We start from the raw sequence: 144,179 nt of genomic DNA on the forward strand, positions 1-144,179 counted from the left end.
TTCTGCGTCGTAGGTCATCACTGGCAAAATACACTGATTAAATACTTTTCTTTTCAGACACATTGGAATCTTAGACCTAAAAATATCCTTCATCTTTCCAAATGCAGCCCAAGCGAGGTTTATTCTTCTTTTCAGCTCGATTGTTTGGTTGTCTCGACTTATTCTGATCTCATGGCCCAAGTATTTATAGGAGTCAACTGGCTCAATATATTTGTCTTCTACTGAGATGTGTGGACTCAATTTGTCATAAATTGTGTTTTTGAAAAATTTTTTTTAAGACCCACTCTATTGTTTTACAAGCGTATTCTAGCAAAGTTGTAAATAATTTAGCATGCATGTTGTCTCCTTGCCGAACGCCTCTTTCAATACGAAAGGTCCCAGTATCTTCATTAAGTCTTACACAGGCTGTAGCATGCTGATAGATGTATCTGATGAGGGATATGTATCGGTGATCTATTCTACATTGTGTTAGAGCTTGGAGCATTTCACTTTGAATGACCGATTTCAACGTTTACTCCGAAATAATTGTCAGAAATACACTTTCTGAAAACAGTGAAGTCATCACCAAAACAAAACTACTGAGATTATAAAAAGCATCAAAAAGAGAAAGTGCTTCTGCAGTACTCAGACATGTAATAAGAGATCCCAAAAATATAAGTTGCTACAAAATAGCATGCAAGGGAAAATAGCAGACAAACGCAGTTCAGGACGAAGAAAGACTTTATGGTTGAATAAATTGCGAGATTGATATGGTGTTGATACAAGCATGCTATTAAGGGTGGCAGTGAACAAAATTAATATAAGCTATGACGGTAACTAATGTTCTCAAAGGACATTATACATGAAAAAGAGGATTAAACCACAATTTATTGTAATAAAAATTACATTTTACATTTGTTTTTACATTTCATTTTCCAATCCTGAAATCGTTTTCAAAAAAGATTAGTATAAAACAAGGAGTTATTTTAACCTGTAGTTATTTATTAATTTTCATTGTTTCAGCCAATTTTACACGTGAATGACTCGATCTTGTAGGCACATAGCCATATTTTGAGTTGAAATTCTGAGGGTGATATTGTACCCTCGGCATGATATCGAATTCTGATCTTGTTGTGATGTTGTATTTATTTCCTATCTTTTTTTATTATTCTGATAAGCCTTGTACATATGGTATTGTTCTCGGGTTCTTTTACCATCTACCTTGCCTTCAACCAACAACCTCTCCATGCCTTCCATTTGTCTGGTAATGTGTCCAAAGTTGATAATTGTGGTAAGCCTAGTATTGATGTCGAGTTCTGTCAATATTGAGACATTTGTGCGATGTGCTGTCCAGGGTATGCGCATCATTCTACGATATACCCACATTTCAAAGGCCATTATCCGTCGTGAGTCGGACTTTTTAACGGTCCAAATTTGACCGTTATCTCTTCTTTGCATTCACCATTGTTTGTGATAACAGAACCTAAGTAATTGAAACGGCTTACCACTTCAAACCCCGCTACGTTTCGTATTTCCGGCTGGTTATTTCTAATTCGATCGATTATCATTACCTTGGTCTTCTGTAAATTAATTTTAAGTCCATATTCACGACTAATAGTATCTAGTCTGTTCATGATGTATTCAAGGTCATTTGTTGATGATGCTAGTACTAAAGTGTCGTCAGCATAGCGGAGATTGCTGATTTTTCGGCCTCCGACTGATATTCCTCCTTGCCATAAGTCGAATACAATGCGCATGATGTGTTCGGTATATATATATATATTAAATAACGTGGGAGAGATAATACATCCTTGTCGAATACCGGCTTTTAGTTTAAAATTATCGGAGTATATGTTGTTGACTCTTACGTTTGCTGTGTTGTTGATATACAGTTGTTTCAGTAGGTATATTAGATGTTCGGGGTACCCATTTCTCTCAGTATTCCCCACATTTTATGCTACTTTACATTATCGAACGCTTTCGAGTAGTCGACGAAGCACAAACATGTTTCTAGAAATTCTCTATATTTTTCTATAATTTGTCTGAGATTGAGAATTTGTTCTCGTGTGCCTCTTCCAGGGACAAATCCACATTGTTCTTGTGGGATCTGTGGTAGAAGTATTGATTTTAATCTCTCGTTAATTATAGTTAGCCGAACTTTACTTGCGTGGGAGATCTGGGCTATAGTGCGGTAGTTATTACAGTCAGTTGGTGAGCCTTTCTTATAAATGAGTGTGAAAGTGAGCTTACACCAGTCATCTGGCCATTGTCCTGTGTTCCAGATTTCATTACACAGTTTGAACATTGACAGCAGCTCAGACAGAATATTTTATAGTAGTTGGATTCCCAGTGACAATGACCTTCCCAGTGGGTTTCTGAAACTCCACATATGTCTACTTTTTCTCTCATAAGCTTTCGTTTTAAGATATCTAAGTTTTCCTGGTTCTAACAAACATCTAACGTTCCATGTGGCTATACGGTGTTTTGTACGTAGTTTTATTTTTGGGTTTCCAGTCACCAATTTCGCAGATGTAGCCTGCTTGCCCACATCCATCTGCTCAGTAGTCCATTTCACACCCGTCGACCCGGCCTCGACGTGGCGCCGGTTGCTTGCTGGATGGTATTGCACGGTTACTTTCGTTTGTTATTTCATGACATGCTCTGGAATATGTAATCAAGTGGTTTTCCGTTTGCCTGCTTGATCCTTATGCCGTTGACACATTGTTGGTTCATCCGTCTTCGGAGCCGATTTCTCAACTCCAGGGCAAAAGAGTGCCCTAAACACTTACTAACTCATTCGCCCGAAGCCGTTGGTCAGAAAGTGGGGGACTGCTTATACCGGCAATCACTTGATGAAATTTTTGCCTTATCTGGCTATCCTCACTTAGTTTAGCCTGCGGACCAATGCAGTTGCCCAGGGTGTGGCACTTGGAGCCATAAGTGAGAGTTAGGTGTCTTATGAGGACCAGTTATCAAGAACCATCTCCCACCTATGACGCTCGATGTGGTCATTCCAATAAAAGGTACTTCTATAACGCAGCCCTACACCCTCCTTGTAAGTATTTCTGGATTGTTTTTGTTGTTCTATTACACTTTCTTCAATCTTATGATATGCCTTGTTTAATAATGACAATGGATAATCTTATTTTATTAAAACTTTGACTAGCAGATTTTTTTCTTCCTGAAATTCATTTTCTTTAGAGCAGGTGTTTTTGAGCTCTATCATATAATGACTTGATAATGTTTTTTTTTATATTTATGTTGTGGTTTGAGTTGGCTTGCTATAGACTTTAGTTGCGTATCCTGTATCATTTTTTCTTATTAACACATCCAGAAAAGGTAGTGAGTTTTTGTTTTCTTGTTCCATGGTGAATGTTTATACATAATGTTTTGTTGAAATTACCCCATGAAAATATCTACTAATAATAGAGATAATGAGAAGCTCATGGCTAATCCAATTTTTTTTTACAAAAATCATTGTCTAGTTGAAAATAGGTGTTGTATATGCGTAGTGTTAATAGCTCTATTATAGCTAAACAAGAAAAATCTAAGAAAGTGTTTTGGTTGCAGCTTAATAGGACTATTTAGAGATGGGAGAACCCTGAAGAATTAGCAGATAAATACTTACGATAAAAAAGTTGAAAACAAAAGTAATTATAATATAAAAATTATAAAAAAGAATTAACGTCCAATAGTAGAAAGATATAAGGAAATATAAGCATAGGGAGGCGTAGAATGTCATGGCTGCACAACCTTAGAGAGTGGTACGGATGTACATCAAAAAATGAACTTTTCAGAGCAGCCGTCTCAAAAGTCCGAATAGCTATGATGATTGCCGACCTCCGCCGCGGAGATGGCACTTGAAGAAGAAGTAGATTGATACTGACGGTAAAAATGTAAATAAAAGATATTTTGCAAGTTATATTAAACGGTTAGGGTTGTTCTCCGATTGTCTCGAATATCGATTTGTTTTTGATCTACCGAGTGCAATTATTTAATTAAATCAGAATATTCAGTAAACTAAATTGCGTGCCTCATTACAACTTCAACTTTTATGTCGTTAAGTAAAGATACATTGGTAAAGATCCACAGTTCCTACTGTATAGGCCCATATGACTCTTAAAAACAACTTTTATATTTTGGTTGGTGGAATGATTAGGCCGCAAAAGTAGAATGGAACTGGCACAAAAAATCATATGTCCCTTTAGATCCAATCACCGCTGCCAATCCACGAAACTACATGGTCCCATACATCACATGAGTGACAACGAGCAGCTCGATGCATGGTGGCTATCTCATATAATAACGATAGCTGGGTCGCAAATGTGCGTTCACCTTGAATTCACGAGAATTTTGAGACAAATCCATAAAGATGGGATGTATTTATCTTTTTCGTCTGAACAAGAGACAGCTGGATTGGCGAAACGAGAGCACAAAGGCGTGCTTTGGATTCGTGAGACGGTTCAAATTGCCGAAAATTTAAAAAATACTTTAAGTACCAGCATAAAGCAAACCATTAAAATATCAAAAGTGCTTTGAATCAGAGAATTTTTGTTATACTTTAAAGTTTAATTAATCTAAAAAAAAACTTACTTCCATGTGAAATATACTTTTAAGATGACTTAAAAAAATTAAGTTTAATGATTAATATACAGACTAAGGCTAACAAAACACGTAGGTACATTTATAGGTGAAATATATGTATTCGATTCTTAGATAAAAAACGAGATGACGTGTATAATGAAAGAATTATCGAGATCATAATTAAAAGAATATATTAGCTAGACCGAAAACAAAGGAGACCGATAGAGGAGACTGAGAAGGAGAATAAATTGGGGATACATCAAATTAAAGAACAAGATAGACAAGTAGTAAGGTGAACAGTGACTTCAGTACACTAACCACACAAATTACAAATTTGCTTTTTAAGCATACGCAATTTCAAAAAACAAAAACATAAGATCAATATGGAGTACTTTAACTGACACAGTACTACATGGGGCTGTCGAAACGCTTATCGGACATAAGACGATTTAGAAGCTTGAACCGAGCATAAAGATCTCCAGCTTATCCACGATCTTAAGTAGTCACCAGTAGAGTATAGAAGATCAGCTATAATCTGGATAACATTTTTTTAACAAACGAAAACCATGTGCTATGTAGTAGCTGAAGTAAATCTGAAAACCGCCAGCCTCCGTAGAGCTGGTAAAAAAACTCTCCAAACACTTACAAAGATGCTGCAGAACTAATTAGATCCCTCATTTGCGCAAAGCCTTAAAAGCCTTATTCTGGAGGTATGAGAACTCCTACAATGATAATGATTTCTCAAATAAAACAATAGAACTTAGTGAACAACTATTAAGAACTGCATCTAAGCCCAAAACCGAATAATGGAGTAACCTAGTGGCCGTAGTTACAAACTCTTGAAAAACCTGAGCAATCTACAAGTACTACACCGCAAGATTTGATAAAAGCGTTGATTGAAGGGTTATTCAATCAACGATAAAAGTAACCCCCAATCAGATCACACACCATACTTAATTAAATGTAAAAATTCGGAGGAAAAGAAAGGTCCTAAACTAGTAAGAGATTTTGAACATAAATTAAACTGTCTTGGAAATCCATTTACATTTATCAGCACATCCTGGTGATTTAGTTTTAAAAATGGGAAAAAGGCTAGATTGTATGGCCCCCGTACTAAACAGATAAAAAACTAAAGCAAATATATTTAACTGGCTGTTACGTATAATTAACAAATGCGTGATAAACTTGCTATGTGATGTTGCTACAGCTGCTAAAGACAGACGTTTAGAAGATGTAGAGAGGAGACTATCTTATACGTTAAAAGATCTGGACAAATATTATGGCAAAAAGGCTCTAAAATTAAACCCTAACAAAGATTAAAATCTAGACATGCCATTTTAACAACAATAAGGCAAGAAGACAGACATTGCTTTGTACCAAAATAACTGAGAGTAAAATTTTAAGGATATTGTATTTTAAAAGTCACTGTCAAGGCATAAAATCAAAAGTATCCGAAAATAAAATTCACCTTTAAGCTGGTATTTCTCTCTCTCATATTAAGAGAAGAGTCGTATCGCAGATAACAGACCCAAAAAGCCATTATTTGGTCAACCAAAACAGCTATCAAGACACAAATACCGTAAAAACGTCATATATAACACGAAGTCATTTGAAGACACCGTTCAAAAGAGTCAGACACAACTGTGGAAATACAGTATCATACAAATCTGTATACAGAAATACAATGGTACTGTGTACAACAGTACACAGTACCAGTTGAAGCCGAGGACTATAGGGAAAAGCCATCTGCAAGATATAAATTGCCGAACCTTACCTGGAGTGCTCTAAATAGATTAAGAATAGGCACCATACGAATTTAAAAATTGGTGTGCCTATGGGGAGAAAAGTGAAGGACAATTCATTACTTGTTTAACTGGCAGAATCTAAAAGAAGGCTGCATGCTCACATACCTTACCTTGTCTAATGAAAGCGTCATTCATGTAGCAAAGGCGTGATTTTTGGATTGATACCCTATGGATCCTGGCCCACTCTAAAATTTGTCGCCATTCTGTTCGGATTCTGGCAAAATGCTACCGTCTTCTGATCTAGAAAAGTATCGAAAAAATATATGGGGAACACTCATGTGATCCGGATATGGTAAGTAAAAAAAATTTAAAAAATTTTAACAAATGGAATAATGCGTTATAGTTAATGCCAAAAATTCTACTTTAAAATTTATGTACGTATCTAAATTGTCATAAGTGGGGCCAATATAAGTATATTATATAAAAAAGTAACTTTACCCAGTATGTCTCTACTTAACAAAAAATTGATCCCGTTTAATGACCAAAATCTTTTTCCAAAAACCTATCGGTACAGGTACACATACTTGCGTAAAATGAAAATAATAAATCGATCCTGCTACATAAAGATTGAAATTATTTCAACGCTGTCAATGGAGTGTTCAAAAAAATGCTCGATTTCTCACAGTAGTGCCATCCCGTTCTTAAATTCCCTTTTAAACACTATGAAATATGTATTCAATGTGTCATTGGCATCTAATATAGTAAGCAAAAACGAGAAGAGACAACGACACATTAAAATTCTATGGATCCAGCTCATCTTAGCGGTTCTAGAGGAGATTTTTTAGTTCGATATTTATGGCCTCAAAAAGCGGGGACGCTCAAAGCGAGGATGTGGTCTACCAATAATTGAAAACTAAAAACCAGATATTTAAAAAAAATGAATATAAAGTGTTATATTTTCTTTTTTGAAACCATTAACACCGGTAAAAAAATTAAAACTAGGTAACACGCAAAAATATTTATAAATGAAGTGCCCGGTCGTAAAACTTACAAGTGACAAAATAAAAAAATTGATAATATCACATTTTGAATCTAAAGACTAACAAAATAATTTTTTTTGAAATCAGCCGTTAAATAAAATATTTTAGAAATATAATGCTCTCATAATAAAAGACATGGTTTTTATCAAATTGAATTTTTTTCAAATTTTAACAAGAAGAAATTTAGAAAAAAATGGTACTTAACAAGTTTTTTATGCGTCTTCTTCTTCTTCTTCAAGTGCCCTGTCCGTTGCGAACGTTGGCTATTAACATGGCAATTCTGATCTTATTTGCGGCGCTTCTGAATAGTTCGACCGATGTGAGCCCGAACCAATTCCTCAGATTTTGGAGCCACGAGTGTCTTCTCCTGCCTGGCCCTCGCTTACTGTCTATTTTTCCCTGGACAATCAATTGCAGTAGACGGTACTTATCGTGTCTCAATATGTGGCCTAGATATTCAAGCTTTCTTTGTTTAATTGTATTCACGATTTCTTTCTCCTTTCCGATTCTTTGGATTACCTCTGTGTTGGTGACATGTTCGGTCCAGGATATACGAAGAATGCGTCGGTACACCCACATTTCGAATGCTTCTAGTTTTCTCGTGAGCGTCTCCGTCAGCGTCCAGGCCTCCTTATGCGTCTTAGTTAAGGAAATAACAATCTGTTAAGAAACTATAAAGACACTTAACAGGTTATTAATCACTGGGTCAAGTTAGCATAAAATTGTTTAGTTTAAGATAACTTTATTTGAGCAAAGTTTATAAGACATCAAGGGATGAACAGAATTTAAACAACAAATGAGCATAAAAATAATTTTAAACTGTTAAATCTTGCGATTTCAGTGAATAGTAGAAACAATGATGTACAGGTGGAGAGTGGTTCCATTCGCTAGGAAAGTACACCGCAATCTTAGTTTTTGTGAATTTTTCCACTAATGCAAAACCTCTATTTTTAGGTAGCATAGTGTGCCCTACTTGTGGAAAAATGTGAATTATTTTTTAAACCTTTTAGATGCCAGAAGTTGTAGCCAAAATCCTACGATAGTCCAATTCTTGTTTTGACCACAGCAGTTATCAGATACAGCATAAAGTGTGTAACCACGAACATCAAACATATCAAAATATTTCTTTAAGTAACTAGCAATTTCATCGGATCCTCGTTTAGCAATGGATTCGTCCCAAAGGAAAAAGTAGCCATCTTCTGGCTTGTTGCAGCAATAGACACTAAAATTATAACACCAAAGTTTTTTTTATAAAAACATGGACCGTTAGTTAATTTAGATGTAGGAAGAGCTTATTGCAGATCAAATGTTATCACGTGTACGCCATTTTCCTTAGACTCTTCCACTGCTTTTTCAAGAACGTCTCTTGCAGTTTTTGCTTTTCTTAAGTTTAAGTCTTTAGAAGTTTCTAGTTTCTTAAGTTTTCATTTTAACCAATTTCTTCAGAATGGTTTATATTAATTTGAAACTCATCGCACTTTGCATAAGTGTCAGATTTAGGAGTTTAAAAAGAATTATTATAGTCCTCTGTTAAAATTCTTCTGAACTTGTCTGAAGAAACAAATTCAAGTTTTTGTGCTTGACGACTTTCTATGTATTTTTCATATTATATTATAATATTGTAATCAAGGCTCATATACTCTTTATCTGTGTTTTTAGGTTGGCTGTAATGGCTCTCATATCGAGGTAAAGAGTCTATGAAACGATAAACTGCGTCAATGTCGTTTTGCAAATACTTTCTTTTTTGGTTTCCATGTCTACATCTGCCGTATTTTTCAGAAACAATAACACTCTTCTTAAGCTTACCTACTCACAATATATTCCACTCGACCTCTACCGATTCCATGTAAAGAAATAAATGCATTTTTGCAAATTTTTAAACTTTTGTTGTTTGATTGAATAGAGTATTCAAAAGTAGAAGTCCTCCTCGTATCCCTTTTTCTGGTCCTTCGTTTTATTTTGTTTCTACGCATACATCCGAATAGATAAGTATAGTGTATATCATAGCTTGAGAGCTGCCGGAAGTTGGAAAATATTTTGGATCGCTCATATATTTCCTTCTTTACATTAATATTCTAAAAAAATGTAAATTTAATATTATTGTAGTATGTTAAATAATGTCAAGTACTGAATAATATGATTAGCTCTTTCTGCAAGTAAAACGTGTTATATGTATCATATCACTTAACAGATTTTACTAATATATTAAATTAATATCACCAATAGCAAGTAAAATGTGGTATCCGCCATCGCTTAACAGATTTTACATGCAGTTTTAGAATTTTAACCTAAAAACTTACTTGTTCTAAATCGGAACTTTCGATTGAACCTTCTTCCCTCGGAGGGCTCTTCTTCTAAAGAAACATCACTATTTTTCGACATTTTTAAGCATAAAACGAAATAAAACAGGCAACTTGTTAAGTACACTTATAGTGTGCTCACTGCAGTTCACAGGTTTTACATACAAAAGACATAATATTTGACAGTTAACAGATTTTGACGATGTGAGGTAGTGATATCTATGAGTCAAATACCCAATTTTGAAAATTAAAATCTGTAATATGGTTACTTAACAACTTTTTCATGTAAAAACATTTAAATTTTAGGTTATGTTACTTAACATGTTTTACGGCCGTACCCTTCAAATAGCAGTCACATTTTATTACTGAGTCAAATTTCTTATATTTCGTTTTGCCAGAAATAGCTAAAATATATTTCCAAATTGTGACATACGCATTTTACAGTAAAATTATATAGAATATACAGTAAAATTACATAAAAATCGCTTCAGTAATCAGAAAAACATCATCATTATCATCATAGTGTTACAGCCCTTAAAGGGCTTCGTCCTTCTCAAGCTTTCTGTGCCATTGTTTTCTGTCACTTGCTTGGATTTTCCAGTTGGCAACACCGATCTGTTCAGCAGCCTGTGTTACCCCGTCTTTCTACCTCAGCTTTGGTCTACTTAGTCCTCTCTTTTCCACTGGTTGCGCTGTTAGAATATTTTTTAACATGTTCGATTCCGGTGCCCGGGCTACATGTCCTGCCCATTGCAGACGGTTTCGCTTTATTTTTAAATTTATAAATGATTATAGTGGTAATGTCATTTTCACCCAACTTATGCTTGTAGATACTCTGCAGTTATATCTACGCCTCCATATTCCATTCTCACAGACCACTCCGAATATCTTGCTTAGTACCTACCTTTCTTTTAAAAATAATTAGGGAGGGTTCATCTGTTTTGGTAAGGATCCATGTCGCTAATCCATATGTGAGAACGGGGACTATCAATGTTCTATACAGTCTAATACGAGTTTTTGAGACAGACGTTTGTTAGCTAAGTACTTTGATAGACCATGATAACACCTGTTAGCAATTATAATTTCCCTTTTTATTTTCCCTGATGTGTTATTATTAGGATTAACCGATGTCCCTAGATATATGAACTCTTTGACCGCTTCGAAGTTTCGGTCATTGACAATTAGCTCGGTTAGAATTTCCGTGATTCTCGCACTGGTTCTTGTTATAATGTCCACGTCATCATATAGTTCCCTGCTATCGAAATTAGTGTCTCGTATTACTTTTTCTAAGGCTATATTAAAAAACTGACACACCAGCGCGTCTCTGTGACTTAACTTTCTATATATATCAATTGACTTCAAACTTCAAACTTCAAGAGACTTGGTGTTATGACACTGTCACATGCTGTCTTAAAATCGACAAAAAGGTGAAATATCTATATTAAACTCTTGCTCTTTTTCGAGAAATTGTCGTAGTGTTTGACTGAAGATCTGGTTAATAGTTGAGGATCCACGTCTGAAACCTGCCTGATATTCTGTCAAGAATGCTTTGAAATAAGGCTTTAATTTCTCATGTCATATGTTTGAAAATATCCTGTATGCTGTATTTAGAAGAGTTATTCTATGGTAATAATTGCATTCTTGTTGGTTCCCCAAAAAGAATGTAACGGTCATATTAAGCCTAACTATATTCCTCAGACATTTGCTCCGCGGACCAAATGTTTCAAACTATTTTTTGCATAACCTTGGTAATCGACGCTCCACTGTTTTTAAATAACTCTGCTGTAATGCCACCCGTGCCTGGAAATTTGTGATTTTAGTTTTTTTTATAAATATTTTTACATCTTCTACAGAAAGGGATTTCACAAATTTCTCATTTCGGTACTCCAATTCTATGTTGTTAGTAGGTTCCCCTTCCAGCAACTCTCGAAAGTGTCTTTCCCATCGTAACAGGATATCATCTTCAGTAAGCAAGTTGCCATCCTTATCATTACAGAGGTTGATTCTCGGCTTGAATTCTTTTCTAATAATAATAATTTAATGATTAAAAAATTATTGAATCAGCAAAACACAAAAGTATGTAAATTAAGAAGTGATGTTAAAAAAGTCCAATATCTTTGAAACTACTAAATAAGTCATAAAAGGATCTCTTCTGTAAGCTATACTGTAAGAAAAGTAGATATGAGGTATGCATGTAACTTATGTTTAATAAATAGACAATGATGATAATGTCTGAATTATCTGTAATATACTAATTAATGCTAATTTATGTTGGTCATGCGCAATACGTAACAAATTTGGTAACAAGAGAAACACTAAAAGTCGACTGCAACGAAATAGGATCAGCTCATAAATATAAATACTTATATCATGAAATCTAAATTGCCAGGGATATCCAAACTGCTGAACTACAAAGAAGAACCACCTTAGCATGGGCCACATCTGAAGTTCTATCAGACATCTTCAAGAGCAACACTCTAAATTATTTGGAAAACAAGACGTTTGACTAATGTGTGCTTCCAGTCATGACTCACGGCACCGAAACACTTTACTTAACTTAACTTACAATTTTGGTACAACAATTAGACTCAGAGTCGCCCAAAGAAGAATTGAAGGCTCGCTACTGAAATTGACTCTCAGAGACAGGGTTAGATTTGAAGAAATAAGAAGAACGACAGGCGTTATAAATGTCATAGAGCGCTTAGCATGGTTGAAGCGAAACTGGGCGGGCTATGTGGCCAGAGTGAATGACAGGCGATGGACCCAAAAAATTACATTGTTGACACGACGAGCAGACAGCAGAAGCAGAGGTAGAACACCTACACGATGGAGAGACGACGTCAAAAGAATCGCTGGAAATGGGCCGCAGGAAGCTCAAGACCAACAGAACTAAATAAAATTATGGGAGGCCTATGTTCAACTTAGGACGCAGTAGGCTGGATGATGATGTTGGTCGTTTAGTCTACAAAAGGATTAGTTAGTGAATAAATATGATCATGCAAATTAAAATGCAAAGAAAAACTTCATATAAGATGGAGTAGCAATCTTAAAAAAATATGCTGAAGTAAGATTGAAATAATTAAACAAACTAAGAGATCAGTACTATCATGACTATTACCTTGTGAGCACCTCTGTCTAGGATAACACACAAAGAGCATGTCAAATGTCCAAAAATGAGACAAGGTAAATTACTTAATGTTTCAATAGTTAGATAAACTTAAGAACAGTCACAAAAGTAGAAAGGTAGGCAGAGCTCTATAGTCTTGACTGACAGTTAGTCTAAAGGAAAAAAATTTGTGATATAACTATCACAAAGTTTAGAAGACAAAAACAGACACAGAATTTTGGATATCAATGAACAGTTAAAATAATGGAAAAACAACATTTCTAAATTATTTAAAAATGAAAAATTAGAATACTTTACCGATTGCTATAACGGGTCCATCTATAAAAGTGAGATTACATGGGCAATCATCATCATCATTCGGCCTTCATTTATCACGTCTAGTGCTGGATATAGGCCTCCCTTAAACTCATCCATTCTTTACAATTTTGTGCTCTCTGTTGCCAATTTTTGGCGATACGCCTGATGTTCTCAGCCCAACTTGTAGGTGGTTTTCCTATACTACGTTTGTCTGCTCTTGGTCTCCAATTTGTAATTTTGCTCGTCCATCGTGAGTCATGCATTCTCACTACATGGCCTGCCATGTAGTGAGCCAGTTTCATTTCAGTTCCGCTATGTGTTCCACGACATCAGCAATACTCGTTCTTCTTCGCAGATCTTTGTTTCTTATTCGGTCCCGCAACGTCACTTCCAGCATAGACCGTTCCATTCTTCTGTGTGCCACTCTCAATTTCAAAGCCGTACTCTTGGTTAGAGTCATAGTTTGCGCCCCATAGGTTATGACTCGTAATAAACATTGGTTAAATACCTTTCTTTTGAGGCTAATTATTATGTTGGCCCCAAGTGTGTCTCGCAGTTTTTCAAAGGCTTTCCATGTTAAAGTAATAATTCGTTTTTAGATTTCGCATGTTATGTTATCATTGTTGATTCTTATTTCTTATTTCGTATATTTCTCCACCAGTTCTACCACTTTGTCGTATATTTTTGGCGTTCTCCAAAATTATCTGTGATAAGTACAATGTCATCTGCAAAACAAAGATGGTTAACCTTTTCGCCTTCTATTGTTACTCCTCTGTGGTCCCAATTAACCATCTTAAAGGCATACTCCAATGCCTTTATGAATAATTTGTGTGAAAATGTATCTCCTTGCCCTATCCCACCTTTTATTTTTATTGGTCGGGTTTTTGACATGGGCAATACAAACGACAAAAAACGGAAAAGCGCTTGGCCGCGATAAGGTAGGTAAGTACTGAAATACTAAAATTTTTGGAAGAAAATAAAACCAAAGCTTTGTGTGATCTCTAACATAATTTATAACTCTAGAATATTACCAACTAATTGGCTTAAGTCGACATTTGTCACAATCTTAAAGAAATACTGTGCAAAGACATGCAGTAATTATCGGACAGTGAGTCTGATGAGCCACGTTATGAAGATCTTAAAACACTACTTAAACACTACAACCTTAGCTAAGCATTCTCTCAAAAAAAAAAGATTCTTTTGATTTTGAAAATTTGCAGATTTTAGAAAAAGAACAGGACTACATTCACAAAATTACATACAGAAAAAATGTATATTTAATATGATTTATATAAAAAACAAAATTGTATCAATAATACCACATGACACTACATATCTAATATTGAAAAAGAGATTTCCTAGTGATAGATCTATCAATAAAAACTTGCAAATATAACTAAGAGTCAAAAAAAGAACGAACGGATTGACTTAATCTAATCAATGAGATCAGCGAATCGTTAAATAGTAGAGATATTTAAGAGGATTTGTGATAAACCCAGAATTATTAATAGCGTTTGCAAGTATACTAAAATATATTTTAAAGCATACATTTCTTTTGAATATTCAAATTCATTACTTTTAATTAGTTAAGGAAACAAATTCCATTTAGAATTATTACCGAATATTTATCTAACATTGATAATTTCAGTATACACATCTACTATGTATTTTACCAACTGTTCCTAGAAATGACCTGTAATATACAAAAATAGGAATAAACAGAAACAAAAAAACCCCGGTCATTAACGAAACAATAGGAACAATGTACCTGCATGGTAATTAAAGAATGTAAAAAATGTATTTTTAGGTACTGCTAAGCGGTATTGGTATTAAAAATAAATTTTTACAATTTTTTGACTGTTAAAGTCATCTTTAAAAACAGCTAAAATTTGATATAGTGAAAAATAAAAGTTTGGGCATTATGTCGAGTTTTAGATATATATTTTGAGTACAGTATCAATAACACGTAAAAAAAAATTAAAAAAATTGTAAATTTTGATTTAATTTTCAATCCAAATTCCGTTTCAAAATAAAATTTAATAATGTTAACGATTCAATGAATAATAGCGAAAATTATACTAACATCCATTATATTTCATCCAATGACATTACACTTATGGTTTAACATTTTTACATAAAGGTTGTTAATTTACGTATTCTTTGCAAATATTAAAAAAAAAAATAAATTTAATGGCAAAAATGGAAAAGCACTTGGCCCCTATGAAGTAAGTGCTGAAATACTAAAGTTTTTGGAAGACAATGGAATTAAAGTTCTGTGTGATATCTTTAACAGAATTTATGGCACTAGAATATTATCAACTAATTGGCTTAAATCGACTTAAATCGATTTGTCACAATCCCAAAGAAACACAGTGCAAAGACATGTAGTGATTATCGGACAGTAAGTCTGATAAGCCACGATCTTAGAAAAGAGAATTAACAATAGTCAATTCGGATTTAGGCGTGGCTTTACAGTTTAAAAACCAACAAATTAAACACTACAACCTTAGCTAAGCATTCTCTAGAAAATAGCCATTCTTTTGATTTTGAAAATATACATATTTTAGAAAAAGAACAGAACTACATTCACAAAATTACAAACAGAAAATATGTATATTGGAGATGATTCACATAAAAAAAACAAACATGTATCAATAATAAGACCACATTTAAAAGAACAACGAATAAATGCAATCGAAACAAGTTTTCGGCAAAGACTATGATACTATATATTCAATATTCAAAAACAGATTTCCTTGTTATAGATCTATCAATAAAAACTTGCAAGTATAACTAGGTCAAAATAAAAAAGAAAGAACGGGTTGGTTTAATGTAATCAATGAGACCAGCGAAACATTAAATAGTAGGGAGATATTTAAGAGGATTTGTGATAAACCCAGTACACATGGCAATACTGCCGTCCTTAGGAAAAACACCGCATATGCAAAAATTATGAAAATTTAGTTGGACGCGAAAATTAGATCTAGAGAGTTTATATTATAAGATTATTTAAGAAAAGTACAGAATTTACAATCCCAAATATATATTTTGAAAAAAATACTAAGCCTAGCATCTACGAAAACATGCGTGGAACTATGAAAGAACCCCGCAACTGCAACATTACTTAGGTAAAACCCCGCATATACTTGACGGAGCCTGCAGTTACTGTGTTTATTCTAAGCAATATACAATCGCGATGTTTTTGCTATGTAATTGGCGTGATTAGCGAAATCATTTGTCAGACAAAATGTGTTTCAATCGTCTACTTCTATCTGCTCTAAAAAAGATGGACGTGTGAAGGCGGTTAGTAAAAGCAAGATATCTACTCTAAACCCTGATACGTATATAAAAAGTTTTAATCCCAGTATATCCCATTACAGGAGTGAACACGCCCTGTATCGTCGATACCTGCCTAGTGATTTAGCCATACAGGTCATGCACAAGGATTATTTAGCAACCTACCCTCCTAATCAATACTCGTATAAGGTTTATCGAAAGCATCTTAAAAATAAAAACATATCTTTCACAAATCTGGGTCATGAAGAGTGCGAACTGTGTGAAGCATTCCAACTACACAATAAAGAGCATAATTCTGAGAATTTGAATCCAGCATGTAGTGAACATGATAGCTGGAAAGAACACATTCAACGTGCCAGAGATTCAAGAGAATTATACCGTTTGGATACAAATGAATTAGATACATCAACGACCCTTAAAGTCTATGTTGGCTTACAAAAAGTTATAATGTTACTAAGAATCGATATGTTTAAGAAAGCCATATTTACCCAAAGAATATCGACATTCAATGAAAGCTTTGTATCCCTGGGTAAAGGAAAAAAACAAAAAACTTTTGCATGCCTATGGTATGACTGTATTAGTGGACATGGAAAAAAAGAAATAATTAGCTCATATAATGCTTTCTTTTTACATTACAGGTATGTCGAACATTTAGTCCTTTGGGGTAATAACTGCTCAGGTCAAAATAAAAATTGGAGTTGTTTATATTTCCTTGGATGATTTCCAAACTCCGATAGGAGTGGCACGAAGAAGAAGATATTTTCCTTTATATATTGTAAACTCTGACGCTATATCTGCTCAAGATATTTAGTATTTCCAACCAGGACAGACCTTCATGTCCGCCGATGAGCTTCCACCATCAGGTAAAACTATCTTTAAAAAAACAAAAGAAAACCTACGATTTTAACGATTTTATGACAGCTGTTGGAAATGCAAATTCAAAAAAAGTTACAATAAAAGCAATGCAATATACAGGTTTTTTTAAGTGGCAAGATTTCGCGTCACAAGAAAAAATAAAAAAATAGAGCCTCGTCCTTACTTGGCGGAAAAGGAGATATTGTTGCCAATAGGGGATCATTTACTCTAAAGTACAAATAAAGTTAACAAATAACTCCAGTAGTATGTTTGGAATGAATTTTCTTCAAAATAAAGTTTTAAGTAAAAAACCTCCCAGCCATCAGTCATTTACATCTCCATGTGGAGTATCAAAAAATAAAAAAGAAACCCTTATTAAAAATCTCAAAACCATAATGCCTTCAAATAGATTACAATTTTGGCAAAACCTTGAGTAAGATACGGATTAATAAGATAATTTCTTTCTATATTTAATTTTTTTTTCTTTTGTATTAAACTTTGTTTGTAAGGAGTTTATCCAGTCTAATAAATATGTTTTTTTAAATATGTAGATTTAACAAATTATTTAAAAACTTATTTTGTTGTTTAATTATATTTTCTTTAATATTATGCTAAGAAAAAAACACAGCAAAAACATAACATCCGTAGATGCTGTAGTTTTACTTAGCAATTCCTAATATTACTTACGATTTTTTCTCAGTATCTGCCATAGTAAGCATAAAATTAGGATAAACTATTGTTCCTATTTTTTTAAACATAGTTTATTTACAGATTTATTGATATAAAGTTAAATCGTTTCTAACTGCATTTTTGTACCAATTTTCGCCCTCTTTAAAAGTTGCAGATTCTTTGAAGTCCATTTACTCATTATTATAAGTACTGCAGATGCTGTGGTTTTCCTTAGGAGGGCAGAATAATAGTTAATAAAGAATCTAATAGAGCGGTCGAATAGGAATAGGAATAGGCGGTCTCTATCTCAGAAAGGGTAATGGTACTGAAGTTGGTGACACCTCATGCCAACTGGATTTGATACAAGTTTTAATATTTATTTTTTAGAATTATTTTACCGAGATATCGAAGAGACACTGAGAATAACGAAAACAAGAGAAATCATGATAGTCCTAGGTGATCTCAATGCAAAGATTGGAAAGGGACAAAGCGGAAAGTGTATAGGAAACTATGGTCTGGGAAATCGAAACGAGAGAAGATGAACGTCTGTTACAAGTCTGTCAAGAGTAAAACTTGATTATTACAAACACATTTTTCAAGTTACCAAACAGACGACAGTATACATGGCAATCGCCCGCAGATACATCGGAGAAAGTAGTCAGGAACCAGATAGACTACATTATAATCAATTAAAGATACAGTAATGCTGTTAAAGCCATGAAAGCATATCCTGTATTAGACGTGGTCTCAGATCACAATCCACTTATCACAAGATTACACTCACCCTTAAGAATATTAAAAGCCATCAAAGAATCCCTACAATAGACACAAAAAACTTAAAGAACCTAACGTAAAAGAATGCGTTCAACATGAACTGGATGTGAACTGCAGTAAATTGAATACAAACACCAATGATATTGACGAGTACTGGGATCGACTAAAACATTGTCTACTGGAACCCTGTAAAGAAATACTAAAGACTTCCGCAAGGAGAAAAGAAGAATGGATGAATGACGAGATAGTCAATATGATGGAACAACGGAGACAATTTAAGATCAAAGACAACAATAAGTACAGAGAGATAAACCACGAGATCAGGAAGATAATAAGCAGACAAAAGAAAAATAATTTGAAGAGAAATGCAAAGTGATCGAAGACCTTAAAAACCAAAAAAGTTAAAGAACTGGCAGGACTCAGAAAACAAAATCCCACTGGTGCACTTCTGGATATACATGGGACTACTATAACACAGACGGACAAAAAAGTACAAAGATGGGCAGAATATATCCACGAACTGTTCGATAATGAATGAGAAGATCTGGAGCACATAGAACTTATATAAGAAGAAATAGGTCCATATTATACAAAAGAAGAAATATTACACGCACTAAAAACAATGAAGAGTGTAAAAAGCCCTAGACCTGACATGCTTCCTATAGAAATCCTAAAAATTCTAGCTGAGAAGCACATTGATGTTTTAGTGACACTCTTGAATCAAATTTATAGTTCAGACGTATTACCCAAAGAGTCGTTAACGTCGATTTTTATTTGTTTCCCCAAAAAGAAAAACGCAAGAGAATGCAGCGATTACCGCACCATTAGCTTGATGTCTCATATGCTAAAGTTACTACTAAAAGTCATCCATAACCGAATATATCACAAACTGGATATAGACGTTAATGATACACAATTTGGTTTTCGCAAAAGCCTAGGAACGCGTGAAGATCTTTTTTTTACTTAATATACTGATACAAAGATGCTTGAACATCAATCAAGATATATACGCGTGTTCTATTGAGTATAATGAAGTACGACATGAACAATTAATAAATGTCCTGAAACGAAAATTAAAGAAGATTGACTACAACGACCTTAGGATCATATCAGATTTATACTATAAACAGCAAGCAAAGTACGTGTTAACGAACAGCTGTCAAAAGAAATTGAAATTAGACGTGGAGTGAGACAGGGATGCGTATTTTCGGCAATTATTTTTAATGCCTACTCCGAAGAGATCATAAAAAAAGCTCTTGAGGGTGAGACAGCTGGAATAAAGGTAAATGGAGTTCCCATTACCAACATTAGATATGCGGACGACACTGTGATCTTAGCCGAAAATATTGAAGATCTTCAGAGACTCATGACCAGAATAGCGGAGTATGGAAAAGAGTACGATCTAACAATGAACGCCAAGAAGACGAAATGTATGAGAATATCAAATACTTCAAGAAATAACGAGAATATTTTAAAAAACGGAACCAATGTCGAATAAGTGGACAAATATGCATATCTGTAAACAATGATTAACTCCACAAATGATTACATTTAGGAGATTAAAATCAGAATAGAAAAGGCTAGAGCAAATTTCAACAAAATGAGAAGAGTGCTATCTACAAGGGATTAAATTGGCAAGGTGCTATGTTTTTTCGACTTTGTTTTATGGAATGGAATCTTGGACCTTGAATGCGACATCAATAAAAACACTTGAATCATTCGAGTTGTGGATGTATAGAAGAATTCTGAAAATATCGTGGACAGAACACGTCACAATCAATGAAGTTCTGAGAAGGATTAGGAAAGAAAGAGAAATTTTAAATACAATTAAAATAAGAAAATTGGAATATCTCGGACATATTACACGTGGAGAGAAATACACCTTGCTCCTACCGATTATGCAGGAAAAGATCCAAGGAAAGAGAAGCATAGGGAGGCATATAATGTCATGACTGCGCAACCTGAGAGAGTGGGACGGATGTGCATCAAAAGAACTTTCCAGAGTAGCCTGCTCAAAAGTCCGAATAGCTATGATGATTGCCTATTTCCGCCGCGGAGATAGCACTTGAAGAAGAAGAAGATAAACCCAAAATTATTAATAGCGTTTGAACGCTCACTAAAATATATTTTAAAGCATACATTATTTTTGAATATTCGAATTAATTCATTCTAATTATTTAAGGAAACAAATTCCATTTAGAATTATTAATGAATATTTATCTACAATTGATAATTTCAGTATACACCAGGTTATGTATTTTACCAACTGTTCCTAGAAATGACCTTTAATATCGAAATAAACAAAGCTTTTACAGAAACAAAAAACCCCGGTCATTAACGAAACAATAGAAACAATGTACCTGCATCCTAATTAAAGAAGGTAAAAAATGTATTTTTACTGATAAACGGTATTGGTATTAAAAAATAAATTTCTACAATTTTTTGACTGTTGTAGTCATCTTTAAAAAACAGCTAAAATTTGATAGAGTGAAGAATAAAAGTTTGGGTATTATATCTAAATTCTAAATTGTGATTTTATTTCCAATACAAATCCCTTTTCAAAATGAAATTTAGGATTTATATCGAAAATGACACTAATATCCATTATATTTCATCCAATGACATTACACATATTGTATGCCATTTTCATATAAACGTTTTTAATATACGTATTCTTTGCAAATATTTTTAAGAAAATTAAATTTTAACATGGTATAATATATTATATAATATTTATATTCAACAAACTAAAAACAAAAATTATTAAAAAGTGCTTCTTTAGAGATTTAAAAGTAGACAATGAATGGCAGTACTTATTTATTAGTTGCTTCTGTTTTATTTAGTACTAATTCAAATGTTTTTATCCACAATGAAAATAAAAGTGCTGAAAGGATTTTATATAATAACGTGGATGCTCCATATTATATATAAACAGCTTCTTTCTCGATATAAATCAATTATGTAGAAACTTGTTCCTGGCTCCAAGATATTTTAAACTTTTATTTTATAATAAAATAGGACGACAAATAATTCGTACACTGGCAACTAAAGAAAAAAAGGAAAATGAATTTCATCACGTTATTTCTAACAGGATTTAATATTTTGATCAACCAAAATAATGTTTACCCAAACTAACCTTGAAAATAGAAGATCCTGTATTTTTAGTGATTTGATCAAATTCAGGATATAACGTCATATGCTGTCAATTTTTTGGATTGGTTAAACTAATTTGATCAAATATTTGACCATGTCATACGGACTTACGACAACACATTAATACCTGTATCGGCTAAAAGCGAAATAGAAGACCAGTTAACTGAGAAAATTACAAAAAACCGAGAAGTACGATAGTTGGTACGTATTTTAATTTGCTTATCAACGTTTATTCGGAATGTGTCTTTAGGCAAGTTTTGTAAGTTACGAAAAGGTACATAACTGAAGTCAGGAATAAATACAAATTATATCTTCCCATAAAAAAACAAAATTGATGACAATTAATAACTATATAATCTTAAACGCTTAACTAAAAATATGATTAAAACAGTCAAGTGTTATTAACATCTGGACACCAATTTAAATAGCCAAATACTAACTCAACAGAAATAATTCAACAAAAGATAAAGGTAATAATAAAATTTGTTAAAATTTTTTATATATGTTTTTATTTTATATATATATATATATATATATATATATATATATATATATATATATATATAATAATGGCATTTTCGGGAGCTGTCTCTATCGTTAGAATTAAACTTAACAACAGTTTCTTGATATTGAATTAGAATCCGTCAAACTCTTTAAATAAAAATTAATAATCTTCGAGATAGCCCTATAATAACTGAGACATTCATTTAAATGAAAATGGATAGCCATGTGACTTTAAAAATTTATTAGAAATGTAAAATTTACATTTCTTGAGTACTATAATCCCCACTTTCATATTTCGGTTGTCTTTCATTTAATAAAATCCGTACCAATGGAAATCCTTAATTTTGTCCCCACTTTCAGTTTTCACTTTAGACCTTCCTTAAACTTTCTAAAAATTTGATTATCCCAATTGGTAATTAGTAATGTCTTTGTACCTGGACTACGCCCCTTAATTAGACGAGGATTTAAATACTGTTCCAAAACAACAATTTTTTAGTTTATTTTTACATTTGTAATATTAACTTTCAAATATACCAGTGAGTAATATTTCAGTTTTCAAAAATGAGTGAAACTCCGTTCAAAAAACTTTTAGCGAAAATTAAGGTGGTAAGTTGTTTTTTGATTATTATAAATTGTCTTTGATTTGACTACATTTTTATAGAAAAAATAGTACAATTGTACAAAAAATACAACAAAATAGTATGAAAGTAACCTGGCATTTTTTTACTTTTCGTTTCTAGTTTGTAAATATTTTATTCTATTTGCTGCTTAGTGTCCAAATTTTCTTCTTTCCATCAGCACCTTTTTATTTTTCAAATACAAATAAGGTATAATTTATACTCAGATCAATAATTTTCTATTGACTACAAACCAGTTGTTTTTTGTTTAGGCATCCCGTTGCTCTGTCGCTCATCTTGAGTTTGTCAAAACAAGTTTCTAAGTCATTGTATATTTATATTGTTTAAAAATAGTTCCACTATTACATCTTAAAATAGTTTGTCTCGAAAAGTATTAGTTTATTTTCTTTTCTTTTAGTAGTTTTTTTTTTGTTTTCTTGTACATAGTTCAGTCGTCAGAGATTTCACCTTTAAAAATCATACAAATAAGCTAAATTTTACTGAGAATGTCAATTTTAAGATCCTCAGAATACGCAAAAAAAACCGGTGGTTTTGAATGTCAGTTATGCCCACGAAATCAATGTTATATAAAATTTGTATCAACTCGACGGTAAAAATTAGATATCTTTTGATCGGAGTGTACTATTGACAAAAATAAAAATACGTTTTAAAGGTAAAAAGTGCATCTTTTGTATTTATTTTTTGTATTTTTGCGCGAATCAAGTCAGTTTTCATAAATCTGTTCAATAAACGTTACATGATTGTTGACTTTTTTATGATTCTCCTGAGATCAATAAAATTCCATTATCATTCCATTAATCAGTCGTAGTAAAATTTCGTAAAAGTGATCGTACGTCACAGGAAATGCCTCTATCAAAACGGTATTAAGTGGTATTTGTAGTTCTAAAAAACGCACTATTGTAATCGAAAAAAAGCAGTTTTAAATATTTTAGATGGTTTATGATATGAAAGTTCAGCGTTTTTTAGGCTTATTTAAAATACCTCACAGTTGTCCAAACTCCAATCGAATTGTTATGCCACAGGTTTCGTATTAGGCTCTAACAGCGTAAATTCCGTAGTGACCGGTTAATGAAAGTGAGTTATTAATCTCATGAGAATCATAAAAAATTGCAAAAATCGTGTAACGTTTATAGACGACAAAACACAAAAAATTGCTCACGAAATGCATTTTTCTCCTTTAAAATTCAGTTTGATGTTTGTCGATATTACACTCTGATCAAAAAATGTTGAATTTTTACCGTTGAGTTAATACAATTTTTTTTTAATTGATTTCGCGCGCGTAACTTATATTTAAAAGCACCGGTTGCGTCAAGCGTTGTTTCTAAGTGAACGGTTTATTCTACACAAAAAGTGATTTCGAATTCATTCTATAATTTGTGGTCTATTTCTAAGAAAAAATCTTAAACCACTCTTAAATAATTAGCTTTAAAAGCAGCACATATTGTTAATGCCAGGAGTAATATGGGATATTCTGCAAGTTATTTTGGAAATATCGTGGATACCAAGTTTTTACAGTTATTGTTCAATTATTTCATTAGGGATTGCAGATTTATTAGATATTATAAGTCTTTGGTCTGGAGCAATAAGTCTTCATATTTCGAATTGATATCCATTAATTTCACTATATTTGTAGTCATGAAGAAGTGAATTAACAGTGTTTTTGGATGAAAGGTATACGCATATCCTGTTATTACCAATTCTAGAGGCGAAAATCAGATTAATTGATAATATCTAATGTGATCTAACCGTAATCATGAATTTTGTACCTACCTCCAATACTGGAGATGACTACGGCTTGTTTTTTTGTAGATAATTTACAACACCTGAGTAAGTGTGTTTAGTGGAGTTGTGAGTAGAATTATTGTTGTTTGAATTTATTTTATTATATAGTTTTCTTGATCAGAATTAATGCGGTCCTGTCGTCAGTTTAAAAACTAGTCAAAACAAATTTACAACGCAAACGTTTGTAAATTTTTTTTGTCGTTGTTGCAAAAATTTTATTGAATGAAATGATACTCAAATGATTTTTTTGGAAAGTTAAGTTTCTTCATTATTTTATTCCACAAGGAAAATAAAATTTCTATAGTCGACTGTATACCATAATTTACAAAAGTTTATTTTATAAAATCTTTTATAAATGGTCTTCTTCTTCTTCCTACTTTATAAATACGTTCAATGCCTGTTTTACTTCGGTTTTTAGTCCCAATTGACGTTGTCTGACCATCTTTTCCTCGGTCCTCCCAATGATCTTCTTTCATTTGGCAATTTGTCTCTTGCTATTCGTACTATTCTATTTTCTGTCATTCTTTCGATGTGTTGATTGCATTCCACTTTTCTTCCTTTGGTCCACGCGTTTATTTCCTCACTTCTCACTCTGTCTTTACCCACAAATATGTGGGTAAAAACCCTTAAAATGGTACAAAATTTGTTATTTATTACATCTCTGTTGAAAAATTTGTGTAATGTTAAAGTTATTAACAGATACCCTGTAAGGCAACGTAAGACTCACAATGAAGTTGCTGAGCCTGAGACGCTGTCTCTGGCAAGAGTTGCTATCTAGATCTCATACAGAAACATCATCTTAGTCTTAGTAACTCAATTTCCAATGAATTGTATCTAATAACATCAATTTTTTAACAAAGATGTAATAAATAACAAATGTACTATTTTAAAGGATTTTACCAACATATTTAGTGAGCTTGTCTAATATACACCTGGTAAATGCACTAATGATCGACTAGTAAGTCAAAAAACGTTCTGTTCTGATGTAGCTCGAAAGGATCTTTTTAATTTTATACCTTTTATCAAGAATTTTTCAATACTTTTTTATTTTGGCCCATATAACAATATTGGCCCTTGCAAATATTTGATAGTTTATCTCTGTATTCTCTAACATCTATAATTTTTATTGTATTTGGTTTCTTTAAAATATAGTGGTGGGTATCCTTGTATTTGTAGTATCCATAAATAATGTTTTATATGTTTTATATCCATAAGTTCCTTATGTTTAAAAATCTTCCATTATCATTTAATCACCATATCATCCTACGATGTGCCATTTCGGTATTTTTTTTTGTCATTTATTTCTTAGAACAAGCTAGCTTAGCATATGTTACCAATTTCTTAAATAATGTCACTGGGTTCGTACTTATATTGATCTTTTTGGTCATTATTATTGTTATAGTTCGGGGCAACGAATCACACTAAAATCATAAGCGAACCTCGTTTATCCATGTGTCTCTAAAACATCTCCAAATAATCTTTACAATTTTCTCAATCACGGCTTTCCTTTAACGAATATAATCTTTTATTTGTTTTAAAGTTTTTATTGCATATAAAAGAAATTAGGTACTGTTTTGGGCTGCTTTTTTCTTGCTGAATTCCCCGCATGGGCATCAATCTGCAACAACTTTTTGCACATACTGAAATACGGATTTTTATATTTTTTGTATCAGTTTTTACAATATTCTTTATTTTAGTAGGAATTTAAATATTAATATTTATTAGTCTTTTCCATTGTTTGAATGGAAACATTTTTTGCTCTGCGAGGCTGGAATGCCGCGTTTACTATTGCATTCTATTCTTGTCAGTTCTGTCGTTCGTTCTGTTCGTTTTCAAAATGCATTGTTTATAGGGCGATTGTCATTATTGCGTATCACATGTCCTGCATATCTTAGTTTATTGGACTGTACATACCACACTATATTTTCCTTTTTGAAAAGAGATACGCTACCTCTGCAAGTGCCATTACATTACTCAAAGGATTTTTGGTTCCCACACAGCAACATATTTTCTTCTTCTTTTGTTAGCGTTCATGTCTCGCTTCCATACGTGACTACTGGTCGTATTATGGTTTTGTGTACTGGATTTTGTATTTCATGTGAGAAGTTTTGACCTCATTATGTGTTACAATAATAATCGATGTGGATGTTAATATTTTTTTAGTCATCGGATTGATAGTCCTTCGCGAAATCTGAAGAGCAAGATAATTTTTATTCAACGTATAATTCCAAGCAAGCAAGAAATTTTATTAAACCCAGCCTGTGTGACATGTTCACCCCTAAGAATTACGTTCGGGTGTAACAATTCACTGGAGCGAGTTGTATTGACTTGAATTTAAAAACGGGAATCATTTCACCGCGCTCCAATGCTCCAGACCATCCCTTTCCCCCCTATAGCACTCTGATGCGTGATAAAGGACAACTATCAGCCAAATGCTCTTTACTTGGGAGTCCTGGGAAATAGAATTCTAACATGGTACCCTATCCGATTAAAATTCAGGCTACAGTTAGTAGTTTTATTCCTGTTATCTTCATGCAGACTTATCTGCTAAACTAAAATTGCTTACTTGGGCCTTAAGTCTCCGCTCTGGGCTGGGCCCAGAGACTTGGTGCTCAAGGGGTTAAGCCCTACGTGCCTGGGTTTTTATGGTTTTTCGTTAATATTTTTTTTGTTGGCTTACGCCGTTTTTTATTAGTAATTTTTTGTTGTTTGGGTCTTTTGTGCTTCCATCGGTGAAAAGCGTCGTATCCCGTGATCTCTCGCATTATGTGACTTGGATGGTTCCCCAGTTCCGCGAACTTTGTCCTGGCTTTATCTTTTATTATTTTAGTCACTCTTAATTATTGTGGTTCTTTAAATAGGAGTCTTTTGGCAACGTATCTTAGCACGTTTTCTGCTTCTCTTAGACTGCTGTTGTGTGCCGCTTGTATTTTCTTTTTTGCATATGTTTCTCCATGCGAGAGATGCATATGTTAGTATAGGAAGAATTATACTATTTATTAATCTTATTTTTGTTTTTATCCCCAAAATCTTCTTGCGGGTCCTCTTATTGACGCTTTTGCTATGTTTGCTTTTTGTATTGTGTCGGCTACGTGCTTTTTTACTCGATGGGGTTGTTTTGCACTGTCAATTATTGCACTGATTGTTGGTGCCTATTTTTGAAGAGTACTGCCTGCGTTTTTTCTGAGTTAAAGGCAATTTTTCATTTTAAACTCCATTCTTCGATGTCGTCTAACGCTGTTCTAGGAATATCGGCTGTGTAACGTATTCTTCCTTTGGACTGGTAGACTTTCTGTTGTCTGGTAGTCTTATCTTATGTGCCAACTGATGCCGGCTCAGTGGAGAAATGGCTGTCCACAAGTTAGAAAAACTGGAACCAGTAAAATTTTTATAAATGTTTTAACTATGGTTTACTCACAATTATATTTTAGTGTCACGATGAAACAGTTTTATATCGTATTGGACAAATATGTATTTCTGTTCATTTAAAGACATTATGTCTTACGATTTTCATTTGTCTATGTAACATTGTGCATATTGATTTTTTAATTCCATACCTACATACTTTAATTGAAGTGACTATAGAATTTATTATGCACATTTTATTATTAGTAACTAATAACTGCTACTTTGGTTACCTTGGGCATAGTGATAATGTAAGTGTTTATTTATCTTCGAAGAAATTGATTATCTCAAACTACATTAAAACAGTATTAGAGTTATATATGACCTAATAATTATACTAGTAATGACTTTAACGAGTGTAACATCTAGTTAGTTGTTCAGTGAGTTATCTAGTTGATATACGATTTTCTAAATATTTTTATTCACGGGTAAATTACAATCTACAAAACAAGTAATGAAATATAAAAGGGTAAGGTATATATATTACTTCGCCTTATCTTCGTCTATTCTTTATCGCCTTAATTTTCTTATTAAAGAAAAAAAAATCTCTGTATCATTTACACCTTCCATTCTTTACCATATTTTTGTCCCATTTTTATTCATTGTTTCTTTCATTTGAGTTTCTCGTTGTTTTGCTATGATTTTTTAATTCGAAATCTGAAAATTCTTTTAAAAATTTCCTTTATTATGAGCTTGTAGTCATCATCATCTGTGAACACTGACAGCCAATAGAGGGCCATGGTCGCCCGTTGGGGTTTCCAGACTCTAAAGTTTTATAATGGTGTAGAGGCATATGCATAATTCCTCAAAAAGTCAAATGTTTTATATCCAAAATTGTTACTTCCTAGTTTATCTTCTTTGAGAAGACAGTTTCAGTGTCATGTATATTTTGCTTTATTGACTAGGGTTTTTTTTCCTGTGCTTGTTTTTACCATTCTCGCATTCCTAGTTCTTTTAAATCCTTGTTAATACATCAATTCATCTTTTTTGGGCCTACCCCTCGGTCTCTTTCCGTTTCATTCTTTTTTAAGTACTGTTTTCTATTTCTCCTATCATCCATCCTTTCTACGTGACCCAACCAACTCAGTTCTTTAATTCGTATTTTCGTGATTTTGTGATAGTCGGTGTATTAAATATTCTATTTATTTCGTGGTTCATTCTTAAGCGATATTTCCCATTCTCCTGTATAGATTCATATATTTTCCTTAAAATACTTTTTATCTAAGGAGTTTTTCCTCTTGTTCACTATAATCTATTACTCCTGTTGTCTGTTGTCTGCCTCTTATTCTGTTTCAGTCGTTGTTGACTGGACATTATCTTTCCACCTTTTTGGTGGCCTTCCAACGGGTCTTCTGCTATACGGCTTGTTGTTTTTACAGATGTTCGCTAATCTATCTGGTCCCATTCGGTTTACATGTTCGTTCCAGTTTTGTTTTCATGTTTTCATCCACCTGTTAATATTTTCAATTTTGCATTGTTCGCGTATACTTCTGTTGGTTTGTCTGTCTCTTATTGATATGCCCGTTAATGATCTTAATACTTGCATTTCGATATTGTTGTCTTGTATACTTTCATTTTGCTTTCCGTGGTTAGATATTTGTTTCTCCATATGGTTTCTGGGAGGCAACCACTCACTCTTGCCGCTTTTGATGCTTGCCTTATGGTCTCTGTTCTTATATCCCTGTTACTAGTGATCTCTACTCCTAGGTAATTGAATTTCATCACAATTTTGCCGTCTATTTCTAGTTTGCATCTACACGGCTCTTTACTGATCACTATACATTTAGTTTTTTCTACTGATATTCTCATATTAAGTTTATTTGCTGTGATATTGAAGGTGTGGAGCTGCCTTTGTAGGTTATCTTCGTTATCAGCAATTAGTACTGCATCATCGGCATAGCATAGTATCGTGATTTTATGCGCTCCCATGTGGTATCCGTGTCGTTTTCTTACTTCGTGAATTATTTGATTCATCACTACTACATATATATCTTGTTCATTATAGTCAAAATCCATATTTCTAATTGTTTATATTTCTTTTGACGACATTACTACGGGCCTCATAACTGTTGTGTATATTTTTATTTTTGAGTTAGTAGATACTAATTTTGACTTAATAATATTCTGTAGGCTGTAGAAGCATTTATTTTCCAGTGAAATTCTCGCCGTTACCTCATCACTGTTTTAATTTCCTTATTCTATATTTGAAATGATCTACTCTTTCAAATTTTTACCCGCTTGTAGATATATGAGTCACTTTTATTTGTATTTTTTTCTTGAGTTTTTTTCATGTACTTTGTCTTTGAGATAACTTCTAGAAAACTTCTAGACCCAAAGTATGTGCCGCTTCTTTAAAATATATATATATATATATATATATTGTTATGATGTGTTTTTTGTTTGAATGATGAGCAATGAGTATTTTTAATAATATAATATATAGGGTTTTTATCGCGGTTCTCAAAGAATTAGCTTGTAAGTACTTTTTTAAATTATCTTTATTATAACTATTATGAAACACACATATATATCTAACCTAGCCAATGTAAATTTAAAATAAACTATCTTTAAATTGATGTTCTTATAAAACTAATTAAATTCTATAGACAATGTTAAATTTAAAAAAACTATCTTCAAAATTGAAATTGTTATAACACTAACTAAATTATATTAACAAAATTTTGTACCTTTCTTTCACTGAATGCCTAAATGAACTGTTTTCCACTATATATATTCTAATCACCACTGAATGTCTTCGTACTTCGGTTATCCTTGTTTTTGTGAAATTTCTTTTTTCAATTATCAGATTCTACCAATTTAAGATATATTTTTCTTCACCAGCATTTATATACCACCAAGCAAACCAGCAAACACCATTTATATTTATTCTTCTTTTCAATATACCAATATCCAATTATTATAAGTTGATTTATACTAATCTTCAATCATAATATAATTTTAATTCCTTCCAATGTCCATCCAATATTCTTCTAATATACTTTTATAATCTTCAATAATTATTTGTGTATAATTATGAATGTGCATTAAATATATGCATAATTTTTAATCTTCATTTAACTCACTATATTAAACAATTGGACTATCTCCAACTAACTTTCATATTTCTTATTAAACTGCTTGACTGACTTACTAAAACTGTGAACAATTGACTTCACTAACTAATCTACTAACTTTCATAATAAACTGCTTGACTTCTGACTAAAAACTCTCCAAAAACTGCCATCTTGAATCCAAATCACGGGTATTTATATCTTTTGGATATTCCAGAACCATCTGGTAAGAAATCATGTTCTATTTAGTTCTATTTCTTCGATATCGATGTTCTCGAAAAAAATATCTGTTCTATCCACCGACATAATCATTATTCCAGAATGTCGACTGTAAACAATGGTCACACTCTGCACTCTGGAGAATTCGTTAATGTTCCATTGATAATTTTGTTGACATTTAGGCTTTTCAGATCAGAATAAACATTCAAATTAGTAACTAACACTCTAATTTAATAAAATACACAATTCAAACAATATATTATTATAACCCCACTTTATATTCCCAATTATTTCCTAAAATGTCAACTTGGAGACAGAGTTTGTATAGTTGGTTGCCTAGTCACATGGCTCACTTAAATGTATCTACCACATTATAATTACTAAAATACAACTTTTTACAATTATTATATGCTAATTTCTTAAAATGCCCTCACAGAAATATATTTTTATAAATTTCTCTAGTATATAACTTATTTAAAATAACCAAATACTTGTTATATCTAATATTATGTAGTATATAACTTATAAATTATTTTCTATAAACCCCAATCGTTACAATATATATATATATAAATCTTTTCTAGGTCTATTAATGTCCAGCTAATTATTTCTAGATTATCTGCATAAGCTATGCTATGAGTTAGTTGATCTTTGTAAATATTTTACCTTGTTAAAAAGAGTTATGGACGAGCGCATCTCCTTGTGTTAGGCGTTCGTTAATACTAAATTCATCGGACAGTTAATTTTGGATTCTTACTTTTGGTTGAGCACAAAATCGAAAAGAATGGAGGAGTTTCAGGGAGGCCTATGTCTAGCAGTGGACGTGATAAACTAAGGCTGGATGATGATGATTACTTTTGGTTTAGTGTTATTTAGGCATAGTTTCACTAATTGGATTAGTTTTTTTGGCACATTTAACTCTTGCATTGCGTTATATAATTTCTTTCTAATTATTGAGGCACACGCGTGTTTTATATCTACCAAAAGAAGTAGTTCGGTATCCTTTCGTAGATTTTTTTTTCAGTGTTTGAATTACTGTGTTCTATAATATTGTTAAGCCTTCCTTCTAATCATTTTTTTATTACATCTTTTATTTGTTCTTCTGTTAGGGCATCTATGTCTGCATTAGCCTCTCAGACTAATCTTAGCTCTTCTATTTCGTAACGTTGATTTTGTCTTAATAGTTCTTCGAAATATTCTCTCCATCGTTTTAGCACTGCTTTTTCGACTTCTATTAGTTCATAATTTTTGTCTTTGCACAATTTTGTTATTGGTTGGAAACATTTTTTCTCAAAATTGATTTCCTTATAGAATTTTATATCATTTTTATATTCATATTCTTCTAACCGCTCCATCTTTTCTTTATTTTGTTTCCACTTTTTAAATATTTTTTAATTGTCGTTTACTTGCAATATGTTCCCTCTTGGTTTTCTTCTGTAACGTTGATAAGCATTTTAAGCTTAGCTTGATTGTTTTGTTCCATTTGCTTCCGACAGTCTTTGTCAGTCCAGAATCAGTCATTTTTTTTACCTAATTCTCTTTGTTAATCACTTTTATTGAAAGTCATTTATTCCTATCATTCATTTATTTACTTATTCCATAATTTTTTGTTTATTGTCATTATCTTTACTTTTTGATGAATGATTTTTTTCTCTAAAATCTTTTGAGTAGTGTTGACATTATACATTTAAATCTTCTTCTGTGTAAGACGAGACATGTTTTCTTCCATTTTTCTTTCCTCTAACCATCTTAGATAAATTATTTTCATAGCATTTATTTTGGACTTAATTTTATTCTGTTTTACTCCAATAGCTTCTAATATTGGTGGAATTAACAAATACTAGAAATATAGATTTAAAATGTAATATTATTTTATTATTACAATTATTTTTGTATCTACAAAAATACCAAATAGCAGTACACTATTTTTAGTTACTTGCTAAAGATTTGAGTTGGTTGGCTCTGATTAATTTAACAAGGTTTTAAAGACTTAATTGCTGAAAAGTTTGCTTTTGCGTTTTACTAATGCAAATGTAGATTAGTAGACGGAATGCTTAATTTTTCCAGAAATAGTTTCGTAATGCACTAAGAATTAGAGTAGAAATGTGTACTATACTTAATTATTTTAGAAGCAATCTCGATGGTTATAAAGACTGTTATAATTATAAACATTTACGGAAGTACGCTTTACCATCTCAAGAATGAAATTTTGTTCTTCCAAAATATTAATATATAAACAATATATATTATATATTGACATCACTTTTTCGTATCTTTTATATTAATTAGACATTTTGTTGTTACATTTATTTAAAGTACTTTATTCAAACACCAAATTGTTCACAATACTTTTACACAATGATAAATATAAACGTCACAAACTCAATTATTACTACTGCTATTTAAACTGCTAACTTCCTCTGTTTATGTGCATTTTATGACATTCCAGATATTACGAGATATTTCAAGATTTTTAGATGACATGTCAAACATTTTATATTTTTAATACTTCTTCTTTTTGTCTATGGGACTTTTTCTATATGGAATAAATCTCACGGAACTGTTGTAACACTGCTCCCTCTATAGTTATTTGCCTTGAATAACAGATCTATAAGGGCCGATCGAAGCCAACAGTTTGGTTCACTTCCATGGTATGATTTTAATCTTTTGATATGAACTACCTTGGGTTTACTTTCAGCTAAAAACTGGATGCGGTGGATAAGATCATTTTTTTTCTTCTTGTTCTAGGGCTTTTTTTACGTTACATAAATCGAGTTTCTTACACCAATCTTCTTTATCTCGTCAACAATTGATCCAGTAAGTAAGTGATCTTTTAACTCCAAAATGTCCTCCAGAAAGGCTGCTATAAAGTTCTAACAACACACTTTTGATGTGTGATTTTGGCAGTACCATTTTTGAACGGTACGTACCCTATCGGGACTCTCCCTCTGTTAATATAATAGTCCATTGCAAATATGCAGGAATTCCCATTAACCCTTTAGCCCCTTTAGCCATTATAGTTCCACTGTATTTGGTTATTTCCAGCCAAATATGCTTTACTCCATTCTTTAGACATTCTTATATGACTTTTAAGTTATTAACATTCTTTTTGCTCTTTTTACGGTTTCCAGAGAAGTCTGATCATTATCTTCTTTTTAATTAACTGTGGTGACCTGAAGACTTACTGTTTTTGGTAACCTTATCTTTTCTTTTAATCTGGCATTGGCTGTTAACTTATAATTTGTTTAAAGCATCTTAAAATTCTTGTTATTGTTTAACACATTTTTAAAAATTGACACCCCGTCTCGTAACTTTTCTATTTTATTTTTACTAATCGCTAGATGCTCGTTTACATAAGCAACTTCAGATTTCAGATTGTTTTTCCTTTCTGTGGTTAGCTCTGAGAAATCGATTTCTTAGAGACCTACTAGTATTTCCAGTAGGAATATGTGACAGGATTTTGGATGTCCATCTAAGCAACCTTCTGACCTTATTCTTTGATTATTTTTTCCTTGCTTGTTTTTTAAATGTCACATTCTTCCACAATTAAAACATCTTTTGTTTTTATTTCGAGTTTGTTGGTTTTGAGAGTGCCTAAAATTTGGGATAAAATGGGTTGTAGGTTAACTGTGGTTGTGACTTACCTATTCTCTCAAAATTCCTATTTCTTTTAATTTTGGGCGAGATTTGGAACTGCTTTTCGCCGCTTTATACTCCTGGGCTCCATGTAGCGATTTGTGGGGCAATCGGAGAGCTTGTTACATTTCGACATCCTGTAGTCTATCTATGAATGCCTGTTTACCAATTTGTTCCAGAAAATCTTTAATACCAGCTTAAAATTCTTACTAACTTTCATTATATTTTTAATATCGAACAAGCTACCTGCCCTCGAAGCGACACTACCAAAGAAGCTGCAATTTCTTTTTGAGTCCAGCCATTCGGCGCTGCAGCTTCGAATTGAAAACGATTCGTCTCTAATACTGTTTGATCATCGAATTTGCGTGATTTTAAAACGTTGCTAGTTCTAATTATGCCTGGTTCAACTATGGAAGAAGATGAAGCTGTTTGTTCAGATTTGACATTAGTTACTCAAACAATATTAGATGGAGAAGTTTGGGTACTAATTTTTCTTGGCAACTCAACTGTTTGTCTTTTTAAAATAACTTTTAAATTGTTTTTGTTGTTGTGTTAAATCATATTGTTGTTTTTCTAATTTCTCCACTGTATTACTAATTTGACTTAGGTACCTATAAATTAAAATTTTGGTAGACTTGGGATTAACTATTTATGATTTTTACATCTACTTTTTTACACCTCTTATTCTCCTCTTGTTTTTCTTGTCTACGCTTTTCCTTAAGCTCTTCCTCTTCTTTTCCACGCTTTTCTTTCAGCTCTGTATCTTCTTGTCTATACTTTTCCTTCACCTCCCTGCGCTTCTCTCTTTCCTCTTTCTCTTTTAAAAACCGAGGGTCTAGAACTATCCATTTCTTCTATTAAATTCAGTAGATCTCGCAATAACCATTCACAATTATTTAATATCTTTTTAATCCCACCGCTGCACCAATGTTACAATTAAGTAATGTTAAAATACTTTATTCAAACACCAACTTGTTTACCATACATAACACATGTATGGTAATAACACAATAACAACTGCTGTTATTTAAACTGTCAACTTTCTCTGTTTATAATATACATTTTCTGATATTCCAGACATTAGGAGACATTTCGGGATTTTTCGATGGCATTTCGACTATTTAAGATTTTTTTAATACTTTTTTGTTTTCGTTTAATGGGGATTTTGTCTATATGGAATAAATCTCACTAAACTGTAACATTGTTATGCGCAGTTCTTTATACAAAACTATATTAAATATAACAACACATTAACTTAATTACTATTTAAATGGGAATAAGCCACAATTAAAGGTTAAAGTACGTTTATTGACGTTTCAGTTTCTACTTTGAAAATCGTTCTCAAAATACAAACATTAGTAAATTAAACAAATTTTGTTTTTTTGTTACTTAGTGAAAAATTCTTCTAATAATTTAATTTTATCTGACTCATCTATATTGACAATTCAGACATACATTATACATTTTAAAGTAGACGACTTTAAAATAATTTTGTCAATATTGTTGAGTTGCGTTCCTGGGACGACTTTACTTATAAGATAGTTCATTCGATTACATGATATAAACTTTAATTTGGGAATATCCGTCAGAAAAGATCATAGCATGTAATTCGTCTTTAAAAAGACAAACACATGCCACGATGACAGTAAAATTCTCCTGTTAGTGATTCCATAGTAAATTATGAGGGAAAAACCAGGAAAAAAACCTCATAATACTATCCCGACATGGTAAGTATTTGGTCGTGCATTTAATTTACCTTCAATAAACACCAAATTCTGATTTTATATGTTTGTTATTTAAAAAACATAAATGATGTATCCTCTATATGTTACTGACTTACCAAAACTGGTATTTTCCTCTTAATAACTTCCTCTTTCAATATGGGTAACCAGATCCTACTACATTCTGCCGAGGAATTCGCGACACAATTGGTCTCATTTAGTATAATTAGAGCCGCTTCTTTAATTTTTCTCTTTTTACCATCCGTTTCTTTTAGGACTATTTAAATCATTCCATTGAAGCCTATGTCCATTATCCCATGCGTGTTTACATATTTGAGATCTATCAAATTCTCTATTTTTAATATAGGATTGATGTTCACTTATTTTAACATTTAATTATATTAAAAATAGAGAATATGATAGATCTCAAATATGTAAACACGCATGGGATAATGAACATAGGGTTCAATGGAATGATTCAAATATAGTCCTAAAAGAAACGGATCAAAAAAAAATCAAAAAATCGGCTCTAATTATGCTAAATGAGACCAATTGTGTCGCGAATTCCTCGGCAGAATGTAGTAGGATCTGGTTACCCATATTGAAAGAGGAAGTTATTAAGAGGAAAATACCAGTATTGGTAAGTCAGTAACATATAGAGGATACATCATTTATGTTTTTTAAATAACAAACATATAAAATCAGAATTTGGTGTTTATTGAAGGTAAATTAAAAGCACGACCAAATTCTTACCATGTCGGGATAGTATTATGAGGTTTTTTTCCTAGTTTTTCCCTCATAATTTACTATGGAATCACTAACAGGAGAATTTTACTGTCATCGTGGCATGTGTTTGTCTTTTTAGAGACGAATTACATGCTATGATCTTTTCTGACGGATATTCCCAAATTAAAGTTTATTTCAAGTAATCGAATGAACTATCTTATAAGTAAAGTCGTCCCAGGAACGCAACTCAACAATATTGACAATATCATTTTAAACTCGTCTACTTTAAAATGTATAATGTATGTCTGAATTGTCAATATAGATGAGTTAGATAAAATTAAATTAATTAAAATTAAAAACAAAAAAACAAAATTTGTTTAATGTACTAATGTTTGTATGTTGAGAACGATTTCCGAAGTGGAAATTGAAACGTCAATAAACGTACTTTAACCTTTAATTGTGGCTTATTCCCATTTAATTCGTAATTACTTTAAAATGCCACAAGAAAATAGCTTCAGAACAACACATTAACTTATAACACTTTCTTTATCAGTTAGTTTTTTCTGCAAAATTCTTATTTGATCATTTGGACTTTTTGATTAGTAGGTTAGATAATGCATAATTATTCCAGAAATAATTTTGGAACGAGCTGTGAGTTAATAGTGTGGACATTTGTAGTTTGCTCAGTTGTTCCAGAAACGGTCTGAATTATTTTGTAGAGCGTGTGTTTAAGTATTTAAGGCATTATACCTTATTACTTCCTGTCAGTTTGTCCTTCCAATATTAATATAGCGTGGAAGACGTGTAAGATTTACGCAACTTTAATATTATTTGGACTTGTATTTTAAAAAAAAAACAAGATTTATCCATTTTCTTATGTTTATAATTATATTTTATATATTTGCAAACACTAGTAGCACAACCGATGTGTATTTGGTTTAAAATTCCAAAAATTTCGTATCTTGCGGTTTTTATCAACCAACAATGAATTACTAGCTTTGGTCAGATTTTGACACATCCCATGTGAGTATATTCATTCATGAAATATAAACAAATTATTCTTATTAGTCTGTATGTTGTTTCACGCATTTCCTTTATAAATTACATGTTTAATTTTTATCGAAAACCATTTAATGTAAATATTTTAAGAACAATGAATCACGCAAAGGAATATTTGCTCTTAGAATTATAAATACCTTTTAAAAAATAAACAATGGTACAACTAAACATTAAAGAATCTAGGTATCAGGTTTACTACAAATATTTAACTAATTATTTTCTCTACATTCTTTTAACTTATTGTTCAATATTATAATTGTATTTTCGTCCTTTTGATATATTACTCAATTAGTTATCAAAATGCATTGTAAAATGCAATTACAGCCCTACAATATTTATAGCCCCTTACAGTTAAGCCTCGACCTTCCCTAGTATATTTCGCCAGTCGTTTCTGTTCGTCGCCAATCGTTGGCAGTTTGCTGCGCCGACCTTCCTCGCGTCCTCGTCCACACCATTCCTTCATCTCAGTCTTGGTCTACATCTACTTCTATTTCCTACTGGTGCCGTTAATAGGGTTAGTCTGCGTGGGCAATTTTTATTTGCTCCTGACAATGCTTAAATTTACCAAATTAGTTTGAGAATGTAGTGTTTCTCCCCATAGGGTCGGAAATTTTTCTTTCCTTAACGATATTACGCAGTTCTTATTTACAGCTTGTATTCCTTAACGACATGGCCTTACTTAAGGACTAACAAGTGGCAAAGAGGTTAGAAAATGAGATTAACTCAAGATTAGAGGAAGACAACTTTGGAATGTCTAATACATTGGAAGAAGAATGAAGTAAAATATGACATAAGCAGCTAATGTTTGTTTAGGCAATACAGGAGCTAGGAGAGAAGAAGACGGGCTCGACGAGGAATGTAAAAAAGCACTAATGCTAAGAAATAAGACAAAGTTGGAAAAAGACACTAATAGAACCCAAGAAATAATTAAAATACATGAGACGAAAAGGAAAGAAGCTAAAAGAATCTGCAGGCAAAAAAGAGAGAATATTTGGAAAGAAAATTAAAAACAATAGAGTAGCATTACATTAGCAAAGAAATTAAAATTTCTATCAAGAAGTGAAGAGAAACAGACAAACAAATAACACGCAAACAATTTTTTGTAGGAATAAAGAAGGACTGCTTCTTGAAAATACTGCAGAGAAATTAAACAGGTGGGCACAATATTTTGAAGAATATCTAAATAATGAAAAACAAATGCAAACAGATAAGGCAATGGGTCAATCGGAGGTTAATGATGGAGAGTATGTAGATGAACCAACAGAACATTTAATAAAGGAAACAATAAAATGGCTTAAAAACGGTAAAATCGTAGGGGAAAATGAAATCATGGCGGAAATTTTAAAGGAAGGAGGTGTCACACTGCCAAGAAAGCTATGTAATTTGATACTGAGAGTGTGAAGAGAGGAGAAAATGCCAGAGAGATTGAGTAATGCCGTAATTTGCCCAATACATAGGAAAGGTGACAGACCCCTTTGTTTTTTATTACAGAGGGATAGCGCTACTGAATGTTGTGTACAAAATATTAGCAAAGATCATACATAATAGATCGAAAAATAACGAGAATGGCATAGCAGTTGAATACCAAGGAGAGTTTAGAGCAAGAAGATCGATAGTGGATTAAATATTTACCTTAAAATTGATACAAAATAACAGGTACGAACAAAACCTAGGACTCCACATGCTCTTCATTGATTTTAAACAGGCGTATGACTCTATCGATCGGGAAAAATTGTATAAAACTCTGCAAAACTTAAGAATATCATAAAAGTTGATAAGATTATTGAAAATGTCGCTAACAAGTACAAACAATAAAGTGCTCATAGAAGGAAGAATGTTAAATCCGTTTTCGGTTACAATAGGATTAAGACAAGGGGATCCACGTTCTAGTGATCTATTTTACTTTGTCTTGGATGCAATATTGAGAGAAAGTAAGATCCAAACTACGGGTACCATTTTTCACTATAAACAGCAATATATAGCGTACAGAGATGATGTAGTCCTCTTAACAAGAGCAAAAATGAACTTGAACATGTGTAAGAACTTTTAAGATGGAGCAAGAAAATTTGGGTTCTATAAGTATAAATGAAGCGAAAACAAAGAATATGGAAATGCGTGGTGAGATAACAGAACACAATTCGTCACACTTAAAACGAGAGAAAAGTCATGTAAAAGTCTGCTGAAACTAAGTCCGTTTGGCAATTTCTTCTTATTGGTTGCATTGCTTTCATCCAAATGCAGAGAGTAAGAGTGAAATGTGCTAAAAATTTTTATGTCCGTCTACAATAAGTCACTATTCTATACAGAACCTGGTTAAGTAAAGCTGTTAATCTATATTTAGGGATTTGTCCACGTATTTTCAATTGAAGGTCGATGATGATGATGATGATAGTGTGTTTGGCATGGAAACCAGTCCTTTTGCCACAGATTTTTAAATGATTTATGTTATGTTCATCAATTAAAAACTTGATTGTACTAAATTTATATTATATATCCGGATGCATATAAGTGATTACATATGAGTTCGTATATAGATTTCTGATTCAATGACAGTAGGTGGGTTATGTTTACTGGAAGTTGCACATTACTTTTAACTAGGTTTTCATAAAACGTAGATGAGAGTGCTTTATTTTTAATACATCCAAACAGGATGTGATTAACATCACACTGGGAAATATTATCGCATAAACACTTTCCTGATTCTATAATGTTTAATCTAGCCAGGTGAGCAGGAACAGCACCGTGACTAGTTTTTAATCTTGTGATAGTTGCTGCTGATCGTTTAGATATATTATAATGGAATATGTGTGGTAATTCTGTTAGAGATGGTAACGTAGGATGGATCTTGTAATAATGATTATTTAAAGTATTCGCCAATATTTTCCATCTGTCTTGCCAGTTAAAATTTATTTTTTTAGTATAAAAATTGATTAGGTCTGATACTGTGTAAATATGTTCTTGTATACCTGAATGAGTAGAATCCTTAGCAAGCTCGTCTACTATTTCATTACCTTTTATCCCGGAGTGACTTTTTGCCCAAATAAATGTTATATCTTTGTTTCTCATTTTTTGTTTAATGTCACATATCAGCTCACATGTTTTATGTTTTAACTCAGTATTATTAAGTCCACTAAGAATTGACTTAGAGTCTGAGATGATCACAGCATCTTGCAAATTTGCGTGCTCTAGCCAATCCAGAGCTTTCCTAATAGCTACCGCTTCTGCAGTGTAAATAGAGCAATGTGGAGGAAGCTTTATTTTAAGTGATTTGTTTTTGGAAGGAATATACACTGCAGCAATTGAAGGTCGTCTGCAGTATTTGTTTTTTGGTCTCTAACAATGTCAATTTTGTTCTTTTCCAGGAGCTTGCTAAGATATTTGCACTTTATATATTAATTTTGCATACTCATATTGTTAAACCGAGACATGTTCAAGGGTTCTTTGTTGCTAGTTAATTTAGCGGTATCTAGAGTGCACGTGTAGTATTTAATAAAGGCACGAACTAGCTTTAAACCATCTATAGCCATGCTTTTAGGTTATGCGTATTTTTGTTTACAATTTATTTTTTTATGTTTGTGTATTACTGAATATTCGAATTGCATCAGGTATTTTCTTTTTCAGATCACGACGAGACAAGATGATTCGAAATGCAAGAAATATTTTATCACTGCGAACCGGGTTGAAAACTTGCAAAAGCGTAAGTATATTCTAATTACATCTGCATCTTTTTATATGTTTCCATCCTTTTTTTAATATTTTTTTCCAAATATATATTTCTAACCAGATCTTCCTCTACAATACAGTTTCTAGCAATTTTGCATCCAGTAATACTAATTTAAGGCTTTTCATCTTCTAGTCTAATCTTAACTTCTCTAATTGTTGTATTTTGTATTTAGTTTATTATTATTTAATTTAAAATTGTCCTTTATTAGTCCTTTTTCTTGTGAGTGATTAGGTGTCATTAGAGCGTCATATGCAGAGGCTCTGAATCGAAATTAAATCTAAGATTTCTTACTTAGCGAAAAATTTGAATTAAGTTTCGCCAAGTAGGAAATCTTAGGATCTCTAAAGTTCTCTAAAGATCTTTTGAATTTTGAGGATATTATTATATGATAAATAAAATTTTAGGAACTCAACCTGAGCACAGAGAATCACCCCAATGGGAATCTTGTGACGTACGCTCCCTTCAAAGGCCAATACGAAACCCCGAGGCATTAAGAAACCAAGAAATATTAAATGTTTCTACGTCTTCTGATGATTATATTACTTTTGACGGCAACAATAATTCCTCCGATAGAATTGCTGTTCAAGCCTTTATGGAGCCGACTCCTTCTAAGTTTTTGATCAAAAAATCGAATGAGGATTGTGATAGATTAAACAACGAAGCTGTAATTAGTAACCAAAATGCAACTAGAAGTTTAGAGCCACCTACAAAAATAGAAGAAAATATTTATTCAATTATTCATGATAATGAAAAAGAAGAGACGATTACCAAAGATGTTGATTACTTAGTTGCAAAACCTCCTAGAAGATGTCTAGATTCACTTTACAGGTAAGCTTTTAATTATTTGATAAAACTCTCAAACTAACGATTAAGTTCGTCATAACTTGTAATCTTCATATGAAACTCACAATTCTGGAAGTTGCTACGACGAGTGAAATCAAAAACAAAATATAACTTGTGAGAGACTCTCAGCTTATATGGGCTTGGCTACAAAATAAATTTATTATTACTAAAACTATATAAATGAAGGAAAATTAAAAAAATCATGATATCAAGAAACATGTATCAGGTTACTAACGAAGAATGAGGTTACTTTCACTTAGTCCTTAAATCTTGCTCTGGTCGTATCTCTCCTAGACATCCAACTTTTGGTTATGTACTAGTATTGGAAAATTTATTTTGTTTCTTATTTCTACCTAATCCAGCTATCGTAACCTACTGATTGAACAGATGACTGCACAGACAATAGAGCTTAAATTTCTAAGTTCTTCTTGATGTTCTTATCCGTAACGAATGTTGGCAATCATGATAACAATCTTTATCTTAGCTAAATTAGCGCGGAAAAGTTGTACATATGGTGTGTTAAACCAACTTCTGAGGTTCTTTAACCAGCATGTTCTTCTTCTTCGTCGACTTCGCTTTTCAAATATTTTTCCTTTGCAGGATGGCTTGTAGCAGGGCATATCAGGATTCATTTCGCATAATGTGTTTGAGATATTGTAACTTTCGAGATTTAATGATGGCTAGTACTTCTCAATTTTTCTTTATTATTTTAAGGATCTCCTCATTTATGACTCGTTCAGTCTACAGGATTTTAATGATTCTCCGATATAGCCACATCTCAACTGCTTTCAATTTTCTGCACATATCTTCGTTTAAGGTACAAGCTTCAACACCATAAAAAAAGACAGAAGACATAGGATCACTACAATCTTACTTTTATACCAAGTAAAAGACTCTGGCTCTTGAATATTGGCTGTTAATTCCTGCTTCTTTTAGTATTTACATCATCTTGGCGTGCTGTACTTGATGAAACGCTTTCTCATAATTTACAAGACAAGCGTATATATCGCAGTTGGGGTCTCTGCATCTTTGGAATAAGACTTTTATTACGAACAAAGCCTCTCTGGTAGCAACAGCATTTATGAATCAGAACTGGTTGGGGAAAATTTGAGTTTCACACAACTTTCTCATAGATTATCTTTAGAAACAATTTTAAGAGATCACTCATGAGGCTTATCGCGTACGGTATTGTCTGCATTTTTTAGCTCCTGGTTTTTTGGAAGTGCAATAAACTTCAGCCATTCTGTTGACATTTCTCCAGAGTTGTATGTGTTGTTGAGTATCTTTGTTATTATTGCGATTGATTCATTGTCCATTAGCTTGAGTAGTTCTGCTTGTATATTATCGGGGCCTGTTGCTTTGCTATCCTTTAGCTGTGTTATTGCAGAATTAGATTGTTGGATTGGTAATCTTGTTAGATTTTCTTTCGGTCTCCATCTTAGTCTACCTGTGAGTTTTTTAACTTTCCTTTGACAATTGTGACTATCGTTCTTTGACTGTAGTCTCATTTTTTCATTGCTTTTTTTTCTTTAGCTTCTCTGCTAGCTATTTATCATTTTAAATATGTCTGGGTTATTTTGGCTTTTTTTCTTTGCTCCATTAGTTTTAGGATCTGTCATTCACGATTTTTTCTCGATTAATGTATCTGCTTTTAAGTGTTTATCCTTTAAATTTTGTACTATTTCTGTAATCTGTTTATTCTTTTGTTCTTCATTCAATTCGTCTCTAATAGCAGTCACTTGCTTTTATTTGATTTCTAATGATTCTTCCGGATCTGTCTTAAGGATATCTCTACGTATACAGCTTTAGAGGTGGTAATTTAAAGAATGTGTTTTCTATGACGTCTCCTCTCTCGTTTCTAACTCAACGTCCATGGGTTCAGATTTACTGTGCTTATATCCAGCTCCAAGCTGTGTATTAAAATTACCCATAATGATAAGAACTTGATGTCATGGAATTTTCTATATGATTTCTATATAGAATATTTTCTATATATTAATAAAACTCTTCTTCTTCCTGTTTGTCTACAGTGAGAACATAGACATTTTCTAATTGTAACATATGTGCCATATTTTACTCTGGCGCAACAATTATTTTTATTTTTGCTCAGTTATATTATTACCAGACTCTTATATCCTTGTATTGTGTTTATACTATCAGTTTTCCCTGAGAGTCCCTTTGTTTTTTCACTCTTTTTATATTTGCAAGTTAATAGTAGTGAATTTGTTATTTTAGATCTGCATATGGATACAGCACCTTAAGAAGATGGAATAGAACACCACTACTCGAAAATGATGAAAGTGGTCCTACAACCCCACAAAATTATTTATCACGAGCAGGCTCAGAAGAGAGCTTAGACTCAAACGAAGTGTGGTTGTACAATTCTGCAGATGACTTAATTTCGGCGGATGATACAGCAATTCGAAGAAATAGTTGTGTACTAAATAATTCATTCGATAATACTAAAAATAGCTCAATGATGACTGATAACAGTTTATACCAATGGTGCACTGAGTTTGAAAAATGTTTTAAAAAAATTCGTTTGTCGAAAAGAACTGTAATTTAGAGAACAGTGTTGTGTCTTATGAAAAAATAGATTTGAGTCATCAGGATAATCTAAAAAGGGCTAATCATATCTACAATGTGGGAACTAATTATGCTAAACCAAATATCTACGCGCAAGATCAGTCTACGACATTCAATGAAGATCTAGAATCGTGCAAGTACAGATATTTTAAAGGTGTTCATATCTCGGACATTTCAACATTAAACCGTGCTATAAAGCCACATATTTCAATAAATGAAGGAAAATTGGAATCACCTTTCATTTATTCGGAAAAGTTACAAAAAGCTTTCAAAAATAACTATTTGGAGGATCGCTGTAGTACACCAAACAATGAAATTGTTCATGAAAATACTAAAGAAAGTGAAAGTAGCAATATATTTCTTCACAAGCATGGTGATTCTCCAATATATGAAAATATTAATAATAATGCCAAAGAAAAACCAAAAAATAACACTACCCAGCACCTACTTATAACTGACACAAACAATGAAGTAGCTAATACCAGTGGGATTATTAGAAATTTCGCCAAAGATTTTAGCAACGAGCCCATGCAAAGAAACTACGAACTATTTCCTGAAATACCAAATAATACTTCATTAGTTGAAATCAATGAAGAGAACGATGCATCAAAGAATATAGACGAAAAATTTGTAAGCAACATTTTTAAAAGCCGTCCATCTAAAAAGTGGAAACGTCCCAGTTTACGAAAGGACTGTTTCGCCAATATTAAAATTTTAGACGATCGATCCAAGGAGATGAGTCAGAATGAAACAACTGTTTATGAAAATGAGGTGAGTACCAAATTCTTTCTTATTTTTATAGAGATGGCAAAAATAACCAATCGCGACATGGCGAAACTCATTAATATATATGTTATTTTATAAATAACATATCCTTTTTTTGTTTAATTTATTTACTTATTAGGCCTTTGTTCTTGTTTATTTGGTGCGGCATATTTTGTGTAATCGGAGACCTGGAACTGAACCTAAGTGGGAAATTTTCTATGAACTAGATTTCTTTAATTATTGATCTACTTAATTCAGTCAACTTTCTAGGAATCTACGTCTGTCAGGTTTGTCTTCGAGTAGTAAAAATGTTTCTAAACTTCTTAACTCAATATAAAATATTAAAAATCACTATTAGATTAAAATCAATAGTTAGGTTAACCTATTTTACTAATGCAAAAACTAGTTCAAACCTATCTTGCTATGAGACCGCACTGCAAACTATTAAAAGTTTTTAGTAATGTTGGATTTTATAGTTTCATTCGTAGATTGACGTTAAGAAATACATGAATCAGGTTCATAAAATTTTTCCGTTCCATAGTCGCATTGCTCCTTCCTTTTTAATTAAACCATACATACCATTGAACATATTTTTTGTTTAAGAAATACGCCTTAGATCAGACTTAGATCTTTCCTTCTATAATGAGTTCATTTTTACCATTTTTTAATATGTCTTCTTGTTCGGATCATCATCATCATCATCCAGCCTTTATTTATCATGTCCACTGCTAGACATAGGCCTCCCTTAAACTCCTCCATTCTTTGCGATTTTGTGCTCTTTGTTGCCAATTTTTCGTGATACGCCTGATGCCGTCAGTCCAACGTGTTGGTGGTCTTCCTCTACTACGTTTGTCTGCTCTTGGCCTCCAATGTGTAATTTTACTCGTCCATTTTGAGTCATGCATTCTCGCTACATGGCCTTCCCAATTCCATTTAAGTTCCGCTATGCGTTCCACAACATCAGCAATACTCGTCCTTCTTCGTAGATCTTCGTTTCTTAATCGGTCCCGCAGCGTAACTCCCAGTATAGATCGTTCCATTCGTCTCTGTGCCACTCTCAATTTTGAAGCCGTAGTCTTGGTTGCATGTCTTGTTGGCCGTTGGCCGTAGTCTCAATGTCGCATTGAGCAAGCTCGACAAGCTTTCTAAAATTCAAGAAGGTACTGACTTGTTCAGAGTTCGATCTTCAACTGAGACTAAGGTTTACTAAGTGCTACAAGTGGTCAGTGCTGCTATATGGCGTAGAGGGCTGGACACTTAAAACGAGGGATATAAACAGATTAGAAGCTTTCGAAATGTGGCTCTATCGCCGTATCCTAAAAATACCATGGACAGCGAAAATCACAAATATAGATGTCCTTAAAAGAATAAACCAAGAATGCCAACTTTTCGAAACCATCAAGAAAAAGAAAACGGCTTATCTAGGTCACATCATGCGAAATGAAAAATACCAGTTCCTCCAACTTATAATCGAGGGTAAAATTGAAGGCAAGAGAGGAATGGGACGCAAGAAAATGTCCTGGCTCCGAAACATAAGGCAATGGACAGAGAGTAACGACATACAATCTCTGATACATATTACAAGAAATAGAGAATTAATGGAAAATGTGATCGCTAACATCCATTATTGGATTTGCATCTGAAGAAGTCTTGGTTAGAGTCAGTTTCCGCCCCATAGGTCATGACCGGTAATACGCATTGGTCAAATACTTTTCTTTTGAGGCTAATTGGTATGTTGGCCCTAAGTGTGACTCGCAGTTCTCCAAAGGCTGCCCACGCTAAAGTAATTCGTCTTTGGATTTCGCATGTTTGGTTATCTCTGCTAATTCTTATTTTGTGACCCAAATACGTAGATTTTTCCACCAGTTCTACCACTTTGTTTTGAATAGTTAAATGGTTATTGGGGACCATATTTGTCATAAACTTAGTTTTGGACAAATTCATTCTGAGGCCCACTTTCGAACATGCAAAGTCCAATTCATTTAACATATCTGTGGCTTCTCCTAAATCATCTGTGATAAGGAAAATGTCATCTGCGAAACGGAGATGGTTAAGTTTGTCGCCTTCTATTGTTACTCCTCTGTAGTCCCAATTGATCATCTTAAAGGCATACTCTAATGCCGTTATGAATAATTTCGGTGACAATGTATCTCCTTGCCTTATCCCACGTTTTATTTTTATTGGTCGGGTTTTATCGTGTATCTTAACAGTCATAGTGGCATTTTTGTAAATATTGTAAATAAGTTCACTATACATATGGTCGATCCTGCTGTCATTTATTGCTTATATAAGGCTATCTATTTCGATCGTGTTCGGATATATTTCTTTAATATGTCCGCCCATTAGTCGCACTGCTCCTTCTTTTTAATTAAACCATATATACCATTGAGAATATTTCTTGTTCGAAAAATACGCCTTAGATGAGTTAGATCTTTCCTTCTATATTGAGTTCATTTTTATCATTTTTTAATGTCTTCTTCTTTAAGTTCCATCTTCTGTCATAGGTTTGAAATCATCGTCTATGCGGACCATGTTGACTGCCGGTCTAAACAGTTCTATACTACTGCCTTCAAACTACTCCCACACGTTCTTAAGCCACGATATTCTTCGTCTTTTCACATTTCGCTTATCTCGAATTTTGGCCCTCTCAAGTACTTAAGTTTTCTTCTTTTGATAGTCAACAATATTTCAGCATCATTTCGTATTCTTTTAGTAACTTCTGCGTTTGACATTTTTCAAGTCCATGATATTCGTAGAATTCAACTGTTTTAAGTAATTAATCCTTTATTTAAATCCTTTCAACGCTTGAGAGTCCTTTTTTGCAAGACAGATCTGTTTTCTTGGCCCAATTTTTCAATATTTGGTTTTTGGTTATTTTTTTGGGTATTCTATGGTTTCGGAAAGCTATTTTTAGATAATAAAAAATAATAACATATATGCTATCATTCTGCTTAACAAGGCAAAATTAAATTATGAAGGCTAGTACCAGTATTATAACAAAAACTAACCGTTGATATAATCATCGGTACCTGTATTAAACTTTTTTCATTAACAGTACCGTCCCAACTTTGTTCAGTAATTATTGTTACTGTAGCAAGTTGCTTTGTGAAGTGAGCGGTGATGAGTAATAAAAGTTGAATGTCTTGTATTGTTGCTAATGTTGGGGAAATATGTTTATAACAGTTCAAGTTCAAGTGCCATGGATTATACAGCACATTTTGCCATCTTGTTTTATCTGTAATATTATGTAAGTATTTGAAAATATTTACTTGTTTTCTAAATTAGTGATAATTATTGTTTGTCTTTCAGAACAGATTATTTTAATTAAATTAAATTTTGTGTATATGTTTCAATGTGAAACTTTCTTATTCTTTCGTCCTTGACGATTTAACTCAAGTTTACTCTAACCCTGATTTCATGCAAATTTTTTCGTGTATTTTGGTTTCTTAGACACTAACAGTTTGTTGATTACGTTACATTACAAAAATATACAGTAACATTACAATCAATAAAGAAATACATTAAATACATTTAATATTGGTACAATTATTAATTATCAAATTCTAAACTACGTTTCTTCTTCTAAATTTCCTGGTAAAGCTTGGTTTCATAGAGGAAATTAGTAATGTTTTGGAATTGATCTGGCGAACTGAGAATATTTTGTAGGATTCGACTCAAAAAATTATTTTTTCTTTCGTTGTTAAAGTGGGGACAGTCTACGAGAATATGTTTAACAGATAGAATATTACCACAGTGTGTGCATGTAGGTGGATCTTGGGAAGTCATTAAATGTTTATGAGTTAGTCTCGTATGGCCGATTCTACGTCGGCGAATTAAGATTTTGTTTTTTCGTGTCATGCAAGGAAACTCAAGCTTTTTGACGCTGGGATGGATGTCACGAAGCTTGGAAGGGATTTTATTTCAGTGATCTTGCCAAGACATTTGGAAGATATTTTTAAAATGCGACTGTAAATCTGTATGAAGTTGTATGTTTTCCATATTAGAAGACGAGGCTTGTTTTGGAAAGAGGTCGGCTAGTTCGTTACCTGGGATTCCTACATGAGAAGGAATCCAGATCATGGTTATGGATACTCCCATTGAGATTAAACTATCGAAAGAGTTTTGAATAGCTTGAACTAAAGGATGTACCGTGTACATACTTTTGAGAGAATAGATAGACGCTAAAGAGTGTGTACATATTGCTACTTATATATATTTTGGAGATAGTAAGTTTGTAGCTTGGAGAATAGAGAATAATTCTGCAGTGTGTATGCAGCAGAAGAGCGGAAGATTGCAAGATGTGATTAAATCTGTGTTTGAAGTTACAGCACATCCAACAGCTCTAGGGCTCTTAGAAGCATTGTGTATAAAATTTGGTCAAATCTGTTGTTAGCAATTAATTCTTTTGGTTTGCCTTAGAAATTATGGATTTGTTTGATGCTTATCATAATTAGTTAACGAGAGATTAAAATCTGCTATCAATTTATTCCAGGGAGGTTTAGGTGATATTAATATTGGAGTTGTGACTGAAAGATCGATATTATTCAGATGTGGTGAGAAATACTGTGGTATAGACTAAAGTTTAATAGGAGAAGGAGAGTTTAAAAGTTCATTTTTTAATAATTTATAAGCTGGGTTTTCGGTATTAGCTGAGATTCGAGATGAATTTTTTAAAAGGAGTTGCCGGCGACGTAGCCAGAGGGGAAGTTCATTAGCTTCTCTGTATAAACTCTCTGCGGGGCTCGACCTGAAGGCTCCAAGGCATATTCGGAGTGCAGTGTTGTGTACAGAATTAAGAAGTTTTAAATCTGATGGGCTAGCTGACATATAAATGAAACTGCAGTAGTCTATTTTAGAACGAATAAGACATCTATAAATCTGAAGTAAGGAGTCTTCGTCTGCACCCTAATGATGATTAGACAGAGTTTTTAATAAGTTAAGATTTGTCATGCACTTAGTTTTGTTGATTTTTTAACCCAGTAATTAATTTCTATATTTTAAATTTTTGTTTTTATTTTAATTTATCGTTATTTCTTTTTTTTTCATTCCATTTATGTCTTGTTATATATTGGAATATTGAATTGCTAACTTCTTCTATATTTAATTGTTATTGTAAACATATAATTTTTGCTTTATGACAATACTTCTTGGCCTCAGAGATTTTTTGTCAAAAGCTCTTCTGTTTGTTATGACAATGTTCTTTCCTATCTCATTGTTAAAACTGATTCCACCTTTTTTATTTTTAACGGTTGTTTTCAGTCGCTTACAGGTTTTTACATATTTTAAATCACATCCATAAAATCTTTTTGGTTTAATTATTCTTAAAACTTTTGGTTAAATTAGTATACTCCTAGATTTGCTATTTTTTTTGCACAATTTGAAAATGGCAACCTTCAATATCGACATTGTCGAAAAAATTACTCCCTCAATAATCTGGTAGACATCATAATCATAATCAACCAGTCCTGATTTATCCACCATTGAACATAAGCCTCCTCTAGATATTTCCATATATTTCTGTTCTGCGTCTCTGCCATTCATTTAGTCTTCCCGTGGACTCTAGTCAAGCAATGTTTTATTTACCTGCCTTCTTTCAGTCTTGCAACATGTCCCGACCATCTCCATTTTTGTTCTTCCCCTATCTAAGTCTTTTTCTCAAGTTTATTTCAAACATTTATCTTTCCATTGTAAATTTTACTTAATTTTTCCACCGCTTAATTTAATGTTTTTGCGAGAGTTAATGTTTCTGGTCCGTATATGTGGACTGATAGAACGCACTGGTTGAAAGTTTTGGTTTTTAAATGGTTTGAGATACCTTTTCTAAAGAAATGTTTCAAAAATAGCACAACCTAATTTGCTTAGCTCAGATATCTGGTTTTCTCGAGTCAATCTTATTTCGTGGCCCAAATATCTTTCCACAACTTCCATAGGCGATTTGTCGGTCGAGCTAAACATACTCACATGAAAATACATATATGGTATATTATGATACACAATTTAAAAGCTTTAGTGTTTTTTTATGTTTCTCGATTTTTGTGCAATTCTGTTACTACGTTAAAAAATAGCTACTGTTGAATTGTGATAATTATCTTAAATTCCAGTTTGAAATTTTCAACTCCTGTTGAAACAATAACCTTTGTTGTATTATTATTACTATTTGAAACATAATACAATAATTATTTTTATAATTATTGTAATATGACGGGAGAGATCTAATTTCTATTCAGAGCCTCTACATATGTCGCTCTGATGATACCTAATGAAGTGGTATATGCTCTCCATTGAAATTAAATCTAATACCGTCTTTCTGAATAACTTTTGTGTTTATAATAGATTCGGTTTCATATTTATAATAGATTTCATTAAACAAATGAATTCATAAAAATGTGCCAAACTGATAGAATAAATTAAGCTTTTCAAACATTTGCCATAATTTTCTTCACACTCTTGAGATTGAACATTAAACAGTTTAAACAGTTACCATTTTGTAATTACGCAACGAAATGGCAGAAAATCTAGGAATATACTGAGTGGTTAAAGAACTTAAATGATATATTAGTTATAATATATTCCAATTTAAAACTATGAGACCGTCTGACATTTTTAATCGTTACTGAAATATCAAAAACAATGTAACTAACAAATTTATGAAGTTTAACATAGAATAGAAAATAGACGCTTAATAGAAAACTTATAGAAAATAGATACTTAATAATATGATACACTGTAGGAAGGATTATTAGGCGATAGTTTTTTAAGGCCTTACTTTTTACTTTGTTTACTTCGAATTGGGAAATGTTCTATTAAATTATAAGCTGAGTTATATTAGCTTTTTTATTATTATTTACGGTTATTTTTATTAAAGGACCTTATGATATACTATAGGTACTTTTCGTTATGTTGACAGGCACAAAAATGAATAAAACGGTTTTTGCCTACACTTCACCATACTACGTGCAATTGACTAAATTATTTTCAGTATTAGATACACAAACATTCTGATTAGCCTTGAATTTTTATTTTAATTCGAATGGTATATCGGTTCATCATCGGTATCATTGGAGTTCTCGGATTGAGAACTTTTTTAGCCTTAAGAGGGATTTTCCTGAATATCTTGAGTATCTGCGCATGTATTATATTGCTTATGAATGTTTACACCACTAAATCCGTGTCATAACATAGTTTTCGATTGTTTAGAACTCTAATTACGATTATGACGACCGATCCACTTTTAGTTGTAAATTTTACGGTGTGAATGTTTTCATTTGGTACCCAGTCGATAGATTTGAAGGAATGCAGTGGACTAACGATTGGCATTTGAATAAGTCACCTATATCCTTGTTATTTGCTTCTAAAATTGTTTGTTTACTTAACCAATTGTGCTTTTGGGGTTAGCAATTATGTTCGAGTACCCTTTACTAATAAGCTCGTCCTTCGTTGAGACAAAATGTCAAAAAATTTGGGTACAACGAAATCAAACCATTCGATAGCCAAGCAAATGTTTGGAGAATTCTTTGACAAAAATATTGTTTATCAATGCAACTTACTTGTTTGTCTTCAGTTAGTTTTATCAAGTTCGCACACTTTCTTTTATTGTGGAATTAAAATTGGTATATTCATTCGAGCTAATTGGTGTTAGGCATCACGATTATATTTGCTTACAATTCTTGATTGAAAGCGTCTCTCAATTCATGATTTGGCAATGGTATTTCTGACTGAAGATATGGAGATTCTGACTGAATTCCTAACTTAACTAAGAAACTGCCGCCCATGACGTAATAGATGTCTTTGATCAAATGCGAAGCCGAGCTATGTATCTTCTCATTTACTTATTAATTAAGATTCCTTGAACTGACACGAATGTAGTTTACGTGGATTCGATGAAAAGCATACCGAAATAATGATCGTAAACAATAAGCGTATCTGACTTAGAAATGCAAAATTGCTTCAGCGATTGTCATGTCCCAATGACTATTCTTTTCAAACAAATGTTTTGCTGTTGACATGTTGCACTATATAATAGACACATTACCCCTCTGTCAGTTCAAAGTAATTGAAATGATAACGCCCCACGAATATTCATAGGGAACAACCGCAAGTATCATTCACCACTTATCGGATGAATTATGTAAATACAACCAAGAGCATTAGCAAAAAGCACATTCGAAACATTAGGAACCGCTTCGCCTGGCTTCCTACGTTGAAATTTCTTCGATATTGACAGTTGTTGTAATGTTGCAACAACTCACAAAAAATATCTCTAATATCAAGGTTATTCTGCTATTCTGAGTTGAGATAAATCCTTCTTCTCATACCTTCAGCTGCGATCTTATGCCAGATAGACGTCTTCACGAAGGGATTTTCCACCAGGGTCTTCATTTGGTCTGCTCATTGTTTTGGAGCTCTTCAGATGAACAGTTAACTTTTTTAATAGTAATTTTTTTATATTAAGCTCTTCTAAAATTGACAGCTTGGTTTTGTGTGTTCTATCCAGGACATGCATAAAATTTTTCTGTGGAGCCATAATTCGAAGCCTTCGATCTTATTTCTATCTATTTTTTTGAACGTCCGTATTTCAATTGCATTTGTAGCAATGGGAAAAATAAGAGCATTAACTAACCTAAGCTTAGTATTCCTTGTTATTTTTTGATTTTTCCATATTTTAAAAAAATTAAGACGTTGTGGTTCGGACAATTCCTAGTATACCCCCAATTTCTGACGAGCTATCGCCATTGTTGGTTATCAGGGAGCCCAAGTGAACAAATCTGTCTATTACTTTTGTGGTGGTCAGACTTATTATATTTCATTTCTACAAACTCTTCTCAGTTTATAAGCTAGGACTTTTTCTATAGGCTGTTTTTTTATATTAAGCTCTTCAAAAATTAACAGGTTGGTTTTATATTCTGTCCAGGAAATGTGTAGAATTCTTCTGTACACCAATATTTCAAAGGCTTCGATATTACTTCCATCCATTTTTTCCATGTTTTACTTGTGTATGTAGCAATGGGAAAATTAAGTGCATTAACCAACGTGAGCTAGCCCAAGTATATACATATCTGTCTACTATTTCGAAATTCACCACTTGGTGTGTGTAAATTATTATTTGTCATGTCTACGATTATTTTTTTTTGTTTTTCCGGTAATGATCTGAAGTCTGAATTCTTTGCTTATCAGGTTTAGCCGTTCAGTAACAGCAGTCATTTTCAACTATTTCGCTGCTAATATAAATTTGTCATCTGCGTATCGCAAGTTATTGAGAGAGACCAATACAAAACACCAAATATCATTATAATCGGTACAGCAGTTAGTAATTGAGTTATAAATGGTGTAACTAACACAATTTACAATGTTGTTTTTTATTATCTATATGTTTGTTTTTATTATAGTTTTTGCAATGTTCTGCTCTATTATTTGATTGATTAATGTATGAGTGATATTCACACTCATTCCCCCATTTTTAGCATGTCTACAGCCATTTTGAGTTATCCAAGCGCCCTATTATATTTCATTTCTGTCATCTCCCTGTTTATCAGTTCTTATTAATTTCGATTTAAAAAGTTTGCATTCTAGTTTTAGCTCTCTTTTAATAACTTCCCTTTAAAGTTGTCGCTTAAATTAAAAATAAATATTTAATAATACTAGTCATTACTACCATAAATTATTTATAAACTTTTTAAATGTTTATTTTTATATCGAAATTGACCAGTGTTTTTAAAACAATTACTATATAAAAAGATATGATTATCTTACTCTTTTATGCACTTTTTGTTTAACGTTAACATTGTCATATTTGTACGATTCGCGTAAATATTATTAAAGCGACAACCACTGAAACAATAATTATGCAAGTGTCTCATCTTATCAACATAACCTAGATTAGTAAAATTTAAAGTATACAGGAAACGACTTACCAATTACTTTGGTGAAAACAATCGGTTGTACCGCAATCAAAATCGGTGACAAAAGGACAAAACCGTGTCACGAAGTTAGTAAGATAGTAAAGTGTGCAAAAATTGGGTTTTGGTAACAGTTGGCTAAACAAAATTAGTGCCATGAGTTAACTTGATATTGGAGGTAGGTAAGTTTATTTTTTAATTAAAAATGATGATATTGGTATAATCACTCAAGAAACTAGATAGATTTGTTCACTTTTTTGTATGAGTGAGATCTGTTATTTTCGATATTTGCTCCACATTTCAAGCGTCTGGCTCTTTCATGGTTCCGTCTAAGTAATATTCATTGTTTCTTGTGTTGTGTGTGTGTGTGTGTGTGTGTGTGTGTTGTTGGTTTCTTTTGACTGTGGACTTAAGTTTCTTGTGTTTCTTGTGTTGGTCTCTACTAAATCTTCATTATCTACGTGCATTATGATTTAGGCACACTTTTGGTTTTGCTTAAATTTTAGTACTTATTTTTAAATATAATTGAATTGTATTATTATTTACCATTTACGACTCTTTTCCCACTGAACTGATCTGCAGGTCCCCTTATAGTTACAGACGAAAAACGGTGCGTTGAGTATCATCCTTCATACTTTATTATGAAAAAGGTCCAGTATTTTCAGGTTATATTTAACAGAAGTTTATTCTATTATTAGTTTACTTTCTCTTTAGTCTATTTATTCTATATTTTTAGTCACCATAAATTATTCTTATGTAGCAGTATTCGTTTATTTTATTATTTTCTTCTTCTTCTTTCGTGCTATTCGTACTATCCTATCCTCTGCCATTCTACTAATGTGGTCGTCCACTTCTGTTTCTGTTTTGTCATCTATCCATTTATGCTTCTATATTGCATGTTCTCCTTATGTTTTCTCTTTTCTTCCTATCAAACAGACTTTTCATCTCTGTTAGTCTAGTAGTCGTCTCATTTTAGATGTGTCAGGTCTTGTCTCCGCCGTGTATGTTAATATAGGTATAATTGCTGCTTTATAGATTCTTGTTTTTGTGTCTTATCTTAGGTGTTTGTTTTTCCAGATTGAGTCATTAAGAGATCTCGCCGCTTTACTTGCTTTTAAGCTTTGTTGTAGTACTTCTTCTTCAACATCTCCGTAACTAGTTATATTTATTCCAAGATATCTAAACCTTATTATTTTCGGTTATAAAAATATCGCTGTGGAGATAGGATTTAAGGATGAATAGATTAGAATTCAATAAATTCGAGGATGTCTAGACAATACAATATGTAGGAACAAGTACATTAGGATGAAAACTAAGACCAACTATAAGCGGATCACTCTTCAGTCCTGATCTTCCGTAGGTAGTGTAGTCATCATCGTGATGTCTTGTATCGTCCGTCTCCAAAGACCTCTGTCTCTTGTCATATCTTTTAACTCATGCATCCGTTTTGTTCGGTCTTCTATCTTTCTTTGGATAATCTAAGTCTTTTCATCTTTTTTTGTGTCTGCTCTCATAACATGTCCAAAGTATTTTAATTTTTTAAAATGAACTTTGCTGGAGAGTAGTTTGCTGACCTTTAGTTCATTTAAAATTAAATTATTTGTCCTATGGTGACTCCACGGAATTTCTAAAATTCTTCTGCAACAGAACATTTCAGTGGCGTCTATCTTTCCGCTTGTTATATGGTCCAAGATTTTCATTTGTATGCCAAAATTGGGAATATTAAGCAGATGATTAAACTTTTCTTTAGAGTTCATGAAATTTGAGAGTGATTTCTATCACATCTACGTTTTATTTCTTTCTGTAGTGGCCCTATTTTTATAATCAATGATCCCAGATATAACGATGAGCTCACAACATATGAGATCAATTAACCCTTCCTGATTATTTGCAAGAAGCGACATGCCATCTGTAAAACGTAGTTTGTTTATTATTCTTCCATTTATTGAGATGCCCTTTTCTCATCCTTTAAGCGCTCTTCTCATAATATACTCCCAATATATTATATTAAATAGTTGTGGTGACAGTATACATTTTGGCTGACACCTTGTTCTGAATGGAATTCGTTTGACAATATGTCAAGCACTTCAACTGTTCTAGTAGTGTGTTCGTATAGTTCAGTTATAAGCGAAATAACAGAAGCGGCTATAAGACCAATAATGGTGTTACAGCCGCTCTTCCGATCAGAAACGAGGTCTGATACATTGAAAATACAAATGATGCTAGAGATTACCGAAATAGGAATACTAAGAAAAATCACGAGAAAAGCAGAATAAATATCGCTTTGGTGGATTTTAGGATGACTCTAGTAGAATTTAGTAGATTCAAGGATGTCTAAATAGTACAATATCGAGAAACAAACACATTAGAATGGAAATTAAGACAAGAAGAGTCAAAAGGGCTATAAGACCAATAATAACACAGCAGAAACAAGATCTGATAAATTCAAAACATAAAGGATGCTAGTGACAACAGAAATGTATATACCAAGAAGAATCATGGAAAATAAACTGAGAGATCAAAAGATAATTAAGGAAATTAGGACAGCAAGGTGAAAAAGTAATGCAAATGGACACTGAATAAAAAGACAAAATGGAACAGTAGTATAAGCAGAATCACAGACGATACAGTTTTCAAGATAGCAAGAGACAAATCGTCATTTGGTAAAAGAAGTGTGGGACGACTACGGCATATGTGGAGAGACAATATAACCGAAAGACACAATCTAAGAAAACAGGCACAGGCAGAATTGCCTAATATGAAGATAGAAGATAAGAATACTATTTTACTTAGATTAGATACTATACAAATATATGTCTTTATGTGTACAAGAGACCTGTGCAAGACTCTTTTAAACATATGGGTTATATCCAGGAATGCTGCGATGAAGTATGTTCTTTCTTCTAAGATTTTTCAGTGATGCACTTGTCGATATCTGCATGGTTTCGTCTCAATATAAATCTCTTATGAAATACGAGTATTATATGTTTAATTCGAAAAACGGTTGCAGTCTGGCAATTAGTGCTCTATTGTGACGTCCCTTGTAGTCAAAAATTGGGCCCATTTCTGCGTTTCATAGCCAATAATGGAAGGTGGCTGTTTATTTAGATCAGCGTATCCGATTTGTATTGAAATTTCCTGTATGAGTCTCCTTCAGTTCTCATTAGTTCTAGCTCTTTGCTTGACTTTCCTTCAGCTTAGTTGAATTCTTTCATGTTTTTTTTATTATCTTGAACAGTTTGATCTTGAACAACTTTTATCCGGCCTTCCTTTTTTTCTCGTAAGTTTGGTACTTGGTTTTGTTAGTTTGATCTTTCCTTAGTATTTGCACAAACTATTTCAATTTCTTTCTCTTAATGGTAATTATTCTCCATTGTTCTGAATTCCATATTTTCTCACGCCAGTGTATTTTTCACACTTTTGCATACCTTGAAATTACATTGTCCAACTATGGACACCTGGACAAAGAAGTGAGAGATTAAGTGCAAAAAGCAAATATGGCAAGATGTCTTAATACTACATGGCGAAACAGACACATTAACACTAAGATAACGTCAAGAATTTATAAAGCCAGTTTGACAATAATGACCAATAATGACATATGCCTCAGAAAAAAACCCGACACAGCTACAACACAAAGGCTACTAGAAACGGCAGAGATGAGAGTACTAAGAAGAGTTACAGGAAATATGCTGAAAGATATAAGGAGAAGTGAAGACATTAGAAGAAAATGTAACGTACAATGTATAAATAAATGGACACAAAATATAAAAAAGGATAGAAGAACCACATAAGCAGAATGGGGTAGACCCGTGTCATCAAAATAGTAAGAGATAAGTCACCAATCGACAGAAGAAGTATCGCACGACCGCGCAAAAGATGGAGTGACAACCTTCGATAGAGGTATTAATCCGCCAATGAACAAGCAGAATTGCTTATAAAGAAAGAGATGAAAAAGATTTCTGCTCTTGCTAGTTGAATGGGTCTTTGAATTTTGCGTTCACAACTGCCTGTGTTATTAACTAGAGCTCATAATAGAGAAGAGTCGACCAGACGTAGCATTTTGATAAACGTAGTAGAATTTCGAGTTTTATTCTGCAATCACATGCAATTTTCATAAATATTCAGATATATAGATAGTGTAAGCTCGTCGTGAAACACCCTGTATATTCTTATTGTAATTTCGTTCAATGTGTACTACTATAGATCCTACAGAGTAATATTATATCTAATATCAATCGTTGAGACATCTACTACAAAAATTTATTTCCCTGTAGTTTTTATATTATTTTTTTTTTGTTTTCGGTAAAAATATTCCATTTTCATCGTTCTTTATGCAGTTAGTAAATAGTTATGGTTCCTAACATAAATATTAATGTAAATGGAGTTCCTGATATGATGATATAACAATTATTTAGTACTAATATTTTTAAGTTATTTCTATTTAATGACTTTTTAAATATAAGTAAACATAATTTACTTCTAAATAATTTTTAGTGCCTATTTTTCTTTAAAAACAAATATTGTTAACTACTCCTATAACTATCAGTGTCAATAAAAACAGAAAACAATTAGTTCTTTCATGGTCGTGAACAGTCGGCTAAGGTAGACAGATAAGTGAATACTATTTCGTTTTGGCATAATCAGCAAATGTGTTGATAATATTTAAACGAATTAATGATCAAAATATATAGTATGATATATTTAATGAACTGTAACTGTTGAACCCTTTAAAGTTTGGAATATTTAACTGTTTAGTGAGCATATAAAAAATAGTGATAGTGTATTGTCATGTATATTCGAAATTCACAAAAAAATTTATGGTAAGCATTCAAAATAAATAAAAGTTTAATAAAAGCATAAACTATAGATAGACATGATATAATGGCATGTGAATAGTTTAATGTAACCTACAAAATTCATAGTTAAAACAAATTTTGCTCAATAAAAATGGGTTAACGTACCCAATATGAATGAATACCTATATAATAGCGCGGGCGAAGAAACAGTACGTAAATGACTTGTGAAAAAGAATAACAAATAACAGGATAATGTGAGGTTTACGTAGTATTTTTAGCCTCAACTGATATTGTACCACTTTTTCCTCAGGCGTGCTATTGCCCTTCTTCCGATTGCCGATCTGTGTCTTGCTATTTTTACTGTTCTGTTTTCTGGCATACTTTATATAATTATGTTAATTCCATTTTATTTTCTGCTTTTTGTCCACAGGTTTATGTCTTCTTTTCCACATCTCACTCTCATTTTCTCACTTTTCAATATATTTCTTACAGTTTGGTTTGTTATTTTTTAAAGACATTTCTCTCTGGTGTCTCCAATACTCTTCATGTTTTGGCCGCATCCGTCCTTATTTGCGCTTTGTACATCATTATTGGCCTTATTGTTGATTTATATATTATCCTAGTTTTCGTTTCCGTTGTGATGTATTTGTTTTACCATATTGTGTTGTTAAACATCCTGCTGCTCTGTTCGTCTTATTCACTTTGTTTTGTACTTCTTTCATTTTCCCCTAGCTCGACAAATTGATTCACATGTATTACTACCATTACTTATACTATTATTTTGTTGTTTACAATCAGTTAACATCTTTTTTGTTCCGCTGAAATCACTATCGACTTGGTTTTCTCTTTTTAAATTACCACGTTATGTATGAGCGACGTTTTTTTTAACTTTTTAATTAATCTTTGTAGGTCATCTTCATTATTTACCATTATTACTGCGTCGGCTATTCGACATTTTGGACGCATTCTATATCCTCTTCTTTTATAATTTCATCCATTATCAAAATAAATATTATTGGGCTTAGGGAATCTCCTTCTCTACTACTGCCAGTTTTAAACTTGGTTTTGCGAGAGTTTTTCTTCGGACCTTACCATCGCTGTTGTCTTTAAGCAAATTGTAGGCAAATATATGCTGTTTAGTTGTATTCCAGCGACTTTTATTTAATCTTATTTTATCTATCTTCCTACGAAAACTGCATCCGTGTACGATCTTTCTGTATGACACCATTGCTGATTCTATTGCAGAGTTGTATGTTCATTTATTTTTATTACTTTTATCATCATCATCATTTTTAGTTTACAACCTTGTGCGGGTTCTAGCCTCCTTAAGAATTTGTCTCCAGTCGTCCTTTTCTCCACCAAGCAAGTATTCCCATATTTCTTATGGGATACATCGATGTTATAAAGAAACCTTGTTTTGAGTCTTGTATCCTGATCTTAATATATTTTACGATATCTGGATCCTAGTGTATTCTATAAAGTCAGAAGTTGTTTTCTCCACACTCCATTGTCATTCACTGTTCTATAGATTCGCTTTGGTACTTTTTCTTTCGAAACATCCTAACATGTTTTAATTAATTTTAGTCCAAATCCAGGTCTCTGAACCATATGTTAAAACTGGACAAATTACTGTTTTGTTTTACCTTTTGTATTACTCGATATAATTAAGGAGTTAAGAAGGAGCTCTAAATAGCACTTACTGGTCGTGTAAATTTTGCGGTTTATCTCTGCGATAGTATTATTTTCAGTGTTGACAAGCGCACCCAGGTACTTAAATTCGTTAACTACTTCGATGACGTCGTTTTCTATAACAAGTGTTCATATGATGTGTGGTGAAGAGCTTTCACTGGTTTCATGTACTTTGTATTGTTGGTGTTTATTATTAAACCCATTTTGTAGCCGATCCTTTTAGTACTACATACAATATTGATGTCATCAGCATACATAAGGATTTGCACTGATTTGTTGTATATCGAACCGTTGTTTGTGATTTATGGTATACGTATTACTTTTTCCAAAGCCAGATTGAACAGCATATATGAGACAGGGTCTCCCTAGCGCATCCCGTTATTAGTTTTGAGAGGTTCAGACAGTTCCCTTTGGATTCGTACTCTACATTCAACTTTTAAATATAGTTGAGTTAGTTTTGTTAAATTTATCAGTTGATTTGGTACTCATAGCTCTTTAGTCTATAAATATGTGATGAGGATCTATGCCATATTTCAGTGTTTTTTATAAAAATGTTCTTAATGTTTTAATCTGATGATTGGCGATTTACTACCTCTGAAACCAGCCTGGTATTTTCTTATTATTCGTTCTGCATATGCTGCAAAGATACCTTTTTTGTGTATAGTGTAGAATATTCCAATACTTCAATCACTGGACAAGGATTTTTGTGTTCACATTTCTTTTATGAGCTGCTGTAGTGCCATGATGGCATCGTGGCTACTTTCTTTATATAGTTAAGCAGGGAGATTATCTATTCCGGGTGATTTGGTTCTGGCTAGCTTTTTAACTGTCTCATGTAACTTAAAGAATTGTTGGTGGTTCCTCTTCCTATCTGTTCGGCTTTCCTCATTTCCTTAGTCTTCCAGGTTTTCTTCTTCTTCGTCCATATTAAGTATCCAGTATTCCATCCATCGATTCAATACATATTTTCTTGTTGGTAATATATTACCATTTGGACTTCTGCATTGGTTTTTAGTTGCTTTGAGTTCGTTTTCTGTTGATTTTAACTTTCTTCAGAATACTTTGATTTATTTCTCTCTGTTTCCTATACATTTAAGTTCCGTATTTAAGTGTTTTAATTTTTTCCTTTTTTGTATTCCCTTTACTTCTCTTCTCTTTATGTGGTACTTCTCTAGTTGTTCTAGTAATGTTACTATTATTCTTTTTGGTAATTTAAGTGTTGTATTTAAAAGATTTATTACTTGATAATTATCTTTTGAAAAAATGTCTTTCATATCTTCTTTCTTGAAGAACATCAGCATGACCGCTATCCTCTATTCGTCTTGTATTTCGTTAGTGCCATTTTATTTTTGTCTGAAAAGATGTACTAGGTAATCATCTCCATATTTTAAGAGCTCATTTGTTATTTGGTCTTCTGGTGATTTTCGATTTTTTAATTTATCGATTCCTTGTTTTCTGTCTTTTTGATATGTTTCGGTCTTTCTTCAGTTATTATATTGGGCGTTTCTGTTAAGAATTCTTCATTTTCTATTTTAAATATTTCTGTGTGGTATTTCCAGCAGTTCTTTGATTTCATTTCTTTGTTGTCTTATGAAGCGCCATTATTGTTTCCGTTGTCCGTAGAAATCCAACTCTAGTCCTTTAGTGAATCTTTCCCAGTAAATTCTTTTGGTTGTCGTTGCCAATCGATGAGTTTCAGTTCTTATTTTCTTATATTCTCGGAATGATCTATTTTTTAAAAATAATTTAAAAATATATTTAAAAAAATATTTAAAAAAAAATAATATTTTTGCTCCTTATATTTTTACGAAGTTCTTTATTGTTTTATTCTTTAGCTATTCTTATTTTTTTATATGATTGCATTTCAACAAAAACAAAACTGAAATAAACTCAAAGCTCTTGGTTCCATCAAGCTGACTAACTTTTGTTCAAGTTTTGTTTTTTTTGGCCACTTTTCACTGGTTATCATAAGGAAGTACAGTTTTTTCTTCAATAAATAACATGTTTAGAGAAGATTTTTTTTTATTTTTAGTTGTGCCAGATCTATACTTATGTCTTTAAAAAAATATATTTATTTCTGTAATGAACAAAATTCTTTCAATTATAACCAAACCATTTGTGTAAAATGCTGTTCTGCGTCAGATTTTTTCATCTTTCCATTTTTTAATCCTACTTTTTATACTTAACATTGTTTGGTACTACACTCTTGTGTGTTCCCGGACGTCTTTAGTCAACTACTGCATTTTGGAATTTTCATCACCTTCAGGCATGATCTATTAAGTTTAATGTGAGTGTAACTAATGTTGAAAAATTCTTCGAACCCAAACAGCAACTAATGGTACAAAATTCGCATTCAGACTAGTGGGCGAGAGTAATAAACATAACATGACCATTTTCACTAAACAGACGCAGAGTTTCAAAACAGTTTCGAAACCAGTTCATATTACTGCTTTCGAGCTGTAGCTCCAACTGTTGCAAAACACACCAGTCTTCAAAAAGTTGCAGTTTTGTTTTATTCGTCACGAGCTTGTGTTTTTTTTTGTTTTGTCTGGTTTGTGGAAAACCGCCATAAGAACTCCCTCGCACGTTTCATACCACCTGCCCAAATGAGTAAACCACGAGATCGGGATCTTTGCTTCGAATGTTCTGGAATAACTCATTCTTTAATTGTAATATATGCCTAAATTCCAACTTTTATTAGAAACAGTAATTCGGGTTTACTGTTTATTATTATAGTGTTGCCAGAACTTCGTCGTTGGCAATTCGATCGGTACATGAGATTTTAAGAGTTCGTCTGTAGTTAAGAACATTTTAGAACATGAGACATTATGTAAGCCTAGTCTCATGAAAATCAGTATTTTCTTATTATTTATTTTTATTTAATTATCAATGCTGACAATGATCGTATCTATAAACATTTTAGCAGGGGTTTAATTAATAATTGTGTCGAATGCTTTCTCAATGTCTATAAAGTATACATGCAAATCTCGATTCATGTTTACGCATCTCTGATACTTTATTTATACTAAATCTGTACGTCACTTTCTTTCAATATTACTTTTAGGTAGACGAAATTTGTCTCATTTCAAATTCTGTTCCAATAAGTCTATAATCCATTTTTAGATAGGTTGACTGTGGTCTGCATAATATTAGGTACACGGCATTTACTGAGTTTTCACTTTCTTCTTCTTCACGTGCCATCTCCGCGACGGAGGTTGGCAATCATCATGGCTATTCTGATATTAGATGCTGCTGCTCTGAATAGTTCAATTGATGTGCATCCGTACCATTCCCTCAAGTTACGCAACCATGAGATTCTTCTTCTTCCTACACTTCTCTTGCCCTGGATTTTCCCTTGTATAATCAATTGAAGTAGGTTCTATCTCTCATTACGCATAACATGCCCCAGGTATTGCAGCTTTCGTGTCTTGAGTTTTCACTGATTCATATTATTTACGTTTGTTATAAATTCGCAAAATGCTTAATTTAGTATAGTGAAGGACATTTTCTTAGCCGTAAGCTTAGAATATATTCCATTTTTGTTCTAAAGGATAAGTTAAACAATAAGGCTTTGGCATAGAGAAAAACTAAGAATAAAGCTAGCGCTGTTTCTATTTCCATTTAATTCAGTCTTATCCATGATTTAACCTAGATAAATGTACTGAGAATTTTATCATAATATTGTACCTTACAATATAATTTTATAGTCTAATTGTATATAATATTTGTATTGCACCGCCGGAACAATATTTAAAGATAGCTAATTTGATAATTTATATTTCGTAAACTGTTTATATTTGAGGACGGTACTGTAACAAACTACTGGGATATCCCAGAAAAACTTACTCATACTTGCCATAATTCAGTTCGTTAACTTCTTACCGATAATACCATTTTCATTCCCACTGTTGACCACTAACTGAACAAACAAACAATTAAAAACAATGACGCGCTGGTACATTGATTTTTGTCCGTTTCAGAACTCTTTCATAGCCAAAAAGGACGATATGTACTTCAAGATGAAGAAGCTGAGAGATATGGAGTGTGTAAAAATGAAGGAAGCCTCTAGTGCCTTGTGGATGATCAAAAATAGTGCCAATAGCAGCTGGGTGGAGGAGTTATTGGCGGAGAGTATACTTCTCGAAACACGTAAGTAATGCTTTTATTAGATTATTAACTTTAGATTTAGTATATGTAATTTTAGTTTGGGTTATTTAAATATATTAAACATAATCCACATACCCAAAAACTGTCGTCCAACTCTAATGAAATTTTCTATTATATCTGTTTTCACTCTATTTTGCTTTTAATTTAGACAACATTTTTACAGGTCAACACTTTTTAAATTGTATGTTTAAGTATCTGTTTTATTATGTTTGTTCCTTTACTTTAACGTTTGTTTTTTCTTGCTTAGAATCTTTTAAAGCAAATTCGAAAATCAGTGTTGATATTCGAAAAACCTTTGTTTTAAATTAGACAAATTTCTATCGATTTAGTGTTTTAATAGTATTAAAGTTTTGGTCTAAATGATCTAAGAACAAAAGTAAAGTTCGTGTAACATTTTGTCTAAGCTCCCATAACGTGGCCTACTCCGGCTACTTGTATAGCTAGGACCGACGCCTTTACGTGCCCTCCGAAGAACGGTGGAGGCTCAATTAAATTAGAAATTAAAAAGTTTCTAATGTCACTGCCGGGAATTGAACGCAGGTACTCCAGTTTGTTAAGCCAGTAACAGCCGCTGAACTGCGGCCGCAACATCTAAGAACAGTATTTAGATTGATCGTTAGGGATGTGGATTACCTCAGGAAACAGTCTATCAGCAATGCAGCTCAACAAGACTGAGTTAAAAATATTGTCGACTGCAAATTATTGCTTGAAATAAAGGTATCTGCAATATATCACAGAATACCAGCTTTTGGAATTGGTTCGTGTTCATTTTCTCACCTTCTCATATCTCAACATCGTTTTATCCTGGAACGTGTTATAATGGAAAGTGTTATATACGGAACCAAGTGTCGCTTATATATATTTTTTTCATGCCTTTGGATTTTTCTCCAGAAGAGTACGACGATTACGCGATTGATGCATACACTTACAATTTGCTGAAGAATGACCCACTTGTCTTTATTTATATTTCAATACACATTCGTGAATACAGATTATACCTTTATACTAGCTTTTATAAAATCTCTTCGCTTTAGTGCCTAGTTTATGCCTGTTGATAATCTGTTACAAGTTTTTACTAGTTTCAAAGTTGTAATTATTGTAATTTTTTTGACTCTGCTTTTTTCCAACTTGACTAGTTTCGATTTTATGTTCATAGGCCATCCCTCTTTTCCTGCTGAGTATATGTATTATTTATATTTATTTTATCCTTTTTCAATTTTGGTATAGGGTTTTTCTATCTGTAGGACCTTCAAAACCCTTTTAATATATTGTTATCTTTACAGTTAAATTTACATATTTTGCCTAAATTTTTTTTAAGTACTCAAACCATACTGGTTTAGGTGATTCTTTCTGTTTTTGGTGGCGCTAAGATAATCTGTTTCATCTTTGTTGAACATAAGTTTTACTTTAAATTGCTATTTATCCATTGTTATTGTTACTGATTTCTTTCTAGGATGTTCTGAACGTCATTACATTCTAAGTCTTTTGTTTCCATTCTTATAATGCCAATTTTTTTAATTTCATACACATTCATAATTGGATACTGATATATAATCTATTTCGATATTGTTTATTGCTGAAAAATACATAAGAAGGTCATGGGGGCTATCTCTAATATATAATTTTCACTCTATTAAAAAATCTGGAAACTGGAATCCCCATTTTGTAAGTAGCTTATATATAATTACGTAAAAACCAGACAGCAATATTAGACACATGTAATTATGATTGTTTTGTAATTGGAATTTTATAAATGACTGAATTGAATTCAAAACCTCGAAATGCAAACAAGCTGATAAGTTGATATAAATCTTCTGTTTCATTCCCTGCTTTTTTAGGCGACGATATTTTTTGTACCTAATGTCGTCAATAATTTATATTTTCTGTCTCATTGTCTCATTTCTTACCCCTTTCTTCTGTGTCTTCTTGTCCCTTCTGTTTCTTCTTGTCCCTTCTAATATTTCTGTGTTGCATATTTTGCGTTTTTATTGAAATTTTTTTATACCACAGTAAGGCATACATATTATTAATAGTGTTGTTGTTTTACCCAGTATTTATCTAGTATTTAAAGAGTTTCTGAAACTGTTTTCTTGTGCCATGTTTTAGTTAAATATTAAATATATATCCAATAGGATATTTAAGATATCCATCCTGTAAAGAATTAAACCACAATTGATTTTTTTCGACGTTTCGATTTGCACTCCGGAAATTATTTTCAAAAAAGAATTTCATTTATGACCGCAGGTATTTTTTTTGTAATTTATTAAACAAAGATATTTTTATTAAAAATGTATAATAATGGACAAATTAAAAAAATTTTAATCCAAAAACCTATTAACTAACAAAAAACGTGTAAACATAAGTGTAACGCTAGGTCATTACAGTACTGTAACTAAAATAAAATAAACGACTAGACATCAAGTTTTGATGTAAGTTTTGCTAATATTTAAGAGGGGCGTAGTCTAACGCCCGTCGCCTGATGTAAATGTTCCAAAAATTCTAAAAATAAACTGTATCGACGCCAATTTTTTTAAATTGAAAATCGATACAGTAGTTTTTTAGGATTTTCAGGAAGATTTACATTAGGAAACGGAAACAATATGATTGTTAGACTCCGCCCCTCTTAAATAAAAAACGGAAGTAAAACCGGAAGTAACTTTTTTTTGCATATTTTAGATTGTAAAATGCCACGTTTAAGAAAAAGAAGTCGGTTTGAGAACTCTAACTAACTAACTAACTAAATTTATATTTAAATATTATTTAAATTTAAAAAATACAGATAACAGTATGATGCTCCGCGCTAGTCTACACTACCGCCTACTGTTCCACTTTTTTGAGAATACGCCACAATTTTACTTTATAATAAGTTTATTTTTTATTTACTTATTTAAAATAAACCTAATTTAAAGTAAAATTGTGTCTTATTCCCAACAAAAATAATAATATATTTTTAACTAATAAATTAAAAACAAAGTAATGCTTACCTCATTATTTAATTCTTCAAGTATTAAACTCAAAACGTAGTCTAAATCTCTAAATATCAATCACAACACCTCACACACGCTGCACTTGTTGGAAACAGAATACTTTCTAACTAAACATAAAAATAAAAAAATATCAACTCATCAGATAGTGTAAAACAGATCCCATAAATTAAAATCGGAGACAGGAGGATCCCGAATTTTGAGTGGTCATTATCGTTATTCTTTAAATGGAAACACTTGTTGGTGCATTCCAGCATTCGAGAATTGACGCGTTGTTACATTGTGTATAATATTGAATTCCTATACTTTACTATAGGAGAAATTCATTTTATGGCCGCCATTTTTAAACCGGTTCGAATTTTTTAAATTTTAAACCTTAGGGGGAATCTACTCAACAATCTGTTTAGAAGGAGTATTGCGCACAAGAAAAGAGCTTAGCCTTTTAGTATATAAGATTCTTAAGAAACACAATGAAATTTATATTACAACTAGCATGTCTTCATAGAAAAAGTATAATTGCAGTCAATACACATGCCGACATGATATTTGCTACACATTGTTTGAGTACTACTGCTACACCCCTCTCCTACACAGCGACGTCTTTTGTTAGGTATAGATATTAAAAGGTGATTGCTTCTATCTTACATTAGATTGTCTGATATTCTATTAAGTGTGACACTAAATTTCAAAGAATTGGGTGCTTCACCATGCTTTGGAGCATTTGTATATTTTTTAAGATATGACTGCAATAAATCTTCTGAAATCTAATTGGGAAATCTTGGGGTGGTAGTGATTGTAGAGTTCAAGCTGTTACTAATACTGCCATCAATGAGCCATGGGAAGATACACCACCACCACTTCTTTGAACGGATTACAATTCTATATGCAGATATGTTTTGGTAGATCAAATCGGTTTCCTAGCATATTATTGTTATATTTGGCAATGATTTACGGTCTTGGAATGTGCACATATTTTTATTCTGTTTTGCTATATCTGCACACAGTTCCCACAGGCGCAGCACCATAAGCTGTAGATGCAGCAGCCACAGCACTATTGTCCATACACTATGAACAAAATAACAAGATTGCTCTCGATACATGAAGCGAAACTTCTCGGTAGTGGACCTTTTAGAAATTCTGTTATTTCTAAAGGTTTCCTTAATATTATATGATTTTAATTTCAAAAAATTAAATACGTTTATGTAATTGAAAATATCTACGTAGAAATGATAATGATATTCTTTATGTGGTATCTGCTCCAACATTTTTATCAGCGGAGTGGTAGGTTTTCCAAAGGTTAACCAAAGGTCCTTAACTCTGGTGTGTATATCTTTTTGGCTACCTTAGTTCAATTTAAAATCTAGAAGATATCCATTGTCGAAATTAAGCGCCCATATCTTGAAACCAAATCTAATTGGCTTTGCTTTCATAAATTGCTTTCACCCGTGCTTGCCAAAGTATTGAATCATTGACTCATCATAAGACAGGTTCTCAACGGGAACAAAATGTTTATGAAAATAATCTTTTACCATATTTGCAAGCGGTCTGAGTTTGTCATTACCATCTACTTTGGAGTAATCTGCACAGTGTATAAACTGCATTATCTGAGCGAATCTTGCCCGTCTCATGGCATTATGCTGCTTCTACTTCATTCCGCGTGTTAGACTGGCGGTCACAAAAATGTCGCTTGCTAGTTTTGCAGTTATATCCACTCACGATGAGAATGGTAATGAAACATCGAATTTCTTTCGCCGTAATTTGATGAACTGGGCCGTTTTTCACAATGGCATACCTTATTGTTTCTGCTACTAAAATCTGGATAACATTATTATTTATTGTAACATTTTTTCGAACAGAGCAGCAGGATATTTGATATATTTTTTTATAATTTTGCACAGAAAAATGTCGTGCGTGTGACAGAACTAAATCAAAATTTTCGTTTCAGTTGATTTTACTCTAATCTAAATTTTTTTGGGATATCAACCATCTCTTTATTACAACATCACGTATCTACATAATCATAATTCATAAACCAAATCATATATAATACATAATTATATAAAAATATATCACAAAATCTGCTAGCACGGAATCCACTCTCTGATCTTTCCTCTCCTCATATAAGTTTTCGATTCGCTCTTCTGTCAATTAACCGTACAACTTTCCCAATGGGCTAATAACGCTTATACCTCTGTAATTTTTCACATTTCTTATTTTTGTGAATAGAGCTTATACACGCCAAACTTCAGTGATCTTCTGGAACATTTTCTTATTTAATCAGACATTTATTAAATATCTCAGCCAGCAATTTTGCTGGTCCTAGTTTTATTAATTCACTGTGGATATTTCCAGGTTCTGTGTCTTTCCCTTTTTTTTTCATTTCCTTTAAGGTTTGTCTTATATCGTTTACGCTGATTGGTTGTACTTCGACTTCGTATATTGGATCTGTTCTGAAGTCTCTGTAATTTATTTCGCATTGTGGTCTTGCTTCCGTCAATAGGAATTTGTAATATTCTTTCCACTCTGACATACATACAGAGTTTAATCTCCCTTTTTCTTTGTAATCTTTTCTCCTAATTCTTTTATAACAGTAATTATTTCATGTAATTTAATACAATAAGAGTTGGAATATTATTTTTGAGAACGCACTCTTTAGTATTATTTTTGGTAATGCACTATTTAGTTCTTAGCAGTTTATGCTTCCATTATATTTATTTTCATAAACCTACGTGTTGAAATCAAATTTTACCCAAAATATCATGTAGGAGGAGCAGTAATTCCGATAAAACACTTATTTTAATATGGTCACTGATTAGAAGTATATGAGTGTTTTCCATTCATCTGTTAGTCACGAAAACTTCCCAAAATTCTTTTGTACTTTTTGGTTATCTTAAAATGTAAATAAGTTGCTTATTTACATAAATATTATAACTAAATTTAATATTTATTTATTAAAGCGGTCCAGCAATTAAGTCAACTTTCAGAAATAGTTTTTTGATAAAATAAAAATATATAGATTAGTAACTTTTACTTTTTTTCATCTGATTTAAATTTACTTTATAATGCATGTAATTGTCATTCGGTTAAAATTTGATCTAACTTTCAATATTTTTTTACCAATAGATCCAAATTTAGCCAAACGGCTCACACTTCCTCTAAGGGGAAAATTCACTCATCCTAGATACCCTTCGGTATCAAAAGTATTAAGCTCTGGTGGGACCTTTTCCATGTTATCGAGTGCTAGGTGACTTGGCACGTCAGAGTATCTCACAAAAATTTTCTTACAGGTCTAAATGTTGAGAGCAGTACTGCTTTTTGCATGGTCTTATACAGATGTTTATTAAGACTTAGCTGTTTTATGTTCTCTAAGAGACTCTTCGCAGTAACTCTAGTTCTAGGAAATAATAGGTATCGTCTGAGTACTTTCCATTTTTCATCGTCTCCTTATTTGTATTTCCTAATCTCTGTCCTTACGATTCTTTCGTTATCTTTAACATGCAAGTTGTTATTGTTAGGTATCGCCACATCAATAAATGTTTTTTTTCTAGTAAGTTTATTATGTGCCACTACTAGTATGAGATGCGGTCTATTATGTGCCACTGGTTGGTCTGTGAGCACAGTGCGGTCCCAGTGAAGTTTTTAGTTGTCGTTTTCCAGCATTCTGTAAGGGATGCTAACTAGTTCTTGGTGAAGAATATTTCTTGGCACCCTGGAATTTGGAAGAAGTTGTTATTTTTGCATTTGTTTTATATGTATATTTTCCAATGTTTTATAATCCATATTTTTTGAAAGTATTCATCAATTTGCTCTTAATCGTTTTAAAATGGGGTTTAGTTTATTGATTATTTTATTGCCTTTGCTTTATCTTTTTTCATTAATAATTAGTAATGTTATTAAGTTTTTACCTGATTCCCTAATAACGATTACCAATAATGTGGCGGCGATCTTATAGTATTATCATAGTTAATTATTTTTCTGATAGTTGAAGCACAATATTTCATTATTGCTTGTTCACTGCTGGGAATAGATCTTCCTCATAATTTAACATCTGTTTCCATTTTATGATTCTTGCATCAAGCTTTTCTGGCAACGTTTTAGATCGTCAGCCCATCGTGTTGGTGGACGACCTCTTATTTCGTTAAAAGTATTATCTCCTCTTTTATGATGCTATCATTAGTAATGTCTACGTTGGTCCACTGAGTGGCTGCTACTGCTTCCTGTAGACATATATTAAATAGTTTGGCAAGGGCAAAATTATTAGTAAACTCTATCCATATTGCAAACTACTAACATAAACAAATTATCGAGGCCTGACACGCACGTGTTCCGACGGTATTCGCCTTCTCATTCGCCTTCTCCTTAGACAACAGACTATTAAATATAATTTATCGAGTTGGGTGAGAATGATTGTCATTATACAGGTCCAAACTGCTCAGTCTGATTTAGACAAAATATAGGTTTTGAGTACTCAATATCAAAAGTGCCACTGTTAGCTATTGTTTAGCAACATAAGGGATAATATAACAAATATATAATCGATGAGATGACAAAAAGTCAACACAAATTAGTAAAAGGCTGGTCCATACCATTGTGACTTCAATCCAATTGAACTCCTGGACAGACGAAAAAAATTATGTAGCAGCAAAAAACAATACTTCTAAATTTGCAGACATCTAAAATATTTTTTATGCAATTAATAATATTACTTCAACTACATGGCATAAATGTGTGCAACACGTTGAACAAAAAGTTGAGTCCAAAATGTGGACAACCTAATAAAGACCCATATCGAACCAGTAATAATAAATTTAGATAAAGAAAGCAGCACATGTAGCTACTCAGACTCTGAATAATTCAAATGGTATGTTTTTGTGTTTTGAAAATCTTATGATGACGCTACTTTATTCAAGAGTACTCTGTTATGCACATGAATATTTTATTTTAGCATATTTTTCTTCAATAAAACAATAAATTTTAGTCACAGTTAACCTTTAAGAAATTCTTACATTCTTAGTTTAAAAAGTAAATATTTTTAAAAATCATGTGATACTTTTCAGTACGACCCTGTTTGGCTTTTACGTTCAATTGACATTTGGGAATATGTATTATAAATGAACTATAGTATAACATTTATTTTGGAATATTTATTAAAAATCTATTTTTGATTTTTTTCAGAACTAAGGTACAAAGTTATAGTTAACAAAATTCGGGAAAGCAAAGACATGGATGTAGCAATCAAAACAAGAAAACTTACAGGATCTGTCACGTTATCAAATCTACAGTACGACATACGAGAACAAGACAAGAAATCAAGCGATTGCACAACATTTTACCTTCTCGCTATTTCCCATGGTACCGTAGTCTTGACTACAAAAGCTATAGAGGCAATTGATGATAAACTTGTTTTTAACGAAACGTTTACTCTCAATGACCTGGATGATGACTTTGAAATTAAGGCTGAGGTGTACTCCCTTACACTCAACACTGCTAAGCCGGGAATCGTGGAAAAACTTCTTAAACGGGTAAGTTTAAATAATCAATTTTTTTATTACCAACATTATCACTTAATAATTAGTTGAGGAACAGTTCTCGAATTAGATACAATTTTAATGACAAATTTGTCAACTTTAATTTAAAATATATCTCTTGTAATTAGTAAAAAGACAAACTGCTAATATTTTAAACGTATGAAGGTTTAACGAGTTTTTGTATAAAACAAAATGTTTTTTGTGGAATAAACAATAAATACGGTTTGTTCAAAATATCAGAGAAAAAAGTGAAACTCACATAAGTGGCGTGACTATTAGCCCGCTTTTATGCACGAGTATTTTGTCGCCTTGACAAAAAACGCGGTTTTTAAAGATGAAAGAAAATAATTGAACTTCTGTTTTTTGTCGCGTGTCGCTCTTAGACACAAATTTGTTAAATAAATCAGTGACCATCGAACCGTGCAATAAGGAAGTGTGTATTGATAAAAGTTGGATCCGTGTGTTATTTACATAATATACAAACATACCATGCGGTCCATATGTATGGAATAAATTAATTTTTAGTGTTATTATGTACGATGTGAAAAAAACCTGAAACAGATTGATTTTTATTCTTGGCATTTTGTTAGAAAGAGATTTTAGTCCTCTGTTCAGCAAGTTTTTTAAGTTTGGTGCAATCATAACTGAGAAAATTGCTTTTTCAGATGTAAAATTTTGATAATGTCACATAATCTTTAGAATGCATTTTTCAATGTACTTTACAATTAAACTAAACATTCAAAATGACTATGAATTTACTTTTTGACAATAACCGAGGCGATTTTGGAATTCTCGTACAACATTTTGTATGACCTCGGGGGTTATTTTGTTAATTTCTTCCGTTATCCTAACTTTTAAATCAGCAATACTGTTTGGTCTATTAAAATATACCTTAGATTTTAAATAACCCCATAAGAAGTAATCAAGAAGAGTCAAATCAGGGGATCTAGCCGGCCATTCGATCGTTCCACGTCTTCTAATCCACCTATTGGAAAAAACCTCATTTAAATAATTTTTAACTATACGTGCAAAATGCGGTGGAACTCCGTCTTGTTGGTAGTAAATAGATCGATCTATCACATTTGGAAGATGGGAGAAAATCCTCACTGGGTGTGTGGGTCTCACACACCCAGTGAGGATTTTCTTTGCTCCAATATATTCAGTTCTGTTTATTAACCGTTCCGTTTACATGAAACGTAACCAAAAGAAAAAAATATTTTGTTTAAGAACTGCAAATCTGTGTTCGTTCTGTCCATCATCATTTCACAGAATTCTTGCCTTTTATCAGGATCATCTTCATTTAACTCATGAACCAACTGACCTTTGTAAGGATGGTATTTTTCTTAATGCAAAACTCTCAAAATAGGTGATTTACTTAGATCATTGACGGCGGCAAGTTCTCGAGTTGTCTTATGCGGGTTTTCCTCAATCTCTAGAAATACATCTAACTTTTTTTCATCAGTAAATTTAACATTTCTACCTGCATTTTTTATATGTCCAGTATAACGAAACTTCTTTTCAATCTTGCTAACTGTAGACTGCGAAACTTGTTCACAAGGGTATTTATTATTGAACATCTCACAAATCTCCTTCTGAGTTCTTGTTTTATTACCACAACCAATCATAATTAAAATATCTATTCTTTGAGTCTCAGACAAATGAGCCATAATTAAATTTAATACGCGCACAAATATTATACTGACGTCTTTTAGTCACTTTAAATACCTAAATGACAGCAACCTACTAGATTCATATCGATTGTGTATTTGGCTTTTTAACTAATATTTTTTACCATTTTTTTTTTCTCTAGTTTTTTCCCTAATGTTTAGCAGAACAGATACGAAAATACCTTATTATTTCTAAAGTATATTTAAATAGACCAGGCAATATTGCTGATTTAAAAGTAAAAGTTTGTATGACCCCCGAGGTCATACAAAATGTTGTACGAGAATTCCAAAATGGCCTCGGTTATTGTCAAGAAGTGAATAATGGTGGTCAAGTTGAACATTTAATTTAATTGTAAAGATCAATTTTTTCATTTATGACACACGACCCCCTTTGTTATTTAAAATTTTCGAGTATTCAAAATATTTCATATTTTGATTGTCAATTTAAGAATACAAATCAATCTGTTTCAGGTTTTTTTCACATAGTACATATTAATGCTAAAAATAAATTTATTCCATACATATGGACCGCATGGTATAATTTCCACAAGGAAAATGAAACTCCTATAGTTGGCTGTTTACCATTTATCGCAAAAGTTATATTTAAAAATTCTTTATAAAAGGTATATCATTAAAAAGACCGTTTTGAACTAAAAAGTACATCGTCAGTGTATTACTACCAGGTGAACATGAGCCAAGCCACTAAATATCTGGGTAAAAACCCTTAAAAAGGTAAAAAATTTATTATGTGTTACATTTTTGTTAAAAAGATTGTGTGATGTTAAAGTATTTAACAGATACCGTGCATGGCAACGTAAAACTCACAATAGAGGTTGTTTCTGACCCTCAGACAATGTCTGTTCTAGATGGCAAATTTTAGTTGTCTTCTTCACATTCATGAATTGTCTAATTCTTTCATTTCTTATTTTGTCCATTATTGTTAGTCTACAGCTGCTTCTCCAAAACATCATTTCTAAAGAAGACGCATCTCTTGGTTGAATAATTTGAGAGCTTGGTTTAACTGCACTTCTGCTGATTGGTTTATAGCAGCGGTATGAAAAGATGATTTCCCACCTAGAGAAGATGGCATATGAAGAAGAAAGAAGCCTTCTTTCTGCTGTCTTATCTGCTGTCTGTTTATTTCACAGGTCCGACTTGTTAAGCTTTCCAATAATTCCTAGTTTTTCATTTCCATGTTTTCTCTTTTTTAAATATTTGATTTCTGTCTTATAGGATGTAAATCTTTAATAGTTTTCTCTAGTTTCCTATAGTGAATTTCAAACTAATGCAATAATTTGTAGGACTTTATTAATTCGTAGAGGTATTTGATATTCATCTTATTAATCATAAGTAAAATAATAGCAAAAAAAAATAATTGTCAAGCATATACCATCACAAACATACACCATTTATAACGACCTCAATTTATAACCCTCACCATAAATTAGATATAAACTGACAGTAGCAATTAAACATTGAAGGTCACATTTTTTGGAACATTCTTCACAAGCCAAATCCTTAAAATAAAAATAAGGTTTATTATTAAACATTCAAACGACAAAAATAAAAATTTAGCAACAAACCTACTGGTAGCCTGTTTTCGATTTAAAAATCACAAGTAGAAGTACCTCATAAGAATTAGCTCATCAGTGAGCCTTCATAATAGTCATATAATATTAGTCTTGTCCCTCCTATATTTGTTACTACATCATACATATCTTTCCCGTCCAATAAATTCTAGCAAAATGTTTACCTTCTGTATAACGGACTAAATCCTAGCCTAAGGCTCTTAGCTCAGTTACAGCATATTATTATATCTTCTAATCTCGATTCTCATAAAATACCTGTGACTTATTAGTCCACGACGCTTTACATCTTCTCTGACATGAGAACCCGAAACGTTTCAAAGGTGTTCTAGTAATTATGCGTAGATCCAAAATCCACTTTTGTGACGAATACTGTTATCGCATATAATATAAGCTTCTACCAATAAATCGTCATTTAAAATGATCTCACATTTCCTAAACTAGCTGGTGAGAACATATGTTTTTGTTTATAAGATATTTGTTTGAATTATGATCCGGAATATATTAAAACTAATGAGTTCAAATTCTCTCAAATTTCTTTTTTTAACTAATTGGTTGCTTCTTTAATATATGCTAATTCTAATGGATTTATAACGAAATACGGAAAGGTCTCATATTAAACGTTTACACAAGCTGAATTTGTTGTAGCATTGAATTATTTGAATAAATCTATATATATTACCTTTAATTTTTATTTACAATTTTGTAAAAATGTTCATTCGAAAAATCGTAACTGAGTATAGTCAAATGGCGCATATTTTCTACAGAATTTCCATAGAGAAAACTTAGTTCGTGTTTTTATATTTCTTTTTATATATCTTCTTCTTTTGGAGCCTATTCGTTTCGAATACTAAGAACGCACCGTCTCAAGATATATCTCAAGTAAAGGATCCGAAAGAACGGTAAGAGTGAACTCACCTTAAAAAAACAGAATATACCTCTTCCAGAACTTTCAACATTCTGGCTATAATTATTTTGTTAACTGATGCTTTATACATATTAGTAGTTGTTGTGAAGAACCATTTCTTTAGGTTTTGTAACCATTACTCCTCGTTCTCCAAATACTTTTCCTTGGAGGATTATGTTTAGTAATCTATATTTAGCGCCGTTCTCTAATATGTGTCCAAGATATTCTAACGTTCTCCTTTAAATCGTGTACATTACTTCTTTTGCTTTCCCCATTTTTCGTAGTACGGTCTCGTTGGTTATTTTGTTCGCTCATTATATCCTTAGGATTCGCCTTTATAGCCACATCTCGAACGTTTTAAGTTTCTTCTGCATTATTTGAGTGAGTGTCCAGGATTTAACTTCATAGAATAGTATTTAAAAAATATACCATCGCAGCATCCTTGATTTAATGTCTAGATTAAGGTTGTGGCTTTTAAAGAATTTAGTCATATTTTTGACTGCACTCCCAGGCTATTCCATTCTACATTTTATCTGATGTGAGTGATCCCTTTGTTTGTTTACTATTACTTCAAGATAGGTAAACTATTTTACTCCGTTCACTGGTTTATTATTCATAAGCAGTAAGGTTGCTAATGAACATAAATTTGGTTTTTGATATATTAATTTCTAGTCCAAATCTTTAGCTTATTTATTTTATTTTTTTCATTAGCTGTTGTAAACTTTTTAGACTGTCTGCAAAAATAATGGTGTCATCCGCATATACATTTTTGCCTAACGCCTCGCAGAATCTGGATTGATTCCGCCAATCAAAATGTGGTGTCTTGTATTCTCTCTTTTTGAAGCTTTTATACTCTACGATGTACTTTATTCTACGTACTTTTTTTGCTTTCTGATTATTGAGTAATATTGGGTAATATAGAATTATTGGGTAATATTTTGGAATATTGTCTTTGTCATAGGTTAGATGTCGAAGGTCTGCGTTCTTAAAATCAGAAACGAGTTGACGTGAGACTGCCCTCATTCCACATAACTTTTGTGCGGAGGCCTGCAAGCTCAAAACGTCTAGATATAAGTTGGACGTGAGCTTGTAGTACGTGCCCACTTTAAAGACTTTGAACTGGTAGAGGAAAACAATCTCACCCAATTCAGTTTGTATTGGAGATTTTGACGCGATGACTAATGTCTTGACGATGATCGATGGTGTGATGACTTTCGGTAAACCGGGAGCTATCAGTCATAGAACTAATGTCACAGAGCAAATGTAATTGATTCTACAGTTTGTACAGTCAGTGGAAGAATTTTTGAATATGGATTTAAAATCGCTAATAAATCGCTGGTAAATAAGTTTACAAAGTCGTGAAATAGTAAACATTATATTAAATTTTAGGAAATTATAAGTAGAGCTAGGTAAGCCATCTTGTAACAAATACACTAACGAGTTGCACAAGCAGATGTATTAGTCTGGGTACGGCATAATATTATAAAAATGAGATTGAACTCGTTTGGTCGTCTCTAAAATAATATGTTACAAGTAAAATACATTTTTATTGTCAGACATTAAAAAGTTGTGTGATTAATTTTTCCTCACAAGAATGGCACAACCGCTGCAAACATGCTCTCAAATTTGAACAAACGTTTTGCGACTTGGAACCAGCCATCGATCGATGCAGCAATTAATCAAATAATAGTTAAACCTGTATGAAAACGAATCTAGATGGAAACCCGAATTGCCATCTAGAACCCATACAGAGATATCGTCTCAGGCTCAGCAACTCAGTGTATGCACGTACAGCAAAACTGTTAGCATTTATTGGTCCATATAAGTGGTCCAAGATAAAAGCAGATTGTCGGAGACATCAAAAATAAAATTTTGTCATATACAAGCTATATTTATTATTAGCCAAAACAGATTTAATTGGACATATCGTTTTACATCTTACCGCAGAAATGTCCATTACAAATTAATACCTTCTAACATCTTTAATAAAAAAAATTAATATAAATTTCTCTCGATTACGTAGTAAAAATATTTAAAATGATCTTAATATTAAATATTATTTAAAAAAAATGTAGTTTTTATAGTAGTGGTATAGTAGTAGTAGTAGTATATAGTTATATGTAGTTTTTTTGGTTTTTACCACCTACGTACTAAATTTATAGTAAAATTAAGTACCTATATAAAAAAACAATAGTAATATAAACATGCAAAAAAATACGGGGACATATCCCATTAAAAAAAACTAATCCTGCGCTAACAAAAAGTACATCAAATGTTGAAGAACAATATAAATGACAACAAGTGATTTTTCCCAATGACTTTTGGGCTTGTCTATACCCACTGCAATTAAAGATGATCCATTTTGTAACAAATTAATCTTTACTTTTGATTGACTGCATATACTGTCACTAACACCACTGTCCAAAGATATAATTGCTCACAAGAAATGTTTTCTGATCTTCAAATATATTCCTGACTAATCAGGAATATATGGTCCTGGTGTCGTCGGTACCACTTGAGTGCCGAACCCCACACCTAGCCTTACAAAAGGCTAGCTCACTACTGATCGTCATAAAATTATCAAACCTGCAAATTTGATCTTCACTTCAACTCAAATACTTTGATAGGCACACTATTTAATTTGAAAGAAAACAAATTTTTAAACGGTGGGACGAATATAACGAAGCTTGGAAGTGGTTTTGTTTCAGTAATCTTACAAAGACCTTTAGATGAGTCTGTCATTTTTAAACTTGATATTAGAAAAATCGGTTTGTTTTGTACAAAAACCGGCAAGTTCGTTACTAAGGATTTCCGGATGATTTTTTACATAAAAAACATCAATCTGTTTCTATCAGTGTCATTTTTCTAGTTTGTTTCTCATATTTTTTTCTCAAACAATTCTTTAATATTTTTCATGCTCTACATACAAACTATTTTGTTTTCTTTGGCCAACATTTTTTAAATTTGGTTAATATTGTTTAATATCTCAATGTATAGGTTCTATTTTCACCTTTATTTCTGTGATTATTGTGTTTTTATTTCGTCTTATCATTGTATTAGGATTTATAGTTTTCATTTTCTTGTTTGTCTTTTATTTATGGTTCATTAATATTATATACAATACAAAAGTCAAGTTAATACCTATTAACCTATTATATTTTTAATAATATATAAAATGATTCTTACATGTTAAAATATTTTGCGTTAGTAGACCGTGTACACATTATGAAACCAATAAATAAGAATCTATACCAGATAGATTTTTTATATCGAATAAATAAGCATACTTACATATTTTTCTATTCAAATAGGCGCTATAATTTTCGGTAAAATCATTTAAATTCGAACAGTCCGCTTTTACTAAATCGATCTAAATTTATGGATCTACCGTCGCTAGTATGATTTTAGAGCACACAAAAAATATTAAAATTTAATGACATGCAAAACCTGTTGGTAAGATTTTGGAAAGAACAAATTTGATGTTGTTTATTTATAAATATTACTTAACGTGTACAATTTGTACACTTCGAAAAATAAGTTCATTTGCGAATCAATAACTTTTATGTAACATTAATTCGGTTTAATAATTTCTAAATAACTGCTTCTTCTGTACTTTGTTTATTCTTCACCTCTATACTATGTTGGAATATTTCTTTTAATATCTGTGTACAGTTCATTATTGTATGAACAAAGGCACCTTCATGTCAAAGGACATACACATACACACACGCACATATATATATATATATATATATATATATATATATATATATATATATATATATATATATATATATATATATATATTTAATGTATCGCAATAATCTTAGATTGCGGACGCCAACTATAAATCAAATGTTTTGTATGTGAAAAAATACAAAAGAAGAAGAAGGAAAGACTTAAAAAATATAATAAATATACTGATAAAACACCTTGACAATAATTGAAAGCTGCGCAGCCACTATTGTTTCGCGACTATTGATACTACTTTACAAAACTTATAAATAACAACTTTATATCTCTTTATTATTATTCTTAAATTTTAATAAACTGCATATCTTTTAATTTATATTAATTATATAATTGGATACTTGGATATTTGTCAACTCGCTAGCTAACTCCTCCCTTGGATCTTCTGCCAAAAACGAATCTCGCACCCTCGTCCCAATCAAAATTCCTCTCTCCCCCTGCATACTACATTCTCCTAGCCTAAACTTCTCCCGATGCAATGATAATTTATTGGTACTTACAAATGCCGTTAACATTAACTTCTGCACGGATACCATTCAGCAAACACTGAATCACCAGTTTTTTTTCAAACAATTTTAAAAATAAAATTTCTTTTTATTCACACAACTTAATTTTCTTCTACCGTTCAAATTTAACGGCATTCAATCTCTTTAGCTTCAGATGTTACTCTTTTCACAAACAAGAACAGACTGTAATTTACAGTATTCTCAGTTTCTACAAAATCCGTCAAATTAATATTTTCTTGTTTTTGATGCACACCCAACAATAGAATCTGCATAAATGAAATCTACATTTTTGACAAGACAATAGCTGAATAGGGTTAATCGCTATTTTATTATCCCCTCGTTAAAAAAAAAACAATCCCAAACACCTTTCCTTGAACACTCGTTCTATTTATAAAACATTCAATTCTCGCCATTATTTTAAATCTATTATCTATTACTATATACTTTGTTCATTGAATTTAAAAAAAAAGACATAATTTTCACCGTAAAATTCCTTTTAATATTCAGTGATATCACATACATATATCTTAAAATAGCTCTCTTTGTTAAATTTCTTCTTTTCTGTGTTGTTATTTACAAAATTTGTTTTATCGATCAACAAGAATTATTTTTTTTTTCAAAAATCAAACTAGATCTACTTCATATTTCTATTTTCTTCCTTTGACTTTCTAATACTATTTTTGATTTTTCTGCTATTTTATCTACTTCTTTTTATTTTTATTAACTCCTTACTTCGTATTCACATTTCTCCAATCTCCAAACTTTCTATTCGGTTTGTCATTTTTTTATTTTCTTCTCAGTTTTCTTCTAGTTGTAATTTCATAAATTGTTTATTTTCTTTTTCTTGTCTTTTCATATTTTTTTTATTTTTTTCTCATTTCTCTTCTTGCTATTTTTGCTATACTTTCATCATTTTTATTTTCTTCCCTGTTTTATTCTTATTGTTTTATCATTTTTTATCTTCTTTTCTATTTTCTTGCTGGTCTTCATCATTGTTATTATTAAATTTTCTAAAATGCCTGTTTCTTATTTCTCCTCAACTACTGTGACATTTTCCTTATTGTCAGATCCTTCTTTCACAATTACTTCTTCTTTTCTGTACTCTTCTTTCCTTTCCTTCATTTTACTTTGTGCTCTTGTGGCCGACATGTTTACCAATAACCAAAAATAATTTCTTTTATACCAGAAACCAAAGCAAATGGCTTTTGCAACATCCGTTGGTGTTAATGTCATTTTAATACAAATATAAACTCTAAACTCAAAACGTTTTAATAACAAATTGGTCTGATTATTGCGATATGATTTAGAAGAATGCCTGTATATTTTCTTTTTAAATAGGAAATGATGATGACCGTAGTCTAATAATTTATTTTTTGTTGCAGAAACCGAAGTGTTGTTGCCCAAGCAACAAAATCTACTACGAAAACGTCAACACTGCAGAGCTAAAAGAATCATCTATTTTGAAGCCATCATTTTTATCCTGTGGCGAATTCACAATAAAATCAAACGACATAGGAAACTCTAGATTTGCACTCCAAAAAGGAAACAATACCTTGAAAAACTTCGTCAAAGCTGTATTAAAAGTAGAGCACATGACCCTATCGACCAAGTTAACTGGATTTTTAACATTGGGAAAGGAAGACGAAGAAAACAATGTTCATTATTGGGAAAGAAAATGGTGCTCACTTAATGGAAATACGTTTCTTATATACAACTACCCACAAGATGAAGAATTCGATAAACTTCCGGCAGCTAAAATAAATCTGGAATATTGTCTCATGCCTTTAGTAAAGAACCCTGAAGATTGTCCTAGGAAGAAGATTTTCGTATTCAGAACCGGAAGGCCAAGTACGCTTAATGACAGTAATACAGAGAAAATTAGAACGAAAGAAAATTTTGTGGCTGATAAATACTATCTATCGGCGGACAACAAGGAAGATTTTGACCGTTGGACCACCACCTTAGATCTTGCTCTAGAGCAACTAGCATTATGGAATAGACTTATTTTTAAACAGTGATATTTTATAAATATGATTTTGTACATAGTTTTGGAATAAATTAAGTTTAAGTTTACTTATAGCACTTTTATTTTATGACCTTTCTTCAACATATAACTGTAGTATTTATCAATTAGTGAGGTTTAAATTTAAGGGTTTTAATAAAGTCTTAGACAAGAACAGCTATTAGTAACAGCATATCATATTGGGTATGGATTTCCCATGACCACCTGTCAGGAACACAACAGTCGTGTATCTCTGACACAACAACCGAGAGTTAGTTAACTGAAATGTAATAGTAATAAAACACTATCTCTGTTTACGGAGTTTGGCTAATTATACTAATTACTGTTACTATTACTGTTACTCCAGAAAAACTGAAATCACGGTGCTGTAAAAGAAATAGTATAAGATTATAACACGCATTTCTAATAAGATTATTAACGAATTAGGAATTAACAAGTAGTGTGAAGCCAGCTGGTAGATACTGAGGGATATAGTATAAGCATAAGTAGCCAGAGACTGTCCTTACGGGGGGAGTTTTACCTCCTCTCTTGTGAAATCTGATCTGATAGCTAGACTTAGCAAAGACAGGAATCATCTCCTGAGCTATCCGGATGACCTGGTCATCTTAGAATATGACAAATATAATGCCACACTCAGAGATAGAAGGCAATAGGCTTTAAGTGTAGTTACAGAATGGACTTTAAATGTAGGGCTTAACATAAGCCTCCAGAAACCCAAAATCATAAAATTTACCAGAAGGGGGATCTTAGAGGTACTGGGTCGTATAAGCTTAAATTCTACACATTTAAAACAATCGTCATAGACTGCAGGATTATACCTGTTACACAAAAGGGTTTAAAACGGCAGAAGGTTCGAGTGCAGGAATATTCGGTAGTGGCGTAAATTTAAACATTTCTTTTGCACTAGCAGAATACACCTCTGTATAGCAGGCAGTAAAGATTTATGCAATTTTTAGTGTGCAATCAAAATTAACATCAATATCAATATATATACAGTAAAACTTGCATGCATTGGACTCCTCATAGTACTCCCCCAAAAGGAGTTATAAAATACAAGTCAATGTTTACAAATAAAAAATTGAGTATGGTTATCATACCTATGAATATATGCTTCGTTGCCTATAAAAAGGCAGTTGATAGTGTAAGCTGGATAAATTTGTGGTCCATTTTAATAGAAATGGGCACACCAATGCACCTGGTGACACTTATTAAAAATCTGTACCAGTCCAATATAGCAATAGTACGACTAGATCAGAAGTTCTCAAACTAATTTAAGACCGAGAGAGGTGTTAGACAAGGATGCGTGTTATCACCTGACTTTTAACACCTGACCTTGAATTTAACATTTATGGTGAACATGTCATGAGGATGGCTTTAGATGAATGGGCCAGTGGAGTAACAGTGGCTGGTAGGAAAATCTCCAATTTAATATTTGCTGATGACACTACACTTACAGCAGCAAATGAGCAAGACATGTTTAATCTCCTGCTAAGAGTTGAGAACGAAAGCAATAAAGTTGGTCTGAAAATCAATAAAGCTAACACAAAAATAATGGTGGTCAAAAGATTCCACATTATTTAACTGACTAACATGTCACAGGAATACCAGATAGTGGACGGTTTTGTCTCGGGTCTAGTATAACTAATTATGGTAACTGTGAAGCAGAAGTTCGGAGACGTATTGGTATGGCAAAAAATGCGATGAATCGTTTAACTAAAGTTTGGAAAGACAGATCTATCTCTCAAATTTTCAAGATGAGACTGGTGAATGCCCTTGTATTCTCAATATCATTATACGTTGCAGAGACTTGGGCCCTTCGTGGCCTTCGTTTGGCGCCAAAAATTGATGCCTTTGCGATGTGGTGCTGGAGAAGAATGCTATGCATACCTTGGACAGCTCATAGGACAAACGTTTCCATTCTAAACCAACTCAAGATTAAAAAAAGGCTATCCACAATATGTCTGCAATCTGCAACGTATTCTGCAATTTTTCGGTCACGTGGTTTGCAGAGATTAATTGTTTCTGGAAACGTTCCAGGGAGAAGATCAAGAGGACGATCACCAACTAGAAGGTCCGACCAGATTGGAAATTCAGGTGGAAACTCATTCTGCGAAGCTCTCAGAGCAGCTGAAGATAGAGACCAATAGAGAAAAATTGTGAGGAATATTGGAGGAAATCACGATCTTCAGTAATGGGGAAACGACAAGACAGAGATGGTTAGCAGATTAAAGTTCATCAAATGTTATGCATGGTCGCAACTGCTCTATGGGGTAGACGCTTGGACTCTGATAGCTCAATCCGTAAACAAATTGAGGTATTTGAAATGTGGCTATATAAGCGCATTTTTAAAATTCCTGGATTGCAATATTGGAATTGAACATGGCAGAAAGCTTATGAATCTAATTAAAATAGGAAAAACATCGTATCTAAGCCACATACTTCGAAACGATAAATAAATTGAAATGAAAAAGACAGCAAAGATTTGATTTCACGTTCAAAGCGTCTATGTATCTATTGATACGTATTTCGACTTAATAAGTCTCATCAGAACAGTTATTCATAGCCGTTCTTAACGTGAAAAATAATCTTCTCTGTCTTTTAGGAAGCAACAATAAAATGGCTTCGTTATGGACGCAATAGCGACATCTGATAGAAAAATCGGTAAGATAGTTTCGAAACAAATTCAGATTTCTGCTTTAATCTGAACCTTCTATAAATGCAAGGTATAAAGACGTTGATAAAGATGTTAACAGAGACATGGGAAATCTAAAATTTGCATTCCACGACATGTCTATCAACTAAGCAGAAATCCATAACGAATTTGTTTCTTGTACTCATATAGAGTAGATCCGAATAAAATGAAAAAGACAGCAAAGATTTGATTTCACGTTCAAAGCGTCTATGTATCTGTTGATACGTATTTCGACTTAATAAGTCTCATCAGAACAGTTATTCATAGCCGTTCTTAACGTGAAAAATAATCTTCTCTGTCTTTTAGGAAGCAACAATAAAATGGCTTCGTTATGGACGCAATAGCGACATCTGATAGAAAAATCGGTAAGATAGTTTCGAAACAAATTCTATATATAAATATAAATAAACTCTTTTACACGTCATCATACAAGGAAGAGTTAATGAAAGGAAAGGCTTGGGAAAAAAAGAAGAAATCTTGGCTAAGGAATATCAGATTTTATACTAATTTTAGTGTTGAACAGATATTTCACGTTGCAAAAGAGAGGGAAGCGTTTAAAGAAGTGATCGCCAACCTTCGTTAGAAGACGGTATAATAAGAAGAAAAATGGGGCTTTCATAAGCCTTAGATTGGACTTTAGGTGTGGAAATACAAAGAGGATTTACATTTTAATTAGGAATAAGCCACACCTTTACTTAAATAAATTTATTTTGACGTTTTAATTTCCACTACTAAAATCGTTCTGTAGCTTCAGAATAATATACAGAGAGACACTCGACAGTCTGGTGAAACATAACAGTGTCACAATTAGTATGGATTTCAGGTCACCGAGGAATATACAGCAATGAAAGAGCTGATGCCAGAAGATCTATCAAAATACTTCGGTCCAAAAGCCGGCCGTGTTAGCGCCAAAATCATAGACCGCGATGGAAAAAATTCTAAATCCGAAGACAACATAACTCTCACTTATAGACTACAAGCCCATGGGACATTTTTAAGGGGTCATTTGACCCAGCATGAATCACATATAAATCAATACTACAATATGTAATAACAACTTTATACACAAGGCCGCCAATTTTTATTAGCTCAGGTAAATACACCGGTAAGTTAAATTTACCATTCAAGAAGGGGACATTTTGGTCAAAGATGTTTGTACGGTATTTATAACTCAGGTAGGTAATACAAAAATAATAAACCAATTGCCGTACAAAAATATTGGTACCAGTAGCAGGGACAATCTTTGATTTTCTTAAAATTTTGACCCCATTTTCAGTAATTCGATAGAGCATTCAAACATAGTTTTGGATCGTTATTTAGATTACTTTTTTTGCAGTGCCGTATATATCGACTCGTGGTGAGAAATCTAGGGTGCAACCCTTGGTTTTAACCCCTATTCGTTGAGGTCATTAAAAAATGTATGGCATCAATTTTAAATGATTACTTTTTTAGGTACCTTGCTCTGGATATTTAAGCGATATCTAGCTAGAGAGCTGTTGATTTCATGGGGAATATAACCTTTGCAAATAAAATAGATAATAGTTAAAAATAAACCTTTAACACACAGATTTTGCTACACAAGAAGGTTTAACGTCGCCTTGATACATGACATATGAATATATCAGAGCCAAATTTATGGTCCAATGGATGTTAACGACTTATATATAGCAGATTTGCTAAAGTCTCGAGGATGTGTATAATATAACAGTTAATGAAAGATATACAATACGCCAATTGGTTACAGCACTATCGGTGTAGAACACATGGCCTCCATAGAAGAAAATGTGTTTCAAACAAAATACATACACTTTTTTTCTTAATTATTTTTTATTTCTTAGAAAATTGCCGTTACACAGGTTACGCTAGGAAGATATAGGAGCAAAAATATTTAAAATATTTACTATTATAAATTTAAAAATAACAAACAAGTACAAAACTAGATAAATGAAAAAACACAACTAAATTATTAGATCTAAATACAGTTTGTTTTGTGATGATATGTTCAATAGCAGCTGTCAGCCTGTTAAGGATAATTCCTTCAAGAACCTTATATAGGTGGCAAAGCAGCAATATTCACCCCTCAAGCGTGTTTCCAAGCAATATGATTGTCAGGGTTGACTCTGACAAGAACCTGGTTGAGCTTTTACTAGGTACATCTAATGCTTGCTCATGCTTTTGAGTTTAAGATCATTAAGCGACAAGGAAAACTTCATTTCAGAGTACGCCGAAAGTAATCTAGTAACATCACTCTGCGGGAAGGCCCCTTCCAGGTCCTCAAGAAAAAATTTAAAAAAGGAGACACTAAAAAGGCTGTATCATTGCTCATTTGTTCATTTTTATATCCAGATTTAGCCATACGGCTCACACTCCCTCTAAGGGGAAAATTCACTCATCCCAGATACCTACGGTATCAAAAGGATTGAGCTCTGGTGGGACTCTTTCCGTGTTATCGAGCCCTAGGTGACTTGGTTTGCTGGAGTATCTCCCAAAAATTTTCGTACACACCTGGACGTCGCGAAGAGTACAGCTTTCTGCATGGCCTTATAAAGATGTTCATTTAGACCCAGCTGTTTTATGTTCGCTAGAAGGTTTTTGGGAATAACACCAGTAGTATATAGAATAATACTTGGCGATCTTTTCGTTGTATTTAACACGCAAATTATTGGTGTTAGGTATCGCCACATCAATAAGTGTTGTTTGCCTGGTAAGTTTATTAACTAGTATGAGATCCGGTCTATTATGTGCCACTGGTTGCTCTGTGAGCACAGAGCGGTCCTAGTATAGCTTGTAGTTGTCATTTTCAAGCATTCTGTCAGGGAAATATTGATAATAAGGAAGATGGTCGGTTTGGAGAAGTCCCAGTTTGTCAGCTAGTTCTTGGTGGATAATCTTTCCTACTGAGTCATGGCGTTCTGTATAATCAGTTCCGACAAACGCCTGGCAGCCCCCGGTAAGATGTTGGATGGTTTCTTAGGCTTGGCATCCATATCGGCATTTGTCATTTTGGACTTTAACAATATATTTCAGGTAATTTTTAGTTGGTATAACCTGATCCTGAATGGCAAGTAGGAAACCCTCAGTCTCGGGAAACATCTTTCCTGATGTCAACCAGTAGTTCGACGCTGTATTGTCGACATATTCTTGGCTGATCTCATTGAGATGTCGCCCATGCAGAGGTTTACTCATCCAGGTGATCATTTTTTCTTACTTAGTCAGATGGTTTATGCGCATTTGTTGTTCCCTCAGTTTTAGCGGCGTTGTGTCATCTACTTCGCAAATTGCTCGATGTAAGGTAGATGTCTTAGCCTGCACCTGAAAATAAGTTCTTAAATTAGCAACCTGTTTATCCAATTGCTCACCTATGTCCATAAGTCCTCTTCCCCCTTGATATCGCGGTAATGTTGTTCTCCCTACTGCACTGCGTGGATGGTGTTTTTGCGCCTTTGTGAGAAGTGTTCTTACTTTCTGCTGAAGACTCTCTATATCCGTTTTTGACCACTTTATAATACCAAATGAGTAGTTCAGCGCGGAACAGGCGTATGTATTTAATGCCTTAAACAAATCTTATATACTAAAACGCTTAGCCCTTTTCTTGTCCACCACTTTACTCAAAAACCATATTAGATAATTAAAATATTTTTTCGGAATATTATTAGTATTACGTATGAGATTGTCAAGATATACTTTTGGTACAAAAATTTACTTTAAGTTTTAGACCCCACAATGTATATATGGATCGAAAGGTCTCGTCGAGACGAATCTAAATATGTACTTCCGGTTGCGATCCGACACCGGTAGTGACCCGAAACGCGCATAAAACGTCAAGATAGAGCAAATCTGACACCGGATTCGTGATCAGCATGCAAAATTAACTGCTAAATGATATCCATGTCGACATTTGATGAACTAAAAATTGCATTCCGGTTTTGAGGTCGACTTCCATAATCACTTTTTTTTTTTACTTGCATTATTATTAATGAATGTTATGTATATTCTTGCTTATATTGTTTGTATTGATCTCTTAATTTTTCTCGCAAAATAAAAATTTCATTTAAAAAACTCGATGTCGAGTTGGTCCGCTAGTTTTTACTATTAAGATATGACCAATTTAGTTGTCTTACTCTTCGTACGAACTCGGAAGTTAGTTCGGTTTTCATTAGTTTATGGTCAATTTTTCGCGCTTGCTGTACTCCGAGATATTTGCACATATCTTTTTTACCCATTGCCTCGATGTTTTGGCCATCTTGCATATCGAAACCTCCGGGCTGAACCTTTCCTCTGATTATATTTAGTATACGGCACTTGTCTAATCCAAAATGCATACTAATATCATTTGAGAAAGTTTCTACAGTTTTTAGCATCTGATGTAAGTGGTTTCGAGTGGAAGCCATTAATTTTAAATCATCCATATACAACAGATGATTAATCTTCGCCACAACAGTGTTGTTATTTTTGATGCTAAATCCTGAGTCAGTGATGTTCAGCAGTTGAGAGAGTGGGTTCATCGCTAGGCAGAACCAAAGTGGACTTAACGAGTCTCCCTGGAAAAGACCCCGGTTAATAGGGATATCTTCAGTTTCTATATTGGCTTCACCAGGTATTTGAAGGTGAATTTTAGTCTTCCACTCTGCCATTATATGCTTCAAAAAGGTCACGAGATTATCATCGACTTTATATATTTTTAATATATCTATAAGCCATTCATGCGGTACTGAATCAAAAGCCTTCTTGTAGTCAATGAAGGCAGTAAAAAGGTTTCTTTTTTTGGTGTATGCCTGGTTAGAAATGACTGAGTTGATGATAAGTTGTTCTTTGCAGTCCATGGAGCCCTTAGCGCATCCTTTCTGTTGAGGTTTTATGATATTGTTTAGAGCACAGTGTTGGTAGATACGCCGGGCCACACAGGATGTGACCAATTTGTCCAAAGTTGGAAAAAAAGTAATTGGGCGGTACTTGGCTGGATCTTGGGTGTTATTTTGATCCTTCGGTATTAGATAAGTGGTTCCCTGAGTAAGAAATGATGGTATTTCCTGTGAATTAGAAATAATATTATTAATTAATACTGTTAAAAGGTCATGAACACTCCAAAACTTCTTTAGCCAGAAGTTTTGAACTCCGTCTGGTCCAGGAGATTTCCAGTTATGAAGCTCTTTGATAATGTTCGAGACTTCTTCAGTGGTGAAAGGCTTATAAGGAATATTCCTGTAGTGTTGACAGTTGTTCGTCGTGTCTTCAATCCATCCAGCATTTTTGTTATGAGTAGCTGGCGTCGAAAGTTGGTTTCCCCAAAACTCATGAATTTCTTCTTGGCTTGGATAGGATTTATTTACATTTTCTACGGTGGAATTCAGTTTTCTATAGAAAGCCTTCTATGCATTCTCAAAAAGTATATTGTCGCATTTACGGTTGTTACTAACTTTGTATCTCCTTAGGCGACCTGAATAAACGGAGAGTTTTTGTTTTAATGTGTCTAGGCAGTGTTGAGCTGTGTTGTTTTCTGGATCATGTTGTGAGTGTCTTGGAGTGTTCAGAATTATTTCTTCAGTTTTTTTAATTACTTTTCGACTTCTTACTCCTCGGATGTATTCTGTAATTTGTCCAATATCCCTGCGCAATAATTCAATTTTACTCAGCAGTCTTTTTTCCCAGGGTGCAATTTTGTTTTCAGTCCTTCCGATATTAGTTCCCCGTCGTGTTCTGATCTTAATGCGCATAACATTAGCAATTGCTGTATTTTTAAATTATTATTATTATTATTCGTATTAAAGGGAAAACTGAATAGTGTAGAAAATTTCATTACAATTGGATGACTCTTTTTGGATGTTGCTATATTTAGCTAAACAGCAATAAAAATAAAATTATAACAAACATATTAAAGCATACATACAGGTTCTTCAGCTTTTTAGTTGTAATATTATACAAGTTTTTGTGTAAACTACTAATCGTAAAGGTCGCATAAACTATAGTTTTATTGTAGTTTAAAAAAGCAATAATACAGTCAGGGATTCCAGATTTCATTTGGCACAAGCACATATAGATATATATTCTATTCGTTTTATGACCGAGTTCCACCAGTTATGCCAACCTAAGTAATAAAATTCCGAATTGATAGAGATATCCGTTTAAAAGCCACGAAACATTAGTACCATACTGCCAAAGGCCCATAAAAAAGCCGACCATATAATACGATAGCATATTATTAATAAATGTACAGCGTTCGATTTTTAATCTACTTAAAGTTGGCTGTGACTTAATAAAACCTCGATGTTATTTTTATATTGGTCGTTGATGTCCGATTGAAATAGCAAGAATGAACAGCGAGTCATCTTGGTCGGCGCTTGTCAACAAGCATCATGGGAGTGAATATGAAAGGACGAGGTAGTGGTGTAGGGGTGAACTGTGACAAAATAAGCATTCTTATTATATTCACCTTAACCCATTCATGGCTAGAACTATTTATGCGTATGTTTTTTAATTTCTGAAAAATTTATGCTCTAAAAGTCACAAAATTAACAAAAATATATGTTTAAAAACATGAAAAACTTCATTTTTTTGATAATTGGCTGTTGCGAAAATCCAACACTGGGCAGTCAGGATGTAATTTTTTTTAGAATACGTTGTTTGGAATATTTCATTAAATCATATAAAAGAATTTTAAATAAACTGACATTAAAATAATAATTATTAAAATAATAAATAATAATAATAATAAAATAATATTAAAATAATAATAGCAATAATAAATTATTGCGTGTTACTATGAAATTTAATAATACAATTTTTATTGGTTGTTAAGTGACAAAGAATGCATTGGGTTCGTTTTTCTTCGGTAGAAATAAGGCTTTGGTTATATTTAGATGAAACAAGTCCATTTTGGGTTGTTCAGGGATAATATGTCTTATTCTACCAAAAATTTTGTAAAGAGACATCAAGGCTCCAGATAAATAAAGGCCAATATCCTTTCTGAGATCTTATATTTGTTCTGCAATAGGCAACATTTTGATCTATCCGATCAGTTCCTGCCATATTTTATAAGCCTGAAGAAGATGTAGTTGTGTTACTTTGATTTTTTTGCTTTGGGCAAAGGAGTATCTGTTCGCTTAATAAGCTGGAGTCGTTTTATAGTGCCAATTACGGTAATTCGATGCCAAAGTTACTATGCTGTTGTTATTCCATCTACATAAAAGCACCTTATTTTTCTCGTCATGCCAAGTTTTTGTAAATTCCACGTATGGATTTTTTAAACGTTTCACTGAATGGACACTTTTCTGTTCTATTTGATCTTATGGTTACGTAACCTATTCCCTTCGATGTTAAAAAATCAATTAGAGGTGAAATAATTATCAGCATATAAGCAATGAAGCATAACCCAATCGCATTGAATTTTAGGAATGCGTTGAGCAAACTGGAATATTATTCCACCTCTAAGGCCAAATTATTGTTTGTATTCATTGGATTTTCCCTCAGCTCCTTGATAAATATTGAAATCTATGAAGTAACCAGATTTCTAATTCCAACACCACGATTTATACCCAAAGTGTATGGGCTTACCTTTTGATGATGATGATGATAGTGTGTTTGGCATGGATACTAGTCCTTTTGCCACAGATTTTTAAATGATTTATGTTATGTTTATCAATTAAAAACTTGATTGTACTAAATTTATATTATATATCCGGATGCATATAAATGATTACATATGAGTTCGTATATGGATTTCTGATTCAATGACAGTAGGTGGGTTATGTTTACTGGAAGTTGCACATTACTTTTAACTAGGTTTTCACAAAACGTAGATGAGAGTGCTTTATTTTTAATACATCCAAACAGGATGTGATTAACATCACACTGGGAAATATTATCGCATAAACACTTTCCTGATTCTATAATGTTTAATCTAGCCAGGTGAGCAGGAACAGCACCGTGACTAGTTTTTAATCTTGTAATAGTTGCTGCTGATCGTTTAGATATATTATAATGGAATATGTGTGGTAATTCTGTTAGGGATGGTAGCGTAGGATGGATCTTGTAATAATGATTATTTGAAGTATTCGCCAATATTTTCCATCTGTCTTGCCAGTTAAAATTTATTTTTTTATTATAAAAATTGATTAGGTCTGATACTGTGTAAATATGTTCTTGTATACCTGAATGAGTAGAATCCTTAGCGAGCTCGTCTACTATTTCATTACCTTTTATCCCGGAGTGACTTTTTGCCCAAATAAATGTTATATCTTTGTTTCTCATTTTTTGTTTAATGTCACATATCAGCTCACATGTTTTATGGTTTAACTCAGTATTATTAAGTCCACTAAGAATTGACTTAGAGTCTGAGATGATCACAGCATCTTGCAAATTTGCGTGCTCTAGCCAATCCAGAGCTTTCCCAATAGCTACCGCTTCTGCAGTGTAAATAGAGCAATGTGGAGGAAGCTTTATTTTAAGTGATTTGTTTTTGGAAGGAATGTACACTGCAGACCCTACTTTCCCATCGTTCAGTTTAGAGCCATCTGTGTAAATTATAGTTTTATTAGTATATTCACTCAATATGGAGTTCAACAGCTTGTTATTTATTTGATGTGAATCTGAATATTTCGGAAATATAATATTTAATTTTTTGAAGATTGTATTAAATTCTAATTTATAAGATGGTTTAATATAATTTGTTGAAAGTGTAACCGGTAAATCATTAGTTTCCAGAAAGGCATCTGCTAATGGTGGTGAATTTTTTATTCTCCAATAATTGTTTACTAGATTTTGTATGGATAATTCATACAGCATACTTAGTAGGCCACTTGTTCTAGCCCTTAATTTTAATACATATTTTGTTGCTAATAAATTTCTACGATTTTCTAATGGCATTTCATTACTTTCAGCAAGTAACAGGGGGCATGGTGTTGATTTCATAGCACCCAAAGTTAATCTCAAACTTTTAAACTGAATACGATCTATTTTTAGTAAATGTGTTTTGCTTGCTGATCCGTATAATACACATCCGTAATTAAAAATTGATCGCACGTAGGTCCTGTAAAACATCAATGCAACTTTGGGATCAGCACCCCATTTCCTGCAAGTGACACATTTAAGGAGATTAATGCCTTTCTCACATCTTTTTTTTACATATTGGACATGTTTAGACCATAGTAATTTGGGGTCTAGGATTATACCAAGATATTTATACTCAGTGACAACGGGTATATCATATCCTGACAGGTGTAGACTATCAGGCGTACGTAACCTATGTCTTGTAAATATCATAATGGCAGATTTTTCTGGGGATATAGTAAGTTCGTGGTCTTTAGTCCAATTGTCTACTAGTTTCATGATGTGTTCCAGGACCTCCACACAATCGTCATATGAATCACGGACGGAGTAAATACATATATCATCGGCGTACTGTATACATTTTATGGAATCAACAAAAATGTCATGTATACTTGCCGAAAATATGTTAAAGAGAATTGGGCTTAATACAGACCCCTGTGGTAATCCTGTATGAGTTATTCGTGGACCATATAACTGATTACTATGGTCTCTGATATATAAAGTTCGGTTGCTAAAAAGATTAACTATATTAGCGGATAAATTTGTGGACAACCCCAGTTTGCATAACTTTGAATGCATTACTGTTAAATTAACACAGTCGTAAGCGCCTTTAAGGTCTAGAAAGAAACATGCTAAATATTTATTTTTTGAAAAATTTAGTTAGATATCTGTTGTTAAGTGACTTATTGCATCTAGTGTTCCCAGACCAGATCGAAATCCATATTGAGTGCTTGGCAAAAGATTATAGTGTTCGATTGTCCAGTTAAGACGATTTTTGATAATTCTTTCGAAAGTTTTTGTTATACAAGACAATAGAGAAATGGGTCGATAAGACGATGAGAGAGTTTTGTCTTTGTTTGGTTTGATAAAAAGACATATAATTGTTTCTTTCATTTTGTCAATGTAATTTCCTTTCAAAAGCCAATCATTAAATATTTTTAATAAATGATTTTTTGCCTTATCTGGAAGGTGGTTAATTATGGAATAAGTGATATAATCTTTCCCGGGCGCAGTAGATTTTGATATTTTAATAGCTGCATCCAGTTCTTGGATGTTTATTGGATTTTCTAGTAATTTGAATTTACTGGAATTGCATATTGATACGTGTTTTACCTTTTATATATGTTGTTTCATACTATGATGTCCATAGTATGGTATCATGGCCTCATTTACGCTAGATTCGGTTTCCCATACAGTGTATATTACTTGAAATCAGTATATTTTTAACGTCATCAGATTGTTCCCAGTACATGCGTCATCTTGGATTCGTGCTATACTCACTAACTAGTAAAATCCCTATAAAGACTTTTAACTCGTCTGCTGCAAATTATAAACTAGTACCTCTCTAAAGAGCATAACGCACTGTCTCCTTAACAATATTTCAAAGATTCCCTTCAGTTTTTTATGTTCAATATTCAAATAAAGGGAATTTTCATCTGGTAAATCTCCCTGAATCCATTTCCGTGGTAGAAGAGTTACACTTTTTGCACGAATCTCAGTAGATGCCACTCAGATATATTAAATTTCTTAATTTTGTGTCTCTATTTCTGTTTCTATCTTAATCTCTTCCGTATCTTCTTATTCCTGAACTTGTGTCACATTTTGAAGATCTGCCTCTTTTGAATATAGATTTATATTCTCTTCGTCAATCCTTCTTTCTTCTTTTTGATGAATTACAGCTTCTGATTCCGCATCCAACATATTTTTGTTTAGGTTGAATGCTCCTCCACAGTCTTTATCTCCACTATCTTTATCAGTCAATTCAGTGGGGTCAAGAGGTGCTAGAAAAATATCTGCATTGAAAACCGACTCCATAAGGTTTGATTTTTCCAGTATGGACATAATTTTATGTGCCCTTTATTACGGCCGAAACTGGTGGAGCCAAGTTGATTTTTTGACATCGTTTTTCCACCTTATAAAATAAAAATGATTTTATGTACTAATAATATGCCATGTGCCCAGTGTTGCGCAACACTGATAATTGGGCAGTTGTAGCAACTAGCACAGATAAAATAATAGCACTTACTTGGTAGATATACTTTTTTCAATGATTTAACAATGCGTTGCTGCTAAAAATAAATTTTTTAGTCAGTTAATTTATTCACAAACGACTTACTACTAACTAAAAACCCGTGTTCACAGAAGTCAAAATTAACCTACAATTTTCAATATGCCAACTCTTAATAGAAACCTAAGTTTTGCGACCAATTTACATTCAAACATACATAGGAAACTATTCTGAAATAAATTTGAACTTTGGCTACACGAACAAGTCATGTCATTTTCCAAAAGATGACGCCATAGTGGGCTATCTCAACTGTTGCGAAAACGCAACGCTGGCTGGGAATTACTGGGTTAAAATATTAATTTCCAAATTTTTTATCCAAATATTCTTTATTAGGGTAATTAGGCCTCACCATTTATTTCTCGAAACTAAGTATCTGGTCTGTTGTGTTGTAAAGTTGTGTTTGTGGCGTAGGCAATACAACTTTGAGTTATATAGAAGTTTTGGGGAACCTGACGTTGTAAAATGTATTAAATTAGAACGCCTTCGATGTATAGGGCATGTAATTAGGCGAGATGAAGATGCAACGATCAGAAAAATTTTCGACCGAAGAGAACCAGTGGGAAGACAAGCCAGAGGAAGACTAAAACTTAGGTATCAAGATAACATAGAGGATGATCTCAAATCCATCGGAGTTAAAGCATGAAGAAGAGTTGCCAGAGACAGGGGCGAATAAAAGATTGTTCTGAAGAAGGCTTTGGCTCATAACGAGCTGTAATGCCACTGATGATGATGATGATGAAGTATCTGGTCTGTTCAACATATTGGTTGTATTTCTCCTATTTATCTTTATTTTATTTTTTTTAATCAATAATATTTCTGTCTCGAGTTGTAGCCCAAAAATCTCATAGAAGATAGTGTTAGAATGTTAGACTACAGGACAACAAAAATCATTAATTAACTATACAATCATGCAACAAGAGTCAATTAACGAACAATTGACTTGCAAACAGCAAAACGCAAAATATGTAGGGTGGTCCATTTTTCTGACAACTCTTTTAATATAGAAGATACCAAATAAATTTATTTGTCAATAATTATGGTATTTACATGACGGAGCTCATTCTCATCATAACACACTTATTGAAATAAATTGAATGAGCAAATTTCTAACAGATAAATAGAAAGAAAAGGACCAATTTATTGATCAGCTAGATTATCAGAGCTAAGGAAAATTGACTACTTCTTCTGGGTCTATAGTAAAGATCTAGTATACCGTAAATCTCCAACAATAATTAATGTCAGAAGGTCAGAATTCAAACGTATTTCATGGCGTTCCGCAACAAATGCCTAAAATCGTAAGTATATAATTTAAAAACCGCATTCAAGCTAGATACCACTTTCTCCACTACAATTTAAAATATCTCCAAAACTATTAAGTATAGGCATAGGAAATACTTAGGTCAAATTACATTGCCTCAAGTTGATGATGGTGATATAAAATACAGTATTATGAAATTGAGTTTTGGGAAACTCAATTTATTTTATAAATTTTTACAATCATTTTAGCCGTGGAAGCTCACTCCTGGGTGTAAGAGGTAAGAGGTAAGTGTTAGCTTAATATATCATTCCCAGCAGAAATTCAATTTTGATGCTGAAGAGAAATTTTTAAATACGTAGGGTATGTAGCATCTATGTGTGAAGTTTCTGATAATTTATTAATTTTTCTTATAATAAGTTTTTAGTAAAATGACTTTATATAACTAAAAAAAAACTGGGAAAAAGTCGTCTGTTAACTCAAGCTTATTAAGTGGAAAGGGAAGTCAAAAATTGATTTGCTAATGAAAACGAGCATGATAGTCAATATTATATTTGGTGCTTATTCCGAATCTGACGAGGATTATGTCGAAGCACAAAATTCCAATACCGATACTGATGAAACTGAACAAAGTAGATCATGAACCAGTTAGAAATATGGCAAGTTTACTTTTAAAAGACGGGCATCGTTGGTCTACAGAACATTCCTCAAAGCGTGGTCGTATAACAGCCAGAAATATTGTTACACATTTTTCTGTCCCCAAAGGAAAAGCCAGGATACTTCGGTCTCCTGAAAAAGCCTGAAACTTACTGTTTAGTGAACATATGCTAGATATCATCGCACTTTTCATATATTTATTCCATCAAATTTTAATGTACGTTAGTAAAGCTTGCTCTCATTATCATATTATTGTCTTCAATTCATATTTTTGACAACAAACTGTTTTTTAATATTTTGATGATACATGTTCGATATGTTTCGGTTTTGATTTGGTTTGAACTAGGTCCAAATGTGTCCGTGTCATTACTTTGTAATATAAAAAGAAAACCAAAAAACAGATTAAAGCCATCTCTGTAGAAGGTAGTCTTAATTGCCATCAAATTTTGTCGGGCAACGGCACGGCATTCTTCAACGCTATGTGTAACAATAGATCGTGTGTTGCGTGATTATTTCGCCGTTTAGCCGCCGGTTGTCATTTTTTCCCCGAATTCTAGCCTCTGCCTTCTATCCAAATTCGTGCTATTATTGGTTTACTGCCGAATTTCGACTTATAGGCCAGTCAGATGTAAATTTCTTGAAAACATAAATTTATTTTCAATATGAGAAGACAATAAAGGAGGAGTGAGAAGAAGAAGAGCGGAAATGTTATAATATGTTAAAGACTCTATAGAAAAATACGTATACTTTATGTGTTTGCAACTTGAAGCTCATAACAAATGCAAATCTTTACTAAGTAGTCAAACTGAAATCATTCAAAGTAATATCTTCTCGTGTTGAAATGTAGTTTACTTTTATTTTGACATATTTTTTATAGTACGATTTTTGTTGCTTTGCAATTCGTAATAATTCCCTTTTAAGCATAGTTTGACGATATGGTATTGTTTTGCATTAAAGCCGGCCAATCATATCTCTTTTTTCCATGAGACCGTCGGTAACTTTCTCAGTAATTTTGAGTGATAGCTGGCATTATCGACAGGAACGAACAGCACTACTTGGTAGAAAATTCAATAATTGAGAACAGTAATCCTTAAAAATATCGGAGTTTATTTCTTCGTGGTAATCAATAGTGAATTATAAAACGAATTCAATTAAACCATTCTCCACAAAATTATGTTCGCTACCAATGTACGAGATTATTAATCTCCGACTTTTTCCTGCGGGAGCATTTAAACCAGTAGAATCTCCTTCTACAAAGGCTTGTCGAGAACTTGTAATATTTTTATCTACCCATACTTATGAACCTAAATGATTTTCGTTTAGCCAGGTTTCATCTAAATATAAAATGCATCTTTCTTCTTGTGTATCGTTCAATAGAGGTTTTTTCTTTGATTTTCGCAGCATAAACGGATTTCTTTAAGTAAATTCATTAACTGATCTCGGCCAAAGTAAGGAAAATTATTATCTCTTATTGCCTTTAATATTGTATCCAATGTAGGAATCTCATTGTTTAAATAGAACGAATAACCATTTCTCCAAAGGACATTTCTATGAAAGTCATCAATGTCTATTGGTTATTTCCTTTTCTGTCTTTTTGGTTTAGTAATTCTTTCTTGTTTTCTTTCACTTAAAAATCTTTAAATAGTTCTTCAACTAACACTTGTTATTCTTCTTCTCACGGTGCCGTCTCCTTTCGAAGGTTGGCGATCCAAATGGCAATTGTAGTTTTGGAAACTGCTGCGCGAAAGAATTCTGCTGATGAGCGTTCAAACCATCTCCTCAGGTCTTTCAGCCACGAGTTCTGGAGTCTTCCTACTGATCTTTTGCCCTGTACTTTTCCTTCCAGTATAACTTGAAGTAATTCGTATCTTTCGCCTCTCAACACATGACCGAAGTATTGCATTTTCCTCTCCTTGATTATTCTTAGTAATTCTTTTTGTTTACAGATGCGACGGAGTACCTCAACATTAGTAACTCTTTGTACCCATGGAATTCCAGCATTCGTCTGTATATATACATTTCAAAGGAATCTATTCTTTTTTCTATTTCAGAGTCCATCGTCCAACTTTCACAGCCATACAGTAAGACAGAAAATGCTTGTTCGATTCTTGATAGGATTTCGTTTTTTGGATTACACTGACTATTGATATTTGCTCCAAAATATTTTATGGAATTTACCTGTTCTATTATTTGACCCTTGGCATACACATGTACGTTTATTGGTGTCTTTGAAAATACTAAAGTTATAGTTTTGGAAACGTTTAGATGTAAACCGAACATTTCGCTGTGGTGAACTATCGCATTTATTATATTTTGTAATTTTTTTGCGTTGCTTGCTATTAAGACGGTATCATCAGCATATCTGATGTTGTCTATGCTGATTCCGTTAATCTTAATTACGCCTTGGACCTCGTCTAATGCTTCTCTGAATATGGACTCCGAATATAAATTAAACAGTAGCGGTGATAAGACGCAACCCTGTCTCACTCCTCGTCGGATTTGTATATCTTCGGATGTTGTGTGCTCTATTTCAATTTGAATTTTTATTTTTTATTTTTACAGTATGCGGACAGAATGACAATTCATTGTAATATAACTGTCCTCATACTGTAAAAATTTTTAATAAATTAACACACATTTCTAAAATATATCTCTTGAATAAATATAAATAACTTTAATAATTTAAATAATATAAAACATTACTTTCATTTAACAAACAATCACATATACCTTACTCCTATTTCATTTGTTAACATCTCTTAACTCAAGAAACTTTCTCGTTAATTGTCAGACAGTTACAACATTAACTGAAGATCACCCATCATCAGTAATTACAGGATAGTTTGAACTATGTATCACGAATCATTATCTAAAAATTCTTGTAGCGACATGTAAGTAGTATTTTGTTTGTTTCTAATTTATTACAATTCAATAGATTACCTCTTACCAATTTGTGGGTTTTCACTTTGTCTACTAAATCACTTTCATGCATATTAGTAAACACAGACATGTAATATTGGCATAATTACTATAACCTTTTTTGATCTGTATCTTTATAAGACAGCACCCTAATATGGGCTTTTTATAATTTCAGCGTTTAACTCACTTTGTACCGTTTGACCTGAAGATGCTTTGCAAAGTGAAGAAAGCGAAACCGGTCGTTTTGGTAGTAAAATTAAATTGATTGTGAGTAAGTCTTATTTTATTTCTTTTACCTATTTACAAAGTTGATACTTTCAATTGCCTCTCACGTTGGGACCACTTGTTACGGTAAGGAAAATTTAATTTTAAAGTACAATATCTCAATTTATGAACTTACCCATAAATTTGTTTGTCTCAGAACTTACCTACTTCCGTGTCTCAGTATCAATTATGTTGTATTTGCAAGTATGAGGACAAAAAGTAATAAAAATATACACAAACAATACCATATGTACCTTTTATCAATATATTATATCATGGAAATTCAAATATACCAGCTGTATGAAAAATAGATTTACAAAAAAAAGATCATATCATATAATTATCAGTATAAATAACAACAGATCATAATATGATCCTAATGTTCTCTCCGGTCCTATAAATTTGTATAAAAAAACTGTCTCTACTCAATTCTATATCCAAAAACAAAACTTCGCTCCGAATCTCTGGGCCAATGTTTTGTTTTCAATAAAACCAATAAACTTTATGTTGATTCTCCTTATGCTGTTTCTCCACACCTCCTGATTTCGTTTACTCTCGTAATTTTAATTCCTATATTAAAAGGAAAACCTACAAATTGTGGCAAACTTTCTTTCACGAATCACCACTTTATCTCGCAATGGCCACACCTTGTTTCTTATCACAGGAAACAACCTTTTCTCTTGCAGTTTTATCTTGGACTCCACCGTTTTTTCTTTGCAAAAAAAAACCAAACTAACTTCCCTTTCCTCTTACTTCTCCAATCCCTCTCTCGAACCAATCAAATCACTAAATCAAAAATATCTTACCATCTCCTCTCTTTCTCTCGTCAAACTTTCCTTGACTCACCATACTGTCTTTTGTTAGAATCCACTATCAAATTCCTTTGTCAACAAAACCCTAACGACCGTTCATTTTTTGTGAATTGAATAGTTTTTTTTTTTCATCTTTCATCTTTACACAGTTTACACTACCTGGAAAAACCGAAGTTCATTTTTATATTATACAAATCCTTACTTTCTAAATCTAAGTTAAATAACGAAATATACAAATAGTTCTTGGTAATCGAATATTAGGGAATCACAAACGACCTTTCATTGTCCCGTTTGTTTGCACAAGTTTTCATAAACTTTTAAACTTTTCAGATGACGCACTTTACCTACATTAATTACATATTCTTAATCTAAAGAAACAGATGCCTTCGTATGGATGTCGCTGCTAGCGTACCTGGCTGTTATTTTGGTTATAATGACCAAATACTAGACTGCATTTCATTTCAGTTGAACTTCCACAAGTGTTCCTGATGATGAGTTGAATAACTTGAAACACGTGTAGAGCAATGGTGGAGTTCCGATTGAAATGAAATGCAATCTTTTACTTTCATTTAAACGTCTTTCTCTACGTAAAGAGCGAAAACAATAGTATTTTTCAAAGGTGAATCGTAGATGCATGTCGAAGTAAAAGGATACTTCTAGCGTCGTTAAAAGTCTCTAATTTGCTATCACAGAGAGGTCTCTGGACTTCTTGTTATTTCATATATATATATATATATATATATATATATATATATATATATATATATATATATATATATATATATATATATATATATATATATATATATATATATATGTTGATTTTTTTATTTACCGGTTTTAAAAGGGTTTTTAATTGACTGGCCTATGATTCCATAACCACATTTGCTTTGCTGTATTTCTGTTTTATAAGCCTCTGTAATTTCGGGAGTGATTTCGTGATAAGATTCTCGTCTTCAGGCGAACTATGCAGACGTGTAGGTACCACCAGATAATTTTTAATCGGAGTATCTAGCTCCCGACTTAGTGCCTTTAGATATGAATCCGGGAAGGTATGATAATGGTGTTTATACCCAATAATTTGCGAGCTTTGTATAAATTTTGATCAAATTTGCATTTGATCATTTTAGAGTTTTTTTTTTAAATTTGTTTTTAAGAAATAATATTAAAAATTATTTTTGTGGGAATAAACAAATACTATGATTCCCGACTAACAGGAAAATACAATTAATGTGTATCAGAGATAAAAACAATCATTTCAATAACGTGTGTCAATATCTGGAGCAATATGCTAACCGATATGAAAGTCATAAACTATTTAAAAAAGTTATAGGTATATTGGGCCCAAGAGTTCAAACCAATATTTCAGGCCATTCAAGACCATAACAAAGAAGTAAAACCAACATAGAGAGCATTGAAGATACCTGGGAAAACTTCTGCTCAGATTTATACAAAGACACTTCAAAATATACGTCACTCTCCATGCATATTTTAGATTAAAAAACAAAAAACCTCTGGGATAGATGACATACCAGCGGAGACTAAGAAAATAATTGCAGAGATCACAGGTAAATGTGATGAGTATATGTATGCATATTTTAGACTAAAAAACAAAAAACCTCTGGGATAGATGACATACCAGCGGAGACTATGAAAATAATGGGCAAGATCACAGGTGAATGTGATGAGTGGTGTGAATCAACCTTTACTCACATCCATAAGAAGAGATCACTAACTATCTGCAGCAATTATAGAACCATTGCTCTTATTCTTCATACAAATAAAATTCTGATAATATTCCACTTTAAATTGTACCATTCATCTTGTAGTTAATAAATCTCTGTATCTTCATTCAGGGATCTATGTTTTTCTTTTTCTGCTACTTTTTTCCCAACAAACATTGCTTCTTATTCTAGTAGAATATTGCTATTTCATCAATTTTTAGATATTCCTATGCTTCTTGTTCCGATTGGTGATTGATCTATGAATATTCTAATTATTCTATTTTCTTTTATTTTGCTAATATAACTATCTCATTCTTCCTTTTAAAATTACATCTTTTCATTTATGTTGTCTATCCTACATATGTTTCTGATGTCGTAACTTTTTGATCTGTCCATGAGTCTCTTTCAATTTGTTTTCAAAACTTCCACAAAATTTATTATAATTTATTATCACTGCAGCTGTTTTGGCAGTGTCTTTACCAAGTGATCTATTTTTGGCATGCGTTTACACTTTATAGTCTTTAACTAAATAAGTTACAACACAGAAGAACTGTGTGTCTCAAGCTGGTCATTATTAATTACTATAATACTATAATATAATACTAAATGGGAATAAGCCACAATTAAAGGGTAAAATACGTTTATTGACGTTTCAATTTCCACTTCGGAAAAAAATTTTTTTTTTTGAGAACGATTTCCGAAGTGGAAATTGAAATGTCAATAAACGTATTTTACCCTTTAATTGTGGCTTATTCCCATTTAAATAGTAATTAATTTAAAATGCCACAAGAAACTAGCTTCAGAACTGGTCATTATTATTGAATTAATTGTGGATGATCTGTGATTGTCATCGCTAAGTCTTATGTAACGAGAAACAAGAGTTTGATAACTAAATTGAATTAAGCGTGGTGATGTGACTGGGAATTGAGATAAGGTTTGTTTGGGTGGGTTTCCGGTACACCGAATAGGAAAAACTGTGAGGTGGGTGTTTTTGAATAAAAACATTAAGAATTTGTGAATATTTTAGAGACGCTTCATACTCAACTTCCATCGTGAATTGAATACTGGGATGTATCCCACTCAGGAGAGAGAGAGTAAGAGATCTAATGTGTCTTTACCATGGGGCCAAATGACAAAGGTATCATCAAAGTACCGTAACCTGCAGCAGGGTTTGAGAGTTGATGAGTACAGGTCTGTTCTTTCAAAATGTTCCATGTATATATCAGCCATTACAGGAGAGAGAGGGGGTCCAAGTGGGGCACCTTTGATTTTGGAATAAAAAGTATGTATTAGACATGCAGTCTTTTATAAGAAATAATGTGTCTTGGGAGATTTGATGTTTAGAGTCCAAGATGGAAATCATTTCATCATTAGAAATGTTGGTAAATAAAGAAACAATGTCAAAACTAACTAGTATATCTGAGGTTGAAATAAAAAATGTTTTTCAGAAGGTCAATAAAATGGAAGAAATTTTTTAAAAAGGATGAAGAGTTTTCGGCTAATGGTTGTGAGGATAAGGTGAGATGGTTTGCCAATTTCTGAGTGCGGTAGTTGTATGCACTGACGATGGGTCTTAGGGAGACATTGGGCTTATGGATTTTTGGCAGGCCGTATATTCTTGGAATTTAAGAAGATTTTTCTCTGGGTATAAGAGATATTTTTTTATGTCTGAAGGTAGAGTGGACATATTTATGATGGATTTGGTCGATTTTTCTGGATCGGTGGTGGCATTGAGAAGTTCGAACATTTTGTCGAAATAATTAGAAAAGTTGAGAATGACAGTGGCATTACCTTTGTCGGCCGGAAAGATGATAATGTCAGGATTGTTATAAAGTTCTTTAAGTCTTTCTGAAAGACTGATATTTGGTGATCGAAGTACAAAGAATTCTGACATATTGTCTGGCAACTTCGGCTTAGTTGGAAGAAAGATGATATATGCAGGATATATATGTATATAAATGCGCTTTTTCGTTTCTTAGTTTATATCTTTGGTTCTTCATATTTCATCAATAAGGCATCCTGATTTTGTCATTGTTTTCTGACGTATGCCTTGATCTTGTTGTATTGTTGTGTATCACTTGATATTTTGATTTCTATTTAAACTTCTCTACTTCTTCTACCATTTTGTTTTAAATCTCTAATTTTCACCTTATTGGTTTATTTGATATTACTAGACTTTTAATTTCTTGTGGCGATCTGACGATGTATTTATGTTGTACGCTCTAATTTTTAATTTTATCAAATGTTTTCCCTCGTAGGATCTTAGAGGTAAACCGGCTAGCTGGCATGGGTTTATAAACGGTTGTATTTACCCATCCGAGAAAATTATTCCTAAAACAAATTTTTAAAAATTTATTTATATTTGTATTTTTTGTTACATATTTACTATCACAAATAAAAGTGAATTTGTGTTACTTTAAAGTATAGCTCTTTCCTAACTTACATGTATAAATTAATGTCCAATTTTCTTATTTTACAGACAATAAAGTACAAACTCGTTACTATTTATTTCGCTGTCGGTAAGCAGCAATCTCTTAACGTAATAAAAGCTACTCACGCAATCTTCAATTAAGACCTTATAATGTTTGTTCTATGCAAATGAGCCTTGTACTTCCAAAGATTTATACACTTTGTTTGCAGGCCTCCTTTAAAACAAAACCAGTGCTACCAATCTCGTGAGAAATTTGTATACCATAACTTAATTTTGTCGAGTGGGTTGCCTTCAGCAGGTACTTTAGTATACCGTTGAACAATACGTTTATATTTATTTGATCAAGTTTTTCTGATCAGTGTTTCCAAATAAGTAATTAAGGAAACGGTTTTCATATTTTTCAGTAGTAAAAAAGTCTGAATAATAGTTTGATACTCGAAGGCAGAGAAACATAACACTATATCTGGAAAGAATGAGGGGTTTCCTTAATTTCCATTATAAATTACAAGAGAATAACACAAAGGGGTTTTTATAAACAAACATACGTGTATATATATATATATATATATATATATATATACAAGATTCTTAAATCTTCTTGAATCATCCACATACACTGATAACTTCGAGGTGATTTATTGTTTAAGAAACACGGTGGCTGGAAATCGTCTACGGTTTCCGAGCGATATTTAACAGTTCTAAAATGAGAAACTAACCTGTGCCACCAAGTTAATTAAAATATTTTAAATGTTACCAACAGTACCTACCCTTAATGCACATAATTTATCTGTAATTTAAACTAATTATTTAGAAGCATTTCTTCATGCATAGCTGAATAGGGAGCGCAAGAATCTAGTACAAATGAAGTTAGCTGTGCTGAGACATTCTGATGATTTGTTGAATGAACGTGGTGTAGGTGTGCATGTGTATATTATGTGTATTTAGTCTGTTCTGCGTAGAGTAATGGAAGCTCCTACCTCCTACTCAGTTCAAGGCTTCTCCCCTCCACACTTTCCACTGGCGCGAATAATAAAGTGATGAAAATTGTTTAATATAAAGACAGAAAAAGAATCGAATGACTTTGAATAGAAAACAGTAGATATAGTAAAGAAAGTTTGCTATAAGTGACGTATTATTTACAAAAAATATCAAATCAAAAAATCAAATTATTTTTGAGAAAAACAAAACAAATGTGATTGGGCCATAAAGAAATAATTTTCTTAGGAATTTTTATAGTAGCTTGGTTTTATTTACACAAATAAAACAATTTGTCGGGTTATCATCATAAAATTCTTTTACAACCTTTACCAACTCTTTTACAAAGTGTAAAATTTTGGCAACACTTTAATATTGTCCATAGTTAGCTATGATGAGTGGATATTTTATGTTTTTAACATTTTTAATGTTGGCAGTAAAACCCGGACCCGATTGGCACAAGGTGGTTTCAGAAAATGACCTCGCAAAAGCGGTGGAAGATTAATAAATTCTGGAGTTTATTTGTGATATTTTCAATGAAGTTATTAAAGAGCAGTAAAATTGGTTTTGTGTCTGTATTAAATTCCGATAGCGATTTTAATGACGCATATAAAAGAGCACCTGACAGATAAGTACTTGTTATTTACAAGTTTCGATAATACCTTGTTGATTTTTTTTTATTTTGCTCATAAAGTAATTTTGATAAATTTGTTTCAACCTTTCACTGTTTAAATTGCTCTTTATCTGTAAGTATTTCCGTATTTTTTACTTTCGATATATAATATTCACCAAAGTCCATATAAGTCAGTAGAGGAAAAAGAGCTGAAAAAATCTTATAAAATTTCAACATTTTATCAAAATTTTTATTAAAAAAATAGTTCGAAAAATCACTGACTTTTTAGCTTATAAACATTTGCAATAACTTTGATATTTTTATGTCACGTGCTTGTAAGTAGGCTCGCGAAAAAATGACGAAAAACACAATCTTAAAAAAAAAACCTTATATGACCAATAGGAAACAAGTTTTTTTTCTTAACATCATATTTCCATTGTTCTTTCACATGAAATTGAACATAGTACAATAGGGTGCAAAATTAACGGGACACTTGGATTTTTTTGTTTTTTGTTGGTGTTTAGATCAAAACTTGGTTTTTGTTTGATTGGTATTTTATGTCTTATTAGCCATAACGTTTTTTTTCTTGTTTGAACCTGTTTAGATATTTTTTGAGAACAACAAAACTTTTACACATACGTTTTGTTATTATGTGATATATGTGAAATAGTGACTAAGTATTAATTTTGAATGAAAAAGACAGAAAAGATTTTATTTCACGTTCAAAGCGTCTATGTATCTATTGATACGTATTTCGCTTTAATAAAGCTCATCAGAATAGTTATTCATAGCCGTTCTTAACGTGAAAAATAAAATTCTCTGTCTTATTAGAAGTAACAATAACATGACTTCGTTATGGACGCAATAGCGACATCTGATAGAAAAATCGGTAAGATAGTTTCGAAACAAATTCAGATTTCTGCTTTAATCTGGAGCCTTCTAAAAATTGCAAGACATGACCAGACGATGATAAAGGTGTTAAAGAAGACATGGGGAATCTAAAATTTGCATTCCACGACATGTCTATTCATCTAGGCAGAAATCCTAACGAATTTGTTTCTCGTACTCATACAGAGTAGATCCGAAGAAAATGAAAAAGACAGAAAAGATTTTATTTCACGTTCAAAGCGTCTATGTATCTATTGATACGTATTTCGCTTTAATAAAGCTCATCAGAATAGTTATTCATAGCCGTTCTTAACGTGAAAAATAAAATTCTCTGTCTTATTAGAAGTAACAATAACATGACTTCGTTATGGACGCAATAGCGACATCTGATAGAAAAATCGGTAAGATAGTTTCGAAACAAATTCAGATTTCTGCTTTAATCTGGAGCCTTCTAAAAATTGCAAGACATGACCAGACGATGATAAAGGTGTTAAAGAAGACATGGGGAATCTAAAATTTGCATTCCACGACATGTCTATTCATCTAGGCAGAAATCCTAACGAATTTGTTTCTCGTACTCATACAGAGTAGATCCGAAGAAAATGAAAAAGACAGAAAAGATTTTATTTCACGTTCAAAGCGTCTATGTATCTATTGATACGTATTTCGCTTTAATAAAGCTCATCAGAATAGTTATTCATAGCCGTTCTTAACGTGAAAATAATAAATAAAAATAAAAATAAAAATAAAAATAAAAATAAAAATAAAAATAAAAATAAAAAATAAAAACGTTTATTGCCATTATTAGTCTACATTTCAAATTGTTTATATTTCATTTTCTTCTTCACGACGTCCCGCTCTTGCACCGCCTGATATTGGTCATTTTTTCTCTCGGATTCCTGGACTTCTGCTGGTTGCATCCTGGCGTCTTCTTCTGTAGGTACTTTTTGTGGCATCGTACCTACTTCTCTGGTTGGCTGTTCTTCGGCAACCATCCGGCTAGACCCTGATCAGGTGGTCGATCAGCTTATGGGTGCTTCTGTATATCCTCTGGTTCCTGTTTTTCTCGAGGATGTCCCTGGTCTTTCGGAGTCTTCTTGTGGCCTGGTGGAAGAAGTATCTTGTCCTTTTCTCAGCCACCTCCCTCAGTGGTGTGTACTGGAGCCTTTCTTTGATAGTTGCATTGGATATTCTTTCTTCCCATGTTGATCCGTCTATGATTCGGTAGCATGATGTCTCTGTGGCTTCAAGTCTCCTCCAGTTGGTCTCCGCTATTGAACTCCAAACTGGGACTGCATATAGTATCACCGATCTAACGTAGGCCTGGTACAACTGGATCTTCTTGGCCTTCGTTAGTGGACTGGTCCTGAAAATATAGGGGAGTATTAGTTTTTTAGCAGCATTAGCTTTTACCTTTGTTTTTTGTGTATGCAACCGGAAGTTGAGTTTTCTGTCGAGGTGAACTCCTAGGTATTTGACTGCGTCTCCTGCTTGGATCCTGTTTCCTCCTACTGTGATTTCGTGTACTGGTGGGTTATGTTCCTGAGTGAAAATGATGAATTGAGTCTTCTCTGCGTTGATCTTTATCTTCCATTTGTCTGTGAACTCCGTGATTTTTCCAAGGTGGTTTTCCATATTTCTGATTATTCTTCTGTCATCTTTTCCGGTTGCATACACTGCTGTATCGTCTGCGTAAAGTGCTGTTGAGGTTTTTGGATCATTTGGTAGATCTGAAACAAAAATATTGTATAAGATGGGTGAGAGAATACTGCCCTGAGGCATCCCTTCCTGGATTTCTTGTATCGTTGACATCTTTTGGTCAGCTGAAACTTGAAAAGTTCTATTAGATAAATACATATCACAAATATTGATTAAGTAATGAGGAAGACCAGCTTTGTCCATCTTGAAGATTAGTGCCTTTTTCCAAACCGTATCGTATGCTTTTTCTATATCCAGTATAGCTAATCCTGTCCTTTGTTTTCTGTTGAATCTTATCTTCGTATCGCTGATAATTCTTGCTAGCTGAAGTTCGCAATTCCTTCCTTTTCTGAATCCGAATTGTTCTTCTTGTATAATTCTTCTTCTTTCTGCATGTTTCGTCAGTCTTTTGTAAATGATTTTTTCCAGTATTTTTCCTATTGTTTCGAGGAGAGATATTGGCCTGTAACTTTCTGGTCTTCTTCCATCCTTCCTAGGTTTTAGTAGTGGGATAATCTTGGCGTGTTTCCAGTTGTTAGGGAAATGTCCTTTTTCTAGGCAGAATTTGAAGATATAGTACAGTTGTACTATAATCTTCTTTGGTAGTTCCTTGAGGGTGATGTTGTGAATTCCTTCAGGACCTGGTGCTCTGCTTCCTTTAAGTTTCCTGATGATTTTGGAAACTTCGTTAGGGCTGGTGTAGTCTTCTTCTTCTATTAGGAATTCATTTCTTCTTTTGATCCTGTTGTATTCATTGTTGACTTCTTCTCTTGTTCTTGCGTCTGACATGTCCTGATTCTGCCTATGTGTAGCTGCCATTTTTCTTGCTATTGCATCCACTTTTTCTTGGGTTTCAAAGTGTATTCCGTCGTTGTCTATAATTTGTGGCATCTTTTGTTTTCCTCTTCTCCTGGCTTTCAGCATCTTCCATATATTTCCTTGATTTTCTTCAGCTTTTCTAATGTTGTTGTGCCATTGGTTTTCTGTAAGACTTCTCAGTCTTACCCTTATTTCTTCAGATAGTGTATCTCCGTATTCCTTGAATTCCTGTCTTCTTGTTCTCTGGAATGCTTTTCTGGCCTTATTTCTGTCCTTTATTAGGTCCTGTAGTTCGGTTGGGATGATGAGTCCTTTGTTGTTCGTCATAGATTTTGGTATGTTGTCTTCCATGGCTTGTTGAATTTTTCTTGTTATCTCTTCAATTTTTCTTTCGACTTCTTCTGTAGATTGGAATTCCCTCTTCATCTCGATTTGGTTGAGTTGTCTTCTGTAGTTTGGCCAATTTGCATCCTTCCAACGCCATCTTTCGACTGGTTCTATAGTGGGAAGATCTACTCTGGATGTCATCCGTCCTGTAACTGGTTTGTGATCCGAACTGCATTCGAAGTTGGTCCTGACATCTTCCATAATAACTTCTTTAGTGATGAAAAAGTCCAACGTTGAGTTGTTTTGTCCTCTAATAGGGTTGATTCTTGTCGGTTCGTCTGGTGCGAATAACATCTTGTTTCTGTCTTCACAGTACCTTAGTATTATTGTTCCATCTCTTGTATCCGAGTTGCATCCCCATGATGTATGTTGAGCGTTGAAATCTCCGGCTAGCACTACGGTTGTTGCTGAGTTAAGCATGGCATCTAATTCTTCAAGAGCTGGATTTTCTCCCTTCTTCCTGTAAATAGAAAAAATATTAGTAGTACCTACTTTAATACCTACATTTTCAAATTGATTAGTTTCTAATACAACCTGATTCCATTCTATGTTATTTTTAACATAGATTGCCACTCCTCTTTTGTTGGGTATGTCTCTCCTTCCATATCCATCGTAGTTTGTAATTCTTGGCAGCTGTGTGGTCGTCATGTAGAGTGTTTCTGAAAGGCATATGACATCTGGAGTATGTCTTATTACCGTTTCCCGCAGTTCGTTAATTCGTAACCTTAGTGAAGCTATGTTGAGTTGGAGTATCTTGAGGTGCTTAAGCGGCATTATAGATGTCTTCGTATTTCATGAAAATCATTGCGTGTTCGGTGAATGATTTTGCTGCTAAAAGTTCTCTCTTCATATCCTGGAGGAGTGCCTTCATTTTTTCTACGTTTACTATTTTGTTAATTTCGGCCCATGTGTTCTTGATGCCTTCTGAGTGACTTGTGGATTGTTGTTGGTTCCCTCTTGTTGATTGAGCGTAGGAGAGTCCGCTGGTGGTGGTCCTGAATGCTGATGGGTGCGGTGGAGGTGCAACTTTGGGTTGTGGTTGGCTTCTCGCTCTTCTCTGCGCTTGCTGGTCCAAATATTCTATGTGCTTCCTGCACATTGGGTTGTTGGATGTATGATCTTCTCCGCAGTTGCAGCACTTGACTTTATTGACCTTTCCTTTGGGTAGAGGGCAGGTCCTGGTTGGGTGGTTCATGGCGCACTTCATGCATCTGGGTGTCTTATAGCAATTCCTGGCTGAATGTCCGAACTCTTGGCAATTGAAGCACTGCGTGGCTCTGGTTGGTTTGGCATATGTATCCCATCTTACTCGTATGTTTTGGAGACCGTTTATCCTCTTGACTTCTTTTAGGTCTTGCTGTTTATCTACTTGGAGAAGGTATGATCTGCTGGTTTTTCCTTGCTGCCTGGTCCTCATTTCGGTTACTTTGGCGACTATTCCCTGTTCTCTGAGCTCTGCCTCTACTTCGTCCAAGTCCATTCCTGGTGCTGCCTTCATTACGATTTTCTTGGTAACTTCAGATTTTTTCGTATATGTATGAAATGCTGTGCTGGTGGTGATGAAGTCTTGTTTCAACTTCTCGTAGTCTTGATTGTTTCTGGTGAAAACTCTTGTACCTGCTTTTCCCGCTGGAGCGATTTGGAAGTTATTGTGTCCAAGTAGTTCCCTGATTTCCTTTATGAACGTGGAATAACTTCCTATTTGGCCTGCAATTACTATTGGAGGGATTCTTTCCTTCTTCTTGACACCTGAGTTCTCTTCTATACTCACCGACTCAAGTATTTGGTAACGGTTCCTGGTCACGAGTCCGGATCCGGAGGTTCCCGCGCTTGTTGAGGTGGAAGTTCTTTGTCTGGCCCCTTGAATGTCCTCTCTCGAGTTTCTTCTATTACACTTCACCGTCTGGAATGGTTCTTCCTCCATGATTTCGATGTTATTTTGAGACATTATTTCCAATATCTCTTGTCCTGGAGTTGTCTGGGTCGAGTCGTTATTTTGTAACTGGTCCTGGGCGGGTCCACCACCTCTTCGGGAGGTGGGCCTGGTTTTCTTTGTCTTGAAAAGACGTCTGTGGATTGGAAAATCCCTTCGGAAAGGATTGAAATCTGAAATTAAATTAGTTATTTTCGAAAAAACTTCAGTTTTATCTACTTCTTTAGTCTTGAAAAAGACTAAATCAGAGATATCCTGATTTACAAAATCGTTAGAAAATTCAACGGTATCAACGGTCAGATTGGAACAATTCAGTTCGTCATCCGACCAAATTGAATTGGGGTACTCTGTTAGTCGCTTAGACTTCAGCGTGGTGGCTAGTTTGTGATATGCGTCCGTACGGTAGCAAGTCTCACAGCCGAACCGTATTTTAAGGCACTCTAACCTAGCCAAGCTTTTCAAACGTGAAAAATAAAATTCTCTGTCTTATTAGAAGTAACAATAACATGACTTCGTTATGGACGCAATAGCGACATCTGATAGAAAAATCGGTAAGATAGTTTCGAAACAAATTCAGATTTCTGCTTTAATCTGGAGCCTTCTAAAAATTGCAAGACATGACCAGACGATGATAAAGGTGTTAAAGAAGACATGGGGAATCTAAAATTTGCATTCCACGACATGTCTATTCATCTAGGCAGAAATCCTAACGAATTTGTTTCATGTATCAATAGATACATAGACGCTTTGAACGTGAAATAAAATCTTTTCTGTCTTTTTCATTTTCTTCGGATCTACTCTGTATGAGTACGAGAAACAAATTCGTTAGGATTTCTGCCTAGATGAATAGACATGTCGTGGAATGCAAATTTTAGATTCCCCATGTCTTCTTTAACACCTTTATCATCGTCTGGTCATGTCTTGCAATTTTTAGAAGGCTCCAGATTAAAGCAGAAATCTGAATTTGTTTCGAAACTATCTTACCGATTTTTCTATCAGATGTCGCTATTGCGTCCATAACGAAGTCATGTTATTGTTACTTCTAATAAGACAGAGAATTTTATTTTTCACGTTAAGAACGGCTATGAATAACTATTCTGATGAGCTTTATTAAAGCGAAATACGTATTAATAGATACATAGACGCTTTGAACGTGAAATAAAATCTTTTCTGTCTTTTTCATTTTCTTCGGATCTACTCTGTATGAGTACGAGAAACAAATTCGTTAGGATTTCTGCCTAGATGAATAGACATGTCGTGGAATGCAAATTTTAGATTCCCCATGTCTTCTTTAACACCTTTATCATCGTCTGGTCATGTCTTGCAATTTTTAGAAGGCTCCAGATTAAAGCAGAAATCTGAATTTGTTTCGAAACTATCTTACCGATTTTTCTATCAGATGTCGCTATTGCGTCCATAACGAAGTCATGTTATTGTTACTTCTAATAAGACAGAGAATTTTATTTTTCACGTTAAGAACGGCTATGAATAACTATTCTGATGAGCTTTATTAAAGCGAAATACGTATCAATAGATACATAGACGCTTTGAACGTGAAATAAAATCTTTTCTGTCTTTTTCATTTTCTTCGGATCTACTCTGTATGAGTACGAGAAACAAATTCGTTAGGATTTCTGCCTAGATGAATAGACATGTCGTGGAATGCAAATTTTAGATTCCCCATGTCTTCTTTAACACCTTTATCATCGTCTGGTCATGTCTTGCAATTTTTAGAAGGCTCCAGATTAAAGCAGAAATCTGAATTTGTTTCGAAACTATCTTACCGATTTTTCTATCAGATGTCGCTATTGCGTCCATAACGAAGTCATGTTATTGTTACTTCTAATAAGACAGAGAATTTTATTTTTCACGTTAAGAACGGCTATGAATAACTATTCTGATGAGCTTTATTAAAGCGAAATACGTATCAATAGATACATAGACGCTTTGAACGTGAAATAAAATCTTTTCTGTCTTTTTCATTTTCTTCGGATCTACTCTGTATGAGTACGAGAAACAAATTCGTTAGGATTTCTGCCTAGATGAATAGACATGTCGTGGAATGCAAATTTTAGATTCCCCATGTCTTCTTTAACACCTTTATCATCGTCTGGTCATGTCTTGCAATTTTTAGAAGGCTCCAGATTAAAGCAGAAATCTGAATTTGTTTCGAAACTATCTTACCGATTTTTCTATCAGATGTCGCTATTGCGTCCATAACGAAGTCATGTTATTGTTACTTCTAATAAGACAGAGAATTTTATTTTTCACGTTAAGAACGGCTATGAATAACTATTCTGATGAGCTTTATTAAAGCGAAATACGTATCAATAGATACATAGACGCTTTGAACGTGAAATAAAATCTTTTCTGTCTTTTTCATTTTCTTCGGATCTACTCTGTATGAGTACGAGAAACAAATTCGTTAGGATTTCTGCCTAGATGAATAGACATGTCGTGGAATGCAAATTTTAGATTCCCCATGTCTTCTTTAACACCTTTATCATCGTCTGGTCATGTCTTGCAATTTTTAGAAGGCTCCAGATTAAAGCAGAAATCTGAATTTGTTTCGAAACTATCTTACCGATTTTTCTATCAGATGTCGCTATTGCGTCCATAACGAAGTCATGTTATTGTTACTTCTAATAAGACAGAGAATTTTATTTTTCACGTTAAGAACGGCTATGAATAACTATTCTGATGAGCTTTATTAAAGCGAAATACGTATCAATAGATACATAGACGCTTTGAACGTGAAATAAAATCTTTTCTGTCTTTTTCATTTTCTTCGGATCTACTCTGTATGAGTACGAGAAACAAATTCGTTAGGATTTCTGCCTAGATGAATAGACATGTCGTGGAATGCAAATTTTAGATTCCCCATGTCTTCTTTAACACCTTTATCATCGTCTGGTCATGTCTTGCAATTTTTAGAAGGCTCCAGATTAAAGCAGAAATCTGAATTTGTTTCGAAACTATCTTACCGATATTAATTTTGAGTTTATTGTTGGACTGTAACTGATTATAAGTTCGGCTTTAGGTTTTTCTATTGTCTTCTGTTTAAAACTTGCATTAAAAAATTATGACACCAGAAGAAATAGCATAAACTGTTGCTTTACAGGATGATGGGCGGAGCATTCGTTACATCGCAAATGCTTTAGGAATTTCTGGAAGTACAGTGTTTGATGCAATACAAAGTTTTCGGGAAACAAGGCAATACACCAAGAGGGACAAGATTAAGGTAGACGAAGAACCACGAAGTCAAGTTGAAGATCTCTTTCTTAGGTTACAAGCGTAACGCGATCGTAAATTATCAGCACCAGTACTTGTTCAACCATTAAATAATGTCCATAGAAACACAGTTTGCGTTTATACCGTTCGAAGACGCTTAAATAAATATGAATTAAGGTCCAGAATACCTGCCACAGGACCTCTATTAACAGCAAATTACAGAGGCATTGTTTACACTTCGCGAACATCTTAATTGGGGTGTTGGCGATTGGAGGGCTGTGCTTTTCAGGGATAAATCAAGATACTTATCAGATGGGCGGCCTAGGATATGAAAAGAGCTGGTGAACGTTATCAGCAATGTTGTTTTACTCTGAGAGTTCAATTTGGTGGAGGTGGTATAATGGTGTAGGTCGGCATTTCCCTAGAGGTTCTTCAAGCGGGCAATTTGAACGCTCAACGGTATATTTAGCAATGTTTGAAAGATCATGTAGTGCCATTTGATTTATTTTTTGAAGAAAACTTTCGTCTGATGCAAGACGAATGCTCGTCCGCACATCGCAAGAATAACACAGGATTACTTAGATGTTGATGGGATTCGTTTATTGCCATCGCCCCCAAGGAGTGCAGACTTAAATCCAATAGAGCATGCGTAGAATATTTTGGGATGACATATTCAGCGAAACCATGGTGAATTTGAAACAAACCATGAATGATTTGGAGCAAGCAGTTCGTGACAATGGGAGCAAATTTCTCAAGCAGACTTTGCTGCCTTAATCCGAAGAATGCCTGACCGAATGAGAGCCATAATTAGGGCTCATGGAGGTAATACACTCTACTAAATATCTTTTTCATTAAAATGTTTATAAAAAAAATAATTTTTGTTTCTTTGCAGATTTTCAAATTTTTTAAATTGTTTATTGTTTTTTCTGTGTTATATTCTTGAGTTATAATAAAGTTGAGTTGAGGTAGCAAGTAAACACTTTTCTACTATCCTGGAATAGGTCTACTTCAGGGAAGCCTTCTTGCCCACGCGAGCCATGCTTTGCTCTCAATTCCCTACTGAGAGAAATCATGTCCCATTCCTTTATCCTTCCAAAATCTAGTTTCCTACTTCTTATCCCTCCCTGGTGAAGGGCAGCAGCGATCATCAGTACCAGTTCAAGGCGTAGAGGAAATGATCCTGGACCGGCTTGAAACTGAATTACCACAAGCATGACTGGAGCAGTTTAAATCGTTGTGGTACTGCGATGGGGAAGGCAACGGGAAAATCACCCCATTATATTTTCCACAAATCTTCATGGCAGACGAGAAAAAGAAAATGACCCCTTGGTCCGGGGCACCCCTTAAATGGGGAGAGGGTGCGAAGAATCCCCCCGTCAACTATCCAAGAAAGTGGACAGAAAATACAAATATACGACCGAATAGTACGCATGGCCACCTGGAACGTACGCAGCTTATTTATGTCCGGGAAACCGGCAAACACTGAAGCCGAGATGGTAAGACTAAAAATAGACATCTTGGGGATGAGTGAAGTAAGATGGCCTGGATCAGGAGTACAAAAAACAAAATATGGATACATATACTATTCTGGTGGAACCGACCCAGAACATCAATATGGAAATACTATATTAGTGTCGAACAAAATTGCTCAATCAATCACAGACTTCATTCCTTTAAATGATAGAGTAGCAATGTTGAAATTACAAAAAACTCACAGAAAACTAAATATTATTTAGGTCTATGCTCCAACAAGTGACAAGTCAGACGAAGAAATCGAAAAATTTTATAACAACATAGATTAAATAATGCGTCTGACAAAAGAGGTGAGATAACGATGATCATGGGTGACATTAACACTAAAATTGGTCGTGGTGCTGAAAGAGACCACATAGGAGCATACGATCTAGGTACCAGAAATAATAGACGAGATAGACTTGTACAATTCTGCGTAGAAAACAATCTGTTAATAGCCAATACCTTCTTCAAAGAACATCCTAGAAGGCTATACACATGGAAATCACCTGCAGACAGAAAAGACAGAATTGTTAGAAATCAAATTGACTTCAGTTTGCTCAATAACACCTTTAAGAAGTACATACAATCTACGAAAACATACCCTGGAGCTGATATACATAGCGATCATAATCCAGTTATAATGGATTTTAGATTAAAAGTATTTTAAAGTAAAAAAGAAAACAGTGACAAGAAAAATAGACATCACTCAACTGAAGAACCCTGAGCAAAAAAAAAGAAATAAGTATCAAGCTTAAGGAAGAAATAAAAACGATCGAAAACTTGGTACAGATAGACACTGAAGTAACATGGACTGCTATAAAAACAAAAATAACAAAGATACAAGAAGACATCGAGTTCATGAAACACAACAAAAAACAAGAATGAATAACGCAAAAGATCATGGACCTCATGGACGTAAGACGAAAACATAAAACAAGCCAAATAGAATACAAGCGAATCAACAAAATCATTAGAAAAAAGTGCAGAAAAGCGAAAGAAAAATGGATGTCAACAAAATGCCTAGAAATCGAACAACTTCAGGAAAAATACGACACCTTTAATATTTATAAAACACTAAAAGAAATGACAGGTAGACACAAAAAGAGACAAGCAACAATATTAAAAAATGATAATAACGAAATAATTATAGGTACAAAAGACAAACTAGAGAGATGGAAAGAATACATACAAACTCTTTTTGACGAAGATAGACCTTAATCTCCACCATCTACAGATAATCGAATAAATGAAAAAGGCCCAGAAATAACCAAAGAAGAGCCACCGGTCCAGACAATATCAATGTCGAAATACTAAAACTAATTGCAGATAACGAAAGTAAAAGCGTTATTCAATAATATATGTGACACAGGTAAAATACCAACAGACTGGCTAAAATCAACATTGGTAGCATTACCAAAAAAAATCGAATTCCTTGATGTCTCATGTCCTTAAAACTTTTCTCAGAATTATCCATACACGAATTTACAAGAAGTGCGAGTTCCAGATAAGTGACACTCAATTCGGATTTCGAAACGGATTGGGAACATGAGAGGTTTTTTTTGCTTTAAATGTGTTAACGCAACGATGCAGAGACATTAATGTAGATGTATATGCATGTTTTATTAACTATCGAAAAGCATTTGACTGCGTTAACCATCAAAAGATGATCGAAATTCTGAGAACAACTGGAGTTGACGAACAAGACTTGCGAATTATCTCAGAACTATACTGGCACCAAACGGCAACAATTGAAATAGAGCACACAACATCCGAAGATATACAAATCCGACAAGGAGTGAGACAGGGTTGCGTCTTATCACCGCTACTGTTTAATTTTATTCGGAGTCTATATTCAGAGAAGCATTAGACGAGGTCCAAGGCGGAATTAAGATTAACGGAATCAGCATAGATAACATCATATATGCTGATGATACCGTGTTAATAGCAAGCAACAAGAACACAAGAACTACAAAATATAATAAATGCGGTAGTTCACCACAGCGAAATGTTCGGTTTACATTTAAACGTTTCCAAAACTAAAACTTTAGTATTTTCAAAGACACCAGTAAACGTACATGTGTATGCCAAGGGTCAGATAATAGAACAGGTAAATTCCATAAAATATTTGGGAGCAAATATCAATAGTCAGTGTAATCCAAAAAAAGAAATTCTATCAAGAATCCAACAAATAAGGAAAGCATTCATGAGCATGAAAACATTTTTTACAAGATCAGACCTTAGTCTGCAGTTTAGAATCCGAATGATCAGATGTTACGTTTTTTCTGTCTTACTGTATGGCTGTGAAAGTTGGACAATGGACTCTGAAATAGAAAACAAAGATACGAATTACTTCAAGTTATACTGGAAGGAAAAGTACAGGGCAAAATATCAGTAGGAAGACGCCAGAACTCGTGGCTGGAAGACCTAAGGAGATGGTTCGACCGCTCATCCGCAGAAATCTTTCGCGCAGCAGTTTTCAAAGCTACAATTGCCATTTGGATCGCCAACCTTCGAAAGAAGACGGCACCATGAGAAGAATAAAGTTGACTTTTATATTTTGTTTATTATGAAATACTCAATCGGGAACATCTTAAACTGTTTTAGACGCCAGTTTTTAGGAACAATCTGAGTGTGCAGTTAATTTTGCACCTCAGTGTATAATCGAAGATAAACATTTTGTGATCTATTTTACAGATGTCATATACCGAGAAGGAGTAAAAAGGTATAACCCTTTGAAGTATACGTTAAATACCTTCTCTCCGAGCTTCGTTTTTTTTTAAATAGAACTTCAACAGCGCGCTTCAATTTGAAGCTCCATTCTAAAATAGAAACGGAGCTTGGAAAGTTCTCCCTTCTGATTTAACGTGGCGGTATTTTACGAGTACGGTCACTTTGTTGATTATATTATGTAGTTGTCAGTTGGGTTTATATTTAGTTATGGATTTATATCAATTATTTATATTCAGTTATTAAAAAATTGTACTTTGAAAATTTATAAAGATTGTTAACGTTAAAAATTTTAGTTCTCTAATATCTACGGCTGTCAAAATTTTTTAAAATAAAAAAAAAATTTTCAAGTTTTTTCAAAAAATATTTGCTTTTTTATTATACAAGTGTATTTATGGTGCCTGTATCGAAGCTAAAATAAACAAATAATATGTATATATATATATATATATATATATATATATCTATATATTTATATCTATAAATACACTTGGCTCTTGGAATTTCTTCAGCATTTATTGAAATAATACAACAAGCAGAAATGTAAACAACATATGACACCTTTACAAATGGTGTTCCTGATCACTTTTCATATTGTTTAGTCTTGTCAATATCTCTTAATCGGAGGGTATTAAAAATTTCCATACGTCCCTACCTGGGCACGAGAAGTGCCTTAAAAAACGTTGGAATGACCTTAAAAATACATTAACCGAAAGTCTCTTGCAGGTGGAATAAACTGTAACAAACCCGCGCTTTCTGGAATGCAGAGCCGGGCCCTCGAAAAACTTGTGCAATATTGACAATGACCATATGCTATTGTACTCGTATAAATGTTTCAAAAGAAATGATACCTACATTGTTAAACAGTAAATATGTGGTTAACTAATGTATTTATTTATTTATTATTATCAATTATTGCTTTTAAAATATATCACTTTTATAAAATAAATTCCTATTTGACATTTTGGTATCCAGATTCGTTATTGTTTTCAAATAAAGGTGTTAAAAATTTTATTTTATTTTTTAAAATTTGCAAGTTTTGATATTATATTTAGAAACATACATCCAGTCTGAATGCCGAAAAATCAAATAAAGTCATATGTCTTATTATTGGGGATTATTTCCGAATGAATATTTGATCAATATCAATTTATTAATTCAACAGGTGTTAACTATTTTTGCTGTAATGTTATCTTTTAACTAAAAAGCCTAAAAAAGGTTTTTTGTAATTTTATTTTATTTATTTTTCTAACTAACTATCAGTATATTTAAAACATTTATATATTTGATATTTGTAATCTTCTACCAATTATTTTTGTTGACTGTTAAATATTTTGTAATAGTAACAATTTGTAACCAATGCGAAATATGCATTTTTAGACTTTTTTTCGTGCTGTTTGTTGCAAACATGTTGCAAACAAGCATTTTAGGTTAGGTCAGTAATATAAATAACAAAAAAATACCAAAGACTGACCACGTGACATTCTCCTTGGTCATTTAGGTCAGTTTATAATACATAATTATATAAAGTTTAAATTCTTACGGTCCCTACAATGTTATGAATCTCTTGGCACTAAATGAGAAACATGTTTTAGATTTTATTTTATTTTTCATATTTCTGTCTAAAATTAAATTGTAGAATAAGTAGTTAGGCTTATAACCTTAAAGGTCTTTATTTTGCTTATATACCTACCTTACCGTGGCCTACCCAGTAATTGTTTAAAAAATGCTCAGAACAACCCATGAGGGAGAAAAGTGTAACCCTCGCCTTAATTTCAACATACTTATTATAACTAATCACCTCAAAAAATTTTGTTAAAAAATGTTTGTTTTAATCATAACGAATTAGTCTGTCACATAGACATATAATACAAGATAGTCTTACTGCTGCAATAAAGTGGCGTTTCCCCAGTGCGACAGAGAAAACTGACGCAAGGCATTTCCTGATTTCCTGCATCTCTGTCTAATGGACCGGGTTTATCGACCACGTGACCTTCTCATTGGTCATTTAGGTCACGTGGTCGATATACCTGGCAAATTAGAAAGAGATGCAGGGACTACTTTGCGTCAGTTTTCTCTGTCGCACTGGGAGAATGGGGTGGTAATGCAACTTGCAACGATCAGTCTATTTTATATTATATGTCAATGTTTTTAACCTTAAAATATTAAATGATCTATTTTATTGAAGATACATCATAATAATATTGTTGTTAAACTGGCTTAATAGCAAACACACGAAGATTATTGACACCCAATTAAACCAGACAATGCGAATGATCTGAGGTCCACTTAAACCCACTCCGAACTATTGGCTACCAATTCTGAGTCAGATTTCACCGCGGAAATTGCGAAGAAGTCATTTCCTTCTCAGAGAATATCGAAAAATCGAGGCTAACCATCAACTACCCATCTACCATGATAAGCTTGATATCGAAATAAACAGACCGCTCTATAGATATCCTCCATTGCTAAGAGCCAACTCCTTACATCAAGACAATGGGAGAACGGTGTGAGTGGTGAGTCGCTCAGTAAGTCACTCAGTGATATCGATCACAAACCGCCAGGCTTTGAACTGACCCACAACACATGGACAACGCTAAACAGAATAAGAACAAGCAGCGGTAGATGTGTTGACACCTTATATAGATGGGGAAAAGCCCTTACTCCTGAGTGTGACTGTCCGTCACATTGTTGAAGAATGTTCCGAAAGCGATTTTCTATATTTTTCGTTGAGTTCCTGAATGCTACCGAAAATGTTTTACATTATATTAATAATACATTACATGTTTGTTTTGTAATACTTCATGTAACGTTTCATATTGATTTTTAATTGTTTTTTTATTGTATGCCATACGATAAATAAATAAATATATATATATATATATATATATATATATATATATATATATATATATAATATTTGTATAGTAAACAAGTAGCAAAGAAAAATATTTCTGACAAGTAAAGTAACGATGCCTAACCTCTTAATGGTTGATCAAAACAGTACGAAAAATATAGAGGTTGCGCATGCGCTCATTACATGATAAAAATGCTTATTTATAAATAAGAAATTATTTGAATTAAACGTCTTTGATTAAATTAAATGAAAATTAAATGTCTTTAACTGTTAACGTACTTAACTGGGCAGGATTTTATTTTAAAACAGAATGTATTACTATGCAAGGCTTTTTAGAAATGTCATCGGTAGCTTTACATTTAACACCAACACTCACTATTTGAATATTTAGTTTTTTCAAATTTTTTTCATGGGTATGTATAGCTTTACAGGAGCGAATCGCACATCTCCAACACACTTTATCACTTTCTAACTATTTATGTCTGGTATCTTTCTAAGATTCTACTAATAATACAGGTTTTCCACGTTTACCAAAACATTTAGAGTATTCCATAATGTTTTGCCTTCAAGTAGTTATTACAACATGAAAGTGAATATTTATAAATAGGGCCGAACATAACCATCAATTAAAAATATTCGAAAAAGTGAAGTTTGCAAATTTTGTTGGAATAAAGTTACTGCTTTACATGTTTGTAGGACATGTTTATTGAAAAGAATAATTAATTCAGAAATATATGCCAACGATTTGAGAGATGAAATTAATATTGTTTCGAAGCTATTTTCTTGTAGCACGTTAAAGTAATTACTATTTAAATGGGAATAAGCCACAATTAAAGGTTAAAGTACGTTTATCGACGTTTCAATTTTCACTTCGGAAATCGTTCTCAAAATACAAACATTAGTAAGTTGTTTAAACAATTTACTAATGTTTGTATTTTAAGAACGATTTCTGAAGTGGAAATTGAAACGTCAATAAAATTACTTTAAACTTTGATTGTGGCTTATTCCCATTTAAATAGTAATTACATCAAATTAATGTATTACAAAATAAAAAGGCTTAACTTTAAAGTCATTTACATCATTATACCTAGCATCAAAGTAATGAACGTAAAGTTAAAAAAATTATGAATAACTGACAAAATTACTTAACTAGAATATTTAATTTTTAGTTATTCCATCAAAAACTTTCTCGAAGAAAATAAAGACTATAAAAAATGGTACTTGATATAAAGGTGTGAGTGAAAAAGTTTCAAAATATTGTGAACATATAATAAAAGAAATATTCTTCGAGCCGGTACTGATTTCTACCACTAAAAGCTCCTTCGAATCTGGCAGTTTCTTGGGGTGCCTTCAAAGACAGGTGTCCTTCGGCACCTGTTCCTCGGGCTCTTCACATGTCTGTGGCCGATGGGACGTAGTCACGTTGGATGGCCGTTACACCCCTTCAACGGACATATGACCCTTCATTTCATTTTCCAAAATATTGTTGGGTGGACTTTTAAAGTACAACTAGATTGATTTTAAAGATTTTTAGTACAATTTTTAAATAAATACATACGTTATTTATATATTTTTGTAAAACTTTTCGTCGAAGAGTAAAAGTAATCACGCGACGCAAACGGAGCAATAAAGTTACTTTTGGCTTATAATACGTACAATATTTTGTCTAATTATTTAACAAAATAAAAATGTTATTATAGTATGTTAAAAACGATTTTAGTCAAGTAAAGTTTAGACAAGTAAAGAGCCTATTTCCAAAAAATAAGAAAATGACTACCACTCTCCGAGTAAAGCGAATACTTATTTAGATCAAAGCAAATAAAACGAATTGCGTTATTAGTGAATATACAGTGGAACCTCGATTATCCGTCAGGGAACCGGACCAAGGGTAGGTATGACGGATAATCGAAAAAAACGGTTAACAGAACAAAAAAAAGTTCATAGTATAACTCTCAAATTTTATTTGTATGTTTTATTTGACAATAATTTGACACAGCATTGTCGACTGCGTGTTTTAAATTGTATGCTTGTCAGTATTCTGGCAAAGAATATTCCTCTTCCATAACTAGGTTTTGAATAAATTTTTTTCTGTATCTTCTTTGAATGTTTTAATGACCGATTGATCCATTGGCTGTATCAATGATGTTGTATTCGCAGGCAGAAAAGAGCACGTGATATTTTCATCGTCACTTCGCAGCATACCGGCTTCAGGATGGGCAGGTGCATTGTCCAAAATGAGAATCGCCTTTGGTGGCAAATTTTTTGCTTGCAAGTATTGTCTAACGTCCGGTATAAAAACTTAAAAAACAAGGTGTTAGAAAAATAGATAAACAAATTTTAGTTTGCAGTACATACCTTTTTGAACCAGTCAGCGAATTATTCCTGGGACATCCATGCATTATGTTGTGCATAGTAGTTAACGGAAAGCATGTTGTCGCGTGTCTCATCGATCATATCTTGAAGCTTTCTTTTATATTCGTCAACAACTTCAATATTTGCGGCGCTCTATTTTTCACCTTCGATTTTCAGTTCCCGTATACCCTGGCGATTTTTGAACTTTTCCAACTAACCGCTGCTTCCTTTGAATGAAGGATCGCCATTCAATTTCATGTTGAAAAACAACGCTTTTCCGGCAACAATTGGTCCAGACAAATAAACACCTTCGCTTCTTTTTTGAACGAACCAGAAATACCGACTGTCGTGTCGTGCCGGGTCGAGTGATTCATTTGCGGCCTTTTTTCATTGTCTAACTATGTTTCATCCGGCCATCTAACGATTCCATTTGCGAAGCATACTTTTCAATTCCATCAGCATTTTTCTTTAAATCATTGATTGTCATTCTCGGAACATCATACTTTTTGCTCAATGCGACTAAGTTCGAATTTGAATCAAACTGAATTATGTTGACACACAGATATTGACTGTAATAATTATTGTGCTCTGCGTTTTTATTTTCGGCTTGCGATTCTAAAAATGAAACTCTAAAAGAACGGTATCACTTATCATTACCTTATCATTTAAATTGAAGTTTAATACAGAGCCCTGAATAAGAACAATAATTATTTACATAAAAAAATGCGGTGGTGGCATAACTTCACGTACACATTTCAACGAATTTCGTTTGGCTTATCCGCACTGCTCAAACAAAATGAATTGATGACTAAATTTTTATTTATGTTGGTAATATAACTTATGTATGGACCCTGACGGTTAACAGAGGTGACGGTTAATAGAGAGACGGATCATCGAGCTTCCACTGTACTTTATAAGTAGTGTATAGAATCTGTAATTAGGAATGAATTAAATTTCTATAGTATAATAGTCCATAAACAAAACAAAGTTCTGGATGTAAGTAAAACCACCAAATCCAAAATGATCGTTTTATTGACACTAATCCGGTTTGTAATGACTTGAAGCATTAGGACTTCTAGCTTGATTTTTACCCACTACTCCCTCTCTTACTTGTTACGTACTTTTATAAATGAATTTTATAAATAAGGTCAAGCTCCACACTTTATACCTCATTACAAATTATGATTAAACAAATAATTGTTACAGTTTAAATCAATAGCATGTGCAAACAAATAATTTTTAGGCTACACATGCAACAACAATGTTTGAAAAAAGGGAATAAAATCCATTGTTAAATAGATGATATTAAACAAGTGTCAAATGTCATGTCAAATTAAGTGTGTGTACGAAATATGTCATATTCTTGCTGTCAAATGCTGATTAGTCTAGGAACCAAGTTAAAGCTTCAGTTTTTGCGGACCATATGATCTTTGATTTGGTATATTACTATAAGCTGTTCCAAAATTCACGAACGATTTAAATTTGCCACTATTTGTGCAGTAAAGTGCTAACAAAAATAAAACAAGAACAGAAAAAACATTGAGTTTTAATTGTTGAACAATATTTTAAAAATAATGAAAGTTTGGAGGTCACAGTTTGAAAATTTCGTACAAAATATGGCGGGAATAACCAGTATTTAACTTTGGTAGCTGTAGAGAGATTAATTAAAGAATTCAGCGAAGCTGATTCAATTGGTGAGGCTAAACTTATTGGACGTTCAAAAACAAGCCGCTCGAATTTGTAAAAGCAGTGTGTAAGAGTGTTAATTACAAATTTCAAGAAGCTGTCTACAACCTTCACTCACTGAAGATCTGCATTTCCATGCTAAAAAGTTGAATTGACACAAGAACTGAAGCATAATGACAGTACCCATCGAAAAGAGTTTGTTGAATAGATTATTAAACATCAACAAATGGCTGCTGGTTTTTGGAGCATAATAATCCGAAGCGTCGAAGTACATTTTCACCTTGATGGCTTTGCTAATCGTCAACATTATCCCATTTGGGTGACAGTGACTGTTACTTGTGCTCGATATTGCAACACGATAAGAGAGTTCTTGGTAACTTAATTGGATAATATTAATGTGAACGACATGTGGTTTCAACAATATGGTGCTAAATGCATACATCCCGTGATATAATTCAATTACTGCATGAGACATTTCCTGGACGAGTTAAATTTCGTTTCGGTGATCAGAATTGGTTCCTTATATCGTGTGGTTTATGCTTCATTAGATTTATTTTTATGGAGTCCGGGAAAATTTCGACAAAATAGTGTGTATGTGCCAGCAAAGCCGTGAAGATAATTTATCTGTTGTGATATTCTTCTTGTTCTTCAAGTTCCATCTTCTATCGAAGGTTGAAAATCATCATGGCTATACGGACTGTTGTCTATACCCTGTTGACTGCCGCTATAAATAGTTCTGCACTACTGCATTCAAACCATACTCTTAAGTTCTTAAGCCACGTTATTCTTCGGCTTCCCTCATTTCGATTTTCTCGAATTTTGCCTTGCATAATAGGCTACAATAATGAGTATCTTTGCCCTCTCGTAACATGGTCTAATTACTTAAGTTTTCTTCTTTTGATAGTCAATAATATTTCAGTTTTATTTCTTATTCTTCTAGTAACTTCTGCGTTTGATATTCTTTGAGTCCATGATATTCGTAGGATTCTTCTATAACACCAAAATGCAAAGGCGAACAACTTATTTAGATGTACTTGTTTTAATGTCCATAGTTCCAAGCCATAAAAGAGAGTAGTGAATAAGTAACACCGAAGCATTCCTAGGCATAGTCCTAACCTTATATCCCGACAACAAAGAAACTTTTTAAGTTTAGATTTAGTCATGATCATGTATTTAGTTTTTTTTTTAAATTAGTCCGTATTCATGACAGCATTCATTACGTTGTTGCATTACATTCTGTAACTCATTGTTGTTATCCGTCATTATTACTGTATCGTCTGCAAAATGCAAGTTATTTAAAACTTCTACATTGATAGATATACCTTCTATTTAATCTGAGAGTGCATCTTTAAATACCGCTTCACTGTAGACATTGAGGAGTAGTGGTGACAGAACGCAACCCTGGCAAACTCCTCTCTGTATTTTTATATCTCGGGTGTTCTGGTAAGTGTCAACTCTTACCTTGGCAGTTTAATTACAATATAGATTAGGAATAATTTTCTTATCACGACTGTCAATATTTTTGCTTTTTAATATTTCTACAAGCTTTTTATGTTTAACCTTAATTAATGCCTTTTCAAAATCTACAAAACATAAATACATGCTCTGATTCATATCCATGCATCTCTGGGCCAGCACATTCAAGTCAGACAAAGCATTTCTTGTGCCCATACCATTTCTAAAACCAAATTGGGTGTTACTAGTTTCATATTCAAGAGTTTTAACAATTCTGCTGCGTATTATTTTCAAAAATGTTTTAAGTGTGTGACTCATTAAAGCTATTGTTCTGTCATCTGAGCAGGATATTGCACTTGATTTTTTGGGTATTGCCACAAAGGTATTCTAGCCATTATCAGGGGATTTTAAAAGTCTGTTAAATTAGATTAAGGATTTCAACCATTATATCAATAACATCTTCATCAGTGAGTTTTAATATTCGATGAGCACATCATCTGGTATGGTAGCTTTGACCTCTTTTGTGTTTTTGATGGCATATATGACTTCTTCGCGTAATATTGGTGGTCCGGTATCCTCTATGGTTTCTAATGATAGTTCTTCTCTTTCATCATTAAATAGCTTTTGGATGTAATTGGTACAGTGACACAATATGTCCTTCATATTAATCTCCTTTATCAATTTTAAGGATATTCATTCTTGTACTTTTTCTAGAACATCATTTCTTTGATTTTTTTTGTGTAAATTAAAGCTATTATACTTTTTATCCAGATCTTCTATTTCCTTGCATCTGTCGGAGATTCACCTCTCTTTTGCCTCTCGAATTCTTATTTTAATGTTTTTATGAATTTCTTTGTATTTATTCAGGTCTTTTTCTTTATGTTTTCTTCGTTTTTCCATAAATTCAAGACTTGCTACTGTCATCCAAGGTTTTGTTTTTTTTTTCAAGTGGTTTGAGGGTTTCTTTTCCAACTGACACAAGAGCATGTTGAATTTTTCCCCATTTTTGGTCAATAGTTAGAGTTTCTGCATTATCTTCTTTCACTTTTCTTGTTTTCGTTTATTTTAAGTTTCGTTTCCGCATATGGGTTGTCCTGTTTGAACCGCCTTGTATCCATGATTTTATTGAATTTTTTTTTCCGATGAAGCTAGGGTGCTTTACATTCTTTACTTTCACTCTTATCAACAAAACAACCGGATTGTAATCGGAGAATATGTCCGCTTCTAGATAAGTTTTGGAAGATATTATAGAACTTCTATATCTTCTGTTGACGATAATATAATCTATTTGATTTCTGACTACTTTGTTGTTATTGTCAACCTGGTGACTTCCGTGTGTATAATTTACGTTTAGGAAGTTTCGATCTCCTCGTTCATTCCTCTCGCCGAGTCCATATAGCCCCACACAGTTCTCCACTTCTCCTTGGCCCACTTTAGCGTTTAAATCTCCCAAAATAATATTTACATCATGTCTTTTAATCAGCTTTAAGACATTGCCAATTTGTTCATAGAAGTTCTCTATGGTGTCTTCAACCTTGTCTGCAGTGGGTGCATATACTTGGATTATATTTATTTTACGTTTTATAGGAGAGTTGAGAGACAGCATCAATACTCGATCAGAGTAGGGAACAAAGTTACAAACAGCTTTTTGAGAATTCTTATTAACTATAATGCCAACTCCCTGCCTGTGGTTGGAGTTGTTACCGGAATAATACATTGTTCCATTTCTAGTGTTACATTTTCCTGATTCAGGCCATTGTATATCGCTAAGCCCCAGTACGATAATCTCCAGTCTGTACATTTTCGACACAGTGTTAACTTCTTACGTTCCATGTTCCAATTTTCAAGGCTATAGAGTTATTCTTATTTAATTCTTAATTAATTCGCGAAGGATTTTTGCTTAGTTGAGAAGATATGTTGTGGAATGCAATTTTAGATTCCCCATGTCTCTAATAACATCTTTATCAACGTCTGTTTGCCTTGTAATTCTTATAAGGCACAGATTAAAGCAGAAATCTAAATTTGGTTTCGAAAATCAGTTTACGGATTTATTCTTATTTGTTTGACAGAGATTTACCATGATTTCGACCTGAGATGCCCTCTCGTCTAAATATGATTTTCCTTCCCTGCCAGATCTTGAAATCTCCATAATCATTAAGTAAATTATAGACTAGTGGGCCCATGATGATTTTTACCAAGGGTTTTCATGCGGATCTTTAATGTGGTAGTCATCCCGTGGTTATCCACATCTTAATGCCGTTGACTAATTTAGCTCTTTCAACTTCGGAGTTAATTTCTCAGCTCCAGGGCAATGAAGTGCCCTACCACGTATCGGTTCTTCCACCCGTAGCTGTTGACCAACAAGTAGGGATTACTTATACTAGTAATAGTTCGGGTAATTTAAAACTTGTAGTATCCAATAATAGACCGATCTAGGATCATTTCCCTTACGCTCTATCTTGGTATTGGTGATGTCTAAACGTATCCCTAATCTGCGTATTTTAAAATTCAATAAAAAAACAGTATTTCTATTAATTAAAATTTTTCCTAAATTTTTGGGATACTCTGTATTACTATTTTCAAAAAATTAAGTCACATTGAATCGTCACCCTAAGTAAAGTAGTAATTCAGAGAATATTTAATTATTGTATACATTTTTCAATTTGTATATTTACGGTGTATATGGTAATATTACGGTGTATTTATAGCTCCTTGTGGACGCGCGACTTTTAAATTTTATTTCTCAAAAGAATGACGATCTATAGTAAGCTTTAACTTTTTGGTATTAGTGCTAAGCAAAAAGCTCTTATTATTGGGTAACTATGAGCTATTTATTTATCAAACACATTTTTGCTCCTGTTTTATAGAATGTCACACTGGCAACGCTGGCGTACTATTGTACTCAACTTAGCAATCAATAATGTTCAGTTAGAACTACTAGATCGATTCATCAAACAGTTGAACCATCTCGAATAAGACGTAAGAACAGTACGCATAATGAAACACCGAGTTGGCTCTGGTTTATTTCCAAATGTCACTAGATCGCTACTTTATGACACTGTCTGACTCATAATCTCCACTTCAGTTCTCAGGAGCTGTCAGTCCACAGCCGCCTGCTATAAATATGGTATGGAGATATAGAAAATAAAGATGGATATTTAATATTCAGCACGGACACACCGGCATCATATTGGGATCTAAAGCAGCTGCACACTCTGCTTACGTTCTTGTATTGTCATACTTCCCATATATAGGGAAATATACTAGATATCAAAATATAATAGTGTGTATGCACTATTATATTTTAATATCTATGTGGCATATAGAAAACAAAAAATAAATTTGTTTGCTTGCCCAAATCTTGTACGGTTCAAGGAAGTAGATTGCTTTTGGTTAAAGGGAAACATGTCTATTTATTAGGTAATCTCAAGTCATAATAAAATATAATTTTACTTGGCTTTTAGGGACGCATTAGCCATACTAAGTATCTAAAATAATATGGATTAAATATTTTATTAACATAAGCCTTTATAGTATAGCCCAATTACTGATTGCATACACATAAAATAAACTGAAGAAAATGCAGAGGAATAAAGTAGAGCAAAAATTGTCACGATCCATAAAAATACCAACAAATGTGTAATAACTGCAAAGGACTAACATTATTGATGACGATTTTCATACAACGACGCAACGGTGAAGTGCCGTGGAATATCTCAAGGCAAGTCAACAATATATGTCATTTTCTGTAAACCTAAGATTTATTCAATTTATCAAAGATTAAAATTGCTGTTATAACTAAAGGAAATGGAAATATAAAGCAAACTACAAAGTAACGATGAGCCGAACCGTAGAAAACAGAAAAATACACGAAAAAAAAATGAAAGAAATTTTAAAAAATAAATAAGTTAGTTAAAGAGATCTGTTACTAGGATTCTATTTCTTTGTCTTCGCTATACTGATACGCTGAAGTACCGGGGGACAGACAGTTGGTTCAGACCAGCAAAGAGAGCTTAGACATAAATAAACATTCTGGGTGTCGAAATACAAAACATTAAGGGAATAAGCAGAGAAGTGCCTTCCACCGTGGACTCTGTCTCCGCCCCTAATATTGATCCAGGACATATCGTGAGAGAAACAGAGTCAATTATCAACGAAAGCCTAACAGGACATCGGATGAGGAAAATCATTAAAACGATAAAAAGAGCTGCTGAGAAATGAACTAAAGATAAACCGTACAAAACCAGAGCGGCAAAACTGGTAAAACTTGCCAATCTGATACGACTAGGAAAACAAAGAATTGGTAGCAGAACAAAAAGCAATGGAATTAACATTAAATCAAGAAAAACAAAATTAAAAGATTTAATAAAACAAAGACCTTCGAGTAATCAAGAACATATACTACAATCAATTAGCAACCATACGGGTAAAAGACCAACTAACAGAAGAAGTTGCAATAAAGAGAGGAGTACGACAGGGCTGCATACTCTCTCCCCTATTATTTAACGTCCATTCGGAACACGTCATGAGCCAGGCCTTAGAGCATATCGAAGAGGGTATTCTCATAAATGGTGAGCGCCTGAATAATATCAGATATGCAGACGACACCATCCTCTTTGCAGACAGTTTAGAAGGTTTACAGACTAGTAACGCGATTGTGGAGAGTCAGTAAAGAATACGGGCTTGATTATAACATCAAGACAACAAAGTACATGGTCATCAGTAAGAAGCATATTCCACCTAGTCAATTACTGGTAGATCAGCAACAAATACTCCAAGTGCCCCGTTACTACTATTTAGGAACCACCATAAACGACCAATGGGACCACTCAGTTGAGATAAAACAAAGAATTGAAAAAGCCAGATCAGCATTTGTCAGAATGAGCAAGATATTTAACAGCCACCACCCACCCTTAAAAATGAAAATCCGTTTATTGAGTTGATACGTGTTTACAGTGCTGCTCTATGGGGTTGAATCATGGACACTAACGGAGGCATCCATAGGAAAACTCGAGGCGTTTGAGATGTGGTGTTAAAGACGGATACTGAAGATCTCCTGGGTGAACAGAATAACAAACATTGAGGTTCTACGTCGGATGGATAAAACATACGAAATTATATCCACAGTAAAACAGCGCAAGCTAGAATATCTTGGACATATAATGTAAAATGATCATAGATATAACCTGCTGCAACTTATATTACAGGGATAGGTCTACGGAAAGAGGGCACCAGGAAGAAGAAGAATATCTTGGCTCCAGAACTTACGAAAATGGTTTTCTTTGACCACTTCAGGACTATTTGGAGCTGCGGTCAATAAAGTTAGAATTGCCATGCTAGTAGCCAACATCCGTAACGGATAGGCATCACAAGAAGAAGAATAAAATATTTAAAAATACAAAGAGTAGGAGATATATTTTTGATGAAGTTGAAAAGTTTAAATAATTAAAACCATGACACTCCTGTAGGGTCCACTGCTGAATATCGGCCTCTTTTTATTGTCTAGTCTAGTGCTACTGAACTTGTACCGTGTAAATCAAGTTTTTTGTAACCCTCTAATCTAGGATTTCACTTCATTATGCGTTTAGTCCAGTTTGTGTCATTTATTCTCGCTTCTGTTCGTACTCCGCCGTTCCTCTTTTGACCCTTACAATAACATTTGGAACTCTATTGACGCTAGTTTCATAATCGACCGCGCCATGTCCCACTAAGCCCCCCACTAAACTGATTTTTGCACAAATTTTTGGTAACTGTTTACTTAAAGTTTCGACACCATACGTCAATACTGAGAGCCCACATTATTCAAAAACCTTTCTTCTCAGCGTTATATTGGCGTTAGATATTGTATTTCTTAGTCTGCCGAAAGTATTCGTTTTTTAATTTAGCACTAATGGTTGATTATCTCGACCTATTCTAAGTTTGTCGTAAAATATTAATTTGTAAGATATTAGCTGATCCGCTAGACATTGTCCTATTTTAGTTATATGAGTCAAATGATAATAAGAATCTGGCACGTTTCCGAAAACCAATATATGGCATTAATTTGACTCGACCAGTGAGTAACTACAGTGAATGAAGCTAGACACAAAAGATCTCTGCATAATTCAAAACCTTTATTGGAACCAAGAAGCAACCTTAAAATATTCCAATCACTCTACTAAAAACGTGCGTATACAAACAGGTATCCGACAAGGTGCCATGTCTTCATTGCTCTTTAACTTGTACTCTGGATGCATATGCAAACAAGCACTAGACGTATCAGGTCACAATATCAGTTATGCAGACTATACCGTTCTAATAGCAGAAAAAATCGAAGACAAACAAGTTCACAAATTCAAATAATAAGGAGTACTACTGAATTATACGTTGGATACAGATAGAGAAATAAAAACACGAATAGAACAGGCTAGGAACATGTACAATATATGGAAACAAATTATCTATAACCGAAAACGAAGCTTAGACATCGGAATTAGAGTTATTAAATGCTATGTTTGGTCAGTCCTTCTGTATGGAGTTGAAGCGCGTACATTAAAATTAAATACCAAGAGACGGCTAGAAGCCTTTGAAATGTGACTTTATTGCAGAATACTCAGGGACACAATAAATTACAAATCTAATAGTATTAAATACCATAAATAAAGAGTTAGAGTTAGAACTTATAACAAAAATTAAGAAAAAAAAGACCTCGTACCTAGACCAAATATTGAGAAATGAGAAATATATCCTGCTACGAATATTAATTGAAGGGAAGATATAGAGCCGAAGAGGAGTAGGCAGAAGAGCCATGTCATGGCTTCGCAATATCAGATCTTGGACGGGCATGAACGTTCAACAATTACTAAGAGTGGCGCAGAATACGGAACATTTTAATGTAGTGATCGCAAACCTCCAGTAATGGAGTGATCCAAAGGAAGAAGTGACGCAACACACTCTAGGGGCTTCACTTTCAAACTTAAATTGCTACTAGAATGCTGCTCGATAGTGATTAAACGACCAACGACTCCGTTCAATTTATTTCACTCTTCTCATTGTTCGTCAGTTTCAGTTCAGCCTAAGTATTTTTTGATTTGCATCATTGAGAGTTATACGATCTAAGCTGCTATCCTTAACATAAATGCCTGGTGGCATTCTTAAAAATCAATAATTCAACAAAAAATAAAAAATGTAATTTTTTAGTGTTTATAACCATGTAATTTAGTGTTTATATACCATGTAATTTTTTAGTGTTTATAACCATGTATACCACATATTAGTATCAGTGATCAGGCATCTGGAATGAACCGCGTCGATTTTCACAATAGAGTTGGTATAATTGCTGATAAATAAATGAAAGATAATGTAGTAGAAGCTGTAAAGTGACATTCAATCAGACCAGAGACTCATAATGGGAGGTGGTTTTAATGCACATGAGGAGAAATTCAAGACAGGATATGAATCAATATATGTAGGACTGGAAATGACGCTGGAGATGATATTCTGGAAATAGCAACAGTATTAGATATGACAATTTATTGTTAACACATTCTTCCAAAAGAGAAAAATTCAACTGATTACATAAAAAAGTGGACAAAATCAATGCCAAATAGATTATTTCATGACAAGAAAACAAGATATACGTGAATGTAAGTACTACAAGGGAAGGGTTAGGCAGACTGTAAGCCAAAAACAAGTTGCTAGTACTTAACTTTAGTAGAAAAAAAGCAAATCTAAACCAAAATATTGGTGAAGACCACAAAAAATCAACTGGTAAATGTTAAAAGCTAAGAAACAAGTACTACTCAGGGTACAAGTAGGAGAAAAAATGTGCTGGAACATGAAAGAAAGTCCTAATATAATTTAAAGGAATATTGCTGGTAATAGTAGAGACACTGCTATTGAAATATCTGAAAAAACCTCAGGATATAAGTTTGAGATTAAAGAGATCTGGTGGTAGTCAAACAAAAAAAAATAACGGAGAAAAGAAAACTATATAAACGGTGGCAAGAAAATAGGTCAGATACAGATCTTCAAAACTTTGGTCGACAAAAAAGAAGCGAATATAATAGTAGCAAAAGCTAAAGCAGCAGTGTATACTTCTGTATGAGTGATTAACTTGATATCAGGGAAAGATATAATTATAAAATAGCCAAACACAGGGCAAAAAAGCAAAATATTTTAATCAGATAAGATGTATTCGAAATGAAAAGAATAAAATACGAGTTGACGAAAAGGATATTAAAAAGATATATATATATATATATATATATATATATATATATATATATATATATATATATATATATATATATATATATATATATATATATATAACCACCTTTATCTCAGTATGTCCAGCTACAGCATCTTCAATGGGCAGGCGATGTATTTAAGAGGAAAGAAAACAGGCTTACAAAATACTGTTGAATGTATGAATGCAAGGGAATAGACCTATTGAAAGACCGAGAAAGCGATGGGAGAATAATATGAGAGGAGGATGATGGGAGGAGAGGTTTGATGAGGGAATTCAGGACTCGAATTGGGCTGTAGAGCCATAGAATGATGAATGGAGGTAACATTATTGCTTGTCAATTGAGCCCCAGGTTTGCTATTCTTTTTATTTTTGATATATGTGTTTTTTAGAAAACAGTTGTTTTCCATTTTAAATCAAAAATTGTTTGGTTGGGTTTTGATTATTTTTAATGTTGTTGGACTCGTTTATATAAGTAAAAATTTTGTATTATGTAGTTGGCAACTGCTTTTTTTGTCACTGGGGCTTAGCGTTGTCACGTGTCCGGATTTGTTCGGGACGTCCCGATTTTCAGGGTTCTAAAGACGCGCCCCGATTTTTACCTGATAGGGACACTAAATGTCTAGATAAATTAATAAAATGAAAACCCAAAAATGTTTCAGCTAATGGTGAGATTTTATAGCCTAACTACAAATTTAAAAACGTGTGTACTTGACTTTTATAAGATATAAATAAAACTGTATCAGCCATCTATGTGAATTTAGTGACACGATTGAAAGAGCGCAATATTGATATTAAACACCTTTCTGCCACAACATTCATGACAACATTTTATAAGTGGGATATCCTCCACACATCTTACACAGTAATGTAAATCATGGGCTGGGTAAGAGTAATTTTGATTTGGAGAATTTCATTCTGAAGCTCCACAACCATTTTTCATATTATGCAAAACGAGTTGACGCTCTGAAAGATATTTATGTGATCCTCGAAGCTGAATTTGCCTCTGTCCTGCGGCATGTCAAGACGAGATGGGTATCACTTCTCCCTGCCGTGGAACGTGCTACCAAATCTTTCGATATCAAAAGATGATTTTATTTCATTGAAAGAAGACGAATGTCCCATTGCGCTGTGGCAATTATTTAACTCTGACGAGCGTAATCTTGGCTGGCATTTTACCAAAATGCACTGAAAGTCTTACAAGATTCAGTAGTGGGTATGTCTTGAAAACGAAACATTGCTGTGTTTTGAAGGTCACAAAATAATGATGGATCTAAGTAAAAAATTGAGACAGAGAATTGAACATGAATTTGTGGCATGAACATGATTCATATGCAGCAACTTATTTAAAAACTTGCTGCGGATAAAGTTACTCAAATAAAAAAAGACTGTTGTGCGTGGTACAAAAATGTTCTACATCACTTAGAAACTAAATACGATATCAAGGATAGCAAATTGGACTTATTTAAGCAATTTCCCTTTAGGATGACTCTCACTTACCTGTCAATGGTCAACATAATTGAAAATCTAAAAATTGATACATTTTTCGACATAGATCAACTTTATGACGAAGTGTGTAAAATTAAAAAATTCGTGAAGAAAGCAGTGCAAAACAAAGACTTAACGCCGCTACAAAAATAGTATAATATTTTAAAGACAACAAAGACTTTCAATCTTCAAAAGTTATTTTTTTATGGCTTCAATACCAGACCAGTATCAAACGCGGCAACGGAAAGGGTATTTTTCCAGGCTAATTTAATTTGGTCTAAGAGGCGAAACCGTTTGATATTCGAGCAACCAATTTTAGCATGACTTGCAGTGAATTTTATAACTATGTTATAAAAAACAAGGCACTCCTAAAAGCGGCGAAATCAAATGAAAAATATAATTTTAATAAAAAATAAATAATTTATTTATCTACGATTTTGTTTTGTAATTTCGTTTGATTATTATTATGTAGGATTAAATACAGATTATAGAAACACCTTGTTGTTTGTTTGACCCGATCTACAACCCTAAATCCTGATTTGTTTTACCTTATGTACCGATTTAAAACAAATCAGACCTGGCAACACTACTGGGGTTCGTATTTTATACATTTATAAGTTCCAAATTTTTTAAAACATACTTAATAAAATAAATGTATACCCTATACACCCTGTATAACACCGGCTATAAAATGTGTACAATTAAAACCGACATACACACCATGCTGAATGCAATTTCTTAGTATACATTTTTCTGTCCTTTTTATTTTCGCCAAAGATAGTTCTCGATGTAAAAGAGTAAAACAAAAGGACAACGCATGTTAGTTGCAATTAATGCAAGATAAAAACAAAGGAAAGCGCACAGAATAGAGGATTTTCGCCGACCGCAGGGACCGACAAAAACAATGCGAAATAAATACATCTAAAATATCTAAGAGACTACAACCAGCAATTCTTGATTTAAATATTGTCTATAGATCAGTGTCGCTTAAATACAGACATACACTGAGAAAAAGGTTTTTATACCAGTAAAAAGCACTAATATACTATACAAACAATAAAAAGTGGTACCTTTCTGTTGTTTAGTAATAAGAGAACACATCAACAACTTCTGACACACCGTTCATTAAGATCATAATTTAAGATGAGATATATAGTATTTTTCATATAAAAATGCGTGCACGTCACAATTTATATAAAGTGACGTCACTTATATTTAAAATTTCCAGAACGTCAACCTTTCCTAACACAGCTAATAATACGAAACCCATACGGAACTGCTCGATCTTTCATAGGCGTCAACATGGTATAATAAACAGAAATTTGTAATTATCATTATAATGGGAATTTTAGAATTATATTGATTCAATAACCAAAAACATTTGTTATTATTACTAATATAAATTTTATGAAATTTTATATAATTTTAATTAAATATATTAGACAATTGTACGCAAC

The 144,179-nt window shown here is 33.0% G+C and overlaps 2 protein-coding genes across 3 annotated transcripts; both read left to right on the forward strand.

The window, feature by feature from the left end:
• The first annotated feature begins 22,835 nt into the window (after positions 1-22,835).
• Positions 22,836-45,723, forward strand: LOC140432338 (uncharacterized). Of its 2 annotated transcripts, none has more exons than XM_072520171.1 (4): positions 22,836-22,930; positions 42,203-42,278; positions 42,710-43,133; positions 45,384-45,723. In XM_072520171.1, exons 1-4 carry the CDS (start codon positions 22,886-22,888, stop codon positions 45,712-45,714), a joined length of 876 nt encoding a protein of 291 aa, XP_072376272.1. In that variant the 5' UTR covers positions 22,836-22,885; the 3' UTR covers positions 45,715-45,723. The 2 variants fall into 2 exon arrangements, with proteins under 2 accessions (XP_072376272.1, XP_072376273.1); XM_072520172.1 differs by lacking the exon at positions 22,836-22,930 and adding an exon at positions 28,497-28,618.
• On the forward strand, positions 45,723-86,051 carry LOC140432337 (anillin-like). Its single transcript, XM_072520170.1, has 4 exons — positions 45,723-46,505; positions 66,864-67,032; positions 75,210-75,556; positions 85,361-86,051. Exons 1-4 carry the CDS (start codon positions 46,263-46,265, stop codon positions 85,994-85,996), a joined length of 1,395 nt encoding a protein of 464 aa, XP_072376271.1. The 5' UTR covers positions 45,723-46,262; the 3' UTR covers positions 85,997-86,051.
• The last annotated feature ends 58,128 nt before the right edge of the window (positions 86,052-144,179 follow it).

Source organism: Diabrotica undecimpunctata, chromosome 1, assembly GCF_040954645.1.
Source record: "Diabrotica undecimpunctata isolate CICGRU chromosome 1, icDiaUnde3, whole genome shotgun sequence".
In the NCBI taxonomy this organism is placed as follows: domain Eukaryota; kingdom Metazoa; phylum Arthropoda; class Insecta; order Coleoptera; family Chrysomelidae; genus Diabrotica; species Diabrotica undecimpunctata.

Bases quoted from the DNA above. Each gene is read 5' to 3' on its own strand.
- LOC140432337 (XM_072520170.1), top strand. From the start codon at position 46,263: ATGCAAAGAAACTACGAACTATTTCCTGAAATACCAAATAATACTTCA. The intron at 67,033-75,209 runs GTAAGTAATGCT...GATTTTTTTCAG, and splicing joins GAGTATACTTCTCGAAACAC to AACTAAGGTACAAAGTTATA. The intron at 75,557-85,360 runs GTAAGTTTAAAT...TTTTTGTTGCAG, and splicing joins TGGAAAAACTTCTTAAACGG to AAACCGAAGTGTTGTTGCCC.
- LOC140432338 (XM_072520171.1), top strand. From the start codon at position 22,886: ATGAGTGAAACTCCGTTCAAAAAACTTTTAGCGAAAATTAAGGTG. The intron at 22,931-42,202 runs GTAAGTTGTTTT...TTTCTTTTTCAG, and splicing joins TTTTAGCGAAAATTAAGGTG to ATCACGACGAGACAAGATGA. The intron at 42,279-42,709 runs GTAAGTATATTC...ATAAAATTTTAG, and splicing joins GGTTGAAAACTTGCAAAAGC to GAACTCAACCTGAGCACAGA.